Source organism: Eubalaena glacialis, chromosome 6, assembly GCF_028564815.1.
Source record: "Eubalaena glacialis isolate mEubGla1 chromosome 6, mEubGla1.1.hap2.+ XY, whole genome shotgun sequence".
NCBI lineage: Eukaryota > Metazoa > Chordata > Mammalia > Artiodactyla > Balaenidae > Eubalaena > Eubalaena glacialis.
The window spans coordinates 81,976,671-82,120,849 of NC_083721.1; the positions used below are offsets into that span (position 1 = coordinate 81,976,671).

The 144,179-nt window shown below is 41.5% G+C and overlaps 4 protein-coding genes and 1 long non-coding RNA gene across 12 annotated transcripts; 1 reads left to right on the forward strand and 4 right to left on the reverse strand.

Moving 5' to 3' along the window:
* Positions 1-8,030: 8,030 nt before the first annotated feature.
* KNG1 (kininogen 1) lies at positions 8,031-35,612 on the reverse strand. Of its 3 annotated transcripts, none has more exons than XM_061194374.1 (11): positions 35,152-35,609; positions 32,819-32,929; positions 32,168-32,252; positions 29,023-29,195; positions 27,797-27,904; positions 18,743-18,827; positions 17,385-17,557; positions 11,888-11,995; positions 11,683-11,769; positions 10,226-10,303; positions 8,031-8,263 (listed from the first exon to the last, which is right to left on the reverse strand). In XM_061194374.1, exons 1-11 carry the CDS (start codon positions 35,341-35,343, stop codon positions 8,183-8,185), a joined length of 1,281 nt encoding a protein of 426 aa, XP_061050357.1. In that variant the 5' UTR covers positions 35,344-35,609; the 3' UTR covers positions 8,031-8,182. The 3 variants fall into 3 exon arrangements, with proteins under 3 accessions (XP_061050357.1, XP_061050355.1, XP_061050354.1); XM_061194372.1 differs by lacking the exon at positions 8,031-8,263 and adding an exon at positions 8,346-9,700 and having other exon boundaries at positions 35,152-35,611; XM_061194371.1 differs by lacking the exon at positions 8,031-8,263 and having other exon boundaries at positions 8,346-10,303; positions 35,152-35,612.
* A 5,358-nt stretch (positions 35,613-40,970) lies between these two features.
* Positions 40,971-49,814, reverse strand: HRG (histidine rich glycoprotein). The gene is given in 8 exon segments (XM_061192746.1): positions 40,971-41,168; positions 42,320-42,421; positions 44,508-44,588; positions 45,898-45,954; positions 45,956-46,065; positions 47,229-47,319; positions 48,083-48,199; positions 49,707-49,814. Coding segments are annotated over 8 exon segments (864 nt in total).
* Positions 49,815-50,943: 1,129 nt separating this feature from the next.
* Positions 50,944-59,037, forward strand: LOC133093452 (uncharacterized). Of its 2 annotated transcripts, none has more exons than XR_009701278.1 (3): positions 50,944-50,998; positions 51,431-51,551; positions 58,719-59,037. It is a non-coding gene; the product is annotated as an uncharacterized LOC133093452 (long non-coding RNA). The 2 variants fall into 2 exon arrangements; XR_009701279.1 differs by lacking the exon at positions 58,719-59,037 and adding an exon at positions 54,536-54,797.
* A 1,651-nt stretch (positions 59,038-60,688) lies between these two features.
* FETUB (fetuin B) lies at positions 60,689-78,833 on the reverse strand. Of its 3 annotated transcripts, XM_061193293.1 has the most exons (7): positions 78,606-78,833; positions 78,162-78,272; positions 76,750-76,837; positions 74,495-74,664; positions 73,681-73,779; positions 62,091-62,174; positions 60,689-61,063 (listed from the first exon to the last, which is right to left on the reverse strand). In XM_061193293.1, exons 1-7 carry the CDS (start codon positions 78,831-78,833, stop codon positions 60,689-60,691), a joined length of 1,155 nt encoding a protein of 384 aa, XP_061049276.1. The 3 variants fall into 3 exon arrangements, with proteins under 3 accessions (XP_061049276.1, XP_061049278.1, XP_061049279.1); XM_061193295.1 differs by lacking the exon at positions 78,162-78,272; XM_061193296.1 differs by lacking the exons at positions 76,750-76,837; positions 78,162-78,272 and having other exon boundaries at positions 78,602-78,833.
* A 34,184-nt stretch (positions 78,834-113,017) lies between these two features.
* On the reverse strand, positions 113,018-120,112 carry AHSG (alpha 2-HS glycoprotein). Of its 3 annotated transcripts, none has more exons than XM_061193299.1 (7): positions 119,854-120,112; positions 117,631-117,741; positions 117,271-117,355; positions 116,735-116,898; positions 115,456-115,557; positions 114,472-114,558; positions 113,018-113,823 (listed from the first exon to the last, which is right to left on the reverse strand). In XM_061193299.1, the coding sequence occupies exons 1-7, from the start codon at positions 120,064-120,066 to the stop codon at positions 113,482-113,484; spliced, it is 1,104 nt and encodes a 367-aa protein (XP_061049282.1). In that variant the 5' UTR covers positions 120,067-120,112; the 3' UTR covers positions 113,018-113,481. The 3 variants fall into 3 exon arrangements, with proteins under 3 accessions (XP_061049282.1, XP_061049281.1, XP_061049280.1); XM_061193298.1 differs by lacking the exon at positions 119,854-120,112 and adding an exon at positions 118,040-118,144; XM_061193297.1 differs by lacking the exon at positions 115,456-115,557 and having other exon boundaries at positions 119,854-120,100.
* Between the last annotated feature and the right edge of the window lie 24,067 nt (positions 120,113-144,179).

Below are 144,179 nucleotides of genomic sequence, written 5' to 3' on the forward strand. Positions count from 1 at the left end.
GTAAAGACCTTCACTTCTGCATTTATCCTCTGGGGGGCAGCAATTCCCCGTAAAGGAGGAAAGATACCCGTGGGAAAGGTGAGGGCCACTGGCAGTCATTCATTTCGTTTCTCATTTTTCCTGGCAGTGAGGGAAAACTTGCTTCTTACTGGGGCTGGACTCTCACAAAAAATCCTCACTCACCTGAATAAGATTTAAGCTGAATCACCTCTCAAATGTAGAAACACTTATTCAGAAAGGACTATTTTGAGTCAGCTGCTCACAGATCGGTCTCCACCTATTTTATGGATCCACCTTTTGTAATATCAGTACAGTAACAGCAACAACAAATACCATACTTACTAAATTTTCTTACTCACTAAGTTTTTCAGCAGTGTATCATTATTAAAAGTTATTCATATATTTATCACAATTATGAAGGAACTTATGAAAATCAAGTCTAAGGGCATAAAAAATGGTCATGATATTTGTTGAATTAAAAAATAGAGATTATATGTTATATTTACAGCATGATTTCCTTTCTGGAATACACATACCTACAGGCATTTTGAGAAAATATTTCTGGAGAGTCATAACCAAAATTTCAACAGTAGTTTCCTTTGGCTGGTGAGATTACAGGAGTTTTTATTTCCGGTTTTAACTTATTCTGTGTTTTCTAAATTTTCCATACTAAGCATTAAAGTATGTACTATAAAATAGTATATAAAATAAAGAATAGAGATATCATGAACCTTAGAGAAAAATTAATAGTGAAATTCAACATTTAAATGAATACTTAAATGTGAATAGCCTCCATCTTAGTCCTACATTTTCCTGTTACATGTTCTGGCTTTTATTTATTAATATTTACCTAGCATATAGAACTAGCATAAGGTTGTTTTGGGGTAAATAAGATTTCGGAACTGAGTGGTAGTAGATGTTCAAAACAGAGAGAAAAAGTGCAGGAGAGAGGCAACTGCTCATTATTACTCTTGCAGGGCAACTGGGCAAATGTCACTGCCCACGTCTTGTTCCTTCTTCTCTTGGTCCATCAGTTCTAGATTTCCTCATTATAGGATTCTAGAATCTTGGAGGAGGATGGGCCACCCCCTGTCATCCTGTCCTGCCCTCCTACCCAGCTCAGAGACTCTTCCCAGAATACCTCTAACTTCCTGGCCTCTTCTTCAGCACCTCCAGAAATGTGGAGCTCAGTACTTTTGCCTGAAATGCTTTCCCCCTTTCTCTGCCTGCAGCACTTCTACTCATCATTCAATATTCAAATCAGGTGCTCAGTTTCTCTGAGGCCCATGTGGCACAGTCATTGGTGCTTCTGAGTGTGGACTCTGGGGTCAGAAAGACCTGGGTTCAATCCTGCCTCTTCTCCTAACACTTGCTGTATGATCTTAGCCAGTTTATCTCACCTCTCTGAGCCTCGGTTTTCTTACCTGTAAAATGGGGTTCGCAGATGTGGTCATGTGTGTGGGCTCTTCATGTGGTGTCCAGTACATAGCAAGCAAGTAATAAATGGTAACTGCTACCATTAACATCAGTGGTTTCAACGCTGACCTGCAGATTAAAATCACCTGCAGAGCTTTTAAAACATGATTTAATAGGTCTGGGCTGATGCTCCTAGCAAAGTTTGCATTTTTTGAAAGTTGCCCAAGTGATTCTAATGTGTAGCCTGCCAGGTGGGGAACTGTTACACCAGCAGTTTTGAAAGTATGGTACCTGGACCAGCAGCACCAAGGAACCTGTTAGAAACTCAAATTCCAGGGCCCCCTAGCAGACCTACCAAATGAGAACTTCTGGAAGTGAGCCCCAGCAATCTGGGTTTTAACAAGCCTTCCAGGAGATTCTGAGGCATGCTAACATTTGTGAACCACTGCACTAGATTGTAAGCTAAGTAAGGGCAAGAACTGTTTGTCTTGTTCAATGCCGTACATATTCTTAGGGCTTGACACTGTGCCATACACAAATTCAGTTTAGTTCAATCAAGAAATGTTGGGACTTCCCTGGCAGTCCAGTGGTTACGACTCCATGCTTCCACAGAAGGGGCCTGGGTTCAATCCCTGGTCGGGGAATTAAGATCCTGCAAGCTGCACGGTGAGGCCAAAAAAGAGAGACCTTCCCTGGTGGCTCAGTGGTTAAGAATCCACCTGCCAATGCAGGAGACATGGGTTCGAGCCCTGGTCCGGGAAGATCCCACATGCCGCAGACCAACTAAGCCCGTGTGCCACAACTATTGAGCCTGTGCTCTAGAGCCCGCGAGCCACAACTACTGAGCCCACGTGCCACAACTACTGAAGCCTGCACGCCTAGAGCCTGTGCTCCAAGACAAGAGAAGCCATTGCAATGAGAAGCCCATGCACTGCAACGAAGAGTAGCCCCCGCTCACCACAACTAGAGAAAGCCAGTGCACAGCAATGAAGACCCAACGCAGCCAAAAATAAAAATAAATAAATAAAAAAAATTTTTTTTTAAAAAAAGAACGAAAGAAAAGAAATGAAGAATTGTCGATTGAGCGCTAATTTTCTTTAAGGTATTGTGCCTGGTCCTGGGGATACGATGCTATACGAGACAGGTACTCGTCCTCAGGTTGCTTGCAGCCTCTCAGACTCAATTCTTCCTTCCTGCTCTCACTGCTCCTTAAGCACACCTCTACCTACTGTTGTAAACTTTATGCTGATTTCTATATATTTTTTATATGTCTTTGTCCCCCACTAAACTGATCTCCTCAGGGCAGGAACAGACTGTACTCATTTCCTAGGAGATGCTCAAAAGCAGTTGCATTGCTGGACCTGGCTCTGCATTTAAGACCAATGGGATGTGTTCCCCTAATGAAAAATGATAGGAGGGAAAAGGCTGGTGTGTCAGTCAAGGTTTGATCAGGGAAGCAGAACCACCGTGAGGATTACGGTACAAAAGATTTTCCTTAGAAATTAGACTTTACACCATTGTGGGAGGGACTAGGGAAGTAAGATCCAGGGAAGAGGAGTTGGAGGATCAGAGAAAAGTTACAAATCAGCCTTGGGTCCTTTTTTAATTTTTTAAGTTTTATTTTATATTGGAGTACAGTTGATTAACAATGTTGTGTTAGTTTCAGGTGTACAGCAAAGTGATTCAGTTATATATATACATGTATCTATTCTTTTTCAAATTCATTTCCCATTTAAGTTATTACAGAATATTAAGCAGAGTTCCCTGTGCTATACAGAGGCATTGGTGCTTTCAAGAAAGCCGGAGCTTTTAGGGAAATCTGCACAAGCACATCCAGCTGCCAGAAGGACAGCAGAGAGTTAGTGAGAAATCTGCGGAAGGCTGTTGTCCCGGTGGGCCTCATGTGGCTGGAGGTCCACATGGCCGGTAGTGAGAGGGGGGTCACATACAAAACAGGGAGGATGAGGGCAGGCAGGAGCTCTCAGCGCCTCTGCGTCTTACCCCACGCCTTTCGGGAGTAGCAGCTCTGCTTCATTTTCTCAGTCACATATCAATTTCTCCTCTGAACGACTCTAGCCTAGAGCCACGTAGCAGAGGGGCTTCTTTTATAATCCCTATTTAGCCAAATTGACATAGTACTAAATCACCCAGCTGGTAAATATTACTTACCTAAAAAGCTGGTATTTATGTTCTCTCCAGGAGCTACTGTTTTAGCCTCTACTTATTTATTTATTTTTTTGCTCTGTGTGGTTTGCGGTATCTTAGTTCCCCGACCAGGGTTTGAACCTGGGCCCTCGGCAGTGAAAGCGCGGAGTCCTAACCACTGGACCACCAGTGAATTCCCAGCACCCATTTTTAATAGCCATGATAGAATAGTGTTATTCCTAGACACAGTAGGGTACCATCTCCAAATGCCATACAGAGAAAATAAAAGGCAGGAGAGGTGTTATAACAAAGGTTTGTTGCTAGATTCGGGTTTCTAGTTCAGTAGTAGAAATAGAAGTTAAGGTTATTTTCAGAGAATAATTTCTTTCCTTTATGTTCTTTTTGATACAAGCATTCCTGTAATTGAAGGTTCCCACGTTTCTCACAAGCTTAGTCCATGCCTATCTTATGCTACATCCCTGTTTATATGGCAGGTGCCACAGATACCAGAGAAAATGAAATGATTTGAGGTGGGACATAGCAGTGTTTTACACTCCATTTGTATATCGATTTCATATGTATATTCAGCTACTGAAATATCTTAAATTATGACCATTGGGGTCAGTCTGTTTCTTTATGAGCTACTAGAAAGCACACACCCACTCCCCATTTCCTTGTTTGTGTTAATGGCATCACCATTCCCTTAGATCCTAAGACTGGAAAACTTTTTGTCATCTTTGATTTATTCCTGTCCTTCATTCTTCATTCTCAGTAAGTAATGTGTTTGTAAGTCTTTGAAATGCCATATATACCCATCTTGTACTCTCCATTCTTATTGTGACAATCCTAGTGCCTATAATACTTACACTCATCTATCTGTCTGTCCATCCATCCATCCACCCATCCACCCATCCATCAATCCCTTATGAGTTTCATAACCCTACTTTCAAACATATTTGAGTTAATAAAATAGAACAATGTAACACTGGATAATTAAGATTAAAAAGAGAACAGAGAGGGCCTAAATCAAATGGATGTATTAAAATCAATGGAGAACTTTTGAAAAATACTGATACTCAGGACTATTCCCAGAGATTTGGATTCACATGGTCTAGAATTCCCTAGGTGATTCTAATGTGCAGCAAAGGTTGAGAACCTGTGGAATTGGAAATAGGGAGTAGTTATTACTGGCCACTTGATCTGAGCTGATTACAACATTTGAATCCTGAGTATGGCTGCAAAGGCAAAAAGGAATATATGCTGTGTTAAACACATCCCATTGTCTGACAAAACATTTTTTTTTCCCCACGGAGTTAAGCTCTAAAAGGAATATATTGTGTATGTCTTAGTAATGTAATAATAGCTATTCTTTATTGTGTGCTTTCCATGTGCCAAGCATTCTGCCAATTAAAGGGATTATCTCTTTTAAGTCTCACAACACACCTATGATGTGAATATATTGTTAACCTAATATTTCAGATGAGGAAACTGGGGTCTTGAGACGTTAAATAAATTGCCAGCCTTAGGACTCAGGCTGTATAACTGCAGAAACCTGATTCTTAACCACTTCACTACTGCCTCTAAAATGAATATGCTGGGCAATGCCTCCAATGAAAGTTTTGCAAAAGATAGAATGGTGTTCAAATGGAGATTCTTATAAAATAGAGGCCGAAGGCACATAATTTTAAAGAGCGATTTTGCAATGTGTTGAGATAGTATTTTATTTTCTGATCATCTAACATTATAGGGAGAGACACTGGAACTTCTGAAAGAGTGGAATGTTATACTTACTGGATCCTCGTAAGTCTTCTGATGGGAGCCTTAGAGAGGCCTGGCTTCTTCCACAAGGTAAAGGCACAGAGCACCAGCAGAGAGTGTGGAGCTTGAGTGCCGGACAGACTGGATGAGGCCAACAAGCATTGTCTTTTGGAAACAGGATTAGAAGCAGGAAGTGGAAGATGGGGTAAAAAGCCAATAAGGGCATCCCGCTTGAGGAGCTAGGACTAGATGAGGTGAAGAATCTGGGTTGGACTGGACAAGAGGAAATTCCTGCATTGAAAAGAAGCACAAATGGATGAAGCTGTGTGGTTCCAGAGCCAAGGCCATGAACATGGGTGTGCCTTTGGCTTGGGAGTAGGCGGAGGGTGCAGATACTTCAGAAGAGTGAAAGGTAGGTGCTGGGTCTCAGGAAACTCATGATTATTTTATCTAACAAGGGTCTGTGGAAATACTTCCTGTTGTCGAGTAAAGTGAGACCTGTAGACTTTGTATACCAGCCCTGAGTGGTCATTCTTCTGTTGAGACGTGATGGTCTGGAGATACCCAGAACACTGCCTTGAGTCTAGTCTTGTCTCATCTAATCAGTGCTCTCCAGAATCTTCAGCATAATGGGTCTTAAACGCTCTTTTAGCATGTCTTAGCTCAGGACATGTAAAAGGTACTCTACTGCCTACTTCAATATAAACTCCCACCTGGTAGCACAGGAAACTATACTCAATATCTTGTAATAACCTATAATGGAAAAGAATCTAAAAAAGAATATATATATATATATATATATGTATATATATATATACACACACACACACATCAATCATTTGCTGTACACCTGAAACTAACACATTATAAATCAACTATATTTCAATAAAAAAATTTTTTTAAATCTTCCCACATGGGCTTCATTTTATCTTTCCAAGTTGGTCCCTCCATCTCTTCAGCATCTTCTTGTCACATTAGTCGGGTTCACTGCTCCACAGAGATCCTACTTGGATTAAATGTCTGTTTCATATGCTTTCATCTAGGCTTCCCAAAGTGATTGTAAGCTCTTTGAGGGAAAGCATTTATGTCTTTTAAAATTTATTTATCTTCTTTTGCCTTGAGGTTCCCATAGGCTGAATATGTGAACACAAGTCAACTAAAGATGAGTAGAAGCACCCGATCACCACACTCATGTTCTGAGCACCCAGGGAACCCCAAAAATGTGATGAGCCGGCAGGTATTTAAACTAAGACTGACAAAAAAGAAGGCTTATGTCAATTTCTGTCATCTTATTGATGGCATCTTCATCTTACTCCGTAATTCTTCTTTTTTTTTTTAAGACATAGATAATGATTTTTTTTAATATATAAATTTATTTATTTATTTATTTTTTCTGCATTGGCTCTTCATTGCTGTGCGCGGGCTTCTCATTGCGGTGGCTTCTCTTGTTTCGGAGCACAGGCGCTCGGCGTGTGGGCTCAGTAGTTGTGGCTCGCGGGCTCTAGAGTGCAGGCTCAGTAGTTGCGGCTCGTGGGCTCTAGAGCTCAGGCTCAGTAGCTGTGGCACATGGGCTTAGTTGCTCTGCGGCATGTGGGATCTTCCCGGACTAGGGCTTGAACCCGTGTCCCCTGCATTGGCAGGCGGATTTTTAACCACTGCGCCACCAGGGCAAGAATTACTCTGTAATTCTTTAAAATGATTGCACAGGTTTCTCTTTGTTGACTTTCTCTTCAGTCTGGACAGTACAATGGAGTGGGATGTTTTAAATAAAAATTCAATATTAAAAAAAATAATAAGTATTTCTCTTTTTCTCAGGACTGACTATGGTAAATACCCAATGCCTGTGCTTGACTCCATTCTAGTTTACCATGAGCAGGACTCAGAACAGCACCAGCCACAATGAGATATTTCATAAAGGTTTTGGAGCGAAATAATAATCATCTCAGAATCAGAAATTATCTTGGTGTGTTTTTTGTAATGACAACATTGATGATAAAGGCTTGTGATAATATGGTGTAAAGGTGTTCAAGGTCTGAGTTTGAATGCCAGCTCTGCCGCATATTAACTTTGTGACCCTGGGCAGGGCTCCGTGAGCTACAGTTTCCTCATTGTAAAAGAAAGGTGATCACGGGGACCTCAGAGTGGTTGTGAGGACTAAGTTACACATGAAAAGGAGCATTCAATAAATGTGTTTTGTTACAGAAAATTTTAAATCTCTTATTTTTTATTCTACTGGTTTTCTATTTTTTCCTTTACCTGGATCAGAAAGATAATTTTACATTTTCTTTCAACTTTTTTGAGACTTAATATTTTCTGATAATGAGAAGTTGGTAGACATCATATTAACAAAAGATTTTTTTCTTTTTTGGTAATTACCTGGATCATAACAAATAATAGTAAAACAAGACAAATTTCTCTCAGCTTTGGGCTGGGAATCAGGAGGAGGAGGAAGAAGGAAGGGAGAAAGAGAGTCCTTTAGACTGGTGGTAGAAACATAACCCACTAACCCTTGACTGGGCACCCGTGACGAGGTCTCTATGGTGGGGAAGCCCCACCAAAGGGATCCTTTCTCGGTGAGCAAGAATGCTTCAGGGCTGGGCTGTGAGCTCCCAGGGCAGAGCCCTAGTGCCCGCTCTCTGATCAGCTCGACTTTGCTGCAGGTTGGTTGTGACTGAAAGGAGACCGCTGTGAATTAACTAGGAGGGAGAACATCACGTCGGAACTTTATTTCACCCAGCCACAGAGGGATAAAATGGCATTCTTCTCTATTTAAATTTTATCCCATCTTCTTGTCCTTCCATGCAGGGCTGCTGACAGAGGTTGTCGGGGCAATTGTGCCAGGTGTGGAGATTCTGCCCACCGGTCAATTGACCTCACTCTCAGATGCTGGCTCTGCCCCTGTCTCTTGAGGTCGGCCCTTGTACTCGCAAGACTTTATGTGCCTCTGTAAGTATAGTAAAACTCCATTAATCTGATGTTATCATTCAAAAAGAGAAAAGTAAAGCCACCAGTTGACAAGACGAGACTTTTTCCTGACACCATAGGTTCTTTATTTGCAAGTACAGATAATATTTGAAATGAAATAAAAACTCAGAGGCTCAAATGCATCCAATAAATTGAAGGAGCAGTGACACATGCATCCACAAGTGAGTGTAGCTGTATAAAGCCCTATCTGTTTCCCTAGGCAAAAGCACAGCAAGGGTTATAAAATATATGCCTCCCTCACATTAAAGATAATCATATTATTCTCTTTTGCAAAGTCCGTACACTTCAATGTTGTAGCAAAAAAAACAATGCGATTATAAAGTGAGGCTAGAGAGGAATTTCTCATAAAATTCCTGAACAAAATTTACATCACATCTCGTGATAATCCCTTACCAATCATTAAAAAAAGATTTCCTTAAGCAGGCCTGCCTTTGTATTACTTCTTCTGCTTTCCATCCTTATCATTAAACTCAGAGCTACTAAACACTAAGGATTACTCAATCTAGCCCTGGCAACATATAAACAAACAGAAAACTCCTGTTTGAAAGCCCTGTTGCAAAGCACAGTTAATGAGTAAACAGAAGTAACTGACTTATAAGAAACACTTTCACCCCGAAGGAGAATTATCAGAATAGCTTTGTCAAGTGGGAATAACTGTTTAATATAACTAGCCCATTTTGGAAACAGAAAGTCAATTAATTTACTTTCTCTCTCCTGCCTTTGGCCAATCTGTCTTTCTCTCTTCTCCCTCTTTGACCTCTGGAGGTTTTTATTATTGTTTTTTCCCCATTAAGAAGTTCAGCATTCAGTCTCTTGACTTCCCTTATTTTCACATGTGTTCAGGGCCCAGATGTCACAGTTTATTCAAAATGTCAAGAATCTTTGTATGAAAATTGATGACGTACGTTTTAAGGTACACATTCGTTATCAGAAAAGCAAACTGCCACAAGTAGGCCACAAGTCACATTAGTTTGTCCATTTTCTGTGCTAGTTGAGAAAACTCGTGAGGAAGACTCAGAAAGGAGTTTGAATTCTGCGCACAGCTTTATGTCGTCCGTAGAGATTGATGGTGTCCCCATTAGGAGTCTCACCATTTCTCTCTAGGCTGTTCTGAACGTTCATGGTCTTAGTTGTATTATATCAGGATATTTGGACAATGGGGAGAGGGGATGATGAGATGTTAAAGAAATACCTGTGGCCACGTAAATTAATAAAGAGCATCAGAGAGACTGAAATCATGAAATTCTTTCATTTCTACAGTTGGATTCACTCCATTAACTGGCTTCCAGGGGCGTCCAGGACATTTGGGGGAAGTTGTCTCCGGAAAATCTGGAATCAATTTAAATGCAAGGCTATTTGGCTCTATCTGGATGTCAGGGATCCAATCATCATCACTCTGTGTGGGAGATGGTAGTGTATTAGGCATCACAGTTGCAATGAGATCTGAGTCCTGAAAGTCAGGAGAGTTACCGGCTACACCTGGCTGGGCTAGGGAAGGGAGGATTGTTGGCCCTTCTGTCTTCTTTCGTATCTGTGCAGAAGAGGTAGTACTATCTTCATAAAAATTTGCCAAATACTCTGTTCTCCAACCATTGTGCTTTCCATTGTTTTTTCCTTTATTTTTATGTTTTCCGTGGCCATGACCATGCTTATGTCCATGGCCTGGGCCATGTCCCCTTTGATGTCCATGACCCCCTTGGTGCCCATGGCCAAGACCATGACCCCTTTGGTGCCCATGCCCAAGACCATGACCCCTTTGGTGTCCATGGCCTTGGTCATGCTCATGTTTATGGCCATGGCCAAGGCCATGTTTTATTTGCTTTCCATGGCCCCAGCCATGCACATGAGTGGGTCCTTGTTCTTTTCCTGAATCCCGCTCTTCATCTTGTACAGGTGCCAGGAAAGTGTGGGGTGGACTTACGATTGTTCCTTCTGTAGTTTTCTCCAGTTGTACTGATCGGAAAGGTGAAAAACCTGGAGGCCTTTTCATCAGTGAGGTCTAAACAGGAGATATTAAGATGAATGCATTACTGTGAAAACCACACTATCAAAGAAGAAAGAAGGGACAGGGACCTGGCAATGTTATCTCAGTTTACAGTGGGTCATGTCTTTGCCAGATTTTAAGTACTATATTATAATAATAATCCAAAAAGGATGAAAATGAATAATATTTTTTCCTTTTTTGATTGATTTTATAATTTGTAGATATTGATTCTTTTTCTTAATAATACTCTAAACTAGACATTTTTTTCTTTATCTGGAAAAACTGGATGGTTAACTATATAATCTCTAGGGTACTTTCTAAGCCTATGATTCTGTAAAGCCATGGCACATTACTTATTAGTTGATGCTATTTCTATTAGCACAATTACTGCTTTTATCCAAAAAGGCCCTACCTGGCTTTAAGAATGGAATACATAGGCAGCATATACCACAATCACTCTGTTGAATTGAAACACATTAGAATATATATGTTCATAAGCTTGAAACACAGCCTTTGTATAATGTTTGTATTAGAGTATATACATACCTACACATGGCAAAAACCTAAATGAGAACAAAGGGAGCGGAGGCAACTTGCATTGAAGATACGGATTTGTGTTTTGTTTCTACCTATACTTTCACTACCTATGAGGACGTGGCAGTCGGAGGCACTGTTTGGTGATGCAAAGAGCATGGTCTTTGAAGTCAAACAAGCCAGACCCTACTAGTTACCAGCATCACGGTGAACAGAGTGGGCTCTGATTTGACCTAGATTTGAATCCGAGCACCACTAGCTTCACTCTCCTCATGTGTAAAATAGGAATGATAAAAGCACCTGCCTCATAGAGTTGTCAGGAGGAACATATGTGTCAGGTCCTCAGTACAGTGCCTGGGAGGGAGGAAGCACTTGAGAAAGTTATTATTCACTTTAGGACTTTAGCATCTTCGTAATTTTTAGTGTCTCAACCTTGACAGTGGGGAAAGTATTACTTACCTCCCAGGGTTCTTTTAAGAATTAAAAAAATGATGCAAGCTAACGCTTCTCAAACTTGAATATGGGTATGACTCCCTTGGGGACTGTGTTAAAATGCAGCTTTTGATTCAGGAAATGTGGAGTATGAGACCTGCGTTTCTCCCAAGCTCCTTGGATGTGCTTCACTAAGAGAGCCTGTGGACCCATGGGGCACTGACAGTGTCTGAGAAGTAATTAAGAGGACTGCTGCTCTCCTTTCTAGTCATAAAAAAAAAAAGAGATCAGCACAGAAATGTGAGAGTTCTCCCCATTTTAAAAGATAGTCCTCCAATTCACTTAATTAGTGGTTCATTTTCAACCCCAAAATATGATTTTTCAGAATGAGCATAACTAACCCAAACCAACTGTAATTAGAATCATACCTGTCCAAGTGATTGACAGTTGACAGTAGGGTAAATTTTTTTCTCCCAAGGTACCACGTAAACATCAGCTTTACAGTTTAGAATTAGCTATCCACGAAAACAGAAGCCAAAAGAGAGAACAGTGTTATTCATGGGATACATAAACAAACATAAAACATCATATAGGTTTCCAGGGAATAAGTAAGACTGTTGCATTGCTACTCACACTATGTTTATTGATCTCACAACTTTTGGTCAACTCTTCATTACTTTCCTTAGAACATGTGGTTTCCCTGGCCGTGAACACAATAGAATATTTTTTCCCAGCTACCACCTGGAAAATGAATTAGTACAAAATAGGAGCTTAATTAACACTGTGTAATAAATCATATGTTTTACCATAAGGGCTTTTAGGGGAGAATATTGAAATTTTAATTATACATTGACCAAATGAGAGCTACACTCAAAAAGCACAAATATTTGACAACAAAACTTTGTTTGTATGCATGTTAAAATATTTGGCTATTGGTTGGGCTCATTTCCTTTTCTAAATGGGAAAAGAAAACCAGGCTATAATTTTTATTTTTATATTTTTCTGAGTTTTATTGTTTAGCAGCTGCAAAATTCACTAGTAATTCTAAGCCTCAAGTCATAATATATAGACTCTAAGAAGAGTAGGAAGTAAAACTTAAACATTTCCTTTAAACACAACCTTATTGTCCTGCCAAATCTTGAATCAGAGAAATACTGAGTTAGTACCACTGTAGAAATTATGTGGATTAAATTATGTGAATAGGAAAATTATTTGGATTTCTAGCTCGCTTCTCTGAGTTTTTTAATATTAAGAAATTATTTTAAGCTCTAGCACTCTAGCAATATTTTTAATCATTATACAATGCTGTCTTCTGTTAACATTTGTGGCCCAATTTTTTCCTTTTTTTTTTTTTTTGGTCTAGAAGAGGCACACTTTATTTATTTAAAAAGTAAAAATCATTGTGTGTTTTTTTTTTAATACACTGACTTCAACAAAATCCCAAGCACAGTTTTTTTTTAAAGCCTTACAGCCTTTATATACTTGAAAAACACACTTTATAAAATGTTTTAAAATTATATATGTAAATTTAAAAGTTAGGGACTTCCCTGGTGGCGCAGTGGTTAAGAATCTGCCTGCCAGTGCAGGGGACATGGGTTCGATTCCTGATCTGGGCAAATTCCCACATGCCATGGAGCAACTAAGCCCATGTGCCACAACTACTGAAGCCCACGTGCCTACAGCCTGTGCTCTTCAACAAGACAAGCCACCGCAATGAGAAGCCACGCACCGCAACGAAGACCCAACACAACCCCCCAAAAAAAAAAAAAAGTTAGTTGATGTGGCTCAATTTTCAGGCTAAGTTATTCAGTATTTCATTCTAGGATTTAAATGTGTGTGTGTGTGTGTGTGTGTGTGTGTGTGTTAGTGTGTGTGTTATGGACTGAATGTATCCCTCCCAAATGCATATATTGAAGCCCTAAGGTGATGGTATTAGGAGGTGGAGCCTTTGGTAGGCAGCTAGGTTTAGATAAAGTCATGATGGTGGGGCCCCCATGATGGGATTAGTGTTCTTATAAGAGAGAGACTACACCCCGTTCTCTCTCTGAAATGTGAGGACACAGTGAGAAGGCAGCCATCTGCAAGCCAAGAAGACAGTCCTCACCAGGGAAACAAACTGGCTGGTTTTTGGACTTTCCAGCCTCCGGAACTGTAAGAATAAACTGCTGTTGTTTGTCACCTAGTCTATGGTATTTTGTTATGGTCGCCTAAGCAGACTAACACTGTGTGTGTGTGTGTGTGTGTGTGTGTGTTTAATATTAAGTAGCTATCAAAAAGAATATATCACATATATCTGTTGACCTGGAGGGTTGACCATTATTGAAAAAATAAAGTTATAGGGTGATAGTATAATCCCATTTTTGTAAAAGCAAATCATAACAGTCTTTCCGATTTCTTTATGTTTTTTAAAAGCATGGAGAAATTATGGTGGGAGGAGGATGAGGAGAGCAAAGAGTCACAGGAAGAACTAAACTCCTCCGCTACATTTTCTGGCATCATTTTGCTAGGTAAGCACAGTTAAATTTTTAGGACAAATTTGATAATTAACTTTTAAAACTCCAGATATGTATAAGTTGAACAGGAAGGTTCGAAAAGCATTTTAGAGTCTATACTTTGGTGATCATGAATTTTGTTGCTTATTTCAGAGTATACTTTAATCCAGTTTGTTTGACATTACAGTTGATCAATGTGATGTCACCTAAGAAAGCTGACAATATATGACACAAACTGCAGCTGTTGGCTCAACACTATTCAGGGTCCAGAGGGGAGGAATAAAGTAGACCTAACAACATCTTCTGTTCGACGGCCTCAAGATCGCATCCATATTGCCATTCTTATCAGGTGCCATTCTTATCAGAAGTCTTCCCTGTTTAAGCCCATCCTGCCCAAGTTTTGTTTTTAAGGTAGAGAACACTATGTAGCAATATAAGTTCCAAGTGCATTAAAACATTTAAATTAAAGTAATAAACTAGAAAGATATAATAAACATTCATCAGTTCTCAGGATGATGAAGGCTTTTTGTAGGTGAAAAGCAGAGGAAGGAACCAGGAGGAAGGAAAAAAGGTCTAAATTTGACTAGACAAAAATGAAAACTGATTCTCAAAAGAAGAGAGCCTGGGGGACGATTGGCTGATGTGGCTGAGCGCAATTTGCAATAGATAATCACTATTTTTGTAGCAAAAGGCAAACTGGGAAGAATATGATGTAGGGTCAATATTCTTATACATAGAAAGCCCAACACTAAAAAACTGGACAAAGGACATGACCAGATCTTTTGGAGAAGTTAAAATGGTCATTAATCCTGAAAAAAAGCTTACCTTCATTAATAACCAAGGATACGTACGTTAAAAAACAATGCAACATCATTTTTAACCTTGCGTGTTGGCAAAGATGAGAAACAGCAATGACACCTGGTGTCGGCCAGGTGTGGGAAACATGCATCTTCAATCACTGATGGTAGGAATATAATTCAGATCAAGACCATCAACCAGTGTCTTACACCCAGGTGGTGTGAATGTAAATTGGCATAATTGCAAATCACTTGGTGATTTGTCAATTTGCATCATAAGTCTTAGACATCCATGTATTCCTTGACATTTCTAGGACTTTGTCAAAGGAAAAATCCTAATGTGCACACACAGATCCTTGAAGTGTGTTCCTCTGTGCAGAGGCAGGGAGGGACATTGACAGCAGCGGGGACAGCGGTAGTAGGGACACAGCAAAATAAACGGTATATAACAGAAATCGCAACCATTCACATGTGCAAATGAAGGATTTAAGAAATGTTTGGTATCTGAAATATGAAACCAACCTGGAATGGACATGCACCCAAATAGGACTAAACACGCGAAGCCAAGGCAAGACTAAAATTGTAAAACAAATCTAGCAATTTGGCAAATTGGTCATTTGGAGATTGGCTATTGCTAATTCATTATGGTAAGTTGATTGCCAATAATAATAAATTGGCTGCTTCCACTAAGGCTGCCTTGAGTAACCGAATTGCTCTCTTTACATGCAAAAATCAGTAAAGAGTCACCTCTTAAAAGTAAATTTGAAGTTCTCACAATATTCCAGATTAATTTGGCAAGTGAAGGGATGTCATTCCCTTTCAATTTGTAGCATAATCTATTGTGGTTCCCCTTGCACCCTTAGCGTAAACAAACACACACCCATTCTAGTGTGTTGACTAATTTACAGAAAGAACTGTGACTACCAAGACTAGATATTCACGCTTGAGAATGAATGGTTCTCTCCTGACAGTAACTCTCTGACATGCAATATATGGTGGAGTACGAGACTGTTCCTGCATCCTTAGGAATAAAGGAATTTCACAGAAAAGCAGAAATATAGAGTGAGAAGAAGAGCTGACAAAGACAGGAGTAGTACGGATTGGTAACTCCTTCAAGTAAGCCTAATGTGGGTCGCATGTCAGTGAAATCAGGGAGAGAAGTTGGTGACCAGGACAGGAATAAGTGCCTGAGTAGGAGAGAGATCAAGTGTCAGTTTTATTTTAATACAGTTTGTTTTGGTCCTTCTTTCCCCCAGTTATAAAACTACTACAGGAAACAAGAAAGATGAAAATAAACAGCCCATTGTGCCATTACCTAAAAGCTACCACTATGAATAATCTGAGGTATTTGTTTCTTTTCAGTATTGTTTCCTGTACTGTTTTATTTTTGGTTTTTATTTATTTATTTTTTTAGGCTGCACAGTGTGGCATGCAGGATCTTAGTTCCCCGACCAGGGATTGAACCCGTGCCATCTGCAGTGGAAGCACGGCGTCTTAACCACTGGACCGCCAGGGAAGTCCCTATACTTTTTTAAATAACACAACTGAGTACAGAATGTTTATTCAAGTTTATGGCCTCTTTTTTTTTTTTTTTACTGAAGTATAGCTGATTTATAATGTTGTGTTAATTTCTGCTGTATAGCAAAATGATTCAATTATACATATATATACATTCTTTCTCATATTCTTTTCCATTATGCTTTATCACAGAATATTGAATATAGTTCCCCCTGTATGGCCTGTTTTCTCACTGCATATTATAACATAAGCATTTTCCACATCAAGAACTCCTCACAAAGATGATTTAAAATTGCTGCTTAATATTCCATTGTACAAATATACCAGACATTATCTGATCATGTCTATATTACTGATCATTTTTATGGTTTTTTTTTTTGCTTTTGTAGTTAGAGCTGCAATGAATATCATTGTATTTAAAGACTCCTTCTATTTTAGATTTCTAGAAATTCAATTACTTAGCCAGAATTATAAACTTTTTTTTAGTGAGATTTTCTTCGTATTGATAGATTATAAAAATCATCTTGGTTTGCTATAGGAGTTTGGTTCTACTTTGATTACTTTTTTTAGCTTGTATTTAGGGAAGCCCGTTTTGAGGTTCCATAAAAGGAATTGTCCATGAACATATTGGTCATAGGTTATTGGAGTTGGAAGGGATTTGGGCTCTTGTAATCCAGCCACTCATTTTACAGATGCTGTGTGAGTCTGAATGACTGCCCAGGATCACCTGGGATGTAAGTGGTGGATGCTGTGGCAGAGCTGAGTCTCCTGACCTCCAGACCAGGATACTCCTTATCCTCTATTGACAGGCATGGACGGAGAGATGAATCCCCAGAGGGTACATTTGTAGGAGAGAATGACACCCCAGGCAGGGAACAAATGACATGAAGATGAATGTATGAAGAGAGCCTGGGGGACAATTGGCTGATGTGGCTGAGCGCAAGGCATTAAGTGATGTTATAATGAGAGATGAGTCTAGAAAGGCAGAGGATAAGTCTTGCTTTTCCTAGCCCTGAATTTTATTAATTATATATATAATCATTGCTAATATTTATATAGCACTTTAGATTTTGAAAAGTGATTGACATACATTACCTTTATTAACCCTCACTGTTAGTCCTTTACGGATAAAAGAGACAATATTTTAAATGACTTGTCCAAGCTCACACACCAAGCATGCAGCGAGGTTGGGACCTGAAATTCAAGTCTACCAAATCCCATTCACCAGGTATACTGTTTCCCAATCCAGAGCCAAGATTAGTGGCAAAATTAGTAAGCAATTTGCAATAGATAATCACTATTTTTGTAGCATAATTTACAGACCTGCATTGTTGCTTTTTCCACAGTGTCAATCTTGAAATAGAAGGTTCCATTATTCTCTACATTAAGCTTTGCGATGGAATGATCCAGAGGCTCCTCCAGCTCTGGGCTGTTGACAGGTATAGGTCTGGGGCAGCCAGCACAAATCCTGGTGAGTGGTTGTACAAAATCTTCCCCTGAAAGAGGCAGGTTTTATATCAGCGTGTGCACTGAAGGAGCCGTCTAGCCTAGAATTGTACCTTTCCCACATGTGATCCAGCATCCATTTATAGAGGGCCACGTGGCAGCCAAGGCCCAGCAGTGAGTGGGTGGAGGTTGCCTGTCACACCTCCAACTTACTATCTCTCCTCTTTTCCTCTCCTAAGAGCCAAGTGTGTTTAGGGAAACTTTCAATCAGAAGGTGTTAGTTAGTGACAATCAATAGGCTGCACTTTTCTTAAGTTTTTGCATTTTTAATGGAAACTGTAAAAAGCAATGCTTAACGTAAAGGAATGATTTTCTAGTGGGAAAATTTTAAATCCTATGATTCTGGTGAGCAGGCAACTTCCGTAATGCTTTATATTGTACAATGTATACAACTATCTTCCAAATATGAGAAAAGCCAACTCTTGGTATAAAAAATACTGACTTGACCTTAAACTTGCACTATCGCCCTTTCCCCACATTATAACATGCAAGGGAAAAAACCTTTAATTGAAAGGATTTTATTCTGAGTAGTTAAAAATGAGATACAGCGGGCTTCCCTGGTGGCGCAGTGGTTGAGAATCTGCCTGCCGATGCAGGGGACACGGGTTCGAGCCCTGGTCTGGGAGGATCCCACATGCCGCGGAGCAACTAGGCCCGTGAGCCACAATTACTGAGCCTGCGCGTCTGGAGCCTATGCTCCGCAACAAGAGAGGCCGCGATAATGAGAGGCCCGCGCACCGCGATGAAGAGTGGCCCCCACTTGCCGCAACTAGAGGAAGCCCTAGCACAGAAACGAAGACCCAACACAGCCATAAATAAATAAATAAATAAATAAAATTAAAAAAAAAAAGAGATACAGCTTCCCCAATTCACAATATCTGATGCAGGGACAGCTTGTATACAAGAAAGACCAGCTGACATATCTGAAGGCTAGCTTTGCCCAGAAAACATAAATTTTCCCTTCTGTCACCATATTCCCTTCTGCTACTTGCCGAGCAATCTCAGCTTTACCTGCTGCAGCACAGCGGGGCAGAGATGGGGCACAGTGTTCCTAATAAGGTCTGTGGGTCATGTAGATTTTGTGGCATATCATGGGAACCAAAGCACAATATCTATGGAAAGATTTAGCCAGTTGTCTGGGACCAACGTGAGCACCAACATGTATTATCCTGTACCTGGATAAAGGTCACATTTCTGCGAGAAGGAAGCAATTCTTAGCTGGATATCCACGTATGCTTTATCTGTACATTCACCGATATTCTGGTTTTTAAAAAGCATATAAGAGCATAAATTAAAAACGTTTTTAAGAATCTTTAAACGACTAGTAAAATTAAAAATAGGATGTTGACTTTGCAAATCATCACATAGAAAAAAACAAAACATAGTCTATTTTCAAAAGACAGAATAAGAAACAATGAAAAAGTAGCACCAACACCAACAACAAATACATACACACAAACACACAGAAACATGAAAAAAGATGACAAGAATATCTAATGTAGAAATAATAGCCATACAAGTGAATGGGTAACATTTTCTTTTAGCAAGACAAGGACTTTCAGATTAGGTTAAAACCAAAATCAATGTACTACATCTTCAAGAATAATAGCATATAATAAAAAAGATAAAGAAAGATTAAATAAAATGGATGAGCAAAGCCACAAGAAGCAAATATGAACAAAAAAGGAGCTAGAGTCTTATTAATACTGGACAAAGTAAAATTCAAGGCAACAACTCATAAAGGTAAAAGAAAGATAATTTTATTTTTATCTAAAAGCATGGAATCAAAATGCATAAAGCAGAAAACATATATAAATAGAAATGGATAAAAATAATTGTGCTGGGAAACTCCAATATATAACTATTATACAACAGGCAAAATGTATAAAAAATAAATAAGGTCATAGAGGACTTGAATAACATAATAAAGATTTGTTGAAATGGTATTCTCATATGATACACACGATTTAAAATGATACTCTCATAAGTATGATGCAAATAATATTTCTAATTGCTTTTATACTAGGTTACAAGAAAGTCTCAATAAATTTTGCAAATTGAAAACAATACAGGCCATGTTCTTTGACCTCAGCACCACAGTGAAACAAAAAACCTCCCTAAAAATTAATAACATATGTTTAAACAAATAAACAAACAAAAAGTACTTGGAAAAATAAACACACTTTCCTAACTAAAATCTTCCTTGATAAGGAAAATAATAAAAAACAAACTGAGAAAAACGAGAATTCCACATGTTGCCAGGGCAGCACTCAGAGTTAACTCCTGGCTTTATACACTTCCACGATTTAAAAAGAGAGGCAAAAATAAACAAAACAACCCCAACCTCAGTGTTTATCTCAAGAAGTTAGAATAAGAAGAACAATAAACAGCCTTAAGGAAAACAAGAAGGAGGAAACAATAAAAATAAAAGCAAAACCGGTGAATTAGAAAACAGAAAGCACTAGCATTAATAAATAAATCCAAATAATCATTCGTGGGGTAAGGAAAAAAAATCAAATGCATAAAAAAGGAAACCTAACAAAGGATACAGAGAAATGTAAAAGTATAAGAGAATATTATGAACAAGTGTATGCTGATTTAAATCTCAAAGAAAGACACTTTTCTGGAAAACTATAAATAACCAACACGGTCTTAAGAACAAGAAGAAAACTTGAATGGACCAATGACTAAAGAAGAAATGGAGAATGCTATTATTACTCTCAATTTACATCCTATTTTTCACCTCCAAACAGCATAGATGTTTTATAGATGAATAATTTTAAAAATTAAAGAAATATATACTGTATTTCCATGCTATGTAAACCATTTCTGAATACAGAAAAACTACCCAATCATTCTATAAAAGTATATTCTGGATACCAAAACCTTAAAAAATAGAATGCACACACAAACACACACCCAGATTACACCACTTTCACTTATAAATGTATACGTAGACTTCTTAACTAAACTAGAAATAGAATCCAAATGCATATTTAAAGAATAATTAACACTAAACAAGTAGAGTTTAGTTTAGGAATCTAAAGATTACTATTAGGAAAGTTGTCAAAACAGCATAGATTAAATCAGAAAAATATGATATTTCAATACGTATTCTAAAGCACGTGCTTAATTCAACACCAATTCCTTATTTAAAAACAAAACAAAACTCTTTAAAGAGGAGGAATGTAAGGATGTTTCCTTAACATGAGGAAGACTATCTACCTGGATCCCACAGCAATATTATACATAACTACAAAATTCTAGAGGCTTTCTCAATAAAATCAGGAATAAAACATGAATTTGTGTGATCACCACTATTTCAAAAAATATCTCTGAAAATTTGGGTCAATTCATTGCGACGTGAAATAAAAAAATAAACATTGGAAAAGAGGAGATAGTATTATTTGCATAAGGTATTATTATAGATCTAGAACAATCAAAAGAATCAATGAAAAGACATTAGAGTTAATCAGAGAGTTCAATAAAGTTTCTGGATATAAGGTAAGTGAATCAAAATGTATACATTTGTATATAACAATAACTTATTTAAAAGAGAATGAAAGGAAAAGAAAAAAAAAGGATTTAATTCCTAATAGCAATAACCAAAAACAACAAAACAAAACCTAGTAATAACTTTAGTGAGCATTGTTCTGAATATATTTAAGAAAATCACACAACTTTAGAATTATAAAATAAAACTTGACTACATAGAGATGTATACCAAGTTCTTGACTAAAAAGACTAAATATAGTACATATACCAATTCCTCAAATTAATTTAGAAATGTAATGCAATTCCAATCTATGTTACTGTGTAAGTTTTTCTTCCAAACCTCTTCTAAGATTGGTTTTAAAGATATAAACACTAGAATAATAAATCATGTATTCAAACTTACTATGAAGCTATGGCTGTTAAAATACGGTAGTGTTGGTACAAAAACAGAGAACAGATTTTTTGCAAGAAATTATTACGGGATAAAGTTTGTTGCAAATTTTGTGGAAGGAAAGACTGTTAAGGTATCTGGTTATTCTCTTGAAAAACTCAAGTTAGATACCTCACAAGATACATCAAAATTAATTCCATATAGTTTCAAAAGCTATATTTAAAAATACTGACCATAGACAAACTAGAAAAAAAAACATATATAGTGACTGCTGAGCAAGTTGTAGAAAGATTCAAAAGGAAAATATTGATAGATTTGGTCATCTATAAACAAAAACTATTTGTAAGTCAGAAATACCATAATGAAAACTAAAAAGTAAATAAATGAGAAAATATCACAAAACACTGATACCTTTAAAATATAAATACTATTTCTAAGTCATTAAGATTTATCCCAGAAAGAAATGGGCAAAGGATATAGAAGACAATTCATAAATTCAACCCATAAATTTCTAATGAATGTATGAACATATAATGCTTAAATAAATGCATATTAACTATGTTGTTGATTGAGAAAATAAAAACTAAAAATGTTTTTGTCTATGAAATTAGCTGAGTTAAAAAAATACTGAATTCTATCAAGGGTAAACATTGCTGATGGAATGTAAATTGGTGCATTTAGCAGTTAACCTATATATATATCAAGAGTTTTAAGAGCTTTCACACAATTTTATACTATGTGTAAAGCCAGGACTTTATTCTGAGAAAAAAAAAATGCCAAACAGAAATAGCTTTATTCTAAAAGATGTTTGGTGAGTTATTAATTATAATAAAAATGGAAACAACCCATTTTCTTGGTGGGTTTTGAATAAATGACCAAAAATAGGAAAGCAATTTAAAAAATAATCTATGGTATCTTCACTAGGATATTAAAAGATATTTTAAAAGTTTATCAAGAGTTCTAATGACATAGAAGAATTCTTAGGTGAAAAAAATGTAGCATGTAAAATAATTACAACTACAAAAAGACAAAAAAAAAAAAAAAATCACTCAAAATTGCCCATATTCCCCACCAAAACAGACAAGATGGAAATACATTCAGATAACTTTTGGTGTTTGGGTGTGTGGTGCAACATTATTTTTTTTCTTTGTTTCTGCATTGTCTTGAAGCTTTCTATAAATGTATATTTCCAATAAAAGAACACATATATAAGAAATGTACTCCAATAAAGATGTTAAAAAAAAAAGTCATGTTTTTTAAAGATACAGGGAATACCACACTTATAGTACCTTAATTTTGGACGGAGAGAAGGATGCTGGAGATAGCTTAGAAGTTCTCAGTATTATTAGCACATTTGGTTTACCTGAGAAACTTTTAGATCATCTGACTCCAGGGACTCACCCCAGACCAATTAAATCAGAATGTCTGGTATGGTACTGGCACAAAAACAGAAATATAGATCAATGGAACAGGATAGAAAGCCCAGAGACAAACCCACGCACATATGGTCACCTTATCTTTGATAAAGGAGGCAAGAATATACAATGGAGAAAAGACAGCCTCTTCAATAAGTGGTGCTGGGAAAACTGGACCGCTACATGTAAAAGAATGAAATTAGAACACTCCCTAATACCATACACAAAAATAAACTCAAAATGCATTAAAGACCTAATTGTAAGGCCAGACACTATCAAACTCTTAGAGGAAAACATAGGCAGAACACTCCATGACATAAATCACAGCAAGATCCTTTTTGACCCACCTCCGAGAGAAATGGAAATAAAAACAAAAATAAACAAATGGGACCTAATGAAACTTAAAAGCTTTTGCACAGCAAAGGAAACCATAAACAAGACCAAAAGACAACCCTCAGAATGGGAGAAAATAGTTGCAAATGAAACAACTGACAAAGGATTAATCTCTAAAATTTACAAGCAGCTCATGCAGCTCAATATCAAAAAAACAAACAACCCAATCCAAAAACGGGCAGAAGACCTAAATAGACATTTCTCCAAAGAAGATATACAGATTGCCAACAAACACATGAAAGAATGCTCAACATCATTAATCATTAGAGAAATGCAAATCAAAACTACAATGCGACATCATCTCACACCGGTCAGAATGGCCATCATCAAAAAATCTACAAACAATAAATGCTGGAGAGGGTCTGGAGAAAAGGGAACCCTCATACACTGTTGGTGGGAATGTAAATTGATACAGCCACTATGGAGAACAGTATGGAGGTTCCTTAAAAAACTAAAAATAGAACTACCATATGACCCAGCAATCCCACAACTGGGCATATACCCTGAGAAAACCATAATTCAAAAAGAGTCATGTACCACAACGTTCATTGCAGCTCTATTTACAATAGCCAGGATATGGAAGCAACCTAATTGTCCATCAACAGATGAATGGATAAAGAAGATGTGGCACATATATACAATGGAATATTACTCAGCCATAAAAAGAAACGAAATTGAGTTATTTGTAGTGAGGTGGATGGACCTAGAGTCTGTCATACGGAGTGAAGTAAGTCAGAAAGAGAAAAACAAATACCGTATGCTAACACACATATATGGAATCTTAAAAAAAAAAAAAATGGTCATGAAGAACCTAGGGGCGATACGGGAATAAAGACGCAGACCTACTAGAGAATGGACTTGAGGACATGGGGAGGGGGACGGGTAAGCTGGGACAAAGCGAGAGCGTGGCATGGACTTATATATACTACCAAATGTAAAATAGATAGCTAGTGGGAAGCAGTCGCATAGCACAGGGAGATCAGCTCGGTGCTTTGTGACCAGCTAGAAGGGTGGGATAGGGAGGGTGGGAGGGAGGGAGATGCAAGAGGGAAGAGATATGGGAACATATGTATATGTATAACTGATTCACTTTGTTATAAAGCAGAAACTAACACACCATTGTAAAGCAATTATACTCCAATAAAAATGTTAAAAAAAAAAAAGACTTAGGGTTTCCCTGGTGGCACAGTGGTTGAGAATCTGCCTGCTGATGTGGGGGACACGGGTTCGAGCCCTGGTCTGGGATGATCCCACATGCCGCGGAGCAGCTACACCCGTGAGCCACAATTACTGAGCCTGTGCGTCTGGAGCCTGTGCTCCGCAACAAGAGAGGCCGTGATAGTGAAGAGGCCCGCGCACCGCGATGGAGAGTGGCCCCCGCTAGCTGCAGCTAGAGAAAACCCTCGCACAGAAACGAAGACCCAATACAGCCAAAAATAAATAAAAAAAAAAAAAGAAGACTTAAATGTTCAGTATGTACACTGTTGGATGCTGCAACTAAAAAAAAGAAAAAAAAAATCAGAATGTCTGGGGGAATGATCTGGGAATAGGTGTTTTTTAAATCTAGGCTAGTGCTTCTAAGGTGCAACATGCCCTGAGAACTACGTAGGAAAACCCTTAAATCAGTGCTTTCCAAACTTTAATGTGCGGATGAATCACCTGAGAACCTTGTTAATATGCAGATTCTGATTCAGTAGCTATGGGTGGAGTTGAGATTCTACTTTGCTAAGAAGCTCCCTGGTGATGCTAATGCTTCTGGTCCGTGGACCACACTTTGAACAGCAAGGCCTTAAATCTTACCAACTGTGGGCAAAATATTTCATGTCCTTTAATTACTGTAACAACTCTGTGATATAGGTGCTATTATTCTTCACGATTTTACAAATGAGGAAGTGAAGGCTCAGAAAAGTTATACCAAATCTGATTGGCTTTGTGACTCCAACCAGCCTTTGCAACTCTCTGTGTTGCAAAGAGAAAACTTAACTGGGGGTTTATAAACAGATGCAGCAAGATTAAAACTAGATAACATTTAGGCCTATATAACCTCAAATGGCTAAGCATAAAAAACAGAAGATGTTAATAGATGCTTAAAAGGCCAGACTCAACTCAACCTGACAAAATTAAATAGTGGCTAGAACCTATGTGTTTAGAGGGTTCCTCTCTCTCTCTCCTTCTCTTTTATACTATTTTTAAAAATTCTGGTAAAATATATATAATATAAAATTTGCCATCATAACCATTTTTAAGTGTATAATTCAGGGCCATTTATTACATTCACAGTGCTGTGCAACCATCTCTACTATCTATTTCCAATAGTTTTCATCACCCCAAACACAAATTCTTAGGCAAAAAATCCCATTTCTCCCTCTTCCCAGCCCCTGGTAAACTCTAACCTACTTTTTGTCTCTATGAATTTGTGTATGTTGGATAGTTCATATAAGTGAAATCATATACTGGTTGTCCTTTTGTGTCTGGCTTATTTCACTTAACATTTTCAAGGTTCATCCGTGTTGTAGCATATATCAGAATTCCATTCCTTTCTATGGCTAAAGAATTGTTATATACATGTCACATTGTGCTTATGCATTCCTCTATTGATGAACATTTGGGTTGTTTTCCACCTTTGGCTATTGTGAATCATGCTGCAGTGAATATTGGCATATAAGTATCTTTTTGAGTCCCTGTTTTAAATTCTTTGGGGTATATATCTAGCAGTATAATTGCTAGGTCATATGGTAATTCTACATTTAACTTTTTGAGGAACTGCCATACTGTTCTCCACAATGGCTGCATGATTTTACATTTCCATCAGCAATGTACAAAAGTTCCAATTTTTCCACATCCTCCCCAATACTTGGTATTTTACAATTTTTAGAAATTACAGCCATCCTCTAGGTGTGAAGTAGCATCTCATTTGTGGTCTATATTTACATTCCCCCTGATGGCTAATGATGTTGAGTATCTTTTCATGTGCTTTTTTGGCCATTCGTATGTCTTCTTTAGAGAAATGTCTATTTAAGTCGTTTGCCCATTTAAAAATTTTGTTGTTGCACTGTGGAAGTTTTTTATACATTCTACATATTAAGCCCTTTTCAGATATATGATTTGCATATATTTTCTCCCATTTTGTGGATTGTCTTTTCACTCTCTTAATAGTGTCCTTTTTGCTTTTTTTCCCCCCATTTATGAAACAAACACATACTTGATTAGAAACATTGGGAAGTATTGAAGAGTTCCAAAAAGTATAAAAAATCAGAAAAAGCAGCCATAGTTCCAACTGAAAGTTAACCATATTTTATATTTTGGCATATTTGTTTTTCATCACTTTTTATATTTACATCTATTTTATGTACCTGAGTAAATCTGTATGTGTAATTTTGTACCGTGCTTTTTTTGTTTTTTACTTAACATACTGTAACCATTTTACTAGGTCACTAAAATCTCTGTAAACATAATTTGAATGGCACATATTCTACTGTATGGATATACTGTAATTTACTTAACCATTCCATATGTTGAAAATATGTTATTTCTAATATTTTCCTATTAATAAAAAGTCAAAATTAACATCTTGCTGCCTGGATTTCTCATTTTCTTCCCATATAATGGACTTTGAGAAGTAGAATGACTAGGTCAGCGGTCCTCAACTTTTCTGGCACTAGGGACCGATTTCATGGAAGACAATTTTTCCACAGATGGTAGGGGGTGGTGGGGTGGGGGAGATGGTTCAGGCAGTAACGCAAGTGATGGGGAGCCATGGGGAGCGATGGGGAGCCCTGGGGAGCGGCAGATGAAGCTTTGCTCACTTGCCCACAGCTCCCCTCCTGCTGTGTGGCCCGGTTCCTAACAGGACTCAAACTGGTACTGGTCCATGGTCCAGGGGTTGGAGACCCCTGGGCTAGATGAAGGGACTCGCAGCCACCCTTTGCTTAAAGCACAGCCTGCTGCTAAAATGCAAATAGCCCTGGGAAGGTCATCATGCCTTATCATCTTAACATGCACTAACTCCTGCCACCTTGAGATGCTCTCTTTTAACATAATTTTGGTTCAGGTAATAAGATATCATCCTGGAAAGGGTCACTAAGGGAGAGAGACGCAGGATGTACTTATTAAAGATAAAAGTAGGGGAAGGAAGGTGAGAGAACAAGCAGAGACAAGTCGGAAGTGAAGGATTGTCCTGGGTAGAGCTCGGGAGCCTGGTAAGGACATTGAGCACATGGGGAGGAAAGGAGACAGGAAAGCGTGAAGACATGAAAAGACAAACTTGACCGTGGCATCATTTTGTCTCAGGCTATTCCTAGTCCCTGGTTATATCTGTAAGCGCTTATTGCCAGATGTACAGACTCTGACCAGCTGCGTAAGCAGCTTGACCAGTGACGTGAACTGTAGAGCCCCAAGTGAAAGTGAATGTGAACTGGCGTACGTCATCAAAAATTTTAGTGACCAAGTCTTCCTCCACAGCTGAGAGTTCCCACACCTGTAAATACTGGACACAAAAGGCTAAGAACTTTCTAATCAGATTTTCGCCTACTTACACCATTTGAAAGGGACTTGCAGTCTGGAGTTAAGACTAGAAAATTCTCCTTGGAACAATTAGTCTGCACAATTGAGTAAGTAATTTCATAGTTCCATCCAGCCACCACCTGAAACGATTTTGGATTGAATATTTAAAGGGCAGTTTAAACATAATTCACAGTGTTAGGAGGAGCTTAGAATACTGCCTGACATTTCATAAGTGCTCAAAAATACAAACTATTATTATTACTAGGCAAAAGTCATTACTGAATAAATATTGAGCACATTATGACTCTCACACCCTTCCACACAACACACACACACACAGCTACACATCTGAAAATGAAAAGCGATTTATAGATGGAGTTACTGTATTTCCTTAAGTAAGACCTAGCAATATTTCCTCTGCCAGGCAGCAGGGAAAAAATGATCTGTTGAATTTTGTAAAATATTAATAATGCTTTTCTAGATGGATAAAGAAAACTTTGGAGCTGGGGTGGCCTTGACCAGTAGGTCCTTAGGTTCCCAGACTGCCAGACAGTAAGATTTCTCCTGCTTTATCTGGGGTGGGTCCCACCCTGATAGCTGGATATGGACAGAACTGAGTAGAGCATGCATCTTGCATGAAGGCAAGTCGGAAGGTCAATTAAAAGCAGGAAATGCTACTGACCAAAGTGGGTCCCTCATAATTAGAGGCTGAAATCCAAGGGGCCCAGTCAGCTGTCAGTAAAGTCTTCATGAACTGAGGCAATGGAAAGACCAGATTTACAAGTATTTGCTTTTTTCTCTGCTGAAACGGAAACCATAATTTAGAGGGTACCCAGCAAGCTTTGCCAACTTTTTTAGGTACAATTTAATATTGGGGGGCCATGTTTGCCTCATAATAGTTAGGTGATGAGAGAGTTTTCTTAAAACCCTAAGGCCAGAATGACTTTTCCATTTCACCATCTCCAGGAGAACACGCAATGCTGACCACCCATTCATTAAAAACAAATCTCCCAGGAAGGGGTCTGATTAGGCTCCCTTTCCCCATTTACATACTGCAGTATCCAAATCATTGTGCCTGAAGAGAAAGCCTTTGCCTCCTGAGCTAGTCGTATGAGAACATGAAAGAGTTCTCACCACCACCTGTGGAATCATATGTTTTCCTCTGGCCAAAGGTTTATTTCAGGTAATGAAACCCTAAACCATAAAGATCTAACAAATTTTAACAATACTATGACATGGGAAAATTTAAAGAACAAACCTGTCTTTGGGCCCTTTTTACTTCTTTAAGATCAAAGAGGTGGGGGTGATCGGTGTTGTTGTTAAAGTGTTGAATGGCGTGTCTCAGAACAGGTTCCAAGTCGGGGCTTTCGGTTGATATGGGGTGCAGGCAGCCAAGGCAGTCGTACTGGGCTGTCACCACGGGGCCCTCGGCTTGACAAAGAAAGAGCAAGCAAAAGGGCAATGTTAACGAGCAAAACCTGCATTCACAAACATTGCCCTAAATAAGTCAGATAATTTGGAAGGCCCTGATAAGCAAACTTTCCAGTAAGTCCTAGTATGCACTAGAAAAAGAGAACACAAGACTGAATGATAGGGAAGACCTATCATTCACTTAGGGACATCTTATATGCATCCTATTGTGCATAATTATTTTAAATTTATTTTAAAGTCATTTTAAATTACAGAAGTGATACACGAATTTATCCTCATAAAAATTAAAATATTACAGATGTATTTTTATTTCTTTTTCAGTGTTAACGAAAGCTCCTTGAAGCCGGGAGCAGGATGTAATACATTTTGTACCCATTCAATCCAACAGACATGTATTTCACACCTGCTATAACATGCCCTGTGTTGAGCATGGCTGCGTGGATGCATTAATTCGTTAGTAATGGTCACTGCCATGAAGGAGTCAGACAAAGTCAAGGGGGAGAGACGGAACTGGAGATGGATGATTTCAATGTAATTCAGCAAGAGCTTGGAAAGGCAGGAGCCCAGAGTGAGCCCAGGGAAGCCTTTCCTGAGGAGAACACGCTGAGCTAAGAAGGGTGAAGAGCAGTCAAGGTCAACCTCTCAAAGCAAGGTGTGAGGCCTGAGGAGAAGGGAGGGACGGCTCCTGAGGAAGAAGGATGAGGCAGGGACCGTGGTGTACACACATCTTAACCAGAGCTTATAGCAGGAGGCAGGGAGGGGTGGTTTGAAGTGTGAGCAGTCTGAAGAGAGGCCTCTGCTGTGGAGTCTGGGCTGTGCTCTATAGGCAGGCAGTCCTAACTATTTTCCTGGGTCATAGGCTCCTTTGATGACCCTAATGTAAGCTATGGCGCCCTCTCCTGGAAGATGCACATACTCACAACCTTCTCCACTTCTGGGCATTCCTAGACCCTCTGAGGTGAACTAAGAATGGTCCCCTGTAAGAATGGGGAGCCACCGAATGGGTTTTAATAAAATGATGTAAAATATTTTAAAAAGGAGAGAGTCTGTGTTAAATCACCACTGTTCATGACACACAGCCCTGACTCCCTGGTCAGTAGCAGTACATGTGGCAAAAAGGGGAAGAAATGAAGGAGTCCTGGGCCCCTTGACCCCGGGGCTCTCACAGCCCGAGGATGTAAGATGCCCCAGTCAGCAGTTCAACGCAACCCCCCTTGCAACAGTTTCTCGGCATTCTCTCCATAAGTTTGTGTCAGGAAATGACATACTGTGTGAATATTCATAGCTTTCCCCCCTCCTTTCCTTGTAGAAGTTAGGTTGAATCAGGGTAATGGGCAAAGTTAAAAAACTAGAGGGAAATAAATAAATAAATACTGTTGAAATAATATTTACATTTTTTCCGAGAAAAATATACAGACCCTTTGAATAAAATTGTTTCTAAGATGGTTTCTGTTAAAAAAAAAAAAAATAGAGGGGATGGCATGGGAAAGATGAGAGAATTACTGATGGGAAAACAAAACAAAAAAAGATGAACACAGGAGGAGAAAGGGAGAGATGGAGAAAAGCCCAGAGGCTGGTTTGCCTGACCTCAAGGGCAGCTCCCATTGGTGTAGGGGAAGCGATGGAGCAGCCTTTGAGGGTGAGACGAGCAGGGAAAGATGCAAACTCAGTTTTTCTGGGTGACAATGATTTTTCACCCTGCCTCAACATTTCCAGAGAGATTTTTAAATTAAAATGTTTCAAATTTTGAATTCTGAAACGTATCTGGCCAAAAAGGTTTCAGATAAGAGATTGTGGACCTAGCACTAATTTCTGAAGGTGTGGCAAAGAGCTTTTTCTCTCATGGTACATAACGTGCTCTGCTCTGGATAATGTTAAAATGTGCTTACGAGATAGAGTTCTTAAACCAAATAATAAAAAGCTACCCCTATCAAAAGATTTTAATTACTTGTGATTTCTGTTTTGGACTATTTTTCTTTGAATGCAACCTCGTGCAGAAATGGAAACTCAAGGAATGTAGTTTTTGTGGGTACCATATAGAGGATTAAGGCTGGAATAGAAGGATCCCTACTACAGTGGGGTTCAATAGTGTGGCTGAAGATGCTGTTCTGGAGCTCACGTACAAAAACGCTGTCTTGCAGAAGGCCAGTTCCAGGATGGCTTTTGTGACTGACTTCACCTAGACGTGCCCATCCTTCTGTATGTGGCACCTCTGCCACAAGAGGGAAGGAGCTAACAGTGGTTATCTGTTGATAAGTTTCTCCATACTTAGATTCTAAAGGAATATCGTTTATGGAGGGTCTATTCCACCAACTCTGCTAACTGCTAGCTGTGGGGTCTTGGGCAAGATATTTGACTGCTGTGGGCCTGTTTCCTCATCTGTGAACTGGGGATATTAACATTTGCCTCATAGAGTTGTTCTGAGGATTAGATATGTTAATACACATGAAGTGATTAGAACTGTGGCTGGTAATAAGGGCTCAATAAATGTTAGCTATTATTACCTTTACCTTGATTATCATTAATACCTTATTATGATTACATCTTCAGGTGTATCATCTAGTTTCATACTAAACAATTGTGCAAAGTGGGAATTACTGTGATCTCCTTTTATAGGTAAGGAAAAGGAAAGCCAAGAAGGTGAGAGCTTTGAAAGATTCCAGGCCAGATCTGACCTCAAAGCCTGTGCTTCTCTCACTCTAGGACGCTGCCTACAGTTGAAGCCAGTTCTGTGTCTTCTCATCCTTTTGCACACACCTAATACAATGCTGCTCTTGAGGAAGAGAATCAGGATAGCGCCGAGGGGCATGAGCCCCGCCCCACCTCAGGACTCTGCCGCTCCACCCCTCCAGCGCCCCCGCAAGGCTGCAAGTGGTATCGCCACTGCTGCCCTCCGAGAAAGAGGGGTCTTTGGTGCCACACAGAAGAGGTTCATTTTTCCCCAGGGCAGCACCACCAGGTACAGCAGCTACCTGGAGTAATCTGACAGGTCTGGGTAGCCACGGAGAACTTCATATTCCCCCTCTTCGCCACCGTCGCTGTGCATTCCCCTGTAGCCTAAGAAGAAAAAAAAAAAAAAAAAGATTTATCTTAATCTTTCAGATGAAATCCACCTAGCACTATTGCTAAATACTGCTTTCCTTTTTAAAACCTTGTCAAGATTTTTTTTTTTCTAGCAGAGTTTTGAGACACAAGAATGAATGTTTTGCAGCCTAATCATTATTTTATACAAGCCACTGATATTCGTGAGATATTGGAGGAAAGGCAGTTTAAATGGCGAGGTTTTAGAGTATGAATCTTTGTTTTGAGCCCCGGAGATATTTCTATTTCATCAAGATGCACACAGTGCCTGAGAACCAGCCTGCTAAACGGTCCTCTTGATTTACCTTTCAATTTCAGTGTTCAAACTGCATACAGGAAGCCAGGGTTTTGACATTGAAGAGGTGGCTCCCTGGACTGTGGGGAGAGTGGCTTGCTTCCTGGCAGGTACCATCACAATCTCCCTCAATTACGGCCCAACAAGAAGCTGTGCTGTGCCAGGGCAGGGTAGGCGTTAGGTTAAGACAGCCCTTGGTAAACTTGGCCGAGCAAACTGGAGGCTCAGAAACTGTCAACACACTCACAGCTTGTGCAGAGTCACCGTAGTCACAATCCTGCCAGGTTTTGTCACTTTGAACAGGACAGTTGCCCTCCTTGATTTGGTACTTGAAGGAATAAAACGTGTCGGGATCATCCTGAAAAACAGCAACCAAAGATACGTACGGTTCATCTAACTGACCCAACAGCAAATCATTTGAGTGGGATCTGGTGCAGTTATATTTGATCTTGATTTGATTCAATTAAGGCAAAAACATTTTTTAGACATATTGAAAGTTTATAAATATTTACTTGGAAGAATGTTCACAATATACTATTTACAAATATATATATATTTAAATTACAAAGTAGATCCATAGTTTTAGCCCATTTTTGTAGAAACCAATTTATATGTAAATATATATAAAAAAATTTTTTTAAGTCTGGAAAATTATGCAGCAAAGCTGTTAAAATGTGTGTCTTTCAGTGGTGGGAGTACAGTTCTCTTTCACTTTCTTCTTTCAACAAACATTCCTGAATTGTCTATTTTTTTTGAACAAACATATATTATTTTTACAGTTAGAAAACAAACCAGAAGACTTTTTTCATTAAAAAAAAAAAGTAACAATTATCTGGATGGTGGGAATAATTATGGGTAATTTTAGTATTTTTATTGGCATTGTTTTGTTTTCTATTTAATATAGCATGACATGAAATAATAAATTAAACTTTTAAAGTATAAAGGTGCTGACTTAGATGAGCCTTCAGATGCAAAGTCCTGGTGTGTCAGAACAGCAAGGGACCTCAGAGGGGATGTTGTCCATCTTCTCAGTTTGCAGGTGAGAGAAAGGAGGCCCCAGGTAGATGGCGTATGCCTTAGGCAGCCTCCCCACCTTGGAAAGGCAGAGCCAGCTCCGGATGGCAGGTCTCCTGACTCGCCAGGCAGTGCTCTCTCCACAATGTTTGCATTTGGGAGATGATGGAATCAGACAAGATAGACTCCAAGGTTCCTTCCAGGTCTCAGATTTTAATAAAACCTAAGTGGTCATGGTATAGGCAGTCCCCACACAGCAAGGTAGAGATAAAGAGTGATTCTATGGACATTTTAGAATAAAAAACCACATTTGCCATGGATGTCTGCCAATAAAGACTACAACCATGCTAGAGAACACTAGGACTCACAGGACTGCACGAGTTTGTGAAACAGAAAAGCCGGACTTTCAGAAAACAAACAAACAAAAACATACCTACTGGACTTTTTCCTTTTTCCTTATCATATCAAATACGTGGGGTTTTTTTCCACCAAAGTAATCAATTGCTTAACTATCACAGAAACACAATGTTTTATAGTGAAATTCACTTAAACAAATGATTGAAAGATTTGTAATTCTTGAAGTCACACACCCTGTCAGGGTTTGTCTCCATCCTGAGTGCATCAATCAGTGATTTTAAAAAAATGCTAAAAACCAAGTAGAACATGGCTGTCACCTTGATGCATTCAGCCATATGGACTTCATGGTAGGTATTTTGTCCAATGCAGTTGAACCAAGTTAATCTCATTTCTGACTCCTCTTAGACAAACCTTCCCTTTCCCCTAGCTTAACTGAGGTATAATTGACAAATAAAAATGTGTATGTTTAAGGTGCACAATCTGATGAATTGATACACATGTATATTGTGCAATGATTACCACAAACAAGCTAATTAACACACCCATGACCGCACATACTTATATTTTTGTGGTGAGAATACTTAAGATCTAGGCTTTCAACAAATTTCAAGTGTACAATAAAGTATTATTAGCTATAATCACCACACTCTACATTAGATCCCCAGGACCTATTCATCGTATAACTGAAAGTTTACACCCTTTGACCAGCATCTCCCCATTTCCCCCACCTCCCAGTCCCTGGCAATCGCCATTCTACTTTCTGTGTCTGTGAGTTTGAATTTTTAGACTCCACACATAAGTGAGATCATATCATACTTGTTAGACGTACCCCTTTAAGAACCCGCTTCCCACCTGAGGTCTGGAGGTCTTCATATTTTTGTCTAGGACTGGTCACCCAGTAAATCCTCTTGCTGCAGCCTGACCGACTTCCTGGATTCTCCCACTCTGCACAGTCCCTTTAAAATTTCTCCATCTGCCTTTGTTTCATTTCACCCTAGGATATGCTGCTCTGATCACCCAAGACTAGTCATACCTTTCCCTTCACCCCCAGGCCAGAGAATGGTGTTGGTCTTTTCTAAGAGCTGTAAGTTTCCCTTTGATTATCAGTTCTTTGGTGATTGGGGTGCATGTGTGTGCGCCTGCGAGGCCTGGGCTCCAAGCGACAGCACGAATCTCCAATGACCTCAAGGTTAAACACAGCTCACTCACCGTCCTGATGACCTCAGTTACGCGGTACAATACAAATTGGTTGCCACTTTTGTTTCCACTGTTATATTTCTTCAGAGCAGTGTCCACAGCTTTAAATACATCCTGGTCGTTGCAGTCGATTTCTTGCGAGGACTCCTGGGTTAAACTTGGTAGCAGCCTGGAGCAAAGAAAAAGGATGGTGATTAATTTCATGATTTAAGTCTCCCTCTGGGAGTTTCACCAAGAATTGGGAGCCAATTAAGATGCTGATTTTAACTATCTTCAGCCTCTATCTCCTCTGGGCTCTCCTCTCCCTGCCTCAGTGCTCTGGGGGCCTGGCTAATTCCTGCTGCCATATACTATTTGCTTATTCCAAAAGGACAAATGGCCCTGCTGGGTAATCCAAGCAGATTTCAGGCTGAAACATTACAACACTGGGGTTGTTGACCTGCTTGTTTGCATTTGGGGAGCATGTGGGAGCACAGAGCACATTTCCTGGTGATTGCACAACTTTGTCTAGCAAATCAGAGCAGACTCTAATAAAGGAAGAGAAAAAAACACCAACTACCTCTGTTATTCCCTTGTGACTTTCCCAAAGCCATTTATGAAGGTCACTGCATGTGGCAACAATGCATCTGTAGATACAATGTGCAGACACCTTTCAATAAAATTGCTCTGCATGTTAACTTCTCTAGCTGCAGAGAAGCAAGCTGCCAGCAATCATATTGCATGCCTGGGGAGCCCATGCACAGTGACGTAGTGAGTGCTGGGGGTCCCACACCAGGATATTGGTGCAACTAAAAATAAAATATGGACATCCTTTCTGGTCTGTGGTCAAGCCAGCCTCTCTCCACTCACTTGCATTAGTTCTAGAAAGGAAAATCCTCCCCAGGGTGGAGGAGAGAGAGAAGCATAAGAAGAGATGGGTTGGGTGAAGCCCTGCATCCCCAGGCCTTGCTTCTGGCTTGGTGTCTTTCACTACTAAGCCTCCGCCACCTGTCTGAGAAAGATGGACTCTTCGGGGAGAGGTGGTCTAAGAGTAGGTTAAAGACAAGGGCTAGCCCCTAGCAGATGTTTGCCCTCAAGTCTTATCCTTCTCCCCCACCAAAAAGGTGTTTGACTTCTTTGTTGTTGATAGGGTCTCTAGCTTGGCAATTCAGTCTCCCTGAGACCCCTTGGAAAAGAGGGGTCAATGTGCGCTGAATGGTGGCCTTGTAGTGGAGTGGCAGGAACAATTCACTTGACAGTAATCCAACCTTGATTCCAATCTAGCTCTGCTCCTTAATTGCTCTGTGATCCTGAGCAAGTCAGGGTCATATAACCTTTCTGAGCTTCAGTTTCCTCCTCTGTTAAATGTAGACTAGTATCTTAATGGGTTGTTTTTTTTTTTTTTGAGGAGTGAATGAGTTAAGATATGTACAGGGCCTGGTAATTAGTTCTTATAAATTATAAACACATTTAGAGTGGGCTGGTTAAGAATCCCTGATTTACTGAAGTGGTTTCAGGTGCATGGTGATGGCAGAAGGTAGATTCCAGTATGTGTGTGTATTGAGGCGGGGTCGGGGGTGGTGTAGGAAAAAAAAAGCTAGAGGTGAAAGAGACTCAGGTAAGTTCTTAGGCTGGGAAGAAGGAGAGATGTGCAAAGACGGAGACGCTGAAGCTGGGAGAGAGAGCAGGTGGCTGAAGGTGCACGGTCCAGGAGGACTCGGAAAGGAATACAAGGCTGATCATGGTGATGTTTCAAGTGAAGACTCAAAAACAGGACTTGGAGGAAGGTGCTCAACAGACACACACTTTCAGTTATGAGATAAATAAGTACTAGGGCTGTAATGCACAGCATGGTGACTGACTATATAGCTAACCCTCCTGTGTGATACATAGGAAAGTCGTTAAGAGTAGATCCTAAGGGTTCTCGTCGCAAGAGGAATTTTTTTCTTTTTTTTTTAATTGTATCTATATGAGATGATGGATGTTAACTAAACCTACTGTGATCATCATTTCACAATTATGTATATCAAAGCATCATGCAGAACACAAACGTACACAGTGATGTATGTCAATTATTTCTCAATAAAACTGACAAAAAATTTAAAAACACAGGACTTGGCAGTGTATACAGGAAATATAATAAGTAGCAAAGAATGTGACTTTGGACGAGGCTGATCTGGGTTATATTCCCAGACCCACAATTTACTGACTGTAAGATCCTAAGAAAGGGATTAAACGTCTTTGGGCCTCATCCTTCTTCTCTAAAAAATAGTAATGGTGGCAACCTATTTTCCTTTCCTCCTTGGAATACAGCTAGACTTCATTTCCTGGAGCCACAGTGTTGATACTCTAAGTATTCAATAACTAATATGACAAAAGCACTGACCAATCAGACCAGATACAACAACCAGTGAGAAGAGTCACCAGCCATAGACAACTAGGGTGGCACCTGCTGAATGAATGCCAGCCCTGCAGAATCACATTCCTCCATGAAGGCGTGGACACAGGGAGTGGAAAAAGGTGAAATCCAGGAAGACCAAAAAAACACATAGCTTAATAACCCACAGAAGAATTTGAGTAGTGTTTTATAATTTTTATTAAGTCCTTTCACAAATATTGCTTGAGTTATTAAAACTATTTCCTGGAAAACATAGGATTGAATGCTCTCAATTCATTTCAATTAAATGCATTCATAATATGCAAATAGTTGCTACAGGTGAATAATGGGGTAAGAAAGGATTCCTACTTACTTTAGGGATCTTACATTGTTCTAGAGGTTTAGACAATATACCATTGATTGCTCCTTTTCTAGATTTTTTTTGTTTTTGTCATATGATAGCTAAAAAGTATATGAATGCTTCTTTAGTGTTTGTTATAATTAGTAAATTGTGTGACTGGGATTAGAACTCAGATCAGTGTCCTTCAAAGTCACACTCTTTCCTATCAGTTATACACCTGTATACACTGCCAAGTCCAGTTGTAACTGAACAGCACCCTTTGGGCCTTCCCAGGACCAGACCCCCACCGCATGTCCTCTGCCTGCCTCTTGTTTGTAAAAAGGCTTTAGTCTCCTAGACCTTCCCCGAGTTCCAAACAGCAGATTCAAACAGTTACTAACTAGGGAAGTGAGGGAATGCAGAGGAAGAAAAATCAAGTCCAACATAATCTTATCCATGACTGTTAGTTTAAACTAATGCCTTGATTTATGACCCCAAACTGTCCTGTGGCTTTAACCAGCTGGCTCCAAGCGGGCTTGAAATTGATGACCCTGGGAGGGTCAATTAAGAATTGAAACTCCTGAACCATCACGAAGGCTCTAAGAAATAATAAAATGCCTCAACCATCGCTGTTGCTCTCTCCTAGAAAGAAGTTAAGGGATCACAAGACCACCATTGACTAATTTGCTTTGCAGGAACACACAGGTCAATCACAATCACCAAGAACACATCGAGTCACAAGATGGTACCAGGATGTCTGCAGCTGAGGTCTTATCAGGAAGCGAAAATCACAAAGATCCCCTCCCCTTTACTTTTTTGCCTTTCAGAACCTTGTACCCCGGCCAGCCAGGAAGATAAATTTGAGAAAAGTCCCATCTTCCACGCTGGCGCCTCCTCAACTAATAAACCTTTCTCTGATCCAAACTCTGACATTTTTTTTTTTTGGCTTCACAGTGTGTCAGGGACACAAATTTAGGTTCGAAAACACTGTTTTTGAGTCTTCACTTGAAACACCACCGTGATCAGCCGTGTATTCCTTTCCAACTCGTGGACCGTGCACCTTCAGCCATCCCCTCACTCTCCCAGCTTCAGCTTCTCCATCTTCGTGCGTTTCTCCTTCTTCCCAGTCTAAGAACTTAGTTGCTTTCACCCTTAGCTTTCTTTCCTACCCCGCCCCCCACCCACCCCGCAGCCCCGCGGTTAGAATCTATGTTCTGCCAACACCACACACCTGAAACTGCTTCACTAAGTCAGGTAGAGAGAATCTGAAGTCTTATTAGCCTGTGTCTAAATGCTTGAGACTTGATTTGGGAAGAAGGAAAAAGAAAGAGGATTCGAGTGTGAGAAATGAGTCTGTGGGCAGCAAAAACGAATAAAGAGAAGTTATCTGAGACTAGAGAGTCCCTAGCCTGGGGAGAAGATATGAGAAGAACAGAGGACTTGTGAAGCAGAGGACACCTCTGTCCTGCTTTCTGGGGCTGTAGCTTGGAGGCAGCAAGATCTCAGGGAGAAACCAACCATATGGTGTCTCTTGGCAGTCATGTCCATTAGTCATCTTACGGAGACTCCTATATCCCAGTTTGGTACAGAAGAAGCAGATAAACAAGACCTAAAGAGAGATGTGAGCAGGGTAGTAAGCATCCCTCAGCCGGGGGACCTGGTGGATTAGTGATAAAGAATCAGACCTCCTTCTCATGCCCACCACCCAAACACCTTGACACTATGAGAGTAAAACTCTGGCACCACTTCATGTGAGGAGTAGCAGGAACTCCAAGAAGGACTGAGGTTAAATTTCCCATTAGCTCAGTTAGGACATCAACCTGAAATAGAAATTAATTTGTTCCAGAACACAAATGGGCTGGAAATAACAAGTGGAAGAGAATTTGAGTCCCTTTTATAAGAATAATCCTTTAAGTGAGAATGCATTCCTTCTTGGTAGGCCCAGCCTCAGCATAAGTACTAGTAGAGGAAAGACGCTAGAATTAAAGGAATTAAGTTCAGGAAGAAAGAAATTCTGAGGATCAGAGATTTGCCTCAAGTGATGTAGTAGCCAGTGTTGGACTTAACTTCTGATCTGTAGTGCTGAGATCTTTCCTCTCCTTTCCATTTGTCTCTCTCTTCTCATGCCATTTCCACCCCCACTCACATTTTGCCCTATGTTGAGTATGAAAATAAGGTTAAAATAACTTGTCATTTTGCATTTATTACTGGTCACATTTTATTTATGTTTCTAATCTAGGACATGATTCATTTTTCCCATCAAGGAAATCAGATTTTACTTCTTTTTTTATTATTACTTTTTTTAAAATTTATTTTTGGCTGCGTCGGGTCTTTGTTGCTGTGCGCGGGCTTTCTCTAGTTGAGGCAAGTGGGGGCTACTCTTCGTTGTGGTGCACGGGCTTCTCATTGTGGTGGCTTCTCTTGTTGTGGAGCATGGCCTCGAGGCACGTGGGCTTCAGTAGTTGTGGCCTGCGGGCTCAGTAGTTGTGGCACACGGGCTTAGTTGCTCCATGGCATGTGGGATCTTCCCGGACCAGGGATCAAACCCGTGTCCCCTGCATTGGCAGGCAGATTCTTAACCACTGTGCCACCAGGGAAGTTCGGAAATCAGATTTTATTTTGGAACTGTATATGCAAAAAAAATTTGAGATTTGTAGAAACTCATTCTTGAATTCTCCTGGACATGATTCAGAGGCTGATTGGGGGAAGGCCTGAATCTCTGGCTGTAGGAGATTATTGTGGTTTGGCAATGAGAAGCTGGGAAAACTTGCTTCGGGAAGAGGGAGAACTTCACCTTTCTTTAGTGGAGGGAGTCAGTGAACATATTCAATTTGTCTCCAATGGAAGGTCCTTTACCTGGACATCTTTCTTCTGAGTGCCTAGGTGGTGGGCCATGGCCTCGGTGATGGTGGTCTTGGGAACCTTGGCTATAGGGTGGTGGGTCACAGGGTCCATGGTCATAGAAATCATGGCCATGGGGATGGTGTTCATGGGGACGATGTCCATGGGGATGGTGTCCGTGAGGATGGCGCTCACCAGAACTATGATTATGAGGGGGCCCATGGGTCCCACTGGTGTCAAAATGAGGGTGATGGCTCTTGACCCTGGAGGGGGCAATGGTAGAGGAACTCCTGCTCAAAATGGTGGACTGTCTGAGTAATTTTTGTCTTCTAGAGGAGGTGGGCATCTAAAGTTATGTGACTCGTGGGGATTATGGTGATCTCTAGATCCATTGGGCTTAAATGGAGGCCTGCCAGCAGGAGAATGCTCGTGCTCACCAGAGTGGAGGGGAAGGCCTAAACGATGCTTCACACCACTGATGTTTGTATGTTCCTGGTGAAGGACACAGAAGAGTGAATATCATCATGTAACACAAAAGAAGTTAGATGTTTAATTTAATTTACACCAATGGCTTCCAGACTTTTGGATTCCACAACTAATTTTAAAAATAGGAGACCCAAAAAAATCGTTCCTCAAATTCTTATCTAGCCAATTTGGCATTTAAAATATGAACAAAACTATCATCTACCACCAATATTATTTCACAATAGGAATAATACTTTGATAACACAAGAGTCAGAAAGTTAATCTCAGAGTAAAGGATATTCCTTTAGATGGAATAAATGTTGTATTATGAAAACTTTCCTTATTATTATTCTTCTCATTTCAACATAATCTGGTGAAATTATATTATAAAATAATACTCATCTATAGATCAACCTTCGGAAAACTAGTGCTTTGTAATTTATATTCTCAAGAGTTGAGGCTTTATGGTACAAACATCTCCTACTCCTAAAGGATGAGCGCTTACCTCTTTGCACTTGCGGAGCCACGTTCATGGTGACAAGCCTGCCCCCTCCATTTTGGGAGTGAGGGTTGGTACATGGACATTTGGATTATACTCAGGGTTTTGTTTTGTTTTGTTTTGTTTTTTGCTGATGTAAAAAATTCTGTGAAGAATATCTTGGTACAGAACAAAACTTTCTGGGACATATGTAAAATATTGTTTTGAATCTTATTTCATATACCTTTACATAGTAAATTTTAGGCTAATTCATTCTTCTTAGGTTCTATGCCTAATAATAAAAGCTAGGAATTATTAAGTGTCAGTACTGAAATCCTGACTACAAGGGCCACTTTCAAATTCATTAGAGGTTGATTGAATTGATCATGATTTTACTTTTCTGGCAAATCTTACCCTCAGTTCTTGGGGAAAAATTCATACTTTTTGTGTCATATCAGCAATTGTACTTTCCCAGGGGCCTATTCTCTTTGTATTTCTCCTCCCCCTCATCCCTCATCCATCATCTCTCTCTCTCCCTCTCCCTATTCTGTCTCTCTCTGTCTCTGTCTCTGTGTCTCTCACACACACATGCACACACACACAATACACACCAACAGCCGTAAGAACAAAATACACTATATGTGTGAAAATATCACTTAGTTTGGCACTGCTCATGACAAAGGCTACTTAAGCAACCCACCTTAAGATTGAAAACTTCACAGTTTATGACAATGTCTTTTGGGGTTTCCAAGTCAGAGTCTTCTACATCATAGGATAAATCTGCTCTGCAGAATCCAAAGATCTATAAAGAAGAGATAAACCTGTTAGTGTCTGTGTATGTGTATTTGAGTGTGTGTGTGCAGGTGGTATGAAGGTGCCCAGCTCTTGTTGTGAACTTCCAGACATTTGGGAAAGGAAAACAGGCTTTTGAAAAATCAGGGTAATATTATCAAATATCTCCATCAGCTATTTAACCGTTTTTCCTAGTCAACACTTTGGGGAAAGTATAGGTTCTGAAGGGTTTCATTGCGAGTTGCAGTGGTTCCCTTCCATGAGTGGTCCCCTCCGCTGGGCTTCCCCATGGGCTGTAGGAGGAACTCTGCATCATTGATACCTTGCCTTTAGCCCAACCTTCTGCATGAAGACCTGAGTTGCCTGTGTCTAGAGAGAGTGAAGAGTGGTGTAGAAGAGGGATTTGCACAACCTTAACCGGCTCCTTGGAGGAAAGTGTCGGGAAGAAGGGAGCCAGTATAAAAGTGGGTTTGCACAGACCCTGTCAAAGTGACTGTCTGCTGGCCCTACCCTAGGTACCGAGGCTACAACGGGCTGGCACCCCTATGCCCCAGAGGCCCCAATACCCAGCTGTCAAGGTTAGGCTAGGACAAGAAGAAAACTCTTTTTTTAGAAGAGACTGTTAAGCATTGAGGTTCTGAGTACAGTTTTGGAGTCAAACAGACCTATGTTAATCTTGGCTTTGCCATTTACTAGTTGTGAGTTTAAGCAAGTTAGATAAAATTTCTGGATTTGTCTTTTTTTTTTTAATTTTTTAAAAAATTTATTTATTTATTTATTTATTTTTGGCTGTGTTGGGTCTTCGTTTCTGTGCGAGGGCTTTCTCTAGTTGCGGCAAGCAGGGGCCTCTCTTCATCGCGGTGCGCGGGCCTCTCACTATTGCGACCCCAGACACGTAGGCTCAGTAGTTGTGGCTCACGGGCCTAGTTGCTCCGTGGCATATGGGATCTTCCCAGAACCCATAGGGCTCGAACCCGTGTCCCCTGCATTGTCAGGCAGATTCTCAACCACTGCACCACCAGGGAAGCCCTGGACTTGTCTTTGTAAAGTGAGTACAATGCTAACTATCCACAGGTTGTGGGAAGGCTTAATTAAATGAGTTAATGCTGGAAAACACTTAGCACTGAGCTCCTCTTCTCCAGCTGCCATGTTTCTCTACTGGGTTTGCATTACCTACACCAAGATAGGGGTTTGTTGGGGATGGGAATGGAGGAGGCGGGGTGTCTTTCCTGGTAGCTATTAAGCAGGATTCTAGAACTGCTTGAGGTTGAGAAGTTGAACAGTGAGAGAAGGAACGAATGAATGCCTCCTTTCTTTCCATCCTGGAGAATGTGTTATTAAACCTCAGAAAAATCCTGGACTTGAAATCAAAAGGCCACCATTAAAATCCTGTGTCCTAACACTTTCTAGCTAAGTGCCCTTAGGCAAGTGTTTAAACTTCTAGGCCATCTTGTTCCAGGGAAATGGAGGCAAACACTTGCTTCTCCTCAGAGGGGTTGTCACAGGGCTCCAACGAGGCAATAATATGTGTGCTTTGTAAACTGTAAGTCACCATACAAATGCTGAGTGTTATTAAGGAGATCTTCCTGCAGGTACCTGAGTATCAAAGTATAAGTGACTAGGGGAGCAATCCCATTGACTGAGCAACTGGAGGACTGAATTCTAACCTCAGCTCAGTTGTGAACATCAGGCAGGACCCTTTGTTGAGCCTCAGTTACCTCCTTGTTTGTCAAATGGGGTCACTGAGTGGAGTAAACGAGGTGAAGTGAGTGAAAGCACCTTTGGGTGTCAGTTCTTAATACAAGCAAGTTATTAGTTTTAGCTAAGTCTTTAATCCTAATGAGTAAAGAACCTGGTGTTAAGTTGAGGTATATAGCATATATAATTCTATAATATACATGATACTCTCATGATTCACTTAACTTCTCTGTGCCTCAGTTTCCCCATCTGTAAATCGGGAACAAAAATAGTACCTACTTCATAGGGTGGTGGTGGGTTAATAAGGTCACATATGTAAAGCACTTAGAAAGTTGCCTGCCCATAGTAAGTAGTCTCTAAATGTTACCTAGTATTTCACAGAGGCTGATTATACTCACATGAGAGTGCCTGGGAAAGTGGTGACTGGAGCAGTTCCTCACAGAGAAGTCCAGGTAGTAATTGGTTCTTTCCCCTCCTCTCTAGAACAAACTGAATCCAAGCAGTTTCGGGACATAAAAAGTAAAAAAGGCAGTGGATACCTACCATCCAATATACAATAAGGCACTATGAGGGGCTTCCCTGGTGGCGCAGTGGTTGAGAATCTGCCTGCCAATGCAGGGGACATGGGTTCGAGCCCTGGTCTGGGAAGATCCCACATGCCGCGGAGCAACTGGGCCCGTGAGCCACAATTACTGAGCCTGCGCGTCTGGAGCCTGTGCTCCGCAACAAGAGAGGCCGCGATAGTGAGAGGCCCGCGCACCGCGATGAAGAGTGGCCCCCGCTTGCCGCAACTGGAGAAAGCCCTCGCACAGAAACGAAGACCCAACACAGCCATAAATAAATTAATTAATTAATTAAATTTAAAAAAAAAAGCACTATGAGGATTCAAAATCCCCAATATGTGCCATTTTTCTGATGGTCTCTGTCTTTAAAATATTTATCACATAAGTGATAAGGTGAATACTATTTCATTGAAACGTTCAAATAACACAGACATAATCAAGCACAGTGTGAAAAATCACCCTTCCTGCACCCCAGCCTCCCCTTCTCAGAGGTACCATTGTCATCCACTTGATGAGTTTTTCCTTCAAGCCTTTTCCTAAATACGTTGCACATATACACATATATCTAATTATTTAACATAAATGGGATCATAGTCTAAGTATTGTTCTGTAACCTGTTTTTTCCATTAGCAATGTATCTTGAAACACTTTCCAGTGCATATACATCCAAAACGTTGTTTTTAGTAATTACGTTGTATTCATTCCATTGCTTGGATGCACCATAATCTATTTAACTTCACATTTTCAAAATGCACAACAGACATCAACTAGCTGCTCTACAAGACCCCTCTGGGTGGGAAGCACTTCGGTCCCTGGACTGGGAGGCAGAACTGCCCCACTCGAGCCACACCACTGGGTGTGGTGAGATAGGCACTCTGAGCCTCAGTTTTCCATTGTAATACAAGGAGGTTAGGACCCGATGATTTTAATGACTCACATCATCTTATTATGCTCTTTCTTCTGTCTTTCTCTCTTCCTTGTTTGGGTTTTCCCTTTTCTCTGTTGGATATCCAGATCCACACACCCCAACTCCAAAGACTAAAGAACTGAAGGAGGGCAGTTCTATGGTATCTGCTGCCTCTCTGCTGAGGCTGCAACACGAGTCTCAATTTAAAAGGCACCTGGCCGAGTGAGGCCAGCGGAGAGGGACAGTGCCGCTGAGTTTGCACCTGCCAGGTTGGAGCCTGGGCCCTCAGACTCTAGCTAAACGTTAGTGGTGATTCACAACTCTTGCAACCCTCTTCACTTTGTCCACTCTGAAAGAAGCAAAATCACCATTCTCCCTTTTTGTATTTCTCCAGGGCTTTGTCAGCTTGTTTTCTGTAGAGCTCAGTATCCTCAAAGAAATTTGAGAGTACTGGGCTGTCTTTAGTATTGACCAGTGCCGAAGAGACTGGAGAAAGTAGTTGGCAGCTTTGTGGTTACTGGGTTGGAAACAGCAATGTCAATGCTAGGACTTACACATATAAGCATGGCAGCAAGAATAACAATAGCTTCCAATTTATAGGTGGACAAATTGAGGGTTGGGGAGGCTAAGTAACTTGTCCAAAATCAAATCAGCCAATCAGCAGCCAAGCCGCTTAAACCCAGATCCTTCCGATGCTCAAGTCTCTGTTGTGACCCTTATTCATGATGCCCCCACCCCCATCACTCATAAAGCGCTAATATTTTAATGACCTCTTCCTGTCTCTGCCAACGAGAGAGAGGCATCGTTAACAGAGAGAGGAGAAGGTACAGCTCAATCTTTCTTTAAGGCAACCTCCTGAGGGAGTTGCTTGACTGTTGAATTTTTGTATGTTGAAACATGTTAAGATTAATTATGTTAAAAGAAGTTCTGTGATAATTCTTTTTGAAAAAGTGAATTAAAAGAGCATGGAATTTAGAGTCAACACTGGTGGTATAAGGTCATGACTTTGCCACACTTTGGCTGTGTTCCCCGGGCCAGGTCATTGAATCTCTTTGAGGCTCAGTTATTTTATCTATAAAATAGAAAGTATCATAATCTTTACTTCATAGTCTTGTTGTGAGATTAAAGGAGATAATATATCCTTTGTATAACTGCTTTGTGAACATACGTAACTTTCAGATGTTGATGGCAATACTTGAGTGCTAAGTACTTTGCAAAGTGTACTACACAGACAATTTTATTTAATTCTGAGAAGGAACCAGAGGGATAATATTATTGTTATCCTCATTTTACAAAGGAGGAAAGCTTGAAGAGGTTAAGTAACTTGCCCTCAAGACCACACAACTGGTAAGTGATAAGGTTGGGATTTAAACTCAAACAAATCTGACCCCAGAGCTTATGTTCTCTACGATGATGCCATACAGCCTCTTGTAAATTTCTATTTTTATATGTTGAATTTATTTAAAAGAAGGTGTGCCAATAATAGGAAAAACCCTCTCTCTTCTCTTCTCAGGAGAGCAAGTAATAATACGTCCACAAGGGCAGGAACCATTTCTGATATGTACTTCATAGTCTTATATGATGATACCACTGTAAGACTGAATTTTGTATTAATTAGAATTAATTAGCATTTTAACAGATGATCATACCAGAACTTGTGGTGCAGTTAAAGTCATTCACTCTAAGATTCTGAGACCCATCCAAACGTGTTATAGCTATTACCTTACATTGTCCGATCACCTGCAAGAAAGAGGGGTTTATGTTATTGCCTACTGCTTTCCTCAGGTTGACACGAGGGAACAAAAAAGTGAGGCACCATATTCCTACTAACCATTTGAAATTTGTCTGTGCTTTCTCTCACCAAACCCCCTCTCAAAAACCTGTATTTTCTCAGCATATTTCTGTGATCTGGATTCTATAAGCATCCAAAACCCTCATGAGAACCATGGAGAAACTGTTGAAACAGATCATGGCCATATCCCAAATATTTGCAAGGGAAAAAAATGCTAAAACCCCTGGGTATGTAAACATCTTATTTTCTGGATTTGAAATCTTATATCTGTACTCTTTCATCTTTGTGTCCTCCTCCTGTAGCAGGGAGCCTGGGCTCTGAGTACCCACGTGCAACGTGCAGAACAAGACCTTATTCCTCATGGTGACTGCAACTAATCCCTTTGGCCATTTCTGTTAGTGGGACCAGTATTCATAGGACACGGTTACAAGTTCATAGGTTCTTAGACGTTAGGTGATTTGCTCAAGGTCTCACAGCTGGTCATGCTATCACATGGGACCACAAGCCCCACTGACTTTTCTTGAACTGGGTTCCAGGGTATAGCTCTCAAGAAAATATTATTCAAGGTCAACATAGTCTTCATGAGCCAAGAGGCAGAAGCTGCTCTTACTCTTCTACAGTGTTAGCCCAGGTGTGCAGCCACCCTGGGCAAGCACAATAGACAGAAGTCAAGAACGCTAAGAGGAGAGGAATGGTACCCTGTTTACTTACGATATCAGATGTACGTATAGAAACAGCTGGCTCACAGTCATCCCAGTGTTTACTGGATAGGACTGCACAGTCAGTTTCTTTCACATCCAAGACTAAATAATAGACAGCTGTGGATCCCTGGGGAATACCAAGAAAGCAATGGGTGGGTAGCATGTGGGAGCCCAGAGCTTTTTCAAAAAAAACAATATTTTTATTTGTTAAATAGAATTCCTGCTCCTCTCCAAGTCATTGTAGATGTCCTGCCTTTGCGTCATTTGATCTATTTATTTAATAAAACGCTTCAGAGAGTTACTTCCGAATGCTCTTTTTAACTGGTGACAATGTTGCTTCTGCCCTTGAACTTTAAAAAGCAATCACGAAAAAGCAGTGTTGATTTGGGTGGAGGTGTTGACAGTACAAGCCTAGAATATAAGTGCTGACAGTCACATCACGGCCTCCAATCTGTATATGCAGTTGTGTCCTCTCATCCAACTCTATTCCTGAACTTGGATTTCTTGTCTTTTTAAAAAAAATACAGATTGACTTTTTTCCCCTTTGGCTGCACCGCGTGGCTTGCAGGATCCTAGTTCCCTGACCAGGGATCAAACCCGTGCCCCCTGCAGTGGAAGGGCAGAGTCTTAACCACTGGACTGCCAGGGAAGTCTCAGATTTCTTGTCTTGATTTCAACTTGCCCAAAGCTAAATTCAGTCTCTTCTCTTACAAACCAGCTCCCTCTCTCAACTTCTTTTGTCTGGTCAGTGGCACCATTAATTATTTATTGCCTTAGTCTTTGTCTTAAAGAATGTCCACCTAGAGGGGTGGGATAGGGAGGGTGGGAGGGAGGGAGACGCAAAAGGGAAGAGATATGGGAACATATGTATATGTATAACTGATTCACTTTGTTATAAAGCAGAAACTAACACACCATTGTAAAGCAATTATACTCCAATAAAGATGTTTAAAAAAAAAAAAAAAAAAGGATGTCCTGTCCCCAAGCCTTGAATGGTCTTTCTTTGAAACGTCTCAGGTCTTTACTCTCATTGCCCTAATTCCCATTGCCTGGGGCTGCTCCTCTTGTCCTCATTCCTGAACGTGTGAAGTAGCTCCTAGTTGTGTCCCTGCTCCAGCCCCTATCTTCCCAGGTGCAGGGAGATCCGCCCACCCCCACACCTTCCCCACTGCCACTCAGAGGTCGCACTGTGCTGAGTCATCCTGCGTCCTACACACGTGGCAGAGAGCCTGGAAGGGGACTACTGGTCATCAGATTGCTAGTGGAATCCTAAATCCCTCCACTCTTGTTCTCTGTAACCTTTAGGGCCTTGCTTTCTAACACTGTAACAAGTATAAATATCTCTGCTTGTCCTCTTTGGTGCCCCATGGTCTCGCCTCCCTGATTTCAGTGGTTCCACCAAAGGGTATTTCTGGGGTGGTGGTGGAGAAGCAGGACTCCCTCCATAATCTCTATCAAGCCCTCAAATGCACTCTGAATAAGCATATAACTTAAGTGAAAACAGTAGGCTTGCTTTCTTCAAGCCTACAGTCTCTCTTCCAAGGTGATGGCTGCTCCAAAGCCCACAGAGAACTACTGGAACCCCTCTGCTTTTGTTCCGCTTCTCCCTAACACCTTCCTTCCTGATCCCCTACCCACATAGAGGCGGTATGCCTGGCATTCTCCTGGAAGGCCATTACACAGGCCACCGTCCTATTCAAATCCTGCTCATCCTTCAAGACGCAAAGGAAGCCTTCTCCCATCCCATCGTAATAGTTCTTTTATGAGATCACTCCAGCATCTATACCACTCACTTGGTCACTTGAATATATCCCATCTTATGCTGTTCACATATATGTGCATGTGAGCTGATTATTATTTCCTTGAGAGCAAGTCCCACAGTTTATTCTAATCTTTCTCTTATAGTACTGAGCCTTTGACTGGGCTCTGCATAAGTGTTTACAAGTACTTACAGGCTGATTCATAGTTAAGGACATACTAGTAACAAACATTCATCTGAAGGAAAAAAGAACAGTCAGAGCAGCCCACAGATGAAACAGACAACCCTGCCCAAAGCCAATCCACTGTGCAATGCAGCAGGCTTAGGGGCTAGAGTCTCAGTTGCCCCTGGTACATCATCTCCCCACTCAGCTCTGCCATGGGCAGCTCCACAGCACTTTGTCCAAGTGCACATCAGTGACCCGCAGCAACTGGAAAAGGTAGCCATCCCACCATCCTTTATTGATCAGGTCTAGAGCTTTCCCAGCCACAGGCTCAGCAGCATCGCAGCCTGTGGGACTCACAGCACAGGAACGCTGCAGTGGGATCAAAAGGATGAAAAACAGTGCTGCAGTGAGTAACTTCATTTTGTTAAAATGTGAAAACCATTCCTTGCTCTGGGATACCACAGCAGAGAAGTTTATACAGATTTTCTAAAACACACACACATAAACACACAATTGATTAAACAAAGTCTTTATACATTTTTGTTATGTAACTGGGTATGTTCACCTTGACCCCTGGTTCAAATATCGGTCAACACGCTGTAAATGATTAGTGGGTCCTGGGGACAGAAAGTTGAAACATGCCACCAGTGAGTGGGTGAAACTGTGATCTGCACAAATCTGGATATTTCTAGTAGGTAGCAGATCCAAAGTGTGTTTTTGACCGTAAGCACTGCCTGCATTGGTATACGAGGTGGAGTCAGAAATAGTTTTCTTCCATCTGCCAGCCAGAAATCTCCGCCATCAGTCCCTTCTTTAGATTGTGGCACTGAAAGTCCTCAGTAGAATGTAGCTGCATTATTGAAGGGAGGAGACATGTTAAATGGTTAACACCATAAAAGGAACAGAGTTCAGGTAGAAGAGAAGGATTAAGAGGCTGTCGCTTTGAAGTCAGATCTGAATTTCAACCCTGGGTCTGTTACTCTCTTTCTGTGTGATGCTGGGTAAGCTATAAAACTTCTCTGATCCTTAGTTTCCTCGTTTATAAAATAGGGTTTAAAAATCTCTTGGCAGGCTTGTGTGATGATTAAATAAGAAAACATGCATAAAAAGTCACCAATACAATTCTTAGCACAGATCCAGGTGCTAAATAAATAATGCTATTTTATTATTATAATTAGTGTGACTGGGAAGAAGTTGGGGGCACACTCATGTCATTCCAGTTCTTTGTGACCCTTAAAGTATGCTAAAGAGAATTAGTTCATGTGGAAGAGGATGGTGGTGAGGGTAGAAGTCAAGCCATTCTATGTCCATCCCAGAGAAGGGGTTAGAGGGGCTAGACCATTGGGGGAGGGGCTCAGCACTGGGGGACAGGGCTGGGATTAAGCTGCTTCCCCCACCCTCACTCCTCCTAAAAAGCCAATACACCTGCACAGATCCCTCACGCCAGCAGAGCCCAGCGACATCAGAAAGGACCAGAGGGAGTCAGCCCATCTTGCATCCCCACTACCAGTGACTTACACGGCATCTGCCTTCCTCCCCACTCTCTTCTCTGCGGTGAGTCACCCGAGATGCTTTTCAGAATCCTTACTTCCAGGCCTCCCCCAGAGTAATTAAATCAGGATCTCTGGAGATGGATCCAGGTGTTGGGAGTTTTTCCAACGTGCAGCCAAGGCTGGGAACTGGTGAGGCTCTAGACAGAACCTGAACGGAGGGGAAGAGTTTGAAGAGAGAAGCAATGGGGACGGGCGTATGGAAAGCAGACCTCGCTTCCCAGAGTCACAGGTTGGTTTAGCAAGTGTTAAAAGGGGAAGAAACCCATTTCGGATTATATTTGAGATCGAACTTTTAATATTAGTAACACTAGCTTTTAAATATCCAAACAGGACAGCTTCAGTGTAGTTTAGAATGACAGGATTAGTATGGAATCTGGCCAAGGTGTTACTAAGCGGCTCCAACCCAGGGTTGGAGGGGGAGAAAGCCATTAATTAGAACAAAACCGTTTTATGTTTCAATAAGTTGAGCTCCTTAATGAGGCCTTTCTATTATTGCTACACTGGTCACACCCAACATGGAGTGCCCTGGGCGAGCTAAATGCTGGTGGAGGGAAAGAGATGGGAACGCTGAGCGGATGGGAAAGGGCACCGAGGGTGAGAATCAGCTTTTCCTACATACTGTTGTTCTGAGACCTAGGGGTAGTCACTAGAGCCGTGAATTCCCTTCCGCTCGCTTTATTGAACCTGAAAGACAAATACAGTGCTAGTGATGTGTTGTGTTTCTTGCTAGACCCTGATTGAAATAGGGTCAGAGCCACCACATAATACCCTTACTTAGTCATTTTTCCTTCTTAAAGGAGGCAGATAAGAGTAATAGAGTGTGAATATTGTCTATTGCTCTTAAACAAATTATGCCAAGCCCTATGTGCCTCTTCTGAGAAACAGCTGCCAGGAGAGAGGACAATAGTTACATCTGTACATTCCCTGTTGTATGAGTTTGCTAGGGTTTCCAGAACACAGTACCACAAACTGGGTGGCTTAAACAACAGAAGTTAATCTCTCACAATTCTAGAGGCTAGAAGTCCGAGATCAAGGTGTCAGAGGAGTGGTTTCTACTGAGGCCTCTCTCCTTGGCTTGTAGATGGCCATCATCTCTCTCTGTCCCCACGCGGTCTTCCCTCTGTACTCATCTGTATCCTAATCTCCTCTTCTTATAAGGACACCTGTCATAGTGAATTAGGGCCCAGCCTAATGACTTCATTTTAACCTAATTACCTCTTTAAAGACCCTATCTCCAAATACAGTCACATTCTGAGGTACTGGGGGTTAGGACTTCAGTATATGAATTTTGAGGGGACACAATGCAGCCCACAACACCTGTCCAACTTCAAAAGATATGTGTATATGTAAATGTCTGCAGACATATATGTGTATGTGTGTATATATTATACATATACACACATATAATATATATTTTTTTATATTATGTAATTTTTAAGTGAAAAAATTGGGAATAAATATAATCTGGGCCCTTAATTTCTCCTCTGGGAAACAACTTTTAAAGGAATCAGAAAATTCCCCAACTTGGACCAATGTTTGGTTCTCTCCAGGATTAACCACAGGCCACAGGTAAATGTCACTTCCATCTACCCCATTGCTAAGTGAGTCTATCAAATCACTTGGGACTCGGAGACTATTCAGACAGGTTAAAAAAAAAAAAAATTCCACCTTCAAGTTCAAGGTTGTGCAGACAATATCTGACCAATACTTGGTGTTGAAATAATTATGGAATAAGGGGAGAGTGAAACTCTGATGAATCCCAGCCTCTTGATATCCTTCAACTTTCATCTTATTTGATCAAAAGAATCACAGTATGCTTTTGCCCAGTGTAAATAATTAACAGAAACCTCAATTACATAGAGTTGGGAGACCAGAAGGGGGAGCACTCATGCCCTGTGACAAGAGCAGAGCTCAATAGGAAGAAGAGAGACTTCTTCCGTGGCAACAGCTCAGCCAATGGAAAGCCATGGGCTCTGTTTACTATAGCCCTCCCAACTTCCTTTTCCTCTTTATAAGAGTTTTCCTTCCCTTGTTGTTTGGGGACTTCCCTGTGGCTCACCATGGTTGCAGACCCCAAATTGCAATTCTCTGCTGATCCCAAATTAACCCATCTTTGCAGTAGAAATATCTGGCAGTCTATTTGTTTCGGGTCAACATTTTGGTGGCCTGTACAGGGACCAGAGAAGACACCCAACAGCTCTAGGGTTGGTGAGCAAACAGGTGTGGTATCCACAATTGAGCCCATTGTTGCTCATTGCCTTTCCAACCCCGGAGCTTAAAGGTATAGCTTTCTCCTGGATCCGAGCTCACACCCTCTTTGCTTTTGAAGCCCCAGGCTTTATTCAGTATCTATTTGAAGGTTTCCTCTTTCTCATTAAGGCCTTGTTCTGTATGTGAAGTTGGCACTTCTGTCTGATTTGAGATCAGACTGTTTCACTGAAACTGGCTAACCTTCAGCCTATTCCCTTTGGAACAAAGGCTGCTTCTCCTGAAGCTGGATACCCTTTGACTCATTCCTTCGGGAACAGGGGATTTTTTTTCTGAATCAGTGCCGAGTTTTTCAGCCTTTGGCCTATTCCTTTGCAATGGCTGTCTTCTGGAGACTGGCTTTAAAAAGCCTTTGGTCTAGATCCTTCAGGACAAAGCTATCTCCTTAAGACTGGCTGGGATTGGCTTGCAAGGTATTTGAATTGAGCCCTTTGTTCTGTAAGCTATTTGAGCTGTTTGAAAATTGTTCTTTACCCTAGAGGAAAACCTCTAAGAAATGGGCTCCCAGTTATCTAAGTATTTTGAGGGTGCCCTCACTACAGGGACTCCAGATGATTTTATGTCTAAACACCAGGGTCCTTCCTCATGTTCATTTCTAACTAAATAAATGGACTTGACCAAACACAATTTAGAATACCAATGGCCATTGTGGGGAACTTTTGAAATTCACAAAATTTAATTTCCTTAAAACTGAACTGGTCTTCCCTGGTGGCACAGTGGTTAAGAATCTGCCTGTCAATGCTGGGAACACGGGTTCGAGCCCTGGTACAGGAAGATCCCACATGCCGCGGAGCAACTAAGCCTGTGCGCCACAACTACTGAGCCCGCGTGCCACAACTGCTGAAGCCCACAGCTTAGAGCCCGTGCTCCGCAACAAGAGAAGCCACAACAATGAGAAACCCTCATATCGCAACAAAGAATAGCCTCCACTTGCCTCAACTAGAGAAAGCCCGCGCACAGCAACAAAGACACAACGCAGCCAAAAACAAAAAAACAAAAAAAAAACCAAACTGGACTAGAATAGGTCAAAAATTTCCAGAACTGAGTGGAATGCTTATTTCAATTGGTATTTTGAGGCTTCCCAACTATTATCAGGAGTCTGAAATTGCCTCTGCAAAAGATTAACTGAGGCAAGCAAATGATTGAAGAAAGATAAAATGGCTCCTGAAGCCTGAGGCTCTTCTTCCTTGGCTTCTTTGTCTCAGGCTCTGCCTCTGGCACCGTCTTCTTTCTTTTCTACATGCCTATGCCTCCACTATACCTTCAAATCCCTCACAGTAATTCTTCTACCAAACTTTCCCTTTTCTCTGAAACTCTCCCCACTCCCTTTTCCTCTGCACTTGTCAGAACCTGTCTTTTTAAAATGAAGTCTTCTGAGGATCCAGAGGCTAAGCCCTTAATTTCTTATACTACCTGGGCTAAAGCTGAAATGCAAGCCATAGTCAAAGACCTTCCTGAAGAAACTGAAGATCTCAATGATTTGCTGAGGAATTTAATATAGTCATTCAAACTTATCAACCTGGTTTCTGTGACTTTTCTCAGCTAGTTCATATGCTCATTGGTGAAGGCCAGGCCCAGCATTGGAATGAAAACCGCTAATTAGGAAAGTCCTGAAAGGTCTCTAGAATTACAACTGGGAAGCCAGCCTACTAATTTACTATGTGATCAAGCTCAGGCAATTGCTAGGCGACTTTATGAAGCAATTCCTAGGGCTTTTCCAAAGCCTGTTGATGGGAACAAAATTCAGGCTTGCACACAAAACTCTGATGAACCTGTTCATGAATATTACAGTAGGCTTCAGATTCTGGTCTTCCTTCAGATGTAGATTCCACCCGGGTAGACTTTAACTCTTTGTTTATTAATGGGCTGAACCAGGACCTTTCCCTTCTAGTAAAAAGGACCAGGATAGAAGGGAAACTATGTCCACTCCAGATTTAGAGAATCTGGCAAACCAGCTCTCTCGTACTCTAGATGAGTCACCTCCAAGGAAGACAGCCAAAATCTTAATCTTCCCACATGTAAGGGTATATCCAATGGGGGCACATAGAATCCCAGACAGGTTACAAAGGTTCAAAGACTGGTTAATAGGTAAGAAAGCAAGAATAGATGCCTTGGAGTGCTAAAACAGTTCAAATAGTGGGGATCTCCAGTGAACCTCAAGAGGTTCCTGTCTCTGAACTCATTCCCTTTTGTTTAGGCCTTTTGAGAGACACCCACACTTTTCTCCTTAGTCCCTCTGCCGTTATTCATTTATTAGGCTGAGACTTCTTAGAGAAGTATCATGCCTGAATGTCTTTGTCCAAAAAAGGGGAAATAATTCTAGAAAATGGACAGTCGTCATCAAAGTTATCCACCAGGTGAATTAAATGATCCTTTGACATCTTTTTTTTTGTTCCATCTCTGATAATAGTAGAGCAGATTCTGGAAACACTGATCATTTGTCCCTATTGAATCAGCTACCATTTTCCCTATGGGCACAATCCACAGTGTACTTCCCAATCAAGATTCAAATAGATCCCTCAAGACCTCTTCCCAGAATTAATACCCTATTTGTAAAGAAGCCCTTCAAGGCATAAAGCCCATAATAGAAGATTACAAGGCTCATGGTCTCATTGTCCCTTGTACTAGCTCCTGTCATACTCCCATTTTACCGGTGGGAAAAACCTAAGGACCAAGCGTGGAGATTTGTCCAGGACCTCCGAGCAATAAACAGCATTGTTATCCCTCATACCTTACTAACATCCATTCCCACCGGAAGTAAATTTTTTACTGTAATAGATTTATGCAGTGCATTCTTTGGAATTCCAGTTGACAAAGCTGGCCAATACCTTTTTGTCTTTACTTGGGAAGAAAAACAGTTCACCTGGACAGTAATGCCTCAGGGTTATACTGAGAGTCCTTCTTGTTTCTTACAAATCCTGAAGGCTGATCTGGAAGATGTAAAGTTCCCTAGGGGTTCTACTTTGTTGCAACAGGTGGATGATTTGCTTCTTTGCGCTCCTTCTCAAGCCTCCTCACAGGAAGACATCATCCACTTGCTAAAGCTTTTAGCCTTAAAGGGACATAAGGTTGCCAAAGAAAAATTGCAGCTTGTCCAAACCCAGGTTTGATATTTAGAGCATCTGATATCAGAACAAGGACTACACCTAGATCCAGATAAGATTTCATAGTGTCCTAAGTCCCCTCAGACCTAAAACTAAGCGCCAACTGCAAGGTTTTCTCGGGCTAGTTGGTTATTACTGAAATCGGATTCCGAATTTCTCTCTTAAGGCCAAACCTCTATGTTTTACTCAACAATAACCGAGTTCAATTTTATGGGAAGAACTGGATGACACAGCCTTCAAGGCCTTAAAGAAGAGTTTGATGAACTCTCACTTGACTTTGGGCATCCCAATGATCAGATTCCCTTTTTCCTTTCTATGTACGAAGAGGAAGGGAATGCCTTGGGATACTCACCAAAAACACAGGGGCCATGATAAACTCGCAGGGTATTATAGCCAGCAACTGGATTCTGTGGCATAGGGATACCCCTTGCCTTAGAGCTATTACGGCTACTGCCCTTTTGGTTAAGACTACTGAGAAAATCATTGTGGGATCCCCTTTAACCATTTTTGTACCTCATGCAGCAAAAGCCTCCTGAACTCTCATCACACTCAACACTTCTCAGCCAGTCACCTCACCTCTTATGAAGTCCTTTTGTTAACTGTTACTTACAAAACTCTTTTACGTTGTAATAACCTTAACCTGGCTACTCTTCTCCCCTCTGTCACTGATGAAGTCCCTCGCAACTGCTTAACTGCTTAACTCTGACCAACCACCTCACGATCTGTAGGAAATTCCATTGGGTAATGCTAATTTCTCATGGTTCAACAATGGGTTGTATTTAAAGGTGACAATGGCAGATATTGTGCTGGGTATACCATTACAACTCCTTTTGATGGTATTGAGGCAGCATCTTTACCTATGGCTACTTTGGCCCAATAGGCTGAATTATACGCTCTCACACAGGCTTGTCCTTTAGCCAAGGACAAAACTGCCAATATTCATACTGGTAGTAGATATGCTTTCAGAGTAGCTCATGATTTTAGAGAGTTGTGGGGAAAATGTGGCTTCCTTACTTCCACGGGAATAAAATTTAAGAATGGTCCCTACATTTGGGAATTATTAAATGAAATACTTTAACCTGCTGCTTTAGCTATTATTAAGATCCCGGGGCATTCTAAACTGGACTCTCTGGAAAGTAAGGGAAATTTACCTTGCTGAGATTTCTGCAAGCAATGCTGCCCTTAAAGGGACCAACAGTAGCCAAACCTCTGTCATAGTCCAAAGGGATATTTCCCCAAATGATAAATTAGAAAAACTGGCTAGAGAGGCCCTAAAACTGGGCTCAGAAAAACAAGATTTTCAGCAATTGTTGATTTTATAAAAAGAGAAAGCTCTTGTTTGGACCAAATAACAACACAGTCCTACCAGAGATTCTAAAATTCCCACTCCTTACCACTGTATGTGCATTAAACCATCGGTCTCCTGACAAAATGAGAGACTTCATGAACCAATATTGGTGGGAAAACATTAATAAGGTTGAAAAAAGTGCCTACCTCACTTGTCCCACTTGTCCAAAGTGCAACCCAGGGAAGCCTGTTTGTATCGTTCCCAGACATTTTAAACTGCCAGATGGACAGTTCAAGGCCTGGCAAATGGATTTCATGCAACTTCTCCATCTAATGGATATAAATATATTTCAGTCATGGTCTGTATGTTTTCACACCAAACTGAAGCCTTTCTCTGCAGACAGACTACTGCCTCTTCTGTAGCTAAAGTCCTCCTGGAAAAGATTCTCCCTGTCTGGGGAACTCCTCTCAAACTTCATAATGATCAAGGAACACATTTTATTTGCCAGGTATTTCGACAAATATGTGCTGTTTGGTCGCTTTTACAACACTTTCATTGGGCTCATCACCCTCAATCCTCTGGTTTGACAACATCATGAAGAGTCAATGGGAAAAATCTGTAGAGGCCCTCCAACTACCGTGACCAAAAGCATTTCTATTGGTCCCTCTAAATCTCAGATCTGCCTATTTTGGAACTCATAAACTCTCACCCTTTGTGATGGTCACAGGGCACCCAATGAACTTGGCTCCTGCTTCTTTTGACCCACGACTGATAAAGGAGAACTATTCCAATGTTGCAAAGGCCCTAATTGTTTCTATTAAAAATAACCATGTTTTGGTAAAGTAATCTTTTCACGGTGTGCCCTCGGGAGAAAAAGACCTTAAGCATCATACCTTGCAACCTGGAGATTTTATCTATTTTGAAAAGACTTCTCCAGAAGAACTCTCCTTCAGCCTCATGGAAAGGCCTCTATCAGGTACTGCTAGCCAGCTCTTGTGCCACCAAACTCCAAGGAATAGACTCTTGGATTCACGTGACACACCTAAAGAAAGTGCCAAACCCTAACTGGACCTGCCCATCATCTGGTGACCTGAAAGTAAAGATTTCCCAGAAATGAAGCAGATGACAGCTGATGAGACAGCTTTCTCAGGATATCCAGAACAGGCCTGTTGGAAGCTTGTTGCCAAAATTTTGATTATATAATGCTCCAGATGATCTCCAATGTCTAGGATCTTGATAACATATGAACTTTAGATAAAAAGGGCCTGAGAGTTCTCCCTCCTACCCCTCTTGTCATTTAAATGTGACCTTAATAGGTTTCTAATCTTCATACTTTCCCTTTGATTTGAGACACTACACCCAGGGAAGGTCCCTCCTGACACTGAATGACAAAAAGCCATTGAAACTAGAATACCCAACTCTTGATCAGTGATGCTTTCAGAGAAAGATCTTGATTAAAAGGGGAGAAATGGGGGCTTCCCTGGTGGCGCAGTGGTTGAGAATCTGCCTGCCAATGCAGGGGACACGGGTTCGAGCCCTGGTCTGGGAAGATCCCACATGCCGCGGAGCAACTAGGCCCGTGAGCCACAACTACTGAGCCTGCACGTCTGGAGCCTGTGCTCCGCAACAAGAGAGGCCGCGATAATGAGAGGCCCGCGCACCGCGATGAAGAGTGGCCCGCACTTGCCACAACTAGAGGAAGCCCTCGCACAGAAACGAAGACCCAACACAGCCATAAATAAATAAATAAATAAATAAAAATTAAAAAAAAAAAAATGAAAATACCTTAAAAAAAATAAATAAAAGGGGAGAAATGTAAAAAATTAATAAACAGAAACCTCAATTCATAGAGTTGGGAGACCAGAAGGGAGAGCTCTCACCTGTGACAATAGTACAGTCCTATAGGAAGAAGAAAGACGTTTCTTTCCTGGCAAGGACTCAGCCAATGAAAAGCCACGGACTTTTTGTTTAGTATGGCCCTTCCAACTTCCTTTTCCTCTCCATGAAGGCCTTCTCCTTCGCTTGCTGTTTGGGGATTTGCATGTGGCTCTCCACAGTTGCAGACCGCAAATCACAACCCTCTGCTGATCCTGAATAAACCCATGTTTGCTGGAGAAATATCTTCAGTCTATTTGTTTTAGGTTAACCTCAGAAAGATGAGGACATTCTTAAGTACGGCCCTACATCAGAAACAATTAGCTAAAAGTAAGAAGTCATTACAAAGAGAGAGGCAGAAGATATGAGAGGCATCTATCCATGGCATGGGGCCTTGGATGGTTTAGGAGGGATGCAGCCCAGTGTGCAGGTGAACAGTTAAGTCTTATTTCCATTTCCGGGCAACATGATGAGACCAAGAGGAGTCAAAAAGACATACTTTATTAGCCTTCTCTATGTTTGAACTGTTTCTCTGTCCCCCTTTTCCCAACACCTCTCATCTCCTGCAGGGCAGTATGTCCCCCAGAATCCTCTACATGGTTCTCAAGGTGGGAGAATAAGAGGGTTGTCCTTTTGAGCTGGTCCTGGGCACTCAGCAGACCGTTGTTCTTTTGAGGGGAAAGGCAGGACAACCAGCTTCTCCTCCATAGGCTCCAGGAAGAGGAAGGAGACATCCAGTGGTTCTCCTTGGGGATCTGTGGTTAGATCCAGCTGCACAGGGAAAGCCTCAACAGGGCCCATTCCCTGGGAACCTTTAGGCTTGTTATCCAAGTCGGGAAGGTACTGGACAGATCCTTTGGGCACAGCTTTGGCGGATGAGTTGGTGGGAGCTGTGTTTTTCTGCTGGGGCTCTTCCACCCTGGAGAGGTTCACAGGTCTCTGGTCAACAGTAGAGTTTTCACCTCTAGGGGTGGGAGCCTGAAATAAGAATGCTTTCAAATAAGGGAATGTCCTCCAAGAAAATCCCTGCCATGCCTGGTACTAGGTTAGGCTGTTCTGTGCCCTTCTGATGGAATTTTCAAAGGGAGACTAGCTAGATGGGCCTCTGATTAAAGGGCTTAAAGGAAATTCCCTGGCATCTAGTAGTTAAGACTCCAGACTTTCACTGTCATGGGTTAGGGTTCAACCCCTAGTTGGGGACCTAAGATCCCACAAGCCGCATGGCCAAAAAAAAATTTTAAATAAATAAATGCTTAAAAAGCAAAACAGATAAGGGCCAGGGGGAACCAAACCTTTAGAAGCTTGACTGCAGGCTTCACAAATTTCAGAGCTGAACAATGATCCAGAGAGGTAAGATGGCTTGTTCAAAGTCCCTAGTAAGGTGTCTCCCCACTCCTAGTAGTGGCAGCAGAAACCACCTTTATTGATTGTTTATTCTGTGCCAGGCCCAGGGCAGTGCCCTTCAACCAGATCCTCTGACCTGTTTCTCATGGGGATCTGAAGGAGGTAGGTATTGCAATCCAATTCCATAGATGAGGTAACCAAGACTCAGAGAAGTAGGAAATTGTCCATATTCACACAACTTGTAGGTGGCAGAACAGGACTGGAATGCAGGTGGCCTGTCTCAACCACCCTCTCAACTACACCAGGCTGCCTTATGGTAAGTGCTCAATAAATACTTCTGAAAAAGGATTCAGTATTTCCATGGAAACAACTTCTATGTATGGTTCAGGGTAAGAGTCTTTGGGACACTGAATTTAATAGCTCAGAGGCCTGAGCCACTCAAGCTAAAGGGATCTTACTTATGCTATAGAGACCATGTTGTAACTAAAAGAAAGGGTGACAGGTCTTTCTTTTAGCTACCCTGTGGATGTGGCCCTAGGACACCTTGAATAAAGTGGTGATCATGGATTTTGGGAAAATAAAAGGAGAGGGTAGGGTAGGGGCAACTAAAATAATCTGCTCTTTTATTCACAGAAAGACAAACAATTAGACTAAAAAATACCTGTGATTTAAAGAAGTCACAAGTCACAGAGACTGACTTTTCTGAGTCTTGTTCTCTAAGAGAACCGTGGCAAATACCAACAGGCTAAAAAAAGGAAAATACAATGTCACATGTGTATTACAATTATCAATGATCATAAATGGAAATCAACTTGTTTTCTGATTGCATAGACACACAGCCAATCAACATTTTCATGCTCCTACCATGTAATAGGTAGGCTCTGAGCCAATTCTTTAGCTCATCCCTACCAAATAATCACCCAAACTAGGCTAAATTACCTCCAATGAGAGAAACTCAGGATTTCTTGAGGAACAAACTCTATTAGAAAATTCTTTGTATTGAGCAGAAATCTGTGTATATAGAACAGACACAGAAATCTGGGTCTATCTCTTGGTCACACTTCTACCCTTGGGTCAACTAGAAAACTTGTTTTCATCTCTCATATAGCAGCTCTTTATGTATGTTCCACCTGAGTTTTTGCTTCTCAGACAAGACTACTCTCATCTCCTTAAACTTTTCTTTATTTAAAAATAAAATAAGTTTGTTTTCTTATTAGAAATGTAATAAACAGTTATTTAGAATATGGATAAACAAATAGAAAATAAAAAGACCTGTAACTACATGAAAGGTACCCGTTTCCTGCAGTGATTTGATTTCTTTTCTTCTAACATTTCTTCCTATGCATACATAATTTTTCTTCTAGAAAAATAGAATTATACTCTTCATAATATTTTATAACTCTCTTTTGTCATTTAACAATATATAGTGAAAATCCGTCTATGACACTGAATAGTTTTCTATGATTTTCTTTATAATGGCTACCTAATATTCCTCTGTGTTATTTAACAAGTTCTCTTTTGTTAGAAGCTGGATTGAATCTAATTTTTTATGTTTAAACATTGAAGCTATACCTTTTCATATATCCTTAGGGTAAATTCCTAGAAGAGAAATTTTAGAGTCATAGAGTATCCATTTTTTTCAAGTGTAAACAGAGGGCCAGTGTAGACCAAGAGAAAATTACAACTGTAGGTCCAGTTATGTAAAAGACTTTAAACTCTTTTCTCTAATCCTCTCTCATTCTTCTCAGAACTTGGAAGAGCCACAGTTAAATAAATGATTGCAGGAGGGGGAGAAAGAGTGAAAGGACAGAACTTGACTCCTTCCTCACAGCAGGTCCTAAGCTCTAGGTCAGGCTTGAGCTACAGGGAGGAAAAAGCTTTGAATTGGATATGAGATAGAAGTTTTGATTCAGAATTGACTAAAAGGAATTTTTAATACCTGAAAGTGAATCTTAATAATCTAAGTGAAATTGTTCTTATTACTGAATATGACCAGAAAGCTATGTGATCTGCCCAAGATGGCACTGAGAAGTGAGAAAGGGAGATTCCACAGAAGATGATGAAGACATTTTCCCAATTATTCCTTAATATTCAATTGACTGGTTATGAAAGACTTTTGAGAGACATAGTTCAGATTCAAAGACAAACATGGGTTGAAAATTAAAAGATGGAAAAAAATTTACAATGCAAACAGTAACAAAAAAGAGCTGGGAATGGCTATACAAATATCAGACAAATTTTACTTTAAGACAAAAATTGTTATTAGAGACAAGGAAAAACACTTTATAATGATAAAAGGCTCAATTTATTAGAAAGACACAACAACTATAAATATAATGCTCCTAATAATAGAGCCCCAAGGTACATAAGCAAAACCTGACAGAATTCAAGGAAGACATAGATAATTCAACAATAATAGTTGGAAACCTCATTTTCAATAATGGATAAAACAAGTATGCAGAACATCAACAAAGAAACAGAAGTCTTGAACAACACTATAAACAAATTAAACCTAACAGACAATTACAGAATGCTTTACCTAACGACAGCAGAATACACATTCTTCTCAAGTGTACATGGAACTTTCTCTAGGATATACCTTATGTTAAACCATAAAACAAGGTTCAATACATTTAAAAGAATTGAGATCACACAGAGTACATTCCCCAACCACAATGGGATAAAATTCGACATGAATAACAGAAGGAAATTGGAATTTTCACAAATATGTGGATATTAAATAACACTATTAAATAACCAATTGGCCAAAGAAGATATCACAAGGAAAATTAGAAAATATTTGGAGATGAATGGAAACAAAAACAACATGTATAACTTGTGAGATGCAGCTCAATTGTTGCTTAGAAGGAAACCTGTAGATGTAAATGCTTATGTTAAAAGAGAAAAAAGATTGTAAATCAGTAACCTAAACTTCTACCTTAAAAAGCTAGAAAAAGAAAAGTAAACTAAGCCCAAAGCAAGCAAAAAGAAGGTTACAATAAAGAGTAGATAGGAAATAAATGAACTAGATAATAAAAAAAGAACAGAGAAAATAAATGAAACTGAAAGTTGATTCTTTTTGAAAAACTTAATAAAATTGGCAAAGCTTTAGATAGACTAAGAAAAAAATGACTCAAGCTACTAAAATTGGAATTAAAAGGGTACATCACTTCTAATCTTTCAGAAATAAAAATGGAATACTATGAACAATTGTATGCTGGAAAATTGGATAACTTAGATGAAATGGACAAATTCCTAGGAAGATATGAACTACCAAACCTTATTCAAGAAGAAATATAAAACCTGAATAGACTTACAACAAGAAAAGAGATTGAATTATTAATCAAATACTCTTCCCACAAAGAAAAGCTCAGGCCCAGATGGCTTCACTGGGGAATTCTACCAAATATTTAAAGAAGAATGAATATGAATCTTTCACAGATTCTTCCAAAATAAAATAGAAGAGGAGGGAAAATTTCCCAATTCATTCTATGACGCCAATATTAAACTCATATGAAAATCAGGCAGATACGACACAGAAAAACCACAGACCAATGTCTTTTATAAATAAGAGATTAAAAATCTTTAAAAGAAAATAACAACCACTGGTGAACTGAATTCAGGAATTCCCTGGTGGCACAGTGGTTAAGAATCCACCTGCCAATGCAGGGGACATGGGTTCAAGCCCTGGTCTGGGAAGATCCCACATGCTGCGGAGCAACTAAGCCCGTGCACCACAACTATGAGCCTGCTCTCTAGAGCCCACAAGCCACAACTACTGAAGCCCACGTGCTTAGAGCCCATGCTTCACAAGAAGAGAAGCCAACGCAATGAGAAGCCCGTGCAACGCAACGAAGAGTATCCCCCGCTCACTGCAGCTAGAGAAAGCCCGCACGCAGCAACAAAGACCCAACACAGCCAAAAATAAATAAATAAATTTTTTAAAAACCCGAATTCAGAAACATATAAAAGGGATTATACACCATGATCAACTGTGATTCATCCCCAAAGCACAAGTCTGTTTTAATATACAAAAATCATTGTTATGTACAATACTAATAGATTAAAGGAGAAAAAGAAAACCAAACGATTATCTCATTAACACAGAAAAGGCATGAGACAAACTCTAACACTGTTTTTTGACAAAAGCATTCAACAAACTAGTAGGACTAGACGGGAACTTTCTCAACTTGATTAAAAAAGCAGCTATAAAAAGCCTACAGTTACCATGATATTAAATGATGAAATACGGAATGATTTCCTCCTAAAATCAGGAATAAGATAAGGATGTGTGCTCTCCCCATACTATTCAGCATTGTACTGGAAGTTCTAGTCAAGAAAATTAGGTAAGAATTAAAAGTCATTTAGACTGGAAAGGAAGAAGTAAAATTATTTGTAGAAGACATGATCTTGTATACCAAAAATCCTAAGGACTCTACCAGAAAACGATTAGAACTATAAAAACGAGTTCAGCAAGGTTACAGGATACAAGATCAAAATAAGAAAATCAATTATACTTCTATATATTTGCAATGAACAATCCAAAAATAAAATTGATAAGACAAATACATTATATCAGCATCAAAGAGAATAAAATACTTAGCTATACAAAAAAGTGAAAGTTTTGGACACTGAAGACTACAAAACATTGTTGAAAAAAATTAAATAAGTCCTAAACAAATGGAAAGACATCCCATATTCATAGGCTGGAAGAATTACTATTTTTAAGATGACAGTACTTACTATATATATTGGTCTACAGATTCAGTGAAATCCCTATCAAATTTCCTGCTTTTTAAAGATAGAAACTGACAGGCTGATTCTAAAGTTGATTTATTATGAAAATGCAAAGAATCCAAGATACCCAAAACAATCTTAAATAGGAAAAACAAAATAGAAGGGCTCAGACTTCACAACTCAAAATTTACTACAAAACTATAATATTGGAGATAGTGTGGTACTGGTATAAGAATAGATATGCAGATCAATGGAATAAAATTAAAGGTACAAAAATAAACCCTCATAGACAGAGCAGACAGCAGAAGCAAGAAGAACTACAATTCTGCAGCCTGTGGAACAAAAACCACATTCACAGAAAGATAGACAAGATGAAAAGGCAGAGGACTATGTACCAGATGAAGGAACAAGATAAAACCCCCGAAAAACAACTAAATGAAGTGGAGATAGGCAACCTTCCAGAAAAAGAAATCAGAATAATGATAGTGGAGATGACCCAGGACCTCGGAAAAAGAATGGAGGCAAATATGGAGAAGATGCAAGAAGTGTTTAACAAAGACCTAGAAGAATTAAAGAACAAACAAACAGACATGAACAATACAATAACTGAAATGAAAACTACACTAGAAGGAATCAATAGCAGAATAACTGAGGCAGAAGAACAGATAAGTGACCTGGAAGACAGAATGGTGGAATTCACTGCCATGGAACAGAGTAAAGAAAAAAGAATGAAAAGAAATGAAAACAGACTAAGAGACCTCTGGGACAACATTAAACGTAACAACATTCGCATTATAGGGGTCCCCGAAGGAGAAGAGAGAGAGAAAGGACCTGAGAAAATATTTGAAGACATTATAGTCAAAAATTTCCCTAATATGGGAAAGGAAAGAGCCACCCAAGTCCAGGAAGCGCAGAGAGTCCCATACAGGATAAACTGAAGGAGAAACACACCGAGACACATAATAGTCAAATTGGCAAAAAATAAAGACAAAGAAAAATTATTGAAAGCAGCAAGGGAAAAACGACAGATAACATACAAGGGAACTCCCATAAGGTTAACAGCTGATTTCTCAGCAGAAACTCTACAAGCCAGAAGGGAGTGGCATGATATACTTAAAGTGATGAAAGGGAAGAACCGATAACCAAGATTACTCTACTCAGCAAGGATCTCATTCAGATTTGATGGAGAAATCAAAAGCTTTACAGACAAGCAAAAGCTAAGAGAATTCAGCACCACCAAACCAGCTCTACAACAAATGCTAAAGGAACTTCTCTAAGTGGGAAACACAAGAGAAGAAAAGGACCTACAAAAACAAACCCAAAACAATTAAGAAAATGGTCATAGGAACATACATATCGATAATTACCTTAAACATGAATGGATTGAATGCTCCAACCAAAAGACAAAGGCTTGCTGAATGGATACAAAAATAAGACCCATATATATGCTGTCTACAAGAGACCCACTTCAGACCTAGGGACACATACAGACTGAATGTGAGGGGATAGAAAAAGATATTCCATGCAAATGGAAATCGAAAGAAAGCTGGAGTAGCAATACTCATATCAGATAAAATAGACCTTAAAATAAAGAATGTTACAAGAGACAAGGAAGGACACTACATAACGATCAAGGGATCAATCCAAGAAGACTATATAACAATTATAAATATATATGCACCCAACATAGGAGCACCTCAATACATAAGGCAACTGCTAACAACTATAAAAGAGGAAATCGACAGTAACACAATAATAGTGGGGGACTTTAACACCTCACTTACACCAATGGACAGATCATCCAAAATGAAAATAAATAAGGGATCAGAAGCTTTAAATGACACAATAGATGAGATAGATTTAATTGATATTTATAGGACATTCCATCCAAAAACAGCAGATTACACTTTCTTCTCAAGTGCGCACGGAACATTCTCCAGGATAGATCACATCGTGGGTCACAAATCAAGCCTCAGTAAATGTAAGAAAATTGAAATCATATCAAGCATCTCTTCTGACCTCAACACTATGAGATTAGAAATGAATTACAGGGAAAAAAACGTAAAAAACACAAACACATGGAGGGTAAACAATACATTACTAAATAACCAAGAGATCACTGAAGAAATCAAAGAGGAAATCAAAAAATACCTAGAGACAAATGACAATGAAAACACGAGGATCCAAAACCTATGGGATGCAGCAAAAGCAGTTCTAAGAGGGAAGTTTATAGCTCTACAAGCCTACCTCAAGAAACAAGAAAAATCTCAAATAAACACTCTAACCTTACACCTAAAGGAACTAGAAAAAGAAGAACAAACAAATCCCAAAGTTAGCAGAAGGAAAGAAATCATAAAGATCAGAGCAGAAATAAATGAAATAGAAACAAAGAAAACAATTGCAAAGATCAATAACACTAAAAGCTGGTTCTTTGAGAAGATAAACAATATTGATAAACCATTAGCCAGACTCATCAATAAAAAGAGGGAGAGGACTCAAATCAATAAAATTAAAAATGAAAAAAGATAAGTTACAACAGACACCGCAGAAATACAAAGCATCCTAAGAGATTACTACAAGCAACTCTATGCCAATAAAATGGACAACCTGGAAGAAATGGACAAATTCTTAGAAAGGTATAACCTTCCAAGACTGAACCAGGAAGAAATAGAAAATATGAACAGACCAATCACAAGTAATGAAATTGAAACTGTGATTTAAAATCTTCCAACAAAAAAAAGTCCAGGACCAGATGGCTTCACAGGTGAATTCTATCAAACATTTAGAGAAGAGCTAAGACCCATCCTTCTCAAACTCTTCCAAGAAATCTCAGAGGAAGGAACACTCCCAAACTCATTCTATGAGGCCACCATCACCCTGATACCAAAACCAGACAAAGATAATACAAAAAAAAGAAAATTACAGACCAATATCACTGATAAATATAGATGCAAAGATCTTCAACAAAATACTAGGAAACAGAATCCAACAACACAGTAAAAGGATCATACACCATGATCAAGTGGGATTTATCCCAGGGATGCAAGAACCCTTCAATATACGCAAATCAATCGATGTGATACACCATATTAACAAATTGAAGAATAAAAACCATATGATCATCTCAATAGATGCAGAAAAAGCTTTTGACAAAATTCAACACCCATTTATGATAAAAACTCTCCAGAAAGTGGGCATAGAGGGAACCTACCTCAACATAATAAAGGCCATATACGACAAACCCACAGCAAACATCATTCTCAATGGTGAAAAACTGAAAGCATTTCCTCTAAAATCAGGAACAAGACAAGGATGTCCACTCTCACCACTATTATTCAACATAGTTTTGGAAGTCCTAGTCATGGCAATCAGAGAATAAAACAAAATAAAAGGAATACAAATTAAAAAGAAGAAGTAAAACTGTCACTGTTTGCAGATGACATGATACTATACATAGAGAAGCCTAAGGATGCCACCAGAAAACTACTAGAGCTAATCAATGAATTTGGTAAAGTTGCAGGATACAAAATTAATGCACAGAAATCTCTTGCATTCCTATATATTAATGATGAAAAATCTGAAAGAGAAATTAAGGAAACACTCCCATTTACCATTGCAACAAAAAGAATAAAATACCTTGGGATAAACCTACCTAGTGAGACAAAAGACAAAAGTTTCCTACTTAGGCAGAAAACGATAAGACACTGATGAAAGAAATTAAAGATGATACCAACAGATGGAGAGATATACCATGTTCTTGGATTGGAAGAATCAATATTGTGAAAATGACTATACTACCCAAAGCAATCTACAGATTCAATGCAATCCCTATCAAATTACCAATGACATTTTTTACAGAACTAGAACAAAAAATCTTAGAATTTGTATGGAGACACAAAAGACCCCGAATAGCCAAAGCAGTCTTGAGAGAAAAAAACGGAACTGGAGGAATCAGACTCCCTGACTTCAGACTATACGACAAAGCTACAGTAATCAAGACAATATGGTACTGGCACAAAAACAGAAATATAGATCAATGGAACAAGATAGAAAGCCCAGAGATAAACCCACGCACCTATGGTCAGCTAGTCTATGACAAAGGAGGCAAGGATATACAATGGAGACAAGACAGCCTCTTCAATAAGTAGTGCTGGGAAAACTGGACAGCTACATGTAAAAGAATGAAATTAGAACACTCCCTAACACCATACACAAAAATAAACTCAAAATGGTTTAGAGACCTAAATGTAAGACCGGACACTATAAAACTCTTAGCGGAAAACATAGGAAGAACACTCTTTGACATAAATCACAGCAAGATCTTTTTTGATCCACCTCCTACAGTAATGGAAATAAAATAAATAAATAAATAAATGGGACCTAATGAAACTTAAAAGCTTTTGCACAGCAAAGGAAAACCATAAACAAGATGAAAAGGCAACCCTCAGAATGGGAGAAAATATTTGCAAACGAATCAATGGACAAAGGATTAATCTCCAAAATATATAAACAGCTCATGCAGCTCAATATTAAAAAAACAAACAACCCAATCCAAAAATGGGCAGAAGACCTAAATAGACATCTTTCCAAAGAAGACATACAGATGGCCAGGAAACACATGAAAAGCTGCTCAACATCACTAATTATTAGAGAAATGCAAATCAAAACCACAATGAGGTATCACCTCACACCAGTTAGAATGGGCATCATCAGAAAATGTACAAACAACAAATGCTGGAGAGGGTGTGGAGAAAAGGGAACCCTCTTGCCCTGTTGGTGGGAATGTAAATTGATACAGCCACTATGGAGAACAGTATGGAGGTTCCGTAAAAAACTAAAAATAGAATTACCATATGATCCATCAATCCCACTACTGGGCATATACCCAGAGAAAACCATAATTCAAAAAGACACATGCACCCCAATGTTCATTGCAGCACTACTTACAATAGCCAGGTCATGGAAGCAACCTAAATGCCCATCGACAGACGAATGGATAAAGAAGAAGTGGTACGTATATACAATGGAATATTACTCAGCCATAAAAAGGAATGAAATTGGGTCATTTGTAGAAACGTGGCTGGATCTAGGGACTGTCATACAGAGTGAAGTAAGTCAGAAAGAGAAAAACAAATATCGTATATTAACGCATATATGTGGAACCTAGAAAAATGGTACAGATGAACTGGTTTGCACTGCAGAAATTGAGACACAGATGTAGAGAACAAACATATGGACACCAAGGGGGGAAAGCCGTGGGGGGTGGGGTTGGGGGTGTGATGAATTGGGAGATTGGGATTGACATGTATACACTGATATGTATAAAATTGATGACTAATAAGAACCTGCTGTATAAAAAAATAAAATGAAATAAAATTCAAAAATTAAAAAAAAACCCTTACATTTATAGTCAGTTGATCTTCAAAAAGTATGTCAATACAATTAAATGGGGGAAATAATAGTTTTTTCAACAAATGGTGCTGGGACAACTGGAGATCCACAAGCAGAAGAATGAATTTGAACCTCCTACCTCATATCATATACAAAAATTAACTCAAAAATTCGTCGGAGGGGACTTCTCTGGCTGTCCAGTGGATAAGACTCTGTGCTTCCAATGCAGGAACAGGGGTTCAATCCCTGTTCGGGGAACTAAGATCCCATATGCAACTAAGATCCCACGTGCCATGCAGCATGGCCAAAAAAAAAAAAAAAAAAAAAAAAGGGTCAGAGACCTAAAGCTAAAACTATAAAACTCTTAGAGGAATACAGTGGAGTAAATCTTAGTGATCTTGGATTAGGCAATGGATTCTTAGATATGAGACAAAAAGCACATTCAACAAAAGAAAAAATATAAAGATTTCATTAAAATTAAAAACTTTTGTACTTCAAAGAACATCATCAAGAAAATGAATAGACAAAACAGAGAATGGGAGAAAATATTTGAAAATCATATATCTGATAAGGGGATTATGTCCAGAATACATAAAGAATTCTTATAATTCAACAATAAAAAGATAAATAATCTAAGTTTTAAATGACAAAGGATTTGAATAGACATTCCTCCAAAAAATACATACAAATGGCCAAAAAGCACATTAAAAGATACTCAATCATTAGCCATTAGGAAAATTCAAATATAACCAAAATGAGAGACTACTTCATACTCAGTAAGATAGCTGTAATAAAAAAGACAGACAATAATAATAAGCATTGGCAAAAACATGAAGAAATTGAAACCCTCACATGTTGCTGATGGGATTATGAAACTGGTGCCATCATTTTGGAAAACAGTTTGCAGTTAGTTAAAAGGTTAAACATAGAATTCTCATATGACCCAGCAGTCCCACTCCAAGGTATATACTCAAAAGAAATGAAAACATATGTATACATAAAAACTTATACACAGGGAATTCCTTGGTTGTCCAGTGGTTAGGACTCGGCGCTTTCACTGCCATGGGCCTAGGTTCAACCTTTGGTTGGGGAACTAAGATCCCGCAAGCCAAAAGAAAAAAAACTTATACACAAATGTTCATAGTAGTACTATTCATAACATCTCAAATGAGGAAACAACTCAAATATCAATCAACTGTTGAATGGATAAACAATACATGGTATATCCATGCAATGAAATATTATTTGGCCATTAAAAGAAATGAAGCACTGATACATCAATGCTGAACAAGGATAAACCTTGAAAACATTTTGCTAAGTGAAAGAAGCCAGACACAAAAGGCCACATACAGTGTGATTCCATTATATAAAATGTTCAAAAAATGTAGTCATAGAGTCAGTAAGTAGATTAGTGGCTTCCGGGGGCGTGGGTGAGAGGGCAAGGGGAATGACTGCTAATGGATGTGGAGTTTCTTTTTGGACTGATGAAAATATTCTAAAATTAGATAGTGGTGATGACAGCACAACTCTATGAATAGACTAAAAAACACTGACTTGTACACCTTAAAAGGGTGAATTTTATGGTGTGTGAATTATATCTTAATAAAGTTTTATTATAACTAAGTGAATAGGGGGTAAAAAAAAGCTTGAATTTTGCCTAATTGTGCTACAATACATTTTGCCAATTGACATTCCTACTAGGTGTGTTTCAGATGGTTTCAGGGCACCCTCCCCATCTTGGCTGCATTCTTTGAAAGAAGCCTTGTTTCACTTTGTCCTTCTTAAAGAGTGGTCCAAGGAATGGAACACCATGCTGTATTCCAAATGTAACTGGGTCTGTTTGGATAAAAGCAGGACTACCACCAACCACTGAGGAGATTTGTCTATATTTTTACAGCCTCCTATGATCATTTTTTGCAAAGGCATCACATTGCTGATGAAAACTGCATTTACAATTAAATATTATTGCATCTGGGCCATCTCTAACTAGTCAGTTGCTCCTTTAGGGGAAGAAAAATGTCTCATGCATTACAACACTTCATGTATAATTTATGCTCAATAAATATATATAGATGATCTGTGAGCACAAAGCTTAAATTATGAAGACATTCAACAATACTCACCACAGAGTTAGGGGGCTGAAGTGCACAGCTGCTAGCCTGGGACTTGGTACATGACTCTTTGATTAAATATTCCACAAAGTAGGCAGGGCCAAACACCCACTGGTAGGAGACAAGAGGTGAGAAATAAAAATCAAACCTTCTCAAGTGGAGAAATGACTCAGGTTTAGCAACATTATATTTACAGAAACCATACATTCCCAGAGTCGTTGTCAACACAGGTCTCTTTTTTGTCCCTGTAATCCCCACCATGATCAAACCATGTATTATGATTTTGTTATTTAGAAAACATAATCACCATACCTTTCTTCCCTTCTTAAGGATTTAAATGGGCTCTAAAAACCTTCCCCTGGGTGAGCTTATTTTTCCTCATGTAAATTTGTTTTTAAATTAGCTTTTCTCCATATGATAGATATCAACATAATTCAGGTACAAATGAACATTTCCCCTAACCCATAAAACTCCACATCCACTCCTGTACTTAAAACACAGAATAGAAGTTGACTTGCTAAGTGGTCCAACGTCAACCAGATACGGGAATGTGGTAGTAAATAGTGAACCTAAGTAGAATAACCCACGGAGACTATGAGTCCATTTCCCTTCTTGCCTTCAGGGCAATGAAGTAAAATCATATCACACAACTCTATCGGAAATCCCATGGAATGACTCAGAAACTAAAACATGATTGAATGTGCATCAGGGTTACCAAAGGTAGGGAATGAAGAAAACGCTCTTGGGGTTCTAATCAAAAAGAGTGCCTCGATAGCGATAGCAACAGTTATGAGACATATTGTTGTAACTGGCCTTTCAGCCTCACCTGACTAGAAGTCTTGGTGATTTTGACGAGAGAATACTGCTTCGAGGGGCTCTTATTGTTGTATTTTGCAAGAGACTCAGTAGCAGTTTCCAGGAACCTGGGGTCTGACAAATCATAGGGGCTGGAGCTGGGGCAGTCAGGGCACATCATGCTAATCTCGCTTCGAGAAACTGTTGATGCCAAAGGGAGCAAGTTTAAAAATAAAACTCCTTAATGATACATAATCCTATAAATCATATGATCACAACAGAAGCAGAGATTGAAAGAAAAAAAGATAATGCTCAGCTTTGTCAAGGATGGAGTGGCAAAGCATTATTTAGAAAGAAAGTTAGCTTTCTGCAGAGTTTTCTACAATGAGCGTGTATTACTTTCATAATTTAAAAAGAAACAAAGCAATACTTTTTCACCTTACACAAATTTTTTTACCCTAGGAATTTAGTTTAAAAACACATAATATAGTACAGTTGACCCTTGAACAACACGGCGGTTAGGGGTGCTGACCCTCCACACAGCCAAAAATCCCAGTTTAACTTTACATTCAGCCCTCCGTATCCACAGTTCTGCATCCACGGATTCAACCAACTGCATATAGTGCAATATTACAGTATGCATTTAGTCAAAAAAAAAAATCCATGTATGAGTGGACCATGATAGTTCAAACCCATGTTGTTCAAGGGTCAACTGTATATTGGTATAAAAACATTTTCCTAATTAGCTCAATATCTTCCACCATTATTGCCTCTGTAAAGCAGACTGAGTTGGGATTTCATTACTGTCATGTTTTATTTACCTTTTGGTCGCCAACACCTAACATAATGTCTAATGCATGGTCGGTGCTTAGTAAATACCTGCTGAATGAATGAGTGAGTGAATGACATATGGAAGGTGGAAGCACACCCTCTTTGGTTAGAAAATGCAAGTGAGCTGGAAAATAAAAGTTGATCAAATCACTGTATGACTGGATAGGATAATCACACTAATGGTACAGCTAGAATGTCTGATTGGGAGGAGCTGGGGGTGGCAAAACCTGTATAAAAGTCAGGCTAGGAAACTTGTCTAGAAGTTGTTTTGACAAAGCAAACACATTGATCAACTGTGTGTTTGTTTGGATGTATTCGGGCATTTTGTGGGGAAGTTACACCCACAGCTGTCACTCCCGGCACCATCCCCACATGTCATTTCCTGACCTCCCATACCTCAGGTACCTAGGACTTCCATTTAAGACCTGATCCGTTTTATTGATTGTTGTCCTCTAATTTAGTCGAGTCTCATCTTCACAACCAGGAAGGTTTAGATCTGTTGCCTTGTCTCTCAAGGGAACCAACAGCATTATTATCACCTAGAGCTTGTTAGAAATGCAGAAGCTCAGGCCCTGCCCCAGACCTATGGAATCAGAATCTGCACTTGAACAAGATCTCCCAGGGGAGTCACACGCACATTATAGTTTGATGAGTAGCCATATCCTATTTTCCCATGCCATGGATGCTTGCTTTTCAAAGAGAGACCCAGAATGAATGTATGTATTTATTAATTTATTCAATGATATTGTAGACTCCTTACACTTGACAGGAACTGGGGGAGTGTTGTAGCAGAGGGGAAGAAGGGATAAAACGTTCTACACGATATAAGATAGACGACCCCAAATCAAGGCAGTGCATGGTCTGTACTCCATGAATGGTTAGGTTAAAGTTGTATAGGGATGTAGAATAGGAAAGCACCACTTTTTGTTTGTTTTTTGAGGGGAGGGGGAGTTTCTTGAATAGAGAACGTGGTGGAGCAAGCAGCATTGACAATGATCTTTAAAGAATGCTTATGAGTTCCAAGGGCAGAGGTTATCAGTGGAGGGCATCCTCAGCAGAGGGAGAACAAACAAGATGCAGAGATTGGAAAGTGTGATGTGTGTTCAGAAAATAGTGAGCGATCCAGTTGAATGGAGGGCAGAGTTGGTATAGTCAAGGAAATAAGGCAGAAATAGCTAGAAAGGAAGCCTGGGGACCAGTCAAAGAGATTATGCCATTTATGTCAGACTGAAAATTTAGGATTTGATGTAGGACACAATGTAGAGCTATTGCAGGTTATTTAGGAAGATTAATTGTGGGAAGAAGAGTGGTGCAAGTGTTGGATATATGAAGAACTTGGCTTTGGAATGAATAGGAAGTAAGGATGGGAGAAACCCTATACACTATAGCATAGTATAGTTAAATGCTCTTTTTCCATCTATTATTAAAATGAACAAAATCAAAGTGATCTCTTACCTGGGCGAAGAGTACAATTATAAGCAGGTAAATAGAAAATTCTTCTTGCCTTATTAATGTAAAATATTGCTTTGCATTGACCATAAACCTGGAACCAACAAATACATTTTATGATGCAGTGGAATGAACTAAGACTTTTAAATACCCCCAGAATGAAACTGGACATTTCATTTTTAAAGAACAAGAAACTTAAGGTCAACTTTAGTAGTTTTGGGTGGGGAAACTGCCAGCTGATCATTAAACAGTTTAACCTTCTCCTGAGACACAGCTTGACTTCTTCCCAGCCTCTTTCCTGCTTAGGTGAGACTGTGTGTAACTGAGTTCTAACCACAGCGAGGTGAGCAGAAGTGATGTGTAACCACTTCCAGGTCTAGCCCATAAAGCTCTCCCATGTGCTATCTGTCCTCCATGCTCTTTCCCTTTCCATAGCTTGATGCAGATGAGCATGGTGACCACAGAAGCCATGAGCTGAAGGCAGCAGATTCTAGGGCCACAACATGGAAGGTACCTGGGTCTCCAAATCACTCCTGGAGGAAAGCCCCTTCCTGATCAAGAATTTCTATTTTGAACTTTATGTGAATGGGAATCAACTTCTATCATTTTGCAATCAGTATACACTTTTTAGTGTATGTGTTATAGCAGCTAGTGTCACCTTAACAAATGTAATTCACAGTATGGTAAATAGACTATTTGCTTTTCAAAACGAGGTAGGTGCAGTTTGATGAATTTGGTTAAATGATTAGAAAAAGATATCTTGGTCAAATAGTTCACTTCTAAACACTTATATCACACTCCTGTACTCATAAAATTTCATATAAATTAATGAAAATAATCTCAGGATAATTGAGAATCAAATGAAAACTGACTATGTTATTTTCAAGCCTCTTCTATGGTCATCTTTAATAGGATCAATTCTGACTCCCTTTAGGTTCTATGATTCCAGGAAATCCTTCCATGGCACCTCTGAGAGCTCCCATACCATAGCCCTCCTTGTCCCCAGACTCAAATCTCATATCAGTGTTCAGTGAAACAAACTAAAGCAAAATAAAACAAATTAAAAAGTTCCCCCTCCATTACCTCTACAGTTTTCCTTAGACACACTTCCAGAGCACTACACCTCAGATCTTTTTTTCTCAATTTAAACACTAGCTCAGAGCCTACAGAAAGGTCTTGGAGGTAGGAAATAATTTGGGGGCAACTTTTCAACTCTGGTGTCATGACCCCAGCGGGAGCCTCAGACACCCCTCTGATTAAACTCTATTTTGTCTGTAGAATTGGAATAAGCACATAGGCACCCCGCCAAAGAGATTTTAAAGAGGGACATTTAAAGATGGCACAGATTGAACAATCTTCATTCTGTAGACAGAGGACGCCTAGTTTTCCCCCTCGAGCTCCGGGACACAAGTACTTACCGATTTATGCAAGATCCTCACCCCACAATTCTTCCACGACCTCCCGCTGAGCACATGGCAGCCAGTCTCTAACACGTCCAGCGTGAAATAGAATAGAGACCCCAGACCAGCCTGTGGGAAGGGGAGGAGAAATGCACAACCCACATGAAGCAGAAACCCCTAAAGACCAGCAAAAAAGGTCCCTGTGTTATGGCAAAGACAAAGGCTATGACGTTTGTGAAGATTTCTTATAAACGGTGGGACACACGTTTCTAAGCAGATACCGTTAGCACGTGTTTCTAATAACAATAAGAGCCTGCAGCACCCTGGCAGAGGGGAGCAACGTGTACTCAGCAGGGTTTCTGATTTGGAAAGCACCTGCCAACAGGTGTCTCTGGGTTCCCGTCCCCTGGCCAGCCTCCCCAAATTGTGCAAACACCTGCCCCAGAGGGGACTGCCACTTACCTCTTGTCTGTGTTCACGGGCATCGCTCACTCGGTTGAGGCTCAGCACGTAGCCGTCCTTTCGGTCCCTGTTGATGTCCTGCAGGACGAAGTTCGCGATATCCAGCACATATGAGCTGTTGCAGGCAAGGGAGAGGAGAGGCGAGGGGCTGGGGGCTGGCTGCGGTGGAGGTGCAGCCCCGCAGCACGCGGCCAGGGTGCAGAGTGCCAGGGGTAGGAGCAAACTCATCCTGTGGGGAGCAAGGCCCAGGAGGGGTCAGTATGCGGAGCTGCAGGGACCAGGCTGTTTATAGGGCTCTGAGGCCAACTTGATCAGCTTTGTGATTGCAATCTAAACCAGTGATCAGGGTTTGAAACACAATGTCCTATTTTATCTCCTTGAATTCTAAATGTGGATTTCCCTGAGTCAGTACTTTGGATGGGATTTGCCACTATCTGTAACCTTAGATCCCTGAGTAATCTCACATTCATGTGTACATGTAAACAGATTTAAGTTTCCTAACGTTTTCCCATGAAATCAAAATAAACCCTTGGGTCAAGGCTCCCCGGAGGTCATGATTGAGTTCTGGTTTGTGTCCAGGGCTCCAGCTGAGTCAGAATATGCAGACTATCACGTTCTCTCATCGCCCCTAGCACCTTGCCTCTAGCTGATGTCCTGGCCACACTTACTCTATCTCCGGCTTGGAGCCCAGAATCACGGTGCTAATGGTGCTCAGTGACTTCATGCTCCACCTCCCAGGATCACCATTCTTGTTATATCTGAAAAAGGGCTTTAACCCTATATCATCTACATAAAGGCCCGGTGAGATTCCTAAAGCACTTTGGGATCTGGCTAGAAACAGTTTTGTTTAGCATACATACAGATGGCTGATAGGCACATGAAAAAATGCTCAACATTGCTAATTATTACAGAAATACAAATCAAAACCACAACGAGATACCACCTCACACCAGTCAGAATGGCCATCATTAAAAAGTTTACAAATAATAAATGCTGGAGAGGGTGTGGAGAAAAGGGAACCCTCCTACACTGTTGGTGGGAATGTAAATTGGGGCAGCCACTATGGAGAACAGTATGGAGGTTCCTTAAAATACTAAAAATAGAGTTGTCATATGATCCAGCAACCTCACTCCTGGGCATATATCCAGAGGAAACTCTTAATTCAAAAAGATACATGTACCCCAATGTTCATAACAGCACTATGTACAATAGCCAAGTCATGGAAGCAATCTAAGTGTCCATTGACAGATGAATGGATAAAGAAGATGTGAGATATACATATATATATCTCATAGAATGTTACTCAGCCATAAAAAAGAATGAAATAATGCCATTTGCGGCAACATGGATGGACCTAAAGATTATCATACTAAGTGAAGTAGGACAAAGGCAAATATCATATGATATTGTTTATATGTGAAATCTAAAATATGACACAAATGAACTTATTTACAAAACAGAAACAGACTCACAGACATAGAGAACAAGCTTATGGTTACCAAAGGGGAAAGGAGTGAGGGAGGGATAAATTAGGAGTTTTGGATTAGCAGATACAAACTACTATATATAAAATAGATAAACAACAAGGTCCTACTGTATAGCACAGGGAACTATATTCAGTATCCTGTAATAAACCATAATGGAAAAGAATATGAAAAAGAATATGCATACATATGTATAACTGAATCACTTGGCTGTACATCCAGAAACCAACACAACTAATATAGTTTTAAATCAACTATATTTCAATAAAAAATAAATTTTAAAAACTTTTTAAAAAAGTGTTCTATTTAGCCTCATTTAGTTTTTTTAAAACAAGGACTTCATTTACATTTAAAAAAAGTGAGGGACTTCCCTGGCGGAGCAGAGGTTAAGAGTCCGCCTGCCAATGCAGGGGACGCGGGTTCTATCCCTGGTCCGGGAAGATCCCACATGCCGTGGAGCAACTAAGCCCGTGCACCACAACTACTGAGCCTGTGCTCTAGAACCCGCGAGCCACAGCTACTGAGCCCGTGTGCCGCAACTACTGAAGCCCGCCCGTGCCCCGCAACAAGAGAAGCCACCTCGATGAGAAGCCCACGCACTGCAGCGAAGAGTAGCCTCCACTCTACACAACTAGAGACAGCCAGTGAGCAGCAACAAAGACCCAGTGCAGCCAAAAATAAATTAATTAATTTAAAAAGAAAAGTGAATGACATGTCAATAGTTCTCGCATCATACTCCAATTCTACACTTTTTTCTATGGACCTGTGTGGAAGCAAACTTGTTCAGAGGCTAAAACCTAATACTATTGTTAGGAGATAGATAATGATTGGAGGGTGGGCTGAAATACAGGAATACACTGGTTCGGACCCTGGCTTTTCTCCTTTAGCTTCTGCTCGGGGTTCCACTTGGAAGTTACTACTGACTGGAACTGTACAAAGCACAAACATCTTTGAAAACTTTCTATTTGAAAACACATACACACATCAGAAATAGCTTGTCACAAGAGAAGGGAAGCTTCTAGACTAGGCTACCATAGAAGGTATTCTATAGAACCCTATTCCGTGAGATATGCACATTACTCACCCCTCTCTCCACCCTTCCCACCCCCCGCCCTCAGTGTTCTGTGCTCAAAGAAGTTTAGGAACTGCTGCATCCATAGATGCACAGTCTTATAGAGTCTGAACACACATGAGCATGTTAAAGGCTCTCTGAAGCTTTGAGGTGAAGAAATCTATTTATATCACAATTTCTTATACTAACTTGACTATAAGAGAGATTTTTGTGATACTTATTATTAACCTGCAAAATCCAGTTTTGGAATTGCTGTACTGGTAAATAAGGATAGCTCTCTGTGAGGTTTTTTGATAGGAAACTGCTCAGAGGTATGAAGATTTTTTACTGAAAGTGGAGATATTCCGAGTGGTTTGAAAGAAATGTCCCGCCCTGAACTGAAATGCGCAGTACGGTAATCACAGCTGATAACAGTGAACTAAACCTAAGCAAGTCATTTAATATTATCTGTTTATTTAAAACTTTAATTTCCCACTAAACTTAAACATAATGATTTGTGTTGCTAATAAGGATTACTGTAATTAGCTACTGTGATAAAATTTAAATTTTTATTAAAAGGTTGAGTGGAAAATAGTTTTTTCTTCATTGATCACCCTGTTCTTGGGGGTCACTGTAGATCACTTGGTGGTAGCATACAGACTCACAGAAAAGTACTGTACCCTTAATGGTAATTTAGTGACTCTAACCGGCAGATTTCTGAGGTGAGAAAACTGAGGTTTAGGAAGGGAGTGCCTAACAAAAATCATAAATGAATTAGTGGCAGAACCAGTTATAGAAAACTTCTAGTTTAGAATCTTTTTCATCAGAGCAAGTATTACAGCAATAGCCTAATTGTAACTCTTTTAATTACCAACTGAATGAACATGGAAAGTCAGGTAACCACCATAAACCTCAATAGCCAGATCTGTAAAATGGGCTAATCACAGAGCCTGCCTCATAGGAGATTCTATACGAGGAGGGCTAGACCCACTCTTGGTACCCAGGATAGCTAGTGTTATAGGTATAATCATGGTAGTTACTTGAAACCCCACAAGCACTGACTGAGGGTTAGTTACTTGAAACCCCACAAGCACTACTTGAAACCCCACAAGCTTGTACCACAAGCTTGGTACAGGAACTGTTAGGCTCTCTGGAATCAAGGGTTAATAAGACTAATTAGCTTAATATGATATAGCCCCTAACTAATTTCTGCAAGCAAACAATCAGTTTTCAAGGCTTGATTTGTAAACTCAAATCTAATGATCCCAGCTCCTTAGAGATGGGCATGAGGCATTGTTTTCAACCAGGAGCAGCACTAGGAAAATGGGTATGAAAACCAGAAATGGGGATGGACGTCAGACGTTCAATTATTGGAGTATGACAAAGATTTACAGCCAGCGAGGGAACAAACATTCACAGGGCTCAGATGATGTACAGAAAGAGGTTGGGAAGGATGGAGGAGACAGGACTGGAGAGAAACCAAAAGAGGAGGAGAGAGTTTGGGGCCTGAGGAAATGCATCTGACATGCAGGGGTAAAGGCCTTCACCGCAACTAAGAAGAAAGGCAAATAGATTAAAGGGGGATTAAACTCTGACTGACCAGAGAGGAAACTGGACTTTGACTCGAGTGCTCTGGTTCAGCCCTTAGCTGTGTGACCACGGGTGAGAGGCATTAGTTTCCTCAACTGTGAAATCGGGTGTAGAATCAGGTGACCGCTGAGAGCCCTCAGCCCTGCCTTGAAGGCATGTCTGCCCTTCTCTTTACCTGACATGGTTCCATTTTCCAGGAGAGATCCCTCCTAGGATCTGGTAAGATGGAACTTGTTCACCAGGGCCCAGGGAATCTGCGTTTCAAGCCAGTTTCAAACAACCTGGGCCCAGCCTCCTGCTAGGTTGTGGAGCCCTGTGAGAGGCAGCCGTGGGAGGAGGCCGGTCTTTGGAGTCAGATAGACCTGGGTTTAAATTCTGCCTCTGACATTTGCTTTGTAGACGGCCTGAGACACTGTGGGTGCCGTTAACATTTAGCTTCCTTGCCTATAAAACAGCAGCACGCACAGGCTCACACACACACATACCTGCACCTACTTGTAGAAAGAGGGGAACACATTTGGTCTTTCCCCAGGAGCCGCATCCCAGGTACACTTCTGTTTTGTCCCCATCACATATGTGGAGGATTTTAGTATCAGCAGAGAAGTTTAATTCAGCATAGGAACGTGAGAGCAAGGCTGTGGAGCCATCAACCCGGGTTTAAATCTTGGCTCTGGCTTAGGGTGATCATCTAATCCAGTGCTTTCCATAAAACACACCGCAAGTCACATGTTTTATTTTAAATTTCCTAGTAGCCACATTTAAAAAGTAAAGAAAGAAAAAAGCAGGTGAAATTAATTTTAACATTTGACTTAATCCAATAGATTCAAAATATCATCATTTCAATGTGTCATTAATAGAAAGATTTATGAATGAGATCGTTTCCACTCGTTTTACACTATGGCACGCCTCATTTAAGATGCTAACAATCAGATGTGGCCACTGACTAAATGGCACAGGCTCCCCCGGTCCAAGGAAGGTAGCGGGAACCGCCATGTTCTGAGGCCTCGGTGAGGACCGGTCACAGGGGAGGTAAGTGCAAGGTGCTTGGTACAGCCCTGGTGCACAGGACACGTGGGACAACATCTGCTGTCACAGCCGTGACTGTCCTTGTGGTCCTCACCTTGTCTCACATAGCACAGACCCCAGGCGACTCTGCTGGCGACTTTTCCCAGCCCACCCTAACGGAGTCACAGCTAAGGGAGCCAGGTTAGGAGAAACCGGGCTGATTATCCTTGAGCCAGGAGGGGGCGGTACCTGGGCTCCCCGCCCTCCAGCCTCCTGACAGTGGTGTGATTCAGGGCAGAGAGAGAGGATTGTTGATTTTACAACAGGGAGAGGTTGGCCAGGTGAGGCATTGTTTGCTGCAGCTGGGAGAGGCGCAGCCCATGGGATTAGGTCCCTGGGGCGGTAGAAAAATGGTATCAAGTCTTGACCTGAGAGGGTGGGTTGTGTACTCAGGAAGAATGATCAGCAGCCACAGCTCCAGAATGTCAGGCTGGCACTGCCTTCGTTAAAGACGATCTCTGCAGCTGGTTGCTGTGTTTCTCTCTTCTCCTTTCCTCCTTGTATCTTCTCTTCCTTCCATAAATACTGAATGAACATTTATTCCATATGCTGCCCAGGCTCAGAATTACGTGTAATAAGTACCGCTGCTGAGTTCCCAGTGTGTGCCAGCCCTGTGCTAAACATTCTGTGTTCCTCCTCTCATTTAAGGTCCTCAACCAACCCAGCACTGTAGGTACCACTATGATTCCCCTTGTTCAAATGAGGAAAACTGAGGAACAGAGAGGTTAAGCAGCTTGCCCAAGGTCTCACAGCAGGGTGTACATCTAGCCCATGCGGCTTCAGAGAAGAAGGCAGAGTGCTTGTCCTCAGTGAGTGGATTCTAGGAAAGCAACGGGGGAGGAACTAGCTCTGCTGGAGAAGTCAGGAAAGGCTTCCCAGAGGAAGTGACATTCTGGCTGGGGCTTGAAGGAGGAATAGGAGCATGCCTGATGGGCAAGGCAGGGAGGGCGTCCAAGGAAGCGGGAGCTGGAGCAGCAGTAAAAACAAAACATGTGAATTACGTAGTTTACCTTCTATGCCCTTCCAACCCTTCCAGCTGCCTCCTTTATAAACTGAAAGGTATTTGTGGCTCCCAACACACCCAGTAGCCTCAGGCCACCCATTGACAGTCTGTCTCCTAAAGTTCCTGGACTCTGGAAACTCTCTCTCCCTTTTATCAATCATATGTAGGCAATGTATGAAAAAATTCAGAAGGTTTAGAGCTCATCTTTCAGTATCAAAATATTCTTGGGGCAAATCTGCTTTGCAGTGTCGAAAGTGGGATTTTCTCCAAGAATCCCTATGGTGTTGCAGCCAAGAGCACAGACTCTGGGCTCAAAGAAGCCTGGGTGTGATCCCAGCTCTACCACTCGTCAGCCCTGAGAGCGTTAATACATAGATTGAGGCCACATTTAACCCATAGGAAGGATGTGAGGGTCAGGCGGGGTCCTGCACACAAATAAAGTGATTGGGACACAGCTGGCCCTCAGCATGTCACCAAAGAGATTCTAAAAGATAACAAGGGACCCTAAGGGAAGGCGGGAAGGATCTCCAAACCACATCTCACACTCACTTTAATGAAGGAGGTTGGAGGCAGCAGTGCTGGTTTCTGAAGAAATATCAAGGATGTCTCAGCTTTGCAGGGTACCCAGGGTCACTCAGGCCTGGGGGCCAACTCACACTAACCCTATGCACAAGCAACTGATGTATAAACCAGACACCTGATGGTTAATTTACACTGGAAAGGGATGTCTCTCTGGCATCTCCCCAGCAGGCTGGACAAACACCACCAAGTTCTTCCTCTCCTATCACCCTTTTATATCCTGCAAATAGACTGCCTTGTCACTTCAGAATGCCAGGCAACAATACACTTGGCCTTCAATAGCTGGCATCCAGTGCCGGGCATACACCCTGGTTCCTGAATTAGAGGCATGGTCCAGACAGAGGCTAAGATTTAATTAGGGACAGACTCTCTCTGAGGAGCTGCTCCCTCAACCCTCATAAAGCCTTGTTGGAAGTTATCTTCATGCCCATTTGATGACTGTGTCATCCCAAAACATATGTCCTTTCTAATAGCCCAAGTGTAAGATCTGCCAAATTAACAGAACCAGAACTTGGTTTCAGGACACATTGTCATGGAGGGGCTGCAGCTCTGACACATTTTCTTTCAGTGGAAGCTCTGCTATGATTCAGTAGCTTCTTTTCTGGATTTCGTCTGCACGTTGGGGGTTAAGGAGATTCAGCTGAAGTAAAAGGATATAGGTTAGAAGGTGGGGGAAATGGGTGATGGCGGTCAAAGGGTACAAACTTCCAGTTATGAGTAAGTTCTGAGGATCTAACGTACAGCATGGTGACATTAGCTAGATTAGTTAACAATGCTGTGTTGTATACTTGAAAGTTGCTAAGAGAGTAGATCTTAAATGTTCTCACCACACACAAAAAAGAGAAAAATGGCAGGTATATTAGGTGATGGATATGTTAACTAACTGTATTATGGTAATTATTTTGCAATATATACATATATCAAATCATCATGTTGTACACCTTAAAATTTATACAGTGTTCGATATTAATTACATCACAGTAAAGCTGGAAAGAAAAAAGGGATACGGGACAGCCAAAGTTGAGTGGGGCAAGGAGGAGGTGTATTCAGTGGGAGATCTCACCAAATCCCATTGGAAGGAGGCATATCTAACTGATTAAAAGAGAATTCTAAATATAAATGAGACAAAAATATATTGCTCAAAATTGGTAGTACTATTTTTGGAGTATCCTTTTTGTACAGTTTTGACTTTTGGAATCATGTTAATGTTTTATTATACAGAGTCAAAACAATAAAATTAAGTCAATAAAACTGGGGGAGGGGAGGTAAAATTGAATACAAACAGAAACAAATGAGTCTGTATTTCATATGCATACCAAACAGTGAAAGGGAAAAAAAAGAATTAATCCAAGTAACTTTTGAATACAATTCTTTGATTGTATATTATCAATCTTAAGAAAAAAGAAATGCAAACAAATCTTGAACTCTCCTTAGTAGGTTTGTTCTTCCATAGTGGAATAAATGTAGCAATTCCTGCAACTATTTTCTGTGTTGTAATACTGAGCAAATAACGTTGTTCTACTGTTTGGTTCTCACTGGGGAAGAGAGTGAGAAAGGGGGAAGACAAGGAAAACACTGTGAGTTTGAATAGGTACTAGAGAAGGCAGTATAAACTCATAATTTTACATAGGTAGCACGAGTGACTGTTGAACCATATGAAATTACTATTCTTTCCAGTTTTGTCCACTGTGCAGACCTAGAAGCAAAGGCACTCAGTAGCAGTGAGCCCATCGAGTGCTCAGATCTTGGTTTCTATGCACTGGTCCCCATGAAAAGCAAGCAAAGCTCCTTGAAGAAGTGACTAATTCCAGGAAAAGAAAAAGTACAAGATGGCCTTGTGCCAGAAAGTAAGCAAGTACTGAAAGAATGATTAGTTCACGTAAAAAGAACCACTTGAAGGAAATCAATTGCCAAATCTAGGACAGCCTGAGCATCAAAACAAATAATGATAGTCGTGAATTAAACTTATTGAATAAAATAGTGATCCATGAGTCTGTACTGGTACTAACTAAATAAGGAAGAAGGAAAAACTTTTGCTTACAATAAAATGCCAATTACTAAATATAGATGAAATGACAGAGTTAGAAAATCAACATTGTAACCATCATTGTGATAATTAATTAAGGCAAGAATCATCAATGTATATTAAAACGATTGAGTGAAAATTTTATATGGAATAGGTTATCTATATAGTCTCAAAGTATCTCCCTACAAACTACTTATTAATTATTAATTACTTATTAATTGTAAAAGAAGAAATTATAATTACATTAGCAGAGAAACGTGGAAGACACCACCTTAACCAAACGATCAAAATTAACATCACCAATAATGGGACAAATATACCACGTGTTTCCTGATGTGATGCACTGAGGACACAGCAGCACTTCCACGGTATTCCTGTGGGGAGGGGGAAAGCATAACCTAAATCTAATCACGAGGAAAGATTAGACACACCAAATTGAAGGGTGTTCTACAGAACAACGAGTTTGTGCTCTTCCAAAACGGCAACTCATGAAAGACAAAGAAAAGCCTAAGAACTATTCTAGACTAAAGGAGATTAAAAAGACTTTGTAACTAAAGGCAATATGTGATTACAGTTTGATCCTGGGTTGAATCTTGAGATAAGGAGGAAAGATTGCTTTAAAAAATACCATTGGAACAGTTAACAAATTTTGCAAATGGAATGTAAATTATATAATTGCATATGCATGTTAAATTTTCTGAATTTGATAATGATACTGTGTTCATGTAAGAAAATGTGCTTGTTCTTAGAAAATAGACCTGAAGTATTTAGGAATAAAGAGAAAAGTGATGATATCTGTAACTTATTCTCAAATGGTTACGAAAAAAATAACGTTAATCTAAGTGTGTGTGTGTGTGTGTAGAGAGAGAGAGAAGACAGAGACAATGTGACAAAATATCAGCAATTGGTTCATAAGGGCAAAGAGTATCTGAGAGGTCTTTGTACTACTACAATTCTGTAATTTTGAAGATAATCAAAATAAAAAGTTAGAAATACTATAAATTTGTTAGTTATATAAATACCAGATAATGATTAAGAAGCAGGAAATTATTAGTGGCATTATTTACCATAAATGCCCAAATGCTATAGAATTCATTCAGTGGACACACTGAACGTGTCCCCTCAAAATCTATATGTTGAAGACCCCATCCCCAGTGTGATGGTATTGGAGGTAAGGTCTTTGGGAGGTAATTGGGTTTAGATGACATCATGGGGTGGATCCCTTGTGACGGAATTGGTGCCCTTATGAGAGGAAAAAGACCAGAGCTCTTCCTCTCCATCATGTCAGGATACAGCAAGAAGGCGGCTGTCAAATCCAGAAGAGTCCTCATCAAGAACCCAACCAGGCTGGCACCCTGATCTTGAACTTCTAGCCAAGGACTTCTGGTTTCTAGAATTATGAGAAATAAATTTCTGTTGTTTAAGCCACTCAGTCTACGGTATTTGTTATAGCAGTCCAAGCTGACTAAGTTCCATGTAACAGGAAACCCTAAATGTAAAGTGATCTCCCAGTGGGAAGATTTAAGTTTTGGGGCCAAATGCTTATAGCTAGAGACATTCCCAACAACAGCATTATACATGGATTTCAGAAGTACCACTTCACACTCCCACTAGACTGAGTGCATATGTTCATTTTTCTATGAAATGACTGACCACACAGATGATCCCTGTACCACTTCTGGAACCCTGAGTCAATGAGGCCTGATGCTGTGCTTGTGCTGGCCCAGTCTTCATCCCTGAGCTTTCCTCCTTTCTATTACTTTTGATAATTTCTACCTCATACTCTCTAGATCCTGATACCTTTGAGGAGGAAATGCTTCAACAGTTTGAAGCCAGGACAGAATCACTGATTGATCTGCTTAGTTTGTTCATTCACTCAACATGCAAGGGCCTTGGCAAGCAGCTGATGGGGAACATGGGTGAAGAAGGGCCAGAAATGGCTACAGAGATGTGATTTGGGGAGAATGTTAGGGAGGAGTATCATGAAAGAGATATGCCAGGAAGAGGAGTAGGTTTGAGGGAAAGATAGGAAAGAGATGAGGAGCTAAATTTTGGAATAAGTACTGGATTCAACATACCTGCAGGATATCCATGTGATGTTTACCAGACAGTACCTGCTCAATAATTGTTTGCCAATCAAGTGAGAGAGGCTAGGGCTGGAAGACAGCCTCTTGACCTTGATAGTAGAAGCCCTGAGGATCGATAAGGCCACCAGGGCTGAGCTTAGGGAAAGAGTCAAGGACAGAATTTATATACTAACTCTATTGGAATTTTAGAGACTGACTGTCAGAGTTCTACTATAGTTCTGTAAATTTTCTAAAGAGAAAGACTCTTTCCTTTAAAAGATGGACCCCGTCCTTTATAAAATGTCATCTCACCTTTTTTTATGTAAGTTTACTCAATGTTTACTCTTGGAGCCAGGGAGCCCAAGAGATCCAAGGCTTTCTCATGTTAATATGTATTATGGCAGCGTGCAGGGAATAAAATTATAGCTATGAAGCTGGCATTTGCTTTATTCAAACATGTACTAATACAAATGACTTTATCTTGACACCTCCACACTGATCGCTTTGAGGAAACCAAGGAAACAACCCATATGGGGATTCAGGCCTGTGCGGGGGGTGTCCAATGGACTGGGGGTCTTACAGTGTGGTTCAAACAACTTTAGAAGATGGTCGTTCATTCTTCATTCAGCAGACTCCTGGTGGGCACCTATATGTACCAGGCACTAAATAGAAGGGGAGATTGAGATATGAATTAGACAGGGTTCCAACTCATAAGGAACATATAGCCTAGAGGAGAAGGGATATTTGTAAGGAGAAAATACAATATGGTGTGTGTGTGTGTGTCCACTGATCCTCTGGTCACAACATTTTCATCAATTGATCAATACTAATACATAACCCTGTTTTATATGTGTTTCTGTTCAAAGACATCTTATTTAGTACTTACTGTTAGTTCATTAACATTGAATTTACCAGGCACTGTAACTCATACCTGAATGAAGCTTACCACACACGTGCATTTTCAGCCTTCTTGTTCACTTTAGCTCTATGCTTGGGGGATATTTTAAACAATGAAGTCATCAACAAAAAGCACAAAATTGTGAAAAATGTGGCACTAAATAGACTGCAAAAATTACACTTGTTTATAGCATCAGAGTGGAAACAAGAAGCAGGGCACCAACACATTTGACTTCAGCTCAAAACTCAAACTGCTCCATCCGGGGACTCAACTTTCCCACCACTCTGTGCATATCTGCCAAAGTAATAGGAGTGTGGACAGGGATTCTGGGTTTACAAGTAAGTTGCAGCAAGTAGGTGAACTTGCAAATACAGAATCTGCAAATAATGAAGATTAACTAACACACACACACACACACACACACATGCACACATCTGGATGCTATAGGAGCACAGAGGGGAGGGAAATAGCCCTGTCCGCATTTTACTGGAGGCAAGGATGAGGATTATGTCCTCCAGGAGGTAACATCTCAATTATGCCCTTTGCTGATAATTACCACCTAATTGCCAGCTGAACTGAGCAGCTCCTGTTGAAGCTCTAAGGGGAACGGTGGACGGCGCGAGAGAGGGGAGAAGAGAAGAAGAGGGATAATGATACAAGGGTGGGTAGCAGAGAAGGAGGGAAGACTGAAAACTCCTGCCCTGAATCTGGAGGGAGTGGGTGAACTTTTTCCATTTCCTGTCCCTTCCCCATTGCACCAGTATCTTCCAGTTAGTAGGAAATGAACAGAGAACAACATTTCTGAAGTTGTCTTCCTTGTTTCTAAATTATGAGCATTACCTTGCCATTACCTTGCTTTTCAGTGTTCAAAAAATTTATTAAATTTCCTTCACTTTCAAAACACAGTTGCGTCCTGGGGTACTCTAAGCAGTGTCTTTGACAGTACTGAGTGCAAATGCTCAGGATCCAGGTCCTCAAAGCACACAAAGAACATGGAGGCTGTGTGTTCTACAGCACTCAGAGTGTATCATATTTCTGGGAAATAAATGAAGAATAAGTAAGCTTCGAGGAATGTCCCTTTAAGAAAGATTGGTCTTGCATCCCCTGAGCCAGGCTAAAGGACTTGCAGCTGAGCTGGGCAAAGATATCTGTGTTTCTATCAGAGGAAAGAATATGTGCCAGCCTTTTGCCACTCTGTTAGAGAAAGCATTAACTTGTCCTTCACTAGTTTTCTAGAAAACTTGGAAGTTATCCTAATCACAGATTCTTAAAAAGAATAAGAAAGGGGTGAGGAGAGGGAGAAAGAGTGTGAAGTTCCACATAGGAAGCTGCTCAGAAGTTTGAGAAATCGCCCCTGTAACTTTTCTAAGAACCAGTTTCCTCATCTTGAAAACAAGAATAGGTAAACCTCTCTCCGAGGGTTGGTGAAAACTGGGGTCTTTGAGACACTGGAAATGTTTGTTCCTGCTCCCCTTCTTGTGAAGACGCCCTTCCTGCCTGTGTGATATGTGTTTTATCACAGGATGGTAGAGTATCAGAGATGGAAGTGTCCTTGGAGTTTGGGCCGTCAACCCTCACATTCTGTAAATGGGATAACCGAAGTTTGGAGAAATTAGATGATCCTCCTGAAACTACACATCCAGCAGGGGTTGAATGCAAGACACCCCAACCTGGCGCTCTTCCGGGCAAGTGCGTGGTGTTTGCTGTTCTCCTTCATCGTGGAACTTGTTGGGTCAATACTCAGATAGATAGACTATCATTAACTACAGGGCAAAACCAATAGACAGCCCCACAGCTTCGATCCACCTTCTGCTAATGCAAGGGTCCCTGAACTCTGGTGGGCTTACATTAGAGGACACTGACCTTGGGAATGAATTTGTTTTCACCCTCCCCAGTGCCGGCACTGGCCTCAGGGGTGGGTGTTCCCCAGTGGGGCCTCTGCTGTGTGGTGTGGAGGAAAGGCTGGAGTTTACGGTTGGGTGAACCTGTTGGATGGAATCTGTCACTAGCTGTGTGATTTCAGGCACAAGAGCAATTATTTTCTCTGGCACTCAGTGTTCTCATTAATATAAATGGAGACAACATATGTATTTTACAGGACCAAATGAGATCATGTATGTGATGTATGCCCAGCCAGTCCCAAGTCTTAATGTTTGTTTGGTAATTTTTTTCTTTTTTCTTTCGGTCCCAAAGCATTTATGCCTATTAATAGAGCTTAAGTAGAGGGATTGGAGAACTCACTACAAGTAACTTAAATGTTTTTCTTGCTAAAATAATATTTTAGAAGCAATTTATATGCATTTTAGAAAAATTTAAGAAACAGACAATAAAAAAGATAAGAATATTCCACTATACTTTCTTCTATGCATACGTTACACATATTTTTATATAAAAATAATAAAATACTGTGCTTACTGTATTATAAGTTGCTTTTAAAATCCAACAATAGATCATGTACATCTTAACATATAAATAAACCTATGTGTAGAATTTAATTTTCAATTACGGGCTTCCCTGGTGGCGCAGTGGTTGAGAATCTGCCTGCCAATGCAGGGGACACGGGTTCGAGCCCTGGTCTGGGAAGATCCCACATGCCGCGGAGCAACTAAGCCCGTGTGCCACAACTACTGAGCGTGCGCGTCTGGAGCCTGTGCTCCGCGACAAGAGAGGCCCCGATAGTGAGAGGCACACGCACCACGAGGAAGAGTGGCCCCCACTTGCCACAACTAGAGAAAGCCCTCGCACAGAAACGAAGACCCAACACAGCCAAAAATAAACAAATTAATTAATAAATTAATTTTCAATTACTATATAGTAGTTCATTGATAATTTATTTGATTATTCAAATTAATTCTCTTTTTTAGATGCATAGATTATTTTCAATTTTCTGCTGTTATAAACAATGTTACAATTAACATTATTGTGGGTAAACCTTTGTTCACACCCTTAATTATTTTCTTAGTACAAATACCTAGAAATGGAATTACAGAGTTAAAGGCAATTCCTAATGCTAAAGTTTTTGATATAATTTATCACATTGCCCTCCACAAAATTATAAAAAATAGTATTCACACCAGCATTGTATAAAACACTGGGAAATGATCTTCATTTGAATGTCCCAAGCTTGCGTTTTGGGGCTCGTCAGTGGACAGACAGATAGATCAAGATTTTGGCAGGACGGGGGTGCAGGTAAGAAGCAAGTTCCTTCATTCAAGTATAATGTCCTAAATTCTCCAGTGAATGAAGCTGTGATAGGCACTATGCTACATGCTGGGGATTAGGAACTAAATCCTCTAAAAACAGCATATTCCCTGCCTGAGAAGCAGATGAAATACCGCGTGGTAAGTCTAACCACAAAGGTTAAGCCTAGGGATTAGCCCCTAACCCAGTCCTGGGCAGATGGAGGGGCCAAAGGGAACTAACAAAGATTTCCTGGAGGACGTGACATCCTACACAAGCTTTGAAGTAAACAAGAGTTAGTTCCATGACGAAGGGCAAAGGAAGGGCAGAGGGATCACATGATCAAGACCTCGAAGTAGGAGCAGATTCAGGGGAGTCTAAGCACCAACAAATCCAAATCCAGAAATGTTCTAAAAAGGCTTTTTAAATAGGTGCCTATTTTTTGATCCATTCCATTGTAACTTGAGAATCATTTGCTCCAGTGGCATGTGGCAGATAACAGGCATCATGGGGCTGCAAATGACAGTCAGTGATGACAGGGAGGATGGCCTAACTTAGGAGTACAGGGTCATGCTCTTTTTATTTGGTTCATTAATTTTTAAAAAATTTTTATTGGAGTATAGTTGATTTACAATGTTGTGTTAGTTTCAGGTGCATAGCAAAGTGAATCAGTTATACATATACATATACCCACTCTTTTTTCGATTCTTTTCCCATATAGGCCATTACAGAGTATTGAGAGTAGAGTTCCCAGTAGAGTTCCCTGTACTATACAGTAGGTCCTTATCTATCTTATATATAGTAGTGTGTTTATGTCAATCCCAATCTCCCAATTTATCCCTGCCGCCCCTTACCCCCTGGTAACCATAAGTTTGTTTTCTACATCTGTAACTCTATTTCTGTTTTGTAGATAAATTCATTTATACCCTTTTTTTAGATTCCACATGTAAGCGGTATCATATGATATTTGTCTTTCTCTGTCTGACTTACTTCACTCAGTCTGACAATCTCTAGGTCCATCCATGTTGCTGCAAATGGCATTATTTCATTCTTTTTTATGGCTGAGTTATACTCCATTGTATACACGTACCACATCTTCTTTATCCATTCCTCTCTTGATGAACACTAAGTTGATTCTATGTCTTGGCTATTGTAAATAGTGCTGCAATGAACACTGGGGGGCATGTATCTTTTTGAATTATGGTTTTCTCCAGATATATGCCCAGTAGTGGGATTGCTGGGTCGTATGGTAGTTCTATTTTCAGTTTTTTAAGGAACCTCCATACTGTTCTCCACAGCGGCTGTACCAATTTACGTTCCCACCAACAGTGTAGGAGGGTTCCCTCTTCTCCATACCTCTCCAGCATTTATTGTTTGTGGATTAGGTCATGCTCTTTATAATGAAATCCCCGTGTGATGGAGGATACCTGGCTTGTGATGCATAATTTGTGACAGTTCCCAGCCTCTTCTGTGTTTTAACAGGTAACAACATAGTTTTTCAAGCGTTCACTTTTTTTTTGGAGTTAAGATAGCTAAACTTCAAAAATACCATTAATTTTGAACAAACTGGGTCCCAAAGATTATAGGTAATTTCTTTTCTGCTGCAGTTTTATATGACTTGAGTATGTGCACATGCACATGTGTGCATGTGCGTGTGTGTGTGTGCACGTGTGTGTGTGTGTGAATTAAAAGGGGAAGAGGAGGAGGGGAGAAGGGGGAGGACTGGGGAAGGACAAGTTACCAAGCCAGAGAGGTAGGCAGGCAGGGACCTGAGGGCCCCCTGTGCTGTATGATTTGCACAGCCTTCTCAAAGCATTGGAGTCATGGTAGGGTTTTAAAGGCTTGGTTCTCATAAAGATCATTCCAGGTAACAATGATAAAGATCCAGCTTCTGCAGGACACCCTCCTCAATGAGGTCAGAGGCAAAAGAATGGACATGGGGTTCCAACTCATGCTTGTGGGTCCCAGCCTGCTCTCCATCCCCCCGATTCACATCAATCTTTTCTTCCAGAACACCTGAACTGTGGACTTCAGGCTCTAGCATCAGATACAGAGACAGCCTTAGAGGGACTGTTTGTTCAGCCTCCACAATAGGGAGGTGTGCACAACTGCATAAGCCAGTTCCTTGTAATAAGTCCCAAGGGTTCTGATCCTCTGGTTGAACGCTGACTGATACAGTCATGAACCAGGGAGACCTGTCAGAGGTGATGCTGCTGCAGAGGCAGAAGTGACAGTGCAAACAGAGAGAAAGGGATGAATCTGAGATATATTAAGGATGTAGAAAATCAAGACCTGATGACCCATCAAATATGGCAGTGAGGAGTGGGGAGGGGTCAAGAATGACCCCAGAAGTTTCAGGCCGGGTGACTGGGCTGAGGAGTTGTACAGCCATCAGGGGAGTGGAGCAGGTTTGGGAGAGAAGGAGATGGAGAACTGAGTTGGGACTATTCAATCTGAAGAGCCTGATGGATCTCTAAGTGGAGATTTATAATCGATGTTTGATACAGGGACCCGAAGCTGAAAGGGGATGAGTAGGATCATCATCAGTTCCACAGGAGGCAAAACTGTGGGAGTGGATGAACTCCCTCTCATCCAGGTAAGGATGGAGGGAGGAGGAGGTAAGGTCATAAGATGAGAATCGGGGTGGAACTCTGGGAAAACTAATATTTAAGGGACAAGCGGAGGAAGATGAGCTAAAAAAAAAAAAAGTCTGCGAAGGAGAAAGCCAGGCTCCACAGACAAGGGATTGAATTCAAAAAGGAAATAAGTTGTCAGAGGGTCAGATGCCACTGAGAGTTTGAACAAAAAAAGAGCTAAACAGATATCCACTGGATCAGCACCAGGAGGTTTCTGGTGACCTTTCTTTTTTTTTTTTTTAAATTTTATTTATTATTTATTTATTATTATTTTTTGGCTGTGTTGGGTCTTCATTTCTGTGTGAGGGCTTTCTCTAGTTGCGGCAAGCGGGGGCCACTCTTCATGGCGGTGCGCGGGCCTCTTCACTATCACGGCCTCTCTTGTTGCGGAGCACAGGCTCCAGATGCGCAGGCTCAGTAGTTGTGGCTCACGGGCCTAGTTGCTCCGCAGCATGTGGGATCTTCCCAGACCAGGGCTCGAACCCGTGTCCCCTGCATTGGCAGGCAGGCTCTCAACCACTGCGCCACCAGGGAAGCCCACTGGTGAACTTTCTTGACAGCAGTTTCAGTGGAATGGTGCGGTTGTGCGGGGGAGCCAAACTGCAGTAAAAATATGTTTCTGTTAAGCCCAGGTTGAAAGAGTGCAAAATTTATAACTATGAAATGAGAGGGAAACGGACATCATACTTCACGAGATGACATGATGTACTGAATCCTGGTATGAAATCCTAGTATGAAATAAGCCTACTAGCATTTTCTATCCTCACTTATGAACATGATTAGGGCTGCCAATGAGTCCATTCCATTACAAAAAAATTTGTTTTAAGCCCATTGATGTAGTTTGTTGCTAACCTCATCCCAACCTCCGTAATCCTAGCTGTGAACAATATAAGAAAAAAAAAAAAACAGCAAAAACATTAAAAAAAGAAACGGGAGTTCAGGAAGTTGAGACCACTGTTCTTAAAAGCTTGGTTGTAAATAGAAGAAAGCAACGCATGATAAAGAGGAATACAGCATTGAGGAAGGGCCTTTAAAACAAATGGAAGAGATTTGAGTACATTTCTATGCTGAGGGTGTAGGGCCATTATGCAGGGGGAGGGGTTAAAATACACCAGAAGGAGGAAATTTTATGGAATAAGACCACTCAATAAATTGAAGTTGTGCAATGGATAAGATTGCCAGGCAGAGCATATAAAGTGAGAAGAGTCCAGATGAAAATCCCAGAGACTCTTAACATTTTAGAGGTGGCTGGAGGAGATGGAGACAAAGAGCTTGAAAAGGGGGTAAACAACAACACTGCAGAGAGATTAAATAGTTAATAGAAGAAAAAACTAATCAGTGGATCAATGGCTCAGGTAGATGAGGAAGTCAATGGTGACCTTTCTCCAGAGTAATTTCCTTATATTGGTGTGAATATGAGTCAAAGTATAATGGACTGAGATGTGATAGGGGTATACTAAATTATCTCTTAATTACTAAAGCAGTTATAAGTTAACACTTTGGGGGGGAAATAATGATAATGTGGAGTGATGGCAAAAGTTCAGTAAAATGGGTAGTCTCGTATTTTGGCAGTGTAGATTAGTAAAATTTGTTTGGAGAGCAATTTGACAATAAATGCCAAAAATCTTTACATATTCCTATTACTTTGGAATATTCGTTCTATTTCTGAGACTCTACCCTTAGAAAGTATTCATAAATATTGGAAAATGTTATGCATAATAATATTGTGTTAAAAGATAAACTGAGGCATATACTAAAAATTTTTAGTATGTTTGAGCAAAAACTGATTCAAATTGCAGCATCCAATCGAGCAGATAGAAAGGAGCTCCAAGGAGCTGTACAAAATGAAAGACTTACAGGTAGAAAGGAGTGGGAACAAGGAAGTTATACTAGGCAAAAAAGTGGGTTGGTTATTGCAAAGCTACTTTCCTTTAGGGGATGGTGGCAGGTTACCTAACTAGTGCTGACCAGACAGTTCCTTGTTGACTGGTTTAAGATTCCGTTTCTGGGAGAGCCAAAACTGTATTTAAGTCAAGTCTTGGTTTGGTGATGTGGGGTTTAGCAACTCCATTTGGGGCCTGTTGTCTTGTTTTTAACAATTGTCATGCCACCTACAACTGTGAGAAGGCAGGAACCACCTAAATATCCAACAATAGAAAAGGTTAAGTAAATTATGGTGTGACCATTTGCTGGCATACTGACCAGTCATTACAAATTATGTTTGTGAGGCCTGTGTAGTAACAGAAACTGTATATGTTACAATGTTAAGTTACAAGCTTAAGAGCCGGATAGACCACTGAAACTACAGGGTAATTTGACTCTGTTTTACAGAGCACCTCTACGGAGCAGAGGAAGATGAATACAATACAGAAAAAATGTTAAAGAGTGTTTGTATCTGAGATATAGGACTAAAGGAGGCACTTGTTTTTAATTCGTTCAGTTTCTCAGTATTTTCCAAATTTTCTTTAGTGAGAATGTTAACATTTAAAAAAAATTTAAGTAAACATTTTTAAAAAGGAGGTTTGATGGTAAGGGGAAGGGGAGGGGTAGAAAGTGGCTTGAGAGGGTTGCAGGATCAAGGGAAGAGTGAATTTTTAGGATGGGGATTATCTGAATGTGTTTACGGTCAGTGGAGAGAGTGAGGCTGATTTAGGGTAGAACGGCTGCTGGGGAAGGGCAATGTAATTAGGGAAAGTGAGGCAGTGGGATGAGGTGGGAGGATAGCTGAGAGAAGAGAAGGACACCTACTCTGAACAAGAGAGAAGGAGGTAAGAATGGGCAACTTTGGAAATAAACTGGAGGGAAGTGGAGGGAATTTTGACCTGGGATCATTTCTTTTATTTGGAAACTGGGAGTTTCAATCTGTTGAGGGTTGAGCTATGGGAGTGTGATCAGGGACTTGAGGAGGCAAATATGTGGATTCATCATTGGGCGGAGCGGGAAATAAAGGAAAAATGAGGAGCATGAGCCTGGGGTGCCTTGCAGACCCACCCGAGGATGGAGAGGAACACTTGTCAGGGCACCAAGAGCCAAGCGATGGGAGGCCCTTCAGCTGGACTCAACAGGCTGTGAACAGGAACGGGCAAGTCCAGCTGGAGTTGGGTCCTGGAAAGACATGTGGTCCAGAGGAAGAAGGTCAAGACTTGTAGAGGGTGCTGTGTGGGTATCACTGAAATGACTGACTGCGGGATTGGGGCTCACAGACAAGGAAGTGAAACCAGGAGTGGTCCGGTAGATTGGACTAAGAGAGACAAAGGGACTGAAGCTCTCAGCGAAGCTGAAAAGCCAGTTTAACCTAACCAAGGGTGTGTGAGATGTGGAAGAAAAGGCAGCTAAGGGCAGAGCAAGGGCAGAGCAAGGTTTGCTGTCTGGGATGAAGACAACTGCTCCACGAGGGTGTGACTGTAGGAACAAGAGGGTAGCAGAAACAGCGGAGCGGTAGAGGAGGCAAGATGGGGAGAGATTCGGATGTCGGGTGGGGGACCCATCAGCAGGGGTGCTGAAGTCAGATAGGGCAGGGAAGGAGAGACACTAAAGCCACTTGTGAATGTGGGGGCGTCCCGGAGGGTGGCAGAGTAATAATGACAAGGATGGGAACAGGCAGCCCAATGGCAGAGGAGAATGAACATTTCAGGGAGAGTGGTAAAATACCCTAAAAGCCAATGCAGAGACAGGAATATGTCAACACCGACTGCTGGCCCTTAGAGACAGGGAGCCCTCGACTGCATTCCACACTTCCACTGGAGAGGGCACAGAAGGACGTAGTGTCATTGTACCATGTCTCATCTCAACAGAGACTTTATTTGAGGCTTTCTAAGCACAAGACGATGTCCTGCGTAGGCTGAAAAACAAAGGGATAGATTAAAATGGATCAGACAATCTGACGTATGAAGATAGATAGAGAAGGGGTGTAGCAGGTTTTGTAAGGACTTAAACGCCAAGATAAGGAATCTAGACTTTATTCCCTGCATTAGGGGTTTCTAAATTTTTTGATCATGCACCCTACTAGTAACAAAATACTTGAATATGCATCCCCAATATATGTATGACTAGTTATTATATATGTTTATATCAATAATTGATATGCTAAATATTAGCAAAGCTTAATTTCTTTCTTTGCAGGTAAAAATAAAAATAGAGCCCTTTCAGAGAATGAGAAGGCAAGTCACAGACTGGGAAAAATTATTTGCAAAAGACATATCTGATGAAGGACTTAAATCCAAAATAGTTAATGAACTCTTAAAACTCAACAATAAGGAAATGAACAACCCAATTAAAAAATGGGCAAAAGACCTGAATCTCACCAAAGAAGATACACAGATAGCAAATAAGCATATAAAAAGATGTTTCACATAATATGTCATCAGGGAAATGCAAATTAAAACAACAATGGGATACCACTACACACCTTTTGGAATGGCCAAAATCCAAAATACTGATGCATGAAATCCTGGTGAGGATGTGGAGCAACAGGAATGCTCATCCACTGCTGGTGGGAATGCAAAATGCTACAGCCACTTTGCAAGATGGTTTGGCAGTTTCTTACAAAACTAAACATAGTCTTACCACATGATCCAGCAGTCATGTTCCTTGGTATTTACCCAAATGAACTGAAAATTTATGTCCACACAAAAACCTGCCCATGAAAAAATCCTGCACTTGGATGTTTATAGCAGCTTTAGTCATAACTGTCCAAACTTGGAAGCAACCAAGATGTCCTTTGGTAAGTAAACGGATAAATAAACCGTGGTACATCCAGCCTATGCAATATTATGCAGCTCTAAAAACAAATGAGGTATCAAGCCATAAAAAGACACGGAATAAACTTAAATACATATTACTAAGTGAAAGAAGTCAATCTGAAAAGGCAGCATATTGTATGATTCCAACTATATGACATTTTGGAAAAAGCAAAACTGTGGAGACAGTAAAAAGATTAATGGTTGCCAAGGAATGGGGTAGGGAGAGAGGGATGAATAGATGGAGAACAGAGGATTTTTAAGGCAGTGAAACTATTCTGTATGATACTATAATGGTAGATACATGTTATTATACATCTGTCCAAGCCCTAGCATGTAAAACACCACAAATGGACTCTAATATGAACTATGGACTTTGGGTGATAATAATGCGTCAATGTAGGTTCACCGATAAACGTACCACTCTGGTGGGGGATGCTGATAATGGGGGAGGCTGTGCGTGTGTGGGCACAGGGGTATATGAGAAATCTCTGCCCTTTCTGTTTAATTTTGCTGCAACTTCAAAAAATAGTCTTTTAAAAGGAAAAATCATTATCATGTGATCAAAATGTATGCAGCTAATAAATACAGTAAAATATTAAAAACTAGAAAAATAGATTTCCAATACTTTTCCCCTGTAAGCCAGTGATTTATCTTGTGCATTCCCTGGGATTTGCACCTCCTACTTTGGAGATCTGTGATCATATGAATCCTTCTTGATTCGGAGAGTGCCACAATCTGGACTTTGTGTACGTACATCTGGCAGCCCAGTATGGGACAGTTGGAAGAAGGAAGGGCTGGAGCTGGCAAGATTGGTTAGGAGGTCATTCTTTCCTTCCTTACTTGTTGAGTTTTTCCTTCAGGCAATGCACCAAGAGGTGAAATGAATAAAAAGGAATGCAGTGGAGAATGCAATAAAGATGATAAAAACATTATTGCCCAATCAAGTCATATCCATGGCTTGTCTCAATGGGGACCTAAGGAAACTTAGCCAAGTATGGGCCTTGGGTGAGATGTTATGGGGGAAAGAGGGGATAGCAGCTACCTGGTTAGGAAAAGACCTCCCATCCTCCAGAGATTGCTATTTTTTACTGTACTGAGGGCCTGGGAATTAATTAATCCCATTGCCTACTCTTGACTCAGCAAACTATAATTAATGCAAGCTACTGCCTGCTCATTCCGGACACTAATCCCTGTAAACCCAACATGCCCCAAACATGTCTGTCCTCTCCTGGCAGTATCATCCTCTTCGCACTCTCTGCCTCTTCTCCCTCAAACCATCAAGGATCATTTCCTTGACTCAACTCAAGCCTGGCTTTTCTCCAAGACACAACTTCTCCATAGGAACTTTGAAGTGGATACTTAACGTTTAGTAACATTGGCACCCTCCCCATTTCCCAGTGCTATTTCCAGGACCTTAGTCCTCTGTGGTTGCATAAAAACTTGCTTCTTTGAGGGTCATGTCACATGGCTGCATCAGCCTCCCTCTCCTGTCCCTGCCATCTTCTGACCTGTCACTCCCTCTGAGCTGGAAAGTCTTAGCTCCTGGTTTACATTCCTGCCCTCCACCCTCACCCTGCTATTATCCAGACAAATTCGTCATCCCCAGGGACAACACTCTAGCTTCATTCTTGTTTGACCACTCTGACTCCAGAGACCAGCACCTAACTCCACACAGAACTGCCCCACTCTTTGACCACCATGTTTTCTCCCAATTCTATTTCTCCTTACTTCTACTGTTCTAGGACACTTTGGCAAACTACATCCTGAGGGCCAGATGCAGCTCACTGTTAATTCTGTAAATAAAATTTAATTGGGACACAGCCATGCCCATGCATTTATGTATTGTCTATGGCTGATTCTTGTTACAACAGCAGAGTTGAGTAGTTGAGACAGAGACCATAAGGCCCACAAAGCCAAAAGTGTTTGTTCTCTGGCTCTTTACAGAAGTTTGCTGACCTCTATTCTAAGCAAACAAAGTAAAATAAAAAGTCTTTTTCTACAAAAGTAATACATGAGCATTATAAGAACATTCAGGAAATATAGAAAAGTATTGATACAATAAAGAAAAACAACTCCCAGGGACTTCCCTGGCAGTCCAGTGGTTAAGATTCTGCACTCCCAATGCAGGGGGCACAGGCTCGATCGCTGGTCAAAAAAAGAAAGAAAAAGAAAAACAGCCCCCAATATTCTGTAACTCAGATAAAATCACTATTATCAATAATCTTTTGGTGTTTTCCTTCCTATTATTTTGCAGTTTTCATGTCTGTGTGAATGTACATATGAATGAATATACCTATATATATAAATTATTTATACAAAATTAGGACCATATCATTTTAAAATCTGCCTTTTGATTTCAAAATATATTTTGAATATTTTCCTATATGAATTGCTACTTTCTTGTAATATGATTTTATTTTTTCACAAATAAACCAACTTTAATAGATATTATTTTGTATTTATATAGCACCATCTTCAAGAACCTTAGATGCTTTACAGACATTATATCTAATTAATCCCCACAACAACCCTGTGAGGTAGGTATTACTCCCATTTTACAAGATAGGGAGACTGACGCACAGAGAAGTTAAGTGACTTGCCCAAGGTCACACAGTTAAATTCACTGAAGAGCCAGGACCTGAGCGCCTTAGCCTCCCAACTCCCAGATAAATACCTCATGAGAGAATCTTTAATGAAAAGTAGCTGTAAAGAAAGTATCAAGAGTAGTATGTTATGGAAGTGAGGTCTTTCTACTGCCATCAAGGAAAGAAAAAACCCTACATGGATGGTTAGAGGTGACGAGGCCCATATATTACATTCCCCCCATCTTCCTTTTGCCTAAAGTCTCAGGGCTCCTGTCTCGAGCCAGCTTCTAAAGGTAAAGCCGCCAAGACAGAAGCCATGTGACTTAGAAGTGAGACTTAATTTAGAATATTTACTTTCTGTATAGTAGCCCATGGAATGAATATAACATAATTTAGTTAGCCAGGCGTCATTATAGAAAATTTACATTGTTTATAACTTTTGCTCTTTCAAATAATGAATTATGAACATTTTTAACTCTTTACTGGCTATAATGAGAAGACGGTTGGAGTCACCACCTACTGAATGGATAGTACATATACTTATATTGTTATATACATATGTATATATACACACACATATATAAATGCTAGTAAGTCAGCATTGTACTTCATATATTCCTAATGGTCCTTGGTTGTTTTGGGGTTTGGGTGGAGAGGTGGGGAAGGGCTAGAGGTGGAATGAGTAATATATGCGAGCACCGGTAATATTTTATGAAAATGATTATTTGGGAAACTAATGTTAAGAGTACTTATCGTGTAGGTTATATATTCTTGCTTTAAATCTTAAAGACTTTAAAAAAATAGGATTTACCTTGTGATGAATGAAATTCTAATTGCTGGGTGACTGGCTGGGTGTTATGAACCAAAATTGGAAAGATGCAAGGATGAGAGTCAATTTGGAAGAGAAATGCACCAGTTGAACATACAAGATAGTTACATTTTATTTATTTATTTTTTGATATTTATTGATTTATTTATTTGGCTGTGCCGGGTCTTAGTTGTGGCACGCAGGATCTTTGTTGCGGCATGCGGGATCTAGTTCCCCGACCAGGGATCGAACCTGAGCCCCCTGCATTGGGAGTGCAGAGTCTTAACCATTGGACCACCAGGGAAGTCCCAAGATAGTTATATTTTATGATAGTTACATTGCAGGATTGTAAGCGGCTCTTTGCAGGAAACCGCCCTCAGCAGGAAACCCCTTTCCTTGTCACTTTAGCAAAGCTATATTGTAGCTAACTTTTTAACCAGGCACCCCCATGCTCTACTCATGTCCAGCCCAAGCACACCTTTCAAATCTTTTAATCAGGCAATACCTTGCCTAACTTGCCGGTTCTTTCCGTAAATCAAATAAACAGAAATGAAGAATAAGTAATTAACAGATGACCAGATCTCTTCCCTAGCTTCCCCTTCAGTAATCTCTCAAACTGTGTGACCAAACTGTGTGAACAAGATAATGTTTAGAGGAAGATCACAAGAAGTCAACAAGTCTGCATGCACTGGGGTGATGGCGATGACTCTGACCCCCCATCTCAATGATTAACTGAGATTACTTCCCTCCTTCCCTTTAAAGCTTTCATGGCCAAGCAGAATCTTTGGAGGTAGTTTTTTGGGGGACACTGAGTCTATCATCTCCCCAGATTGCTGGCACTGTGATTAAAGACAACTTTCCTTTCTATCAACATTTGTGAATTTGATTTTGTAAGCGGCGAGCAGCGGGGCCCAATTCAACAATATGATTTTGAATCATGCAAATGTTAAATAGCGAGATATTAAAATTGCAATCAAGTCTCACTTTATACACAAAACTTGAAACAATTTTTAAAAAATTTTGAAAACAAAATTTGAAACAATTTCCCAAACTTTTAAAAATTAGCCAAAGACTGAGTATTTTTTAAGCAAGTACACTTAAAAAAATTCAGGTATTAAATATTTATTGAACAACTATTATATATCGTGAACATATAAGAAGTGCTGGGGATACATGAACTGATAAATTAGACATGACTGACTACGTGTTTTTAAAATGTTACACCCCAAATTGACCAAATGCATCAGATGGTTTCACACCAGTGCAAAGTTCAATGGGACATTGATCTGACTGTACACTTTGAGACAAAGGAAGCAATAGATTTTGGGGGGCTATTTATTCAATGTGAAGTCCTTTATTTCCATTGAGAAAATTCTTTTTGCAATGACATTTTTAGAGAGGAGATCTGTTGCAGTTTTCACAGTTACTGTGAAGCAGTACAAAGATATTAAAATAGCACTTCAAGCCTCTTGAAGGAAGCATATTTTGCTAATGCTAAAGAAGATTACTATTAACAAAAGGTATTTTAATGATCTTATTTATAGAATCACCCTTATCCAAATATATTGCCATGGTGTCTTATTTAAGAACACACTTAATTTTTAGTTACTTCATGAGATCAAATACCTTCCTCCATCTTTAAAAATATGTTAGGCAATGATTAGTGAGAGAAAAGAATATTAAATGACATTTTTTATAAGCATCTTTTTAATCTTAATTTCAACAGGCATCAGACTCATAGTTGATTATGGTTTCATGATTTCAAGTAGTATAGTAAATTAAAATACAATCTTATATCACTTATAAGTGGAATCTAAAATATGACACAAATGAACTTATCTACGAAACAGAAGCAGACTCACAGACAGAGAAAACAGACTTGTGGTTGCCAAGGGGGAGTGGACTGGGAGTTTGGGATTAGCAGATGCAAACTATTACATATAGAATTGATAAACAACAAGGTCCTACTGTATAGCACAGGGGACTCTATTCAATATCCTGTCACAAACCATAATGGAAAAGAATATGAAAAATAATGTGTATATATATATATAACTGAATCACTTTGCTGTACAGCAGAAATTAACAGAACATTGTAAATCAACTATACTTCAATAAAATACATTTTAAAAATAAAATACAATCTTATATTTGACCCTAGCTTTTTTTTTTTTTAAACATACAAGCTCCATCCTTTTTTTAATTTAATTTTATTTGTTTTTGATTGCGTTGGGTCTTCGTTGCTGCGCGTGGGCTTTCTCTAGCTGTGGTGAGTGAAGGCTACTCTTCCTTGCAGTGCGCAGGCTCTAGGCGTGCGGGCTTCAGTAGTTGTGGCACTTGGGCTCAGTAGTTGTGGCTCGCAGGCTCAGTAGTTGTGGCACACGGGCTTAGTTGCTCCGCGGCATGTGGGATCTTCCCAGACCGGGGCTCGAACCGGCGTCTCCTGCATTGGCAGGCGGATTCTTAACCACTGTGCCACCAGGGAAGCCCACCCTAGCTTTAATATTCACATTTAGAATTCCCAAGACAGATGTCAGTTTGCAGTGTTGTCTACTCTAGTCACTTTATTATTGTTTATACAACCAATCCCAATAGGCCTCCAAAAGAGACAACTGTTATACTGAAATTCTAATTTTCAGTTGCCTGCTGCCATAACTAATGACTCTAGGATGCAAAACCCTTGAGTCAGGTTGCAATTAGAGACAGAAAAAACCCACTACAAATAAAGAATAGACACACACCTTTTCAAAAAGTCCAGTGAAATCTGACAATGATTTGATTTAAAAAAGAACACTGGCAAATGCTTGCTTTTCATATCACACATACACACACCCATCTGTCTTTAGCTTGAAGCAGAAAAGTAAAATGTCAATTAGAAGCTACTATTGGTGCTATAGTGGATCCATTGGAGTGGATCTAAACCAGAAAGCAGTTGAGCTTTATAGCAACATCTACTGTAATTGTCATTTGGAGATCAACGCACAGTAAAAACTGTCTTATAAGCAGCTTTCATAACACCGAGTACTTGAACTTCTGAACAACCCAATGTACACTAAAATTATTAACTTTTAAAATAATTCTATGATCTCTGAAGACAAATATAAAAAACATACAAACAAACATGAATTTAGGACGCAAATATCTTTCATGTAAAGGCCTGTGTTTTTTCTGGCCTTTTTGCACATTTTTCCTGTGACCAAAGTTTTGTCTCATCCACTCTGAAATACATATTATAGGAGGATGAATAGGCAGTTAAAAAGTACTAGAAGAGCAAAGGAATTCTTCTAAGGTTAGTTCTTCAAAATCCAGGAGCCTTAAGAAAAACATGATGCTGCTGGGGAAATGGCGCTGATAGACTTGCTCTAGGCAGGGTTTCCACAAACCTTCAATTTGTAAAAAACATAATTATCTGTGAAGCGCAATAAAGCAAAGCACAACAAAACAAGGCATGCCTGTACGCCTGGACACTTCTGCCACATCAGCTCCTCAGCGACAAGCCAGAGAGCTTCCTCCATCAACTGTCTCAAAGCTGGGGTAGGAATGGGCTGTGCAGGCTCTGGGTTCAGCTTGGCTACTCTATCCCAAAAGGAACAGAACATGTTTTTAGGGACACTAAGGGACTCTTCTCTTTCATAGTTATGCCACTGGCACCTCTGCAAGGGACTTCATATGTCTCTCAAAGGTATCTGCATGCCAAATTTAGAAATCCTATTTGCATACTCCAGTGAAGATTAACTAGCCTGTCACAGATCTTTTATTTATTTGATGGTTGTCGGGCTGCACCCCAGAGGCCTGCAAGCCCTGTGCTTGCCCAGCTTCAAGACTGAAGAAAGAGCCCAGAGTCAGCGACAGAGACATCAGTGATGGATGGATGGGGGAGCTTACATGCCGGAAGCAAGGTCCTGGAGCGACACCCCACTGTATGTGGTGGACGGCAGGGCAGGACGTAGCTGCAGGCTTCGCTCTGGGGAGGACTAGGAAGGCTATCAGTTATGGGGAAATTGATGTCAGCTTGGCTCAGGTTACCAGGGAAAGCAGCAGAGGAGCTGGCCCTCTAAACTCCTGTTAGCCCCCCGGGCTAAGAACTTTCCTGGGGCAGAGGTTTTCCCTTTGCTAAACTATCAAGGGGTAGCCATTCCGAGCTAAATATTAGAACAATCACTATCTCTGGTGGGGGAGGGTGGGAAGTATGTAGGTATTTTCTGATTAGGGTCTATGATTATGGGGGAAGATTTAGGGGGAAGGTCAGTCAAGTGAGTAGTGTGTAGGGGAAGTGGGGACTGGTCAAGCAGGGGATGTACAGAGAACCTTTAAGCAAGTACATTGTAAACCTTGTTTACAACATTGCCGTATGACTGTCCCATGGAAGGGAAATACCCATCACCCTTTGTCAATATCGTTGGAACCACTTTTCTTTCATGTGCAGCAAAATTTCCATGAGTGATTTTGATGACCACTATTCTATTACTCTAATGTTCACTGTTATTTTAGTTGTAAATATTTCTATTATCTTAACAACCACCAAATATTGTTAATTGGTGGTGGTGGTACAGTACTGAAAAATACACCTGAAATTCAGTAACTTTGGAAGATGAGGCAGATGTAATTAAAAAGCCACTATGAAGGCAAGTAAATGAGACACATGCAATGCTATTAATTTAGGAGCAAGCATTCTGCCAAATATTAAAGATGATGCTGAGAAAATATAGGGCAGCATTAATGCAAAAATGAGCATAAGCGCAGTAGATTTAACAGCTCCATAACTCATCCTCTCTAATTTACGTTTACTCTTAGGAAGAAATATTTCTAGAATATGCACATTTTGAAGATGGCTAAGTCTTCAGGTATGCATCTCTTTGATCAAATAAATCAAGTAGGAAACTGTTCTAGGTAAATTCAAGTGAAGAAATCCTGGAGATATTTGGAAATGCAATGTTGAAATACGAAAAAGGCCCAAGCTGGAGCTATAAAGTTGGAAGTTATCCGTGTAAGATCAAGAGTTTCAATCATGAGAAAGGATGGGCTTGCCAAGCAGAGAGTACACATTTAAGAGAAGGTCAAGGACATAATCTTCTGAAGCCACCAAATTCAGAGGACAGGAAGAGGAAGCAGAGAGGGAGAACCCTTACTGAGAACCTAGAACGTGTCAAGAAGGTTCCAAGCATATACTTCTAGCATCGCAAATGCGATGATCGCAAATCCTCCCTACACCCCTGCCAGACTGTTGTATACACCTGGTTGTATAATGAGGGCCATAAGAAATGAAAGGTGAATCAGCTTAGCCCAGACAGCGCAGGTCTGTCGGATCAAGGCATGGGTTAGCCTGACATAGAAAAATCAACTGCACAATTTCAAGACGGAGAGGAGAGAAACTGAGGTAACTCAGATGAAATGAACCGGTGCCCTCTGCCTCAGTAAATGACACCAGCATCTACCCAGTTTGCAAAGCCACAAATCCAGGAGTTACCTTTCACCTGTCCTGTCCTTTTCTTACCCCCTCATCAAATCCATCAGCAGGTCCTAGCACTTCTACCTGAAGTTATATCCTTATCTTTAAACCACATCTGCTGTCCACAACCTTAGACTAAGGTACACTTATCTCTCCCCTAGAAAGCTCCAGTCACTTCCTATCCTGTGGCTACTCTTGCCCAGATGCAACCCATTTTCCCTACAGCAACTAACAACGTGACATGAATGCTATCGGCATTTGGGGTATTAATTAATCATTGTTCATTGCTGGGACTTCATTGTTGGGGATGTCCTGTCCATTTCAGAATATTTAGCATCCCTGGCCTCTGTCCAGTAGCATCCCAAGTAAATGCCTCCCCTTACTTCCAAATGTCCCTGGGTGCGGGGTCGGGAAGGGGATAATACTGTTCCACCCCACCTCCCGCCATCCCCAGGTCGAGAACCACCGAGCCTGAGTGATCTCTTAAGGTAAATCAGATTATGCCACTGCTCTGCTTAAACCTTTAGTGGTTTCCCACTGCATTGAGAAAACCATCCTAACTCCTGAGGATCTCAAGGCTGTTCATGACCTGCCCCCATCTGCTTCTTCAACCTCATTTTCTGTAGCCCTCTTCTTTCTCCTCTTAGCTGCTTCAATCCAGCTTCCTTTCTCATTCTTAGCCACATCAACCTGTTTCCTGCCTCTAGGCCTTTGTGCCTGCTATCCCCCTGGAATAGCTTCTCCCTTGGCGCTTCTTGACTAGCCCTTCTCTTTTTCTTCAGGATTAGGCACCAATGATAATGTAGGTGTGAGGCTGCCAGTGGCCATCCTGGCTAAGACTGAAGGCAAGCACTGATGACAGACAGAAAAAGGGAAGGAAGGAAGAAGGGAGGGAGGAAGGGAGAGGGAGAGAAGGAGGGAGGGAGAGGGAGAGAGCGAGAGAGGGAGACAGAGACAGAGAGAGAGAGAATGGAAATGATATCTTTTGAACCCCTGGATTCCACTGTGCCCTAGGTAAGACTCATCCATTTGAATTCCCAGTACACAGGCAGTGACATTTCCCTTTTAACTTAAGCTGCTTTGGGTTGGGTATGTACCACCTGCCATGGAAAACACTGACTAAAACTCCACGTGTTCCCTCCCAGCCACACCTGTGTGTAGCAAGGGTGGAAAGCGGACGAGTCTCTTTTAGTACTGGGTGAAAGGTGTGTTTTCAGGATTCCCTTGCAAGCTCCCTCAAAGAAGGTCTAGACTCTTTGGCAGAGTTGCCCAAACCATTTCAGCTCTCCACTAAATATCTCCCATGGCCCCCACCCCATCATATCCTTTTTCTCTTTCTTCTTCTTCCATCTCTTCCCATCTTTTGCCCTAAGGATGCTCAAAACTCTTCTTTGCTGGAAAAGAAATCTTCCCTCTACCCAGTTATCCTGAGACAGGAGAATAGATGGGCTCCAGGCTAGACATTTACAGCTACCCTCCTGTTCATATTTATTGAAGTAGGAGATAGATGGGCTACAGGCTAGATATTTTTGCACCCGGCCTCCTGTTTATACTGCGAGATAGAAATAACAAGAGGAACTGGGTAATTATTATAGCTGGACTTTGTCTCCTGTGGACACTTTAAGATAACAGTAATGGCAGGGGCAGAGAGGGGCTAAGCCCTGCTCAGGTAAAAAATCAAGAGATCACATATTTCTCATCCTTGGAGTCAGGGAGACCTCAACTGCACATGTACAGAAAGGCTCCTCGAGGGTCAAAAAGCGTGGGGGGGACGCCAGATTATAAGTTTTCCTAACTTTCCAGGGACCCTCGCACTGAAATCCATCTTGGCTAAAGGATGCACACACACATAGGGAAGGACCCTGAGACTAATCAGCTATGGGGTCAAAACAAGATGACTGGCCAGAGGATAGCAAAGACCAGGAAGACTGCCCCCTTACAAATGATTTAAACTTCCCGAAGGCGTCACTCTCTCTGAGCTTGCCCGTGAGTCTCTCTGCATGTATTCCGCTTTTCTAATAAACGCCTTACTCTCCTTTCTACCTTCTGTCTCCTTGTCAAATTTTTTTTTTCAAGGTAGACAAGAACTGGGGCCCAGACTATAGCCACAGCTTCTCATGGTCTAGTGGTTAGGACTTGATGCTCTCACTGCCGCAACGAGGTTTCCATCCCTGGTCAGGGAACAAAAGCCTCACTGCAAGCTGCCCCTCTCTGCTGTGTCTGTCCAGAATCAACCCTTTTAGATTACATCCTCTCTCTCCCACCCTTCACCAACAAACGGCTTAAAAGAGATTACACACTCCCCTCCATTTTCTCATCATCTCCACCAGTTAACCCTGCCACCAGGCTTTTATACTCAGCCTTCTAGTGAAACTGCATCTGCCAATGGTCACCATCACCTCCTAGTTGGTCAACTAACCCATGGCCTTTTCTTGGTCCCCATGCTTATTGCTCTTTCTGCAGCATTTAGCCTAGCTGACCATGCCTTCCTCATGTCCCCTGGCTTCTGAGGTACCTAAAGGTTTTCCTACCTTCCTGGCCATTCTTTCTGGTTATTGGGGCAAAACCTCTAGGCAAGAGTGATAAGGTGAGTGCCAATGCTTGATTCAATCTCCTTGGTTCAAGTGAAGCCACTCCACTGGTTATTAGTCCTACTCCTTTAAAATTTCACCTGAAAGGGCCCACTTAGGTTGCTCAGAACAACCTAATGCTAGTAGATAAAAATTGAAATTGTCTAGACACCATTCTATAATGGGAACTGTTTATTTCTTTATGCTCTCTGAACACTTGGATAGTATCTACAAATGTCCACTGGATTTACCTGTCCAGGTATCCCTCCTCTATTCTTACTATACACCAGAACTTTAACTTGAGGTCTTAAAATGGATTGGCTAGAAAGACCAATCCTGCATCATAAAATGAAGTATATATAGTACAATTAACAGTTATTTTAAGCATAAATAATGAACAGATATAATTAAAGTGAGGCTCCTGTGTTAATTACTGATCCTTCCTTACCTGGGTATTGGGGAAAACCAATGGTTGGTTTGTCTGTAAAAAGTTCAGGCACTTGATCCCAATTTAGCGATATTTTCTGACCGTTATGAAAAGAATTATTTTCTTATAAGGAAATGATCAGATCTTATGAGTTATAAGCAGATCCTAGTCTCACTTTTTCCTGTGTGTAGTAATATAGCAGATTTTTGTTCTATTTTTGTTCCTCTTTCCACTTTGACTTTGATTAGGGACACTTGTGGTGTGGTTGCTGGAAAGACAGACCACACACGTGAGCTTGGATGAAGCAGGCAATAATCATGACCACACTTCAGCTTAGAACCTTCTTTTTTAAGGAAGGTCCTTCAGGCATTTTTATTAACAAGCAGATATAAACTTGGCAAGAGCACCTTTCAAAATCACAGTTCCAATTATTTTTGTGAGGTCAAGAGAAAGTAGAGAACACAATGGTGGTGGCTTAGCATCAAAACAATAACAATCAAGTTGCTGACCTTATGCCTTCCATCAAACATAACTATCACCTGCTCTGTTCCCCGACCTCCGAAGGATGAGGAGAAGCTGGCATTCAAGACTTGACATTAATCTAGACCACACGTAGCACTTGCTTTGATAGCAGACACAGCTCCCACGCATACCCATACTTGGGACAAAACGGTGGCCATGTTCTCTGTGCCAAACCTTCTCATCTCCGACCGTCTTCTAGATCTTGAAGTATCTGATTCTCCCCGGGCAAGGGCGGACCACTGGAACTGGACCTTCAGGAGCAGGAACGCTAGGCTGCGCCACCTTGGGTGTTTTCCCCACGTGAAACGCTTCTCCTGAGGCTGACTCCACTGAGGCCACACCCGAGAAGACGTGGCGCAGGTCGTAGTGCGCCGGGTGTACCGGTGGGGGGATCGGAGGAGCTGCCACGGCCCTGGGTCCCACCACCAGGGAGGCCGCGGGCAGGCCAGCTGGAGAAAGCGCTGGCCCAGCCGAGCCCTGTGCAGGAGTGAGGGGCCCTGCTTCGGTGCCATCTGGTTGGGGCTGCGGGAGCACAGGCTGGAGAGAGGACCGTTTCCTTAGGTTAGCTGCCTTTCTCTTCCTTCCAGGTGGAACCCCACCCAATTCTCTCACGGTACTAATTTTTATTTGCAAGGAATCTGGCAAAAAAGAACTACCTAGGTACAAGGGATGGTCATCAGGGCTCCAGGGGAGGGGTAACTGGCCTGCGGTAGCCCCTTTCTCACCAGTTGTGTTGGGGATGGTAGACTTACACTGTTCCACGAGCAAAAGAACCCCTCCTTATGGCTAACCTTCACCAGTAGCGTCACCCTCTTTTTCATCTACACCTGCAGCCACAGGGAGCTGTCAGACAGATCTGGCCACCTGGACTCTGCAACTCAGAAAACCACGCCCACTTCCCCCGCCTCTCCCCGCCCCCGCTCCCCAAGCCAGCAAATAAAACACGTGACCTCGCCAATTGCACACTAGGGAGGTTCTGCCCTGTAACCACCAGTTCGCGTGAGGGGAGGGCATGGCTGAAACAACCTTTTGTTTTTTGATGATTTCACATTCCCTCGCGCTATCTATATGGTGGGGCTCAAAAGGACAGGCAGCAAATGCCCTGAAATTACTAATGCACCGCAGAAAGGTGGAGGGGTCATTGTATTCTTAAGATAAGGGCAAGTATATCCATGACGCCCTTACCTGTGTTTGGAACACCGTGCAGGTCACTGCAACATCTTCCCCACCAGCAACCTTCTCAGTGACTGTCCCCTTACAGAAGCCATATTGCTGCCCACAGAAAGAGAGGAGTTATTTGAACCAGTTCAGAAAGTGGACTTCTCTCCCAGTTTCACTTATACTCCAACACATCAAGGGAAAAATCTTAAATTCTTAATTCCTTTTTTTAAAAAACACCTTTTTCCTAAAGTGTATGGTTTCTGCTTATATTTTATATAGAATGTAGAAAATACAGAAAAGCTTTGGGAATGAGAGAGATCACCCATAATCTCAGAAATGGTGGTGACCCAGGAGAACTTCTGTTCACATCTATGTATTTGTTTCTTATTTTTAACTACTATTAAATATCATTTAAAAATTGGCATCACTGACTACACCATTTTGTATACTGTGTTTTTCACGTGCTATAATGATAGCATTCTCTTATATCATTCCTTATTCTTTGAAAATGTAATTTTCGTGTCTGTATAATTTTCTATTTACTAATGTGCCATATTTTATTCAATGATTCCCTCCTTTTGGACATTCAGATCTTCTGGGGTCATTTTGTACCTGTCATAAATCATCTTTATAGATATATTCTGTCAAACACGATGATCTCTTTAGGCTAAATTCCTAGAAGAGGACATTACTGGCTTAAGGACTTGAAAGATTTCATATCAGAGGTCTATCTAGAAAATCTACACTTTATACTCTCAATGGCCTGACATGACTTATCTTAATTAGGAAACAGCCTCTCTAACTCCAGGGGCCTCCATTGGGTGAGAAGATCTGGTGATAGCTCTTAAGCAGGGGAGATGACACCCCAGAGGATGGCCTGGCACAACCCAGCCTCACAGGGAGTGGGTATTTTGCATTTCTCTTTTCTGCAGCCCCAAGATACGAATTTGCTCTAAGGATGCTCTGTTCCATGACTGGCTTTACCAACCCAATGCCTCGCCTGCTCACCTTTTCTGCCAGCAGGTTGCACTTGGCTGGGTCTACGACCTCTTTAGCAACACAGTCAGTGGCAGCCACTGCAAACTCCACAGAGACAGAAGCTGGAAGAGGCTGATGAGGATAAATGAAATTTTTCATGAAGCAACATGACTCAGCATGAAAAAAGGCTGGTAAGGAGAGGCCAGAGGGAAGTAGTGAGGGCCATGGCATTGCACAGTCCAGGGAGCACGGTTCACGGAGACCACACTGTGTGGCCAGGAAACATGCCCCCAGTGGCTTACATAGGGCTTACAGTGAGACACTGGGTTTTTGAAGGGCTTGCATACAGAAGCTGGGGTTGGGTCTTCCCTGAAGGAGGTGCAGGTATCCACTGCCCATCATTCAGAGCAGAGGTGAGTTTTCAGGTAGAAAGCAGGAACCCAGAAGGCTGACCTTACACTGACCTGAGTGGGAACCCTGCCTCCTGCCAACTTCCCTATTGGGGCTGCACTTTCAGACCCAAGGCTCAGGTTACTCTAAGATGGGGTGGGAAAGTAAAGAAATTAATTTCTCTCCCACATATTTTAGACAGCAGGATCAAATGAAAAATATAAATGAAAGTACAGAAGATACTTATGCTTTTCTATCTTATAGTTCTTGGAGCATATGGACACTTACAATAATAAAATGTCTGTTACTTGTTATAGTCTGGGGCGGGGGTGTTCTGAGAATCACATATTCTGGTTAATAGAATTACTACCTATAGTGTATTTCCAAGTATGCCATGGCTGGCATCCAGAATACCAGTTTTTAAAAATATTAGAATTCCATTGCATTCAAATGTGCTAACCCAACCACGGTACAATTAGGTTTTTTTTTTCAGTGATTCAAAGGCATTTTAGGATCCTGCCATTATATGTAAGTATGCCCATGCCTTTGTAAGTATCAATTACAAGAGTGCTGTAGATGTTCCGTGGTGATGGGTGATGGCGATGTGGAGACCCATGAATTTACAGTGGGTGCTTCTGGATAAAGTGGGAACTTCCACCCTGGTGTTAACTGGAACCGAGGAACTGGGGACACACAGCATCTGGCTGTTGTGTGTTGAAGTGGCTTAGGTGGGGGATGCGCTGAGGGTCCTCGGGGTCCTTAGGACACTCAGAACCCTTTCTTTCCCTTTTCTCCCACCACCCTCGTTGACTTCCCGTGGCTGCCCCTGAACCTGCTCCGTCCCTCACCCCTGCTTCACCACGTCAACTCCCGAAGTGCCACCAAACTGCCCAAACCGTCAGCAGGATCTCAGTCTTACCACAAATTGAGCCCGAGAAATTTCCACAAGTTGAAAGTAGGAGCCGTTTTTCTGGGCGTTGAAGGCAGCCAGCGCGGCCTCTACTGCATGCACCACCCGGCTGTCGTTGAGCGGGGCCAGCAGGGGGCAGTCTGGACACACCTTGTGCACGTCCTCGGCCGAGTCTGCGCACAGAGCGAAGAAATCAACTTGGCTCGGGGCTGTAATTCTCTGCGGCACTTGCCCCCGCTCTGCTTATTTGAAAGGGCTAGAACATGCTCCAAATGGCTGCAGGAGGATTCTCTGCTTCTTACTCAACCTTCGGGTGGCTCCTGCCATGCTGGCATTGTTGCAGAAGCCCCTCTCACCAAGGGGCGATTTTCACCTCCAATGAGAACAGCTCCTTAAAACACAGTTTTAAAGTCCCCAAACCCAGGAAACTTGGCTTCTTTTCATCACCAGCAAAGTGGCTAGAACTACTTCTGTTGAAAACAGTTCAGGTTCCCTCCTCACTCTCTCTACCGGGTAACTATAATAAGAATAATAATCATCTCTACCTGGACTGGAATCACATTTTGCAGACAACACGGAAAACTGTCCGTCTTGTTTCAGCACATTGAAATCGCAGTCTCCTTCCACCGCCTGGAGAAATAAACCTACAGTGAGAGCCCAGGAGGAGGGCTGACCTCTCACTTCTCACGGTGGGGGGGGATGGTGGCGGGGGGCGGGGGGACGTGGATGTCAAAGGTGAGCCTCACAAAATCTCCTTCACTGGGTGATGTTGAAACATGACACTGGTTTCGCAGGGGGTGGGAGTACAATAAAAAGGTGAATTGTAAAAATCAGCCCCAGGGAAGGCGCCATCAATTGGCAATTTTAGCTGCCCCCGCGAAAGTCGCCCTAAGAGGGGCACTCACGTGCTCTTTCAGCTGCCTCACGCTGCAGTTTGCCAGGGGGGTGGGGTCCAGTACATGGCAGGTGGTTTCCAGTGTGTCTATTTCAAGGTCAAACACCTCTCCCGTGGGCCGCTGTGGAGACAGAGAATGCAGAAGTGAGCAGCCTGATCCTGCTGAGCGGGTCCAAGGGTGAGCCCCTACTGGGTTTGAACCCACTCCCTGTTGGAGAGGTAAGAAAGAAGGGGGCGTGGCCTTGGACTGGTTGATGGAAACACAGCCATCATGCTGAGCTGTATCTGGAAGCTAAAAGTGAATGTTGATACTTATCTAATTTTTAAAATTTCACCCTTCAAGCAGTCCTTTGAAAAAGTCAGCTTTGGATTTTTCTCAGTCAAGCAGCAAAGTAAGTTGGTGTAGGATAATAACTTACTGTCTCTCTTTTATCTTCTTCATCCCTCTCTCTACTTCTTCCTTCCTTCCTTCTCAACATCTACTTTCCTTCCTTCCCCATTTTCTTTTCCTTTCTAAAGGAAAAGTTGTCTGTGGCTTTTTGTCTTTTGGCTTGTAGATGCCTGGATGAAAAGTTGCTGTTCCCTACTGCCCCCTGCTGGTAACGAGAGGGAAGCGTGAGCCTCCCTCTGATGGAGGAAGCAGTGTGTCAGTCAGTCACTAGCACAGAGGGAAGGAGCAGCGGGTAAGGAGGTGACAGGGGAGCTTGTATGACTCCTTGGAGTTGTTCCTGTCAGTTCACCTGTTTCTGTATCCTTTCTTCAAAGCCCGGAAAAATCCAGAAGGTACGAGTATGGCTATTTTTTCTTTCAGCCCAGCTCTGCTTGTCTCTCATGTCTGTTCTGCGTGATTCACTAGTACCTGAAGCCTCAAAATCTCCTTTCCTGGAGGAAGCTGTGTTTTATGATGTGCAGATATGCCCAAATTAACTTCCTGAAAACACTCAGAGCTAGTGAATAGGAGCCTGGGGCTCCTGGGTTTCTCAAACCCTGCTGTTAGTGAAAACTGCAGTGTTGTTCCTTCTTTCCCTCAAATATGCACCTTGTGTGTCATTTCCCCTGAATTGATCAGTGCTTCCTCTGAATCACCATTGTACTTCACTATGGTTGCAGAACTCCTAAAATCCATCTGGGACAATCCCAATTTCAAATATGTTGTCCCATTGTGAGATCAGATGTCCATGAGTCAGTCCAAACATCCTGAGGTTTGCCTTATTTTCCTTCCTAGATTGTGAATCTCTTGTGGACACTATGTCTTTCTCACCTTTGTATTAGGTTGCATCATTAAAATGCCAATATTTGACTGCTTTTATTATACAAAACTGGCTATTTCATATGAGTCAACTTAGCATCTCCCATAGCGCTTGACACTGGTTCTTGCCCATGGAAGGCTTGTAATCAGTGTTGACTGAAAGAATTATCCTTCATCAGCTATAAAATCTAATTTCAGAATAGGCAATAGATGGATGGCTTTTCCCCACCTCTCCAAATCACTCAGCTGACCCCCAAGGCACACATTTCCCAGCTTGATCATCATTGTCACCAGCTTCAGGCTGCATTGGTTGCTTGTCTAGCATGTGAGGGGGTGAATCCTTTCATGCCAAGATTTCTCATTGGGATGTGGGTACCTTTCTTGGGGAGGCAGCTTGTGTAGAGGAAGGAACACAGTTCTGGAATTGAATCCTAGCCTGTTGCTTGTTATTTTATGACCTTGGGTAAAAAAATGCCCTAATATGTCAGAGCCTTGGTTTCCTCATGTAAGACAAGGACAATACCCCACAGGACTGGGGGTGGGGTGAGAGAGGGGTTAAGGAGATGATATATGTGAAAGGGCCTGGCACATAGTAGGCACTTATCAAATGCACGTTTCATTCACTCTCAGTCTTTATCTAGAGAAACAGAACCAAAGGAAAAGAAGTGATTTCCAGTCAGTGGTAGTTCGGAAACTAGAATCCGGTCTCTGGTCCTAGTTTTTCTAGAAAACCACACTTTCTACCTGTGATCCTCAAAATATCATTCAAAGCCTTTCCCTCTCCTCCTGCCCCCATCCAGCACCCTCCTGGAGACTCCCTGACCACAGTACAGAATGTCTCCTCTCTTCCCTCCGCCTGTCCTCTCCCTCCCTCCTGGGAGGAATCAGGGTGTTTCCACTCTGCGATTTCATTTGTGCTGGGAGGTGGGCTCTTAGAGACACCCAGCTGAGCCCCACCCACTCCTACACAGCAGGGTCACTTACCCGCGGCCACACCTTCACACTCTCAATCTGGTTTAAGATGTGCTTGTAGCCATGAGGAAGGTGCTTGTTGATGTAGTCCACGGCCGCCAGGGCTGCTTGCTCTGTTTCTGGGTCATCACAGGCTGGTTCCCTATAACCCAGAATCGGGCCATGCGGGACAGAGTGGCAGCCACAGAGCTGAGCAAGGCAAAGCAGCAGGACGAGGGACTTCATGGTTGCCCTGGAGAGGTCCTGGCAGGTCAGCAGGTGGGTAGCTGGAGGCTTCAGGCCCAACCCAGGTGCTCTGCTGGAAAAGGCAGACTGGTGGAGGGTCCAAAGGCCCTTTATTTGTTGGAGCCTATGGAAGAATTGCGTAAGGATGTGGGATGACTTCTGTTCTGGTTCCAAAAAAAAGCCCCCTGCAAACATCAGTCCTGGAAAAACAAACAGGTTAAGACATCACTGGTCCCCCTTTGGCAGAAATCTGCCAGAGTCAATGCTTGCTAGGGGGCGGGTGGGGGGCAGATTGGGGGGTGGGCTGGGGAGATGCTCCAGAGTCGGCTTGGAACATGGTAACAGCAGCAAAGAAATGAGGCAGCTGAGAGGATGAGGTGAGCACCAAGGAGAGGAGGGGCTGGCACAGCTGGCCCTGGAGTGCTGTGGATTTGCCAGCAGAGGGAGTGCCCTCTACTGTAAGCTGAGTGCGCCGTGGGGTCCATGTGGGGAGAAGTAGGGATGTTCAGCAATTTTTTTTTTTTTTATTGGAGCATAGTTGCTTTACAATATTGTGTCAGTTTATACTGTACAGCAAAGTGAATCAGCTATACATATACATATATTTCCTCTTTTTTGGATTTCCTTCCCATTTAGGTCATCACAGAGCACTGAGTAGAGTTCCCTATGCTATACAGTAGGTTCTCATTAGTTATCTATTTTATACATAGTATCAATAGTGTATATATGTCATTCCCAATCTCCCAATTCATCCCACCACCACCCCCTTTCCCCCTTGGTATATATATGTTTGTTCTCTACGTCTGTGTCTCTATTTCTGCTTTGTAAGTAAGATCGTCTATACCAATTTTTTCAGATTCCACATATATGTGTTAATATATGATATTTGTTTTTCTCTTCCTGACTTACTTCACTCTGTATGACAGTCTCTAGGTCCATCCACATCTCTACAAATGACCCAATTTTGTTCCTTTTTATGGCTGAGTAATATTCCATTGTATATATGTACCGCATCTTCTCTATCCATTCCTCTGTTGATGGACATTTAGGTTGCTTCCATGTCCTCGCTATTGTAAATAGTGCTGTAATGAACATTGGGGTGCATGTGTCTTTTCGAATTATGGTTTTCTCTGGGTATATGCCCAGTAGTGGGATTGCTGGGTCATATGGTAATTCTATTTTTAGTTTTTTAAGGAATCTCCATACTGTTCTCCATAGGGGCTGTATCAATTTACATTCCCACCAACAGTGCAAGAGGGTTCCCTTTTCTCCACACCCTCTCCAGCATTTATTGTTTGTAGATTTTTTTTTAATTTTTTAATTTAATTTTATTTATTTTTTTATACAGCAGGTTCTTATTAGTCATCAATTTTATACACATCAGTGTATACATGTCAATCCCAATCGCCCAATTCATCACACCACCACCCCCCCTCCCCCCCACTGCTTTCCCTCCTTGGTGTCCATACATTTGTTCTCTACATCTGTGTCTCAATTTCTGCCCTGCAAACCGGTTCATCTGTACCATTTTTCTAGATTCCACATATATGCGTTAATATACGATATTTGTTTTTCTCTTTCTGACTTACTTCACTCTGTATGACAGTCTCTAGATCCATCCACGTCTCAACAAATGACCCAATTTCGTTCCTTTTTATGGCTGAGTAATATTCCATTGTATATATGTACCACTTCTTCTTTATCCATTCGTCTGTCGATGGGCATTTAGGTTGCTTCCATGACTTGGCTATTGTAAATAGTGCTGCAATGAACATTGGGGTGCATGTGTCTTTTCGAATTATGGTTTTCTCTGGGTATATGCCCAGTAGTGGGATTGCTGGGTCATATGGTAATTCTATTTTTAGTTTTTTAAGGAACCTCCATACTGTTCTCCATAGTGGCTGTATCAATTTACATTCCCACCAACAGTGCAAGAGGGTTCCCTTTTCTCCACACCCTCTCCAGCATTTGTTGTTTGTAGATTTTTTGATGATGGCCATTCTGACCCATGTGAGGTGATACCTCATTGTAGTTTTGATTTGTATTTTTCTAATAATTAGTGATGTTGAGCATCTTTTCATATGTTTGTTGGCCATCTGTATGTCTTCTTTGGAGAAATGTCTATTTAGGTCTTCTGCCCGTTTTTTGATTGGGTTGTTTGTTTTTTTGATATTGAGCTCCATGAGCTGTTTGTATATTCTGGAGATTAATCCTTTGTCAGTTGCTGCGTTTGAAAATATTTTCTCCCATTCTGAGGGTTGTCTTTTCGTCTTGTTTATGGTTTCCTTTGCTGTGCAAAAGCTTTTAAGTTTAATAAAATCTTTGAATGCCGGGGACAATTATCTCTTCCTGGAGGGAGAACAAGGCCCACAGACATAGCAAAGGTACCAATGATTTACCAGTGAGGAGGGAGAGCTACGGGAGATGCCAAGTCTTGGGTAAGATCCTCGGAGAAAAGAAGAAAGGAAGGGAGAGATTTCTGCCTGGAGTGGGGAATGGGGAGAGAGACCTTCCTGCCTTCCTGTGGCAGGGCCGGGAGAGCTCTATGGCCAGAGGAGCTTCTCCCCTCCCTGTCCCCTTCTCTCCAGACCTCACTGCCAACACCTTGCACAGATGCACCCTGACCTGGGTCTCTTGGGTGGCTGAGTGTGACTGGCACCAGTGGCCATGTGTCCCCAGTGACCCCGTGTCCCTGTGGCCCATGCCCCCAGCCAGTGGACGAGTGCAGCAGAGGAGAGCCCTGGTCTGACAGCCAGTCACTTGGCAAAGCTCTGGGTTTGAGTCCTGCACTGCAGGCTGAGACTCTGCGGGGGGGACTCAGAACATAAATGCCTCCTTAAGGCCCTTCACAGCCTTAGCAGAATTAGAGTGAGTCTTGGTAGCCAGAGCACAAGGTCACAGTATTGGCTCAGGCACTGCCTTTCAGTTGTGGCCTTGACAATCCCAGGTGTGACCTCCAAGGAGGGGTGGCCAGGATGGCGAGAGGCTTGGAAAATATCATCCGAGGACCTAGCTTGGTTTAGCCTGGAGCAGAGAAGCCCTTAACGTGGAGACCAACATGTTCTCCAAATATTTAGAGGTCATCATTGTGCGGGGGTGGATTTGTTCTGTAGTTTGCTATTGCTTCAGAGAACAAAACTTGGTTTAAAAGTGGTGGGGGGAGCTTCCTACAGGGAAGCTTAACAATACTGACTTCCTGTGGGGAGGGAGATAGGCGCGGGGGCCTGTGATGGGCAGAGGAGATAGTATAAGCACTGTTTTCATGTTTGCTCCCAGCTGCTCACACACAGACCCTTAATGCCAGAGGCTCAGAAGGTGTGGTCAGGACCCCCGGCTCTCTGGTTATCCAGCAGGATGATCCTCAGAACTGGGGGGCTTTCCATCGGCCTTGTGCCCCATTTCCTTCAGGATCTTGACTCATGAGCTCATGAGCAACTTTTTGTGGATGCTCTGCTTTTCTTTTAAATAATCTTTTAAAATACAAAATATGGTCATTACTGAAAATTTGAAAATCACAAAAAATATATGCAGTGAGTACATATTTCATCTGTCATAAGCTCAGGTGTCTACACTATAACTTTATTTTCCATAACACAATTGGATTTCTGACTTTGAGCTCTCTTTCGTGAAAATGTAATCTAGTCACTTCCGGGTAACCTGACTTGGTCCAATTTAGGTTTGCTCTTGTGCTTCTTCTCCCCACTGGGGTTAGAAGAAAGTGTGGAGGGGGAGACTTATGCAAGTACTGCTTTTGTCAAGGTCAGAGAGGGGTGTCCACCTTTGCCGTGGCATCTTCTGCCAGGTAACCTGTCTCATATGGTCCTCAGGCAAATCTACCCTCTAGCTAATGTCCTGCTTTCCTCCACCTGATTCATAGCAAGACAGTCCCCCTGCATCCTGTGATCAGGGGTCACCTTGCCAAAGCTGTGGGACACTTGCTAGACCACAGGCCTTTTCTCAGCTAAGAGCTACCCCCGTCTTTAAGCTTGGGAAAATTTGGCTGCTGTGCCCTCCCAGGCTGTGGAGGCTTTCTGAGGCTGCCTTCAAGCTTATCTGTTGAGATACTGCTGTCATAGCCCCTCCACTGCTCTAGGGCCACCGTGCTACTCAGGGGGCTTCTCCCTGCCACGTGATCTCTCCCTGTGCTACCCATGTGCCCCCTCTTCTCCTTCTACCCTTGCAGTGAGGTTCCGGTCTCCTCTGCTGTAGGAGTCCCACACTGTTCTGGGGGTGGTTGTATTGCCAGCCCAACGTGAGGGTGGGGGGAGAATAAAAAAGTTCTGTCTGAACATCCTTTCTGATCATTTCTGTCTTATACTCGGAGCATTTCTTTTGGTATCTTTGTTCTTGGATCTTTCATGGTCAACAATTTTTAAAGCACTAGATATTGTCCTGTTTTGCTGATCCTAGAAAAACAAAGCATGTAGTAAAGAGCAATTAATATCTCACCTGTCATCCTACCACATATAAACAGGGAAACAGGGCTTCCCTGGTGGCACAGTGGTTAAGAATCCGCCTGCCAATGCAGGGAACATGGGTTCGAGCCCTGGTCTGGGAAGATCCCACATGCCGCGGAGCAACTAAGCCCATGCGCCACAACTACTGAGCCTGTGCTCTAGAGCCCGCGAGCCACAACTACTGAAGCCCGTGTGCCTATAGCCCGTGCTCTGCAACAAGATAAGCCACCACAATGAGAAGCCCGCACACTGCAACGAAGAGTAGCCTCCGCTCACTGCAACTAGAGAAAGCCCGCACGCAGCAGCGAAGACCCAACGCAGCCAAAAATAAATAAATAAATAAATAAATAAATAAAATAAACAAACAGGGAAACAAAACTCATCCACAATCTCATCACCCAGAGTTAAACAGTGTTAATGTTTTGGTGCATTTCCATCTTTTTTTCTACACAAAGACTTACTTTAATATAATTCAATATAATATAATCATACTCATGTACAACTTTGTATTCTTTTTTCATTTAACATTATAACTTGAATATTTTCCCATGTTATTAAATAAACTTAAAAACATGCTTATAATGACTACCTATGATTCTGTTGTGCATATTTTAATTTATTTTTCTATTCTCTTATTGTTGGGCATTTAGTTTGTTCTCCGTTGAGCGCTCTCATATACAAAGTTGTAATAAACTTTTTAATTCAGGAATATTTGCCTTTCTCATTATTTTTTTCAGGATAGAGTCTCAGTGAAATCATTGATTCATATGATGTGGACACTTTAAAAACTCTTAATTTCTCTGGCCAAATTGCCTTTCAGAAAGGCTATGCCAATTTCTACCCCTACCATTTAACTGGTGTGTCATGCCAGGTCAGTTGTTTTCGCTTTTCCCCTGCCACTGCTTCCATGTTGACTTTTGTGGGAACTTAGATATGGAAAAATCATCAGAACTCTTTTTTAATGTATTTTATGAATATCTTTGGTTTTAGCTCAACTAGTCCACATGTCTAATTCTTATAAACTAAAATAGCTTTGGTGTCAAGCTGAATAAAATGGTCTCTTATTTAAATTTTTTTCAGTTGGAAAAAGAAAGGTTGCCATTTACTTACCGACAATGAAGAAGAAACTAGATAATCTTTTGGTATGTTTTCCAAGAAAACTGTGGCAAAGGATGCCCAGGGGAGGCTATAGGTATTTCATCGCGCCTGATGACACCACTTTCAAACTTTGAAAGATTTTCACACACCGAATGCATATTCCCATGAGTGATCTTGGGTCACTTTCATCCACCTGGCTCCAGCATACCAATAGGAGATAAGCATTTACTCCGTTTTCTGGTCATTTGTCTCATTACTTTAATGACTTATCTGTGCATTTTTCTTTGAGGCCCAGGTCACTGCATTAAAACAATGTCTGATAGCGTATTGAGGATATCAGGGGCTTGTTAGAGCTGGTGGGAAGAGCAGTCCCAAAGATCTGAGGAGCAGAAGAGGACCAGCAACCTCCAGAAGATGGCAGCAGGGCGCTGGGCAGTGCTTGCTGTGTGGAGCCCCAAGCGGCTGATGGCGGAGTTCCAAGATGGCAGCCGAGGATGGCACCAGCTCCCCTGCGTTTGTGAGTAGGGCTCTCCACTAGGGCGGTGATGCATTCAAATTACTCGAAAGCAGAACTCAGCCTTGAGAGCTGCCAGTCAGGAGCCAGGACAAGAAGGATCGTGGCAAGTGCAGGGTCAGAGTTGCTGGGGGTTGGTTCTGTCGGGGCCCTGCCAGCGGACAGGAGGGGAAGGAGAGGGTGAAATAACAAGTCAGGCAGCGAGAGCTCAGGTGGGAGCTAGAAACCCAGCCTCTCAAAAAACAGGACGTGAACCAGTGCACGTCAGCAAAAGCCAGAGGAACCATTGGTTTTCGCAGGGAGGAAGTGGCAGTGGTTGGTGTTTAAATCGTTGGGCCAGATTCCTGGCTCTGCCCTTTCTGGTACTTAAAGGGCCTGGACCCTAAGAAGCTGAATAATGACTTCTGATAAGCCTGGTGTTTCTTCATTCCTATGGGTATTTATTGAACAACCTACCATCTGTGATGTTAGGTGCCTGGATGCAGAGTGATGAGAAAACACCATCTGCACTAACGGAGTAACTTGACGCACCTGGGCCAGCAACATCTGATCAGCCAAGAACTATAAGTTATATGAGATGATCATGGCGTGTGTCCTGTGGGGACAGGCTGGGATTTGCACCTCCAAAGTAAGAAGCTCGGTCAATGGAATGCAAATTACTCTTCTCCAAGGACCCATCAGGTGAAGGTTACTGAGCCCCAGTTGCATGAAGGTCACTTGGAAGAGCCTGTTTTACTCAGTGCAGAGGCACCAAAGTTGGGAGACATTAGCCTGAGCACAGCATGGCAAACCACAGTGAGCACAAGGGATTACTTCCTTCTTTGGGTGGAGAAAGGGCTCGGCAAGCTTTCCCCCAATCCTGCCCTAATAACCACGACCTGGCTCGGAAGATCCAAACCCTGAAAAGAAATGCTTGTTTTCAGGGTCGCACCTCATTAAATTATGTGCCTTAGTCCCATCCCTTGCTGGATCCTAGTCCTGGCCCTGGGAAAGAGGCATAATCGAAACCCAGGATAGAAAAAAATAGTTTGTATTTCATCAAATCTTTCCACTCTTTAAAGGAAAAAAGAAGTTTTTTTTTATCATTTGGCTGTTGATCCTCTGTGTCAAATCAGCCTCAAGAACACAGTGACACTTGCTCTAGGCTTTCATTATCATATAAGAAACTATGGGGAACCTTCCATTTTCTTTTGTTTGGAAGAAGACTTCCTATTATATACTGCTTAGTGTGGCCTTGACACCCACTCAAACATTCTGTCTCACAAAAGAGAGAATCATATTAGGGTTAAAGAAAAGAGAGAATCATATTAGGGTTAAAGAAAAGATGGGGAAATTTGGACTTTCTGAAGCTGTAAGAGCTCCTTCTCAGAAAAAAATCATCATCAGAGCAAATGATATTGATTCCTTATTCTGTAAAAGGCATTGTGTTTTAATCCTCATAACTCCATGAGAGCTGTACTATTCTCATCTTCCCTCCTTTATAGAGTAACAGAGGCTCAGAGAGATTCTGGAACTTGCCCTTATCACACAGTAGTGGAGCCTGGCTTTAGCCCCATCACTTTGTCTCTATTAACCTCAAACCAAAAGAATATAGGGCCCAAAAAAAGCTGAGGAGTTTGGCTCCCGGGCACTGCCTAAAAGTGAGCAAATCATTATTCTTAACAATAGGAAACATGGCTGTATGCTGTATTTGAAGAAAAGCAAAAGAAATAGAAAAATGTATTGTTTGGTTACTAATTAAAAGAATAAAAAAATTCGTTTACCCACCTAATTTCAGTCAGTAGAAAACACCTAAAAATCAATTTTGCAAAAGAGACTTTCACCTGTTGACTTCAGTTGGTGTTGAAACTATCTCTACCTCAGGTTTAGGAGGTAAATAAAAGGTAAATGGTTACATTATTTCTGGTTAAATATTTTCCAGGGGAATGCTAGTCAATGCAGAGAATCACATTCATCTCTCCTGCTGGTTTGTCATCAACATTTTTTAAAAATTTTATTTATTTATTTTTGGCTGCGTTGGGTCTTTGTTGCTGTGCGCGGGCTTTCTCTAGTTGCTGCGAGCAGGCTTCTCATTGTGGTGGCTTCTCGTTGTGGAGCACAGGCTCTAGGCGAGCGGGCTTCAGTAGTTGTGGCACGTGGGCTCAGTAGCTGTGGCTCGAGGGCTCTAGAGTGAAGGCTCAGTAGTTGTGGCATACGAGCTTAGTTGCTCCGCGGCATGTGGGATCTTCCTGGACCAGGGCTGGAACTCGTGTCCCCTGCATTGGCAGGCGGATTCTTAATCACTGCGCCACCAGGGAAGCCCTGTCATCAACTTTTGCTATCTTCAAAATGAGTAAATGGCTCTCTTCAGACCAGAAGGAAGATGAGAGGTGAAACCATCATCTTCTAATGAGCCCCTTGGTGTGCCATCTGGGGCCCTTGGACATGGAGATGTTCAGAAGAGCTGTGGCCTTGCATCCAAGGGTCATATGGTTATACTGAGGCCACTGGAATCAAGCAATTCATTGCACCTTAATAAATTTGGGCACTTCTTTATCCATTATGTAAATTACTGGGGTTGGAATGGGTCCTTTTGACAGTGAGTCAATATTGGAGGTTCTGTGGATCTATTTATTGACTTGTGTTCAGTATTCTCTGGACACACATTCATTAACTCAAAACTGTTTCTTGGACACTTACATTGTGCTAGGTGCTAACGATGCACAGGTGGAAGGTGGCATTCCTGTCTTCAGATGCTCACTGTTGAGTCTGGCTCCACAGCACTCCGCTAGTTATCGTGCACCTACTAGAGAAGTGTAGGCTGTGGTTCCTGCCCTCAGCCTGCATCAAGTCCAGGGAAACACAATCCTGAGTTGGGAGGGTTCTTGAAGGATAGAAGTGTCTATGTCATTTTCAGTCTTATATGCCCAGCACCTGCCTCCTGCCCAGCTCAGACTAAGCCCTGTACATGATTGCTGAGGGGCTCTTGGCCAGCCTCCTACTCAACTCAGAGCCTCCTTCCAGTGTCTAGAGTCTGCCTGAGGACATTCAGATACAGGCATCTCTCCACCACTACGGCAGCCCATTTATTATTGAATCATTCTAGTAACTAGGAAGTTACTAGTTTCCTTCATATTGAGCCAACACCTGCCTACCTTGCAACCTCACCAATGGATGCAGATTTCTCCCTTCAGGAACTACATAAACTAAATCAATTCCTTGATCTATACGTTGGGCTTTAGGCATTTAGAGACATCCATGTTCTATCCTGCTACCCTTCTCTGGCTTCCATCATCTCTTCTCAGGTGACTTAGTTTTGGGGTCACGTCATCATTAACTGACTAGACAAAACTGGCACCAATGGTTAAAAAATAAGATGAATCATCTTGTGATTGGGAGTCAAACAGTATAGCCGAGGGGTGAGGACTTGTGCCTGCACACGTGTGCATGAGTGAAGGACGGGTCAACAGTTAATAGGAGAGGAAGAGGTAGACCACTTGCCACTCACCAGACAGGAGAGTTTCTCCTAGTTTCTAGAGACTTACCTGGATTCTCAGAAGGATTAACAATAAAGCTAACAAACAGGGAGGCCATTCTTCTCCATGCATTGCCTTGATTAGACTTCTTGACTGTTGAGAGGGAAAATGCATGAGGCTAGTGGAAGACCTGTAAGACAGGACCAAGCCTCCAGTTGTCTTGAATCCGGCAAGGCTCTCAGTTGGTAGCGTCTCTTCACTGCTTGTTGTCTGGTCTCTAGAAAACAGTCAGGGATGTGAAAAGTCTTTGCTTCTGGAGGTTTTTTGTTTTTTTTTTAAATTTATTTGTTTATTTTATTTATTTATTTTTGGCTGTGTTGGGTCTTCGTTGCTGTGTGTGGGCTTTCTCTAGTTGCGGCGAGCGGGGGCTACTCTTCCTTGTGGTGGGCGGACTTCTCACTGCAGTGGCTTCTCTTGCTGCAGAGCACGGGCTCTAGGCGCTCGGGCTTCAGTAGTTGTGGCTCGCAGGCTCTAGAGTGCAGGCTCAGCAGTTGTGGCTCACGGGCCCAGTCGCTCCGCGGCATGTGGGATCTTCCCAGACCAGGGCTCGAACCCGTGTCCCCTGCATTGGCAGGAGGATTCTTAACCACTGCGCCACCAGGGAAGTCCTCTGGAGTTCTTGTTAGAACTTTGGAAGGTGACAACTTGAACTTGAAGGAGCTGATTACGGCCCAGGGCAGGGAATGTGGGCAATTTTCCCTGTGATGGGATTGTGCAATAGGCGGCCAAATCATTCGGTGGGTTAAGTAACAGTTGAGCCTCCAGGACTCAGATTCTAATGGAGACTGAGTCAGTGGGAGGATGAATACTAGCAGGAAGACAGGGTGAGTAAGATGGAGAGGGACAAGATGTCCCAAGAGGGACAAGGGGGTGGGGCAAGGGCGTGGGAGCAGCTTAGCTTGATTAGGAGCCCTGCATTTAGAGTCAGGACAGACCCTGGTGCCGCTCTTTTACTAGCTGTGTGACCTAACTAGAGATTTAATCATGCTAAGCCTTAGTTTCTTCATCTGTTAAATAGGGCAATGAAACTTTAACTTTACTAGCCTTTACCTGGCTAGTAAAGAGGCGCTGAGGATTTAATGAGATAACATTTGCAAATGCTCAGCATAGCGCATGGCACACGGTGAGCTATTGATAAATGGGCACTCTTAATAACCCCAATAGCACACAAGTATCGAAAGCAAAAAAAAAGGTATCATGGGAAATACAGTGTGACTAAGATACGGTCTTTGCCTTCAGTTAGCCTATACAGATGCAATATAGTCCAGTGGCTAAGAGTAAGGGATCCTTAACTTTATCACCTTTGGCAAGTTCCTTAACCCCTCTGAGCTGGTTTACTCATCTGTGAAAGGCCTAACAATAGCAGTGCATACGTCAAAGGATTGTGGAGAGCATTACATGAGATAGTACACGTAATATTCCGAGCATCAAGAAAGTATCTCTATTACCACTTAGAAGAACATGTGCAAGAGTGTGACTGCATTTTTTGCACCAACATGCTGGCAAAGAGAGGGTCATGTGTTGGCAACTTCTAGCAAGAGGAAGGAACAGAAGGAGAAAGGGAGATAGTGGTATTGTGGAAAACCACCTACAGATTCTTCCCAGATTCTTGTGCTAGTGGCCAACCTGAGGAAATCAACAAGGCAGGACTCAGGGTTAAGGGGCAGTAGGCATAGGTCAGAGTGGCTGGCAGGGCTGGGGGAGCAGAGCCCTCAGCTAAGTGCTGGCGAGGTGGGGAGTCGGGCAGGGAGGTGCTGGAGTGCTAAAACAGCTCAGGAAGGTGGGCAACTCAGAAGTTTCCCTAGGAGGGGATTTGAATGGGCATTTAGACAATTGAGTCTGCCCAGTGGGCCTCTCAGTGTCCCCTGGAGTGTCCCAGTGTAATCACCTAGCTGCAGACTGGGCGTGTGTTCTGGGCAGTGGTACAGGCCCTGCACTTAGAAGTGCCCTGCACTTGGTGTAACACTCTGCTGTCGCCATCTTGAAATTTTAATTTTGAACAAGGGGCCCTGTGTTTTCATTTTGTCTTGAGCCACGAAATCATGTAGCTGGTCTTGTTAATTGAGAGGAACCAAGCCTACAGGCATTCATGGGAGAAGGGGAGAATCATTCCCCACTGAGGGTGGGCAGGAGAGAGGAAAGAAGGTGTCATGGATGAGGATGCATTTTGAATTTGACCCTGAAGGATGAGCAGGATTTGGACAGGTAGAAATCAGAGTATGGCTGTCTGATTGGAAGAAATATGTTTGAGAAGTCAAGAGCTGGAGAAGGGTGGGCTGTGTTTAGGGAATGGTAGAAACCCTTGTGAATGTGGAGTCCCTGCTCCTGAGCTGCTCACACAGGCTCTCTCAGGACAGCGCTGTGCTCAGCTGGCTTTTCTTGGGGCAGCCTTTTTCCCAAGGCCTTTCTTAGACCTTTCCTCCAGGTGCCATTCTGCTAGATGCCTGTCCAACTAATACATTAAATTTAGCCATGTTATTCATAGAAAACACAAAACAAGTCAGGGGGCAGGAGAAGCAGATATAACAAAGAATCAAATAGAAAGTTTTCATTGAGAAGTATGGTTATTGAAATAAAAATGAAAAATACTTCAATAGGTCAAATAATAGATCAAATGCAGACCAAGAAAAGATTCAATCCGGAATCCCCATTGTCTAATTTGCTCTCTCTCGGTCTTTAGAACACAAGTTCTGTGTGGGGATTTGCACAACACACACATGGTAAAGGTGGAATTCTGACCAGGGCCCACATCCTGTCCTCTGCCCACTACCCCACACTGCCATGGCCCTCATTTCACCCCATCATGGTGGGTTTCCCCAAACAGAAGCCTGGCGTGGTCCAGAAAACAGTGCCAGTGTTGGCACTTTTATAAGTGCCAACCTTCAGCTATAGTCATACCCTGGCCACACAGAGGAGAGACAACATAAAAGGAAAAAGGCATTTTTCTTTTAAACATCTCACAATCTCTATCCCCAGCCTCACTACCCTAAAATTTGCATTTAAAGTTTTATTTCTATGAACAGCATGAATGGCACGCCAATATACATTTTGTGGTCTTTCCATTTGATTTGCATAAATGTTAAACTTTGCCACTCAGTCAACATGGCTTGAGTTTTCTTTTCCAAGGTAAATGTGCCATGGCTTCTAAAAGTTGGAGCTCCCATTCCTAAAGTAAGTGAGACAGAGTTACGTAGATAGCTAGTAGGTTTTATGTAGTCCCAGAGCCTCAGCTTCCTCCTAGGCTGTGCTGCTGTGTGTCTGGAGACTGGTAGGACAGATCACCGGGGCACCATTTGCAGGAGGGCTGGGGAACCTTCTGGAGCAGAACCCTCCTCCATGGAACAGAGCCAGCACTGACAGGCCTGCCTGGTACTGAGGCCTCCTCCATGGTCAAAGCAAATAACAAAATAGTGTCTGTCACTCAGATTTGTCTCCTGGCCTGGCCCTGCTTTGAACTCATTATCTGAATTCTATTAGGAGAAAGAACTGAAGAGGGGCTGTCCCCAGAGGACCTCAGGAAGTTCCAGCATTTATGTTTTGATGCCTGTTGACAGCCTGTAACACAGAAGAACAAAGGGACCTTCTCCCACAGTCTGCACAGACATTGGCATGGCCCTGGGTGCTCCACGGCCTCAGCTGGGGCAGGAGAGGGCAGTGTCTTGCAGTTGGAGTGGTGCCCAGGACAAGGATCAGTGGTGCCGGGGGCAGGCAGCGTGCCCTGCAGCAGAGAGTAGCACTCTCACAGTCCCCATGGCATTTGATTGCAAACAATGTCCACTCACTGTAAGTAACTAATATACAGTATATCTTGAGAAGTGAACATTTAAATTAAATTCTTCCAAAAGAAATTTGGAAGCATTGTGTTTAAGAAGGAATAGGAAATGGTTACCCAGGAAAGTTTAAACCAACAGAGACCAGATTATAGAGGGAGAGGGGGTGGCAGCATTATCTCTTTGTGAAAAATCCAAAACTAACAGTTCAAGGTTGATTTACTTTCTGATGTAATATAAGTCCAAATTCAGTTTGTTATTCATATGTCCTCTGTCCATGAGCTCAAAGATAAGTCCAAGGAAAAGTTATTGACCAGAGAACCTGAGGCAGGGGGGCGGGAGAGCATACAGTGGAGTGGATGGAGGTGGGGCTTATGCCCTAATTTCCATCAGCACTGCCTTTCCTTTTTATGAATGATTGATGTTTCCTCAGGTTAACATAAAATGCTATAGGAGTGCCAATTTATGACATGTCAGCTGCTCTGCCCCCGACCCCAGACAGGATACCCTGAGCCCCGCCGCTGAGTAGAAATCTAACCCACCAATGCCTACAAGCCTCAGTTCTGCCTCCGCTCTGCCACTCTGATGGTGTCACGAACACGCTGAGCCCAGTTTTCCCACCACGGTCGGGAGAACAACCATAACCCTCAGGGAGATCATTTCTCTCTCTCTCTGTCTCTGTCTCTCTCTGTCTCTGTCTCTGTCTCTGTCTCTGTCTCTCTCTCTCTCTCTCTCTCTCTCTCTCTCTCTCTCTCTCTCGTACAACCTTGATTTTTTGCAGCTATCTCAATTGCTTAATGGTTTCCTCAGTAAAGGAATTCAGAAATTTGAGAACTATTTAAGTAAGTCTGATTTAAATTTCAAATTGTTCTAACACTTTCCATTGAGATAAATTTACACACCAGGGAAAAGTCATCTTTTAGAGCACATGTGGCGACTTTGCAGCAGCTGCAACTTCACCTGGTGTCCCTGACAACACGGGGGCTGCTTTGCTGCAGCTCTTCTGCTCCCCCTGCTTTTTGTGCGCGAAAGGCAGTGGCAGGGTCTAGCGCTGTTGTTCTGTGGCGTACACAGGAGAGGCACGTGATAAGAATTTCAAAGGGGAAGGTGTGTGAAGGAGGAGGGAGAAGATGATGGGGGCCATGCTCCACGAGGGGAGGAGATGGCTCAACAACTGGACCCAGCATGTCATTAGGAATGGTCTTTCCATGAACCAGAACCATCTTCAGCAAACGCTGGACCAGGGATGGCCCAAGCTGTCTCCTGGTGTGCACCTCCCCACCCATCCCAGTAGATCAGAAAGCCCCCCCCGGAGTTCTGCGCTGATAAGGAGTCTGAGTACAGGGCCAGTTGCGGGGCGGGAGACGGGGGGAGGAACAAGCCTGCACCCTGACCTGCGCTGGCTGGCTCCCCAGTGCAGGAGCTGACCTCTGGGCATCATTGGTTCCCCAGGGCCTCCAAAGTTCACGTACATTGAGGCTGCTTAATAAATGTGTAATAAATCAATAGAGTATATTGTTTTCCTCTTACGTTTCCCTTTGAAAAAGTCTGCAATTATTCCTAATTGTTCTTATACCAGATTAAGCCTGTAAAGTCTTCCACAGTTGAGCTCTCTCTCCCCGCTTGTTATAACTCTGCCCACTCCCTCTCTGCACCAGAGACCCTGGGCTTTTCCCTGGCTGAAGAGAGGACACGGAGTCCCCGCCTGAGTTAGAGGGGGAGGGGCCGGCATTCATGGCCAATCAGTAGGGGGAGCTAAAATGACTCTAGAACAAACTGGAAACCTGGCAATTGTCAGTTAAAGTTTCCACACCTGACTCCTTAGTCTGCAGGATGTACATCAGCCCATCCCCTCCACGGTAGACAGCGCCCTCTGGTGGAAATAAAGAAACCTTTTAAAAATGTTCCTTGTGGGTCTGGGCTTTCCCTCCGGAGGGTTTTTGCCGTCCGTGCCTGCAAGCTCAGGCTGAGACAGGGACTCTGAGATGAGCCAGCTGGCCATCGCCTGCTATCAGTAGTCAGGGCAGGCTGGAATTCTGAAATGGAATAATACCACCAGTCACAGAAACAACTAATGCATTTTACTGTATAAAATGAAAACCCTTAATATGTGTCTTACGAAAATGCTTGGCTCAAGACTCACAAAACAAATAACCACACAAAAAACAAAAAAAGGCAAACAGAAATAAAAAGACAATAAGACAAACAAAGTGAAAGAATTTTGCCAATATACAGTCAGAAAAATAATTTAAACGATATTTTTAGGGGACTTCAGGCCCAGAAAAATGTAAGTAGAATATATTCTTAGGAAGCATGAGTGGATAAAGTTATTCATTAAAATAAATGGAAAACTCTGAAAGGAAAGACAATTTTAATTGTTTGCATTTTAACCATATTGTCAGTACATGTAATAATTTCTACAGCTTCAAATACAGGACGAGGTGCATATACAACTTTTACCAAAGAAAATCATTTCCTCCCTGTCCCCCTATATAAATGTCCAAAATGGAATGTTGTTTTCAATGTATGCCAATCCGTGAACCAGTCCAGGAAGGACCCACCAGGGTCTGGTCTGTCACTGTACACACTCGGCCAGTAACAGTCGTGCCTTGGCCCTGCTCCTCTAGGTTTCCATGCACATTTCTCATAGATTCCTCCTTCATGGAACATTTCAGGACTCAGCCTGGCTCTGCCCCTCCAGTCCCTTCAGCCACAGCTCTGCATTTGCCGCTGGCAGTTACGAATGACATGCAACTTCCATGCAAACTGCCCCTTCAGTGCTGGACCTTAGGGTGACCAACCATCCTGGCTTGACTGAGACTAAGTGGTTTCTGGAATATGAAACTTCCAGTGCTAAAACCAGAAACTAACAGGGATGAGTTGGTCACCCTAGTGCTGGTACGGGTCACACCAAGTACTGTGAGTCTTGACTTTCAGAGCTCCAGCAGCACAGGCCCAAGAAATCTGAGACTTTCTGCTGTATTAACACCCTGCCAGATGGCACATCACAGGCCAGCTCTGGAGACACCTGTGTTTATTTCATATAAGGCTCTGAGTTTGGTTTGCCTTTCTCCCTTTTAATGTTTAGTACTGTTGACCTGAAACAAATGACTGCCAGATATTTCTCCGGCAAAGATGGGTTTATTTGGGGTCAGCAGAGAATTGCAATTTGAAGTCTGCAATTAAGGTGAGCCACATACAAGTCCCCGCCTAGCAAGGGAAGGAGGACACTTTTATAGAGAGTAAAAGGAAGCTGGGAGGGCTGGAGTAAACAAACAGTCCGTGGCTTTTCATTGGCTGAGTCCTTGCCAGGAAAGAAGAGGGGTCTTTCCTCTTTCTGTTGGGCTCTGCTATCATCTCAGGATGTGAGAGCTCCCCCTTCTCATCTCCCAACTCTATTTAATTGAGGTTTCTGTTTATTTTTTTTTTTACATTTTCCCCTTTCGATCAAGATCTTTCTCTGAAAGCATTGCTGAGCAAGAATCAGATTTTCTAGTTTCAATGGCTTTTTTGTCCCTCAATGTCAGGAAGAATGTTTCCTGGGTGTAGTGTCTTGTGGAAGGAAAGTGCACAGACTAGAAACCTATTAAGGTCACATTTGAGTAACAAGGAGAGGGAGGAGGGAGGCTCTCAGGCCCTTTTTATCTAAAGTCCATATTTTATCAAGATCCTAGACATTGGAGATCATCTGAAGTGTTATGTTATCATCAAAGATTTGGTGACAAACTTCCAATAGGCCTTGTCTGGATATCTTGGAAAAGCTGTCTCATCAGCTGTCATCTGCTTCAGTTCTGGGAAATCTTTACTTTCAGGTCACCAGATCATGGGCAGGTTCAGTCAGGGTTTGGCACTTTCTTTAGTTGTGTCACATGAATCCAAGAGTTTATTCCTTGGAGATGGTGGCACAAGAGCTGGTTAGCAGTACTTGATAGGGGCCTTTCCATGAGACTGAAGAGAGTTCTCCTGGAGACGTCTTTTCCAATAGACAAAATCTCCAGGTTGCAAGGTGTGATGCTTAAGGTATTTGCCCCCCAGGGGCACACTGTGAAAAGATTGCTTTACCAACACATGGTTATTTTTAATAGAAGCCATTAGGCTTTTGCAATATTGGAATATCTCTTCTTTATCAGTTATGGGTCAAAAGGAGCAGGAGCCAAGTGCACTGGGTGTCCTGTGACCATCCCAAAGGGTGCAAGTTTATGAGTTCCAAAAGGGGTGCACTGAGATTTAGGAGGATCAACGGCAATGCTTTTGGCCAAGATATTTGGAGGGCCTCTACAGATTTTACCAACTGAGTCATAATGATGTCGTCAGTCAAACCAGAGGTTGAGGGTGGTAAGTGCAGTGACAGTATTGTAAAAGCAGCCAAATAGTACTGACTTAGAGAAGCACCTGGTCAGTAACATGGATTCCTCGATCACTATGAAATTTAAGAGGAGTTCCCCAGGTAGGGAGAATCTTTTCCAAAAGGACTTTAGCCATAGAAGAGGCAGTAACCTGTCTGCAAGGAAAGGCTTCAATGCAGCGTGAAAACATGTAGACCATGACTAAAACATATTTATATCCAGTAGACCCATACAGTAGATGGAGGAAGTTGCCAGGCCTTCAATGGTCCATTTGGCAGTTTAAAATGTCTGGGAACGATACAAACAGGCTTCCCTAGGTTGCACTTTGGACAAGTGGGACAAGTGAGGCAGGCAGTTTTGTGGCCTTGTTAATGTTTTCCCACCAATATTGGTTCACGAAGACTCTCATTTTGTCAGGAGACCAGTGGTTTAATGCCCGTACAGTGGTGAGGAGTGGGAATTTTAGAATCTCTGGTAGGACTGACTGGGTAATTATTTGGTCCAAACCAGAGCCTTCTCTTTTTATCAAATCAACAATTATTGAATTGCCAATCTGTTTTCCTTTTCTGAGACCAATTTTTGGGCCTCTCTAGCCAGGTTTTCTAAACTATCATTTGGGGAAATAGCCCTTTGGACCATGTCAGAGGTTTGGCTGCTGTTGGTCCCTTTAAGGACAGAAATCTCAGCAAAGTGATTTCCCTTAGCTTCCAGAGAGTCAAGTTTAGACTGACCTGGAATCTTAATTATAGCTAAAGTGGTAGATAAAATTATTGCACTCGATAATTCCTAAACATAGGGGCCATTTTAAATTTTATTTCCCCTGGAAGTAAGGAAACCATGTTGCTTCTACAACATTCCAAAATCATGAGCTAATCCAAAAGCATACATATCTACTTATCAGTATAAATATTGGCAGTTTTGCCCTTGGCTAAAGTACAAGCCTGTGTAAGAGCGTATAATTCAGCCTATCGGGTTGAAGTAGCTGTAGTAAAGATTCTACCTCAACATTGTCCTAACGACCTGTAATAGCATACCCAGCACACTATTTGCCATTCTCACCTTTTAAATAAGAACCATCAGTGAACCATGAGAAATCTATGTTACCCAGTGGAATTTCCTATAGATCATCAGGGAGAGTCAGGATGTGGTTCAACAGCGTTAAGCAGTTGTGAGGAACTTTCTCAGTGACGGAGGGGAAAAGAGTAGCCAGGTTAAGCTTATTATAATGTAAACTAGAGGTTGTCTTTTAGCTAAAGACAAAACTGCTAATATATATATACTGATAGTAGATACACTTTGGGCATTGCCCATGATTTTGGCATGCTTTAGAAACAGGATTCTTATCTTCCTCAAGGCAAAAGGTTAAGAACAGCTCCTATGTTCTAGGACTTTGGGATGCTACGCAGCTGCCCAAATCCTTGGTGGTAATCAAAATGCCTGGTCATTCAACAACAGACACAGGGGAAAGCAAGGGATACAGCTGATACCACTGCAAAACTGGCTGTCCTCAAAAGACACAAATTGGTGTTAGCAGAACCTTGCCTGCCTATAGAATCAGAGTATGAATGGATTACTAAAATATTAGAAGCCCAACAACTCTCCATCCAGAAGAACTGAGAGAATTGGATTAGGCAAGGCTGTACACATAATACAAAAATAAACCCCTGGGTAAGGCAAATGGCAGCACTGTCCTCCCCGACCATCTACAGAAATTTATCCTAGTATATATATATAACCTGACACAGTGAAACATGGACAAAACTATTCAGTGGGGAAAACAATACTACTGGAAACCTTCTCCTAAGGTGGCTCACCAAGTGTATTGAAGCTGTCAGGACTGCCCTAAACATAACCCAGGGAAGCCTGCTCACACTTCCATGGGCCATTTTCCTTCACCCTCAGGACATTTTGAGGTATAGCAAATGGACTTTATCCAGCTGCCACCACCTTAAGCCTATACACATATGTTAGTAATGATTTGTATGTTCTCTCGTTGGGTGGAAACCTTCCCTTGTCTCAGAGCCACAGCCATGGCAGAAAGTAAAGTTTTATTGGAAAAAAATTATTCCTACTTGGGGCATACCCTTTGAGCGTCATAGCAACGGAGGCTCCCATTTTACTGGTTAAATAATCCAATCTGTAAAATTTGGCCCATTTTATAACACTTCGATTGCACTTATCACCCCCAATCATCACGGCTGGTGGAACACACTGATGCGATAAAAAAATCCGACTAGCCAGATTTGTTGAGTTGCTCCAGCTGCCCTGACCCAAGGCATTGCCTATAGTCTTACTCAACCTAAGGTCCACTCATGGAACGAGCAGGTTATCTCCCTTCAAGATCATCACTGGTAGACCCATGAGGCTTGATGAAAGCATGTACAATGCTGCCCTTATTAAAGGAGACCTCTTGACTCACTGTAAAGAACTCACCAAGGCCTTAAAAGCTAACTTGTGGAACAATCTTTTCACAGTACATTCTCGGGAGACAAAGATCTACATCAACATAACCTTCAGCCTAATGACTGTGTATGTTCCTTAAGGATGCCCTTTGACCTCATTGGAAGGGACACTATCAGGTGTTGTTAACTAATCCTTATGCAGCTAAACTCAAAGGCATTGATCCATGGATTCATGTTTCTCCTTTAAAGAAGACCCCTGCACTTGTCTGGACCTCCCAGCCTACCAAAGTCCTCAAATTGAAGTTATCCAAAGAAACCTCATGACTGATGGCCAACATGGATGTGGAGCAGACAACATATGTAGTGGACGGCTATCCCAAGATTTGGGACCAGGCTAGTTTTTATTAGACAATGGGCTTTCTTGGTAAAGTTGAAATTCTAGGCATTGCTTTCTTGCTTATAGGTATTTGCATAATAATAGCTCTTCTGTATACTGTTGGAATGATAACATTTTAAGAAGACCATACCCTTGATGGTTCCCACCTCCCTATGCTCCTCCTTGTCTGGATTGTTTTTGAGATGTTTTTATGCCATCCTCATGTTTCTGAATGGATCTATCAAAACAAAGTCTGGATGGAAGACTGAACTGAAATCATCTGGGCGTGGCCTTGGGATCTTGCCCTGATTTTCACTCTCCCTAGCTATGTTCTCTCTATAACCAGTCCACCTCCCTGGCAGAATAATGCTATCGTAAGACTCTCTTGGTCCCTTGCATCCACAGGAAATTTATCCAATTGCTGGATATGCCATTCCCCTCCTGGGGTGGTCTTTTCCAGGAATATTGATCCAATCATCATCCCTATTACTAATTTTTTCAACGCACCAAATTATGCCATATACTGTGATAGACATGCTTTTGGAATAGCTTACTGAGTCCAAATCTTCTCCCATGAGGGTATCACCCCACCCCTTGCTTTTTCTCGACTCTTTCTATAATGGTCCGTATTTGTAACTGTTGACCTACCAATTCTACAGACAATGCCACAACTGTATTCACCTTCCCAGCCCCCACTGCTTACTTAGATGTTGTCTGTAAAAATGTTACTTTCAAATCAACCCCTTTATGTCAAAAGAGAGGCACTACATGAAGTATGTATAAACAAGGCAAGCCAACACCCCTGCCAATTTGCTAAATGAACTCTACTGTTGATCCATAGACCCTTCCTAACACCAACCTTTGGTTCTCATCTATTCTTGCTTTCTTACCTACTAAGCAGTCTTTGAACCTTTGTAACCTGTCTGGGATTCTATGTGCCCCGAATGGTTATACCCTTACATGTGGGAAGATTAAGATTTTGGCTGTCTTCCTTGGAGGTGACTCATCTAGAGTATGAGAGAGCTGATTTGCAACATTCACTAAATCTGGAGTGCACATAGTTTCCCTTCTATCCTGCTCCTCTTTACTAGAAGGGAAAGGTCCTGGTTCAGCCCATTAATAAACATAGAGTTAAAGCCTACCCGGGTGGAATCTGCATCTGAAGGAAGACCAGTATCTGAAGCCTACTGTAATATTCATGAACAGGTTCATCAGAGTTTTGTGTGCAAGCCTGAATTTTGTTCCCATCAACAGGCTTTGGAAAAGCCATAGCATGCTTGACGAAATTGCTTAGCAATTGCCTGAGTCTGATCATATGATAAGTTAGTGGGCTGGTCTCCCAGCTGTAATTCTAGAGATCTTTCAGGACTTTCCCTATTAGCAGTTTTCATCCAATGCTGGGCCTGGCCTTCACCAACGAGCCTATGAACTAGCTGATACAGTCAGAGAAACTAGTTTCATAAGTTTGAATTAAAGTCCTCAGCAAATCTGTGAGGATCTTCAGTTATTTTGGGAAAATCTTTGACTATGGCTCACAGTTCAACTTTAGCCCAGGGAGTATAAGAAATTAAGAGTTTAACCGCTGGATCCTCAGAAGGCTTAATTTTAAAGAGACAGGTTCTGACAAGTGCAGAGGAAAAGGGAGTGGGGAGAGTTTCAGAGAAAAGGGAAAGTTTGGTAGAAGAATTACTGTGAGGGATTTGAAGGTATAGTGAAGGCATAGGCATGTAGAAAAGAAAGAAGACGGTGCCAGAGGCAGAGCCTGAGACAAAGAAGCCAAAGAAGAAGAGTCTGAGGATTTGTGAGCCATTTTCTTTCTTTAATTGTTTGCTTGCCTCAGTTAATCTTAAAATCTTATTTTGCAGAGAGGCAATTTGAGATGCCTAATAATGTTGGGAAGCCTCCAAATGCCAGTTGAAATAAGCATTCTGCTCAGTTCTGGAAAGTGAGCTATTCCAGTCCAATTTGGTTACAAGGAAATTAAGTTTGTAGGTTTCAAAATTTGCCCATAATGGCCACTGATATTCTAAATTGCCTTTGGTCAAGTGGGTCCATTTAGTTAGAAATGCACTTGAGGAAGAACCTTGGTTTTCGAACATAAAACTGACCAGAGTTCCTATGGGGGGGCACCCTCAAAATACTTAGATAACTGGGATCTCATTTCTCAGAGGCTTTTCCCTCTAGAGTAAGGAACAATTTTCAAACAGCTTAAAGCACAAACGGCACAATTTAAACAGCTTGCAAGCCAATCCCAGCCAGTCTTAAGGAGACAGCTTGGTCTTGGAGGAAACAGACCAAAGGCAGCCCCTTCCCAAAGGAACTGGGCCGAAGGCATTTTCAGCCAGCTTCGGTTGAAGCAGTCTGATTTTAAGATCAGACCAAAGTGCCAAACAAGTACTCACATAGAGAATAAGGCTTTAACCAGAAAGATGAAAGCTTTCAATAGATCCTGAATAAAGGAGAGTTTCAAACACAAGGGGGTATGAGCTTGGATCCAGGAGAAATATGTACCTTCAAACTCTAGGGTCCATGAGAAAAGCAGTAAGCCACTCTGGGCTCAATTGTGTATACCACACCTATTTGCTCAGCAGCCCCGGAACCATCGGGAGTCTTCTCTGGTCCCTGTTCGGGCCACCAAAATGTTGACCTAAAACAAATAGACTGCTAGATATTTCTCCAGCAAAGATGGGTTTATTCGGGACCAACAAAGAATTGCATTTCAGTGTCTGCAACCACGGTGAGCTACAGGCTAGTCCCCAAACAGCAAGGGAAGGATAACTCTTTTATAGAGAGGAAAAGGAAGTTAGGAGGGGTGTAGTAAACAAAAAGCCCGTGGTTTTCTATTGGCTGAGCCCTTGCTAGGAAAGAGGAGTCTTTTTTCTGTTGGGCTCTGCTGTCCTCCCAGAGCCTGAGAGCTCCCCCATTCTGGTCTCCCAACTCTATTTGAGGTTTCTTTTATTAATTTTTTATAGTACGCGTCCCTCCTCCTAGCAGTTCCTGTATTTCTGGACCTGGAGCCCACTGAGAATGTAGCATCATTTTCCATCAGCTCTCTGCGGAAATTCTTCAGCAGGAACATTTCTGATTTTTTTCAGAGTGGGGAGTACCACAGGGTCAGAAATCCACACATGAGCAGGTCAATGAATGTTTTACACTGTTTGACATTGGGGAAAGGTAACCTAAGATTTAAAAAATGCAATGTTTTACCAGAAATGCAAATTTCTTCAAAAACAGTTTAATCACATTTATTGCGTAATAGTAATAATAACTGTCTTAGTTCAGGCTGCTATAACAAATTACTATAAATTGTCTGTCTTAAACAACAGACATTTATTTTCACAGTTCTAGAGGTTGAGAAGTCCACGATTCAGCTGCTGGCAGATTCAGTGTCTGGTGAGGGCAGGCTTCCTGGTTTGCAGATGGCTGTCTTCTTGTTGTATCCTCACATGGTGGAGAGATCATCTCTCTCACATCTATCTTTATAAGGCACTAATCCCATTTATGAGGGTTGCACCCTCATGACCTTATTATCTCCTAAAGACTCTACTTCTGAATACCATCACACTAGGGCTTCAACCTATGAATTTGGTGGGGGGTGGGTGGGTGCGGAATTAAGGGCCACAAACATTCAGTCC

Excerpts from the sequence above, each read along its gene's own strand:
- KNG1 (XM_061194371.1), bottom strand. The coding sequence starts at position 35,343 with ATGAAATTAATCACCATCCTTTTTCTTTGCTCCAGGCTGCTACCAAGT. Across the intron at positions 32,253-32,818 it reads ACGGTGACTCTGCACAAGCT|GCTACAGGGGAATGCACAGC; the intron begins GTGAGTGTGTTG and ends TTTTCTTCTTAG. Across the intron at positions 11,996-17,384 it reads TGGAAAAAGCAACAATGCAG|GTGGTAGCTGGGAAAAAATA; the intron begins GTCTGTAAATTA and ends TTCATTTTCCAG.
- FETUB (XM_061193293.1), bottom strand. The coding sequence starts at position 78,833 with ATGAGTTTGCTCCTACCCCTGGCACTCTGCACCCTGGCCGCGTGCTGC. Across the intron at positions 62,175-73,680 it reads TTCAGCCCCCTAACTCTGTG|CCTGTTGGTATTTGCCACGG; the intron begins GTGAGTATTGTT and ends TCCTTTTTTTAG. Across the intron at positions 61,064-62,090 it reads GTGACTTCTTTAAATCACAG|GCTCCCACCCCTAGAGGTGA; the intron begins GTATTTTTTAGT and ends TTCTTATTTCAG.
- AHSG (XM_061193299.1), bottom strand. The coding sequence starts at position 120,066 with ATGAAGTCCCTCGTCCTGCTGCTTTGCCTTGCTCAGCTCTGTGGCTGC. Across the intron at positions 117,742-119,853 it reads GTGTGAAGGTGTGGCCGCGG|CGGCCCACGGGAGAGGTGTT; the intron begins GTAAGTGACCCT and ends CTGTCTCCACAG. Across the intron at positions 115,558-116,734 it reads TTTCTCGGGCTCAATTTGTG|CCTCTTCCAGCTTCTGTCTC; the intron begins GTAAGACTGAGA and ends TATCCTCATCAG.